This window comes from Lagenorhynchus albirostris, chromosome X (assembly GCF_949774975.1).
Source record: "Lagenorhynchus albirostris chromosome X, mLagAlb1.1, whole genome shotgun sequence".
In the NCBI taxonomy this organism is placed as follows: domain Eukaryota; kingdom Metazoa; phylum Chordata; class Mammalia; order Artiodactyla; family Delphinidae; genus Lagenorhynchus; species Lagenorhynchus albirostris.
In genome coordinates this window covers 89,103,018-89,240,867 of record NC_083116.1, presented here as the reverse complement: position 1 = coordinate 89,240,867, position 137,850 = coordinate 89,103,018, and the positions used below count along the sequence as shown (strand labels likewise).

Sequence of the window (137,850 nt, the reverse complement as noted above, 5' to 3'; positions counted from 1 at the left end):
CTCGATCTTATGTCCCCGCCCCACGTCCCTGTTCTCATCCGTTTTCAGAGCCGGAGGGGGTTAAAGTTACCGGCCAGGTTCCGAGGCCCTCTTCCCTGTTCGCTCCCCATCTTTACAGGCCCAGCTGCGATGCCCCCTAAGTCCCGAGAAATAGATTTTCAAGCCTTCCCTCCCCTGCTCTCACTTTTCCCTCTCCAGTGATTCTTTCCCTGAGCTCATTCCCTGAGCTAGGAGTCTCTCCGCGCTCTCAGGCTTCGCTATGCCTCGGGGCTGGGAGGAGGGGGTCCCCGGCACACAGCCAGAACTCCGGTGCCCGGCCAGGGTCTCTAATTAGGCACCGCGGTGGCGGCGGTCAGCCGGGCCCTTCATCGTGGGCGCCGGGGACTTCACCCCCCATCCCCACCGCGCCCCATTACGCACATCCTGGTCACTTCCCGCCCCTCCCTGCCCCAGGGAGGAGCCTGAGACAGGTTATAGGGAGTGAATGAAAGAACTAACGAGTCACCTTGGTGCCCCGCCTCCCGGCCTTGCAGCCTAGTCGGTCTCCCGGTTCTCCAGCTGGACCAGAGACAAGGAAATAAGAGAGACATCAGGGTCTGAAGAATGCGAGGCGGGTGGCTAGAGGGAAGTCTCCCTTTGAACCGTTTGGGGATTCAAGGACAGGGCTCCACAGGGGCTGGGAAGGGGCATGGCTAAGGGACCAGAATTAGAACCGAACCCTAGAAAGACTGGGCATTCGGTAGCCAGTAGTGGGGCAGTTGTCAGGGCTACTCAGAGAGTGACTTAGAATGATCGGCAGGCGAGAGGCTTCACAGAGGATAGGGCTCGGCAAAACACTGTTGGAGGGGCCGAAAATGGTGGGGTGACTCGAACGGTGTCCAGCAGGTCAGAGGCGGAGCTTCCTCTCGCCTCCTCTTCCCCATCTTTCTCTCCCCCCTCCAAAAAGACACACTGAGAAGTAAGAGCTGTGTGGACTAGGTGGTTGAGGAGTTTATTTAGGGGAGAAGAATTAATCATATTTTTTCCTTCTCGGGGATGGAGTCTTCAAACAATACCGAAGGGCATGGGAAAGGGTGGGGGTCTGGAGAGGAGGGGGAGGGGCCACAGCCAGACAAAATGGCAACACACAAGCACAGGCACTACCGACGTCACAGACACAGCAGAGGGTGCAGGATAGGGGCTCCAGACCGGGCCTCCAACCACTCCGGGACGGATGGGGATGTGGAGGGAGGGAGGAGGCCGGGGGGGGTGGAGAAGGGTAGGTCGGCCCCACAGACCCTTTGGCTCTGTCCTCTGATTGCCTAGCTGTCCCATCTCGGGGTAGGCAAGGGTGTGGGGGGTGCCTCTCTCTGGATCCCACCCCTTACCCTCCAAGTCTTATCTCTCAGCTCTTCCCAGGCCTCCTCAGTCCCCAGCCTTGGCCAAGGATATTCCCCCCTACCCCTAACGAAACCCATCCCTCAGCTCCTAACCAAGCCTCTCACCTCGCCCTCCCCACTGCCAAGCCCAACCACTTTAAAACACATTTTCTTCACTGCTCCTTTGCGGGGCCGGGGCTGCTCCTTCAGAAACCACCATGCACGCCCCACTCTAAGTCCTGAACTGTCTAGAACATGGACCACGACCTCACTCCAAGTTTGGCCCATTCCTGAACTCCACTTCTTGCCTTGCCCAAGGTCGGCCCCCTTTAGAATCAAACTCTGTCTCTCGGAGTGTTCAAAGCCACACCCCTTCCATAGATTCTGGTCCCAATCCAAGGCCCGCCCACTCTGGGGCCTCACCCACAGCCTGCTTCAAGCCCCACCCCTTCTAGAACCACGCCCTTAGCGTTTTTCCAAACCAAGTGTCCAGGTGCCAAGTCACACTCCTTCCGTAGAACCCTGTCCTACTCCAACCCCTGCCCACTGTGGGCCCACCCGCTGCCTCACCCAAAGCTCCACCCCTTCTAGGACCACACCTTCAGCTTCCTTCTAAGCCCCATTCTAGAATGCTGTAGGGCACCCTTCTTCTTCAGACTCCAGATCCAGTATGTCTGGAACCCAACCCCTCTGCTTACTAGCCCTGTTCATTCTAGAGGTCCTCTCCAAGACCACCTTGGGTCCCAAGCTCCCCCAGCCTCTGCCTTTCTCCTCTCTTCAGAGTTGCATTTTCCCTAATGGCCCCTGTTCAGGCATTGCTAGAGGAATCAAGGCCCGAGTTGGGAGGAGGGGAGGGAGAGAGGGGAGAGCCTGAACTCACACCCACCCTCCCCACACAGCCTTCTGTCTCCTCCCTGTCCCCCTTACAGAGCCCCCCAACCTCAGGGCACAGGGCCAGGGAACAGAGAGGGGCCAAAGGATGAAGGGGAAGGGGTAGGGGTAAGAGAGGGGCCCATGCAAGATCGGGTCCCTAATGCATAAGGGGAGTGGAGTGGGGGCAGGGCTCAGACAGATAAATAGATATTTATATATAATATATATATATATATAAACAGCAAAGACAGTTAAGGGTCTCCTGGTTTGAGGGGTGGAGACCTGGGGTGTAGGGATGGGAACGGGGGGCAGTCCTTCTCCTGAGCTCTTGCCTACCAACGGGGTCCTCCCGGGCTGCACTGACCTGTGGAGACAAAAGATACAAAAGGAGAGGGGGTCCAGACACAGGTGGTGCCTTTAGGGAAGGGCTGGGCTGCTATGCCTCTGCCCTGGCTTCACCCACTACCTGCCATGACCTTTCTTCCTTCCTTCTTCCTTCACTTATAGTCTTGGGGTCAGCTTCATCCCAGCTGCCCCTGCTGGGAAGATATACCTTGCCTTCACTAGATTAGGTACCAAAGAAAGTATGGTTTCCCCTTCTCCCAATCCAAAAAAGTCTGTTAACAGGTACTGTACTCCTCATTGGTGGTAAACTATATTGAGCAGAGCAAAGATCCTTATCTTTGTGGAGCTTACATTGTAGCAAGGGAGAAAGACTTAAACAATTACCATGATGTATAAATAAGTTATCTAGTATGACATAAGGTGATAATAAGTGAAATGGAAAAACAAAAAGTAGACTGGGGCGAGGGGGATTAGGAGTGACAGTAGGGGAAGAAAGGTTGCTGTAGTAAGTAGGCAGTCAGAGAAGACCTCATTGAAGAAGTGACATTGGGATAAAGACTTAAGGAGGTGAGGGAATGAGCCACACAGATAACTGGAGGGAAGAGCATTCCGGGTAGGGAGCGCAGCCAGTGCAAAGGCCCTGGGGTGGGACCACATCTAGTGTGTTTGAGGAACAGCAAGGAGATCAGTGGGGCTTCAGTGGAGTGAGCAAGTGAGAATGGTAGGAGGTGATGTCCGAGAGGTAGGTAATGGGGTCACATAGGAGCTTGTAGACAAGGTTGTGAGGACTTCAGCTTTGACTCTGGATAAGGTATAAATCAACTGGAGATTTTAAGCAGAGAAGAAGAGTAAAATGATAGTAAAATGTCTCATGCTGTGTTGTTTCTTTTATTTCCTCAATAAATGTTTCTTACCATTAGTAGTGCTCTAGGTGATGTGTCTATAGCATAAATTAGTCATGGTCACATCCCCTAGTCTAGTAGAAGAGACAGTCAATAAACATATAAACTAAAAATTACAGACTGTGATAAAGAAAAGCACAGGGAGAGGTAAGAAAAGGGACTTGTAAGGAGTTGGCCAGGTAAGGTTATCAGTGTGTGTGGGTGTGAAACTCCAGGGGGAAAGCAAGTACCAAGACTGTGAAGTTGCACTGTGCCTGGTACATTGATGTGGCCAGTGTGGCTGGAACAGAGTGCGGGGGAGTGGTTGGAGGTGAGAGGTCAGAGGAGTGAAGGGTGGGGCTAGATTGTGTAGGGCCTCGTGGGTCATAGTTTTGGCTTTGGCTTTTAATCTGAGTGAGATGGGAGCCCCGGTAGAGCTCTGAGCTCTGAGCATAGGAGGGTCGTGGAGTGATTTAGGATTTAACAGGATCGTTTCCCACGCCATGAGCAGAATATAATGGGAATGGGGGTGGAAACCAGTGAAGAGGTCCAGGGGGACAGTGGGAAGATTATGGATATATTTTGAAGGTAGAGTCAACAGGAATTTTTAGTGAATTAGATATGGGATGCCTGATAAACTCCTCCCTGCCCTTTCCATCCTGGCCAAGTGCCAGAAGCTACCTCCACCCATGTGTTGCCACCTCCTTGCCTTTCCCCTCTAACGCCATCAGCCTGCCTCTACTCCCCGTCTTCCCCCCTCACATTTGAGGGAAATCTCGCTTCTCTTTTGAGGCCCAACAAGAAGGCCGGCAAGACTTTCCAATGCGCCCACCCCCACCCCACCCCGCCCCGCTCCGCCCGGGCCCTTTTCTTCTTTGAAATTCCACACTACCTCCCTCGCCTCCAGGGTTGCGGAGAGGTGGCGGATCTGTCACCTCCTTCGGATTAGTGATCTTGTCTGACCTTCATGATCCAAGCCCGTTTACCCTCATCATCTATTGACCTTATCATAACGTATTGGATAAGACCCACCTCTTCTTCCCTCCATGGCTCCTGCGCCCAGCGGATTTCCCACTACGCAAGTCCTCCTGTTATTCCCTCCTTTCATTGGTTGCTCTGCCCACTTCTCTCTCCCCTCCCTTCCCTCAGAGCAGCACTTCTACCTCTCTCCCATTGGCTTTTCATTCTGCCTATTTTCAAACACCACTCTTCTGCTCTCCACCATTGGCTAGTTTTTCGCCCCTAGCACGTAGCTCCGCCTCTCTATTGGCTCCTTCAAATTCCCATCCTTACCTGTCCGGCCAGTGTCCTACTCCTATTGGTTCACTAACCCGCCCATGAAAGGATCATGAACCCTCCTTGGCCGCCCCGCCTGTCTGTCACTCACCAGACTACATCTGATTGGAGAAGGAGGTGGGCGCACCCTGAGGGCCATAGCCTTGCTGCCCGTAGTCGCCCTGAGGCCCGTAGCCACCGCCACCGCCACCGGCTGGCTGCCCGTAGTCAGGCTGATAGCCGCCCTGGGGCCCGTAGGAGTCCTGGGGCCCGTACCCGCCGGGGCCCTGCCCGTAGCCTGCCTCGCCGTAGGCATCCCCGGGCGCCGGTTGCTTCTCGGGGGCGCCGGGAGGAGCGCGCAGGAATGGGGCGGCCCAGCCTGTCTCCTTGAACACGAACCACAGGTTGCCGACCCAGAGCACCAGGTTCAGGAAGCCAAACACCTGCGGGGAGACAAAGCTCGGCTGTTGTCCTGCGCCCATTGCCCTGGCGGCCCCGGGGAACATCAAGGCCGCTTGCGTTGGGCTTGGATTCGCGGGCCCCGGGATAGTGGTGGTTTCCGAGACCCTGACCCTCCGAGTCCCAGCGCATGAATGTCAATGTGCACAAAAATCACCTTGGTGGGGAGGGGGGCGTGGGGCGTGTTAGAATTCAGATTCCCGGGGATGTTGAGATATATCAGTATTGCATATATGTGTTTATGTATTTGCATATGTACACGTTTATACATGTACAAAATATAGTAAACCTAATTTTGTAATATATAGTAAAATGCTAAGCATAAATTTTTATTAAATACGTAGATATACCGCTAATGGATGCATATATACACATACATATGTATATACAAATATATGTATAAATACCCATGTATAAAGTATATAAATATACGCTTTTATATTAAAACAAATATATACATTTGTATAAATATATACAATGTAATTCAATTTGGGGACGGAAAGTAATATTTCCACTTTACAGCTGAGGAAACTGAGGTGCACAGAGGCTTAGTGGCTTAGATCTTAGATCTGTCGTAGCCAGCAATTGACAAAAAAAGAGTTGGAATCTGAGGATCTGTAACACTTGTATACGACTTACCATGTGCCAGGCCCTTTTCTAAGCACTTTGTATGTTATTAGTTCACTACTTAACTTTGGAGCAGGACCTCTTATTTTCAATTTATATGCTCAAACTGAGGCCTGAGAAGCTGAGTAACTAATTTCAGGTCCTAGAGCTTGCAAGTGGCAGAGCTCGGATTTGAGCTCAGTCTGACTCTGGCCAGTAGGGGGCGTCCATACGGGAAACATTTCAAGTTATTCTTTCATTTTGCATATAAGGAAACAGGTCCCAAGAGGGTACTTACTGAGTTGCCAGAGATTCTACATGACTAGGCTGAGCCTGTGATCCAGGTCTCCCAAACCTAACTGGACAGAAGATCTCACGTTCCCCTTTTGGGGACAGTCTGTGGTGTCACAGTGGTTACAATTGCTATCTCATCCTACAAGGCTCTGTTGTTGGCATGCCTCCTCCAGGGAGCCCTCTTGGATTTCCTCTGAATTCTCCTCTCATTCTCTCTCTCCACCACTCCCCATGCCAGACTAAGTTTCCCAGCCACCCTCCCCAGCTGGCCCAGCCAGCTTCCCAGGGCTTACCACCGAGGTGTTGAGGCCAGAGGTCACAGGGTCCCTCAGCTCCTTGCATGTATTCCCCGTCTGGTGGCAGACAGGCATCCCCTTGATAATGTTCTCTGGGTCCGTGGCCATCTTCACATCTGACAGCCCCTTGGCCCAGGCCGACGAGCTAACCAGCCACATGAAGGCGAACACTGCCGTGGCCAGAAAGTCCTAGGCCGGGCAGGGGGGAGGGAGATGGCACCATGAGTGGGCTGCTTCATGCTGGGCTGTGGGGCCTCCTCAGATCACAGGCTTTCTTGGGAGGGGCGTCTCCCAGAAGAGGCTTGTCTCTCCCCTGCCTTTCCAGCTCTTGAAGCCCCCAACACTCACTTGAAGGTGGCCCTCCTAGCTTGGGCTTGTCTGTGCATGTATGTGTATGTGACAGAGGGTGTGGGAGTGTGACTGTGGTATGTGGTGTGTGTGTGTGTGTGTGTGTGTGTGTGTGTGTGTGTGTGTGTGTGTGATTCTGTGAGATGGTTGCCAAGTCTGTGGAAAGTAGTGTGTCTTTCCACTTTTATCTGAATGTGGGAATTTGTGTCATTTTGTGTCTGGGATGAGGGTGTATGAGTACAGCTGTGTAGGAATCAGTGTGTCTGTGTGGTGTGATGACAAGCATGATTGTCACAATGAACCTCTGTGTGCTGCTTTCTTTCATCTAGACTGTAGGGTTTTGTGAGAGGTGGCAAGTTTCCAGGTGTCTGGGATTCTGTGTGGGCTGTGGGTGTGTCCCTGTCACTCTGATTCGGTGTCTCTGATGCTCATAGCAGCAGCAGCAGTAATGTGTGCGGCTGTTATCAGGGCCGCTTGCATGTGGGCCTGTCTGGGATTTGACGTGGCCTCTGAACATGGCTGTGTCCCTAAGGCTCCATGTCCCCTGGCCCCTGTATGCATACGAATGGCTGTGGGAACTCACCAGCATGGGCCCTTTGTTGTTCTCTCGGTACTTGTTCTGCAGGAAGATGTAGGTAGCCAGAGCCCCCATGGAGTAGAGGAAGGCAAATACGGCCACAGTGACAAAGAATTCAGCCGATGAGGAGTAGTCCCCCACGAGGAAGATATTTTTAGGGTCCCCTTGGCAGGTGGGTGCCTCAAAGTACACTTGGTACAGCCTGTGGAGAGAGGTGGGCAGGTGTGGCCCAGGCCCTAAGAACTCCCTCCCCTCCCCCCTGCCCAGTCATGGGTGTCCCCCAGATTCTGACAAGGTCCCAGGAAGAGGAGGAAATAACCATTCACGAGCACCTACTGTGTACCAGTCACATTTCATTGATTGCTGAGAGCATGCTGGTGAAATAGGTATTACTCAGCCCTCACTCCAACCTAGGTACTTTGGCCCCTTGGTTATTCATAGAACATACCAGGCACCCTCCCACCCTAGGATTTTTGCCTGGAATGCTCTTCTCCTTCAAGCTTTGCTCCACTAGTCACCTTCTCAGTGAGGTCTTCCCTGATCTATTTAATTAAATCTAACCATTCCCTCCCAGCACTCCTTAGCCCCCTTCTTTGCTCCATTTTCTCTGTAGCTGTGATACCCCAGCTGACATACCATGTATTTTACTTTTTTCCTTGTTTTTTCTTGTAACTACAAGAGGGCAGGGCTTTTTCCTTTGTTTTGTTCAGTGTTGTACCCTTAAGGCCTGGAACAGTGCCGCCACATAGTAGGCGCTCAATAAATGTTCATTAAATGAAGTATATGGAGGCAGAAACAGAGGCTCCGAGAAACGCATTAACTTGCCTAAAGTCACACAGCTTGTATAGGAATGACAGAGTTGGAATCTGAACCTTGTGTTTTTCCCCTTACGTCATGTTGACTCTTCTCCCCACCTCACTTCAGGTCCCCAAGAGAAAAACAAATGTGTACATAGCAGAGGAGAGCCCAGGGACTATAAAATAGGAGGAGACAGACAGAAAGACAGGAGGGTAGAAGGGATGCTGGAACAGGATTCGTGTATGTGAGGTGTGGGCGGGGGTGGGGGGGAGCTGTAGACTGGGAAGGCATGTGAGGCTAAGGCCTTTCCTATGGTGTGATGGAAGAGGGGTCATAAGGAGGAACGTGCGTGGAGAGAAAGAGCAGGGTGAAGTCCCAGAGCTCTGGCCTCAGGTTGGGGGGCAGGATCCAAATGGTGCCAGTGCCCTTGTATAGCAAAGGCCCTAAGGGAAGGGCTTACACTTATTGATCACCTCCATTTTACATAATTTTACATAATTTCTTCACTTAATGACCCTCCCCCACAATTCTCTAAAGCAGGCATTATTATACCTGTTTTACAGATGAACAAACCGAAGCTCTGCAAGGCTAAGTTACTTGCACAGGGCTGCATGGCTGCTAAATGATGGAGCTAGGAGTTGGAGCTGGGTTTAAGTTTCTGGGTTTCTAGGGGGAATGAGGGGTCTTTGGGGGGGATTATTGGGGCAGTGGCAGGGTTGGTCAGGGGGACACAGGGCAAAGATTTTTTTCCCCTGGGAGGCTTGGGGGTGAAGGGCAGATCATCAGCACCCGAGGTCCTAGACATGGGAGGAGTTGGGGTGTCCACAGATTTTTCTGGTCTTCTAGATCCCCAAAGGGCCTGCTCTCAGCAGTATCCCATGCTGCAGCTCCCACTCCTTCCCCAAACTCTCTTGGTTTCTGTGAACTGGTGGATCCCTGGTCGTCATCCCCCCCTTCCCCAGCCTCTCAGACCACGCCTCCCTGGTGCCCCCTTTTCTTTTGATTATTGCTCAGGCCCTGCGCTGGCCTATCTTCTCTTCAGTCTTGCCTCTCACCCTGGGTGATCCCCTGAGCCTACATTTACCCTTAGTGCTCAAAAATCCCTAATTTCCAACTCAATTCCTGATCTCTTTCCTGAGTCCTTTAAACTTATTTATTTTCCTTATTTTAACAAACACTTATGGAGCGCTTCTTGTGTGCCTGGCACCGTGCTAAGCATTTTACAAGTATTAATTCATTTAATATTTATCATAACCCTGTAAGGTGGGTATTATTATCCCCTTTCACAGATGAAGAAATGGAGACCCAGAGAAGTTATGTGATTTGTCCTAGTAGTGGAGGAGCCTCAGGAGCCTCTATTGAAATTGTGTCTGTGGGTCTCTGTCTTCCCATTCCTAGGAGGTAAGCCTCCCCATGAGTGCAGCAACCTTGCCTGCTTGTGCTCACTCTTGTGTACCTAGCACCCGGCACACGGTATGAGCTCAATAACTCTCAGAACTGTTTAATTTGGCTTAATCCTTCCCCATGGCTAAGCAGCACCCCCTCATTATTCTTTATCATAAAACCCTGCATGAAGATGCCCTCCTTGGATTTCTCCCAATCTGCAATTATCCTCTTTAGTCATTTGTTTATTTGTTATAATGTTGGCTCCATGAGGGTAGGGAGCTTGGTCTGTTTTGTTCACTGTTATATCCCCAGCACTTTCAGCAGTACCTGACATACAATAGGTTCTGAAAAACTGTGTATGGGATGAACGAATGGGAATTAAATAATAATATTGGCTAACATTAATTGAGCACCTACTGCCTTAAGGATATATATATATGTGTGCATATATATATATATATATATATAAAATTTTGAATCTTGTTTATTGCCAGTCTCCTGCCCCTCCTCTTCACTAGAACACAGCCAGAGGGCAACAGCCTATGCCTGTCTTGGTCACCACGTGTCCTAGATGTCCAGAGGAGTGCCAGGCACAAGGTAGGTGCTCAGTGCATGCGCAGTGATCTGAGTGGGTGTGGTCTCCCGAGGTTGGGGCTGGGCAGGAGCCGCTGGGGAGGAAGTGTTGGCCGGTCCCACCCCCCACCCCCATCCCAGGTCTGTCAGGATCCCAGGGGTGGGCTAGTGTGGGGGCACACCTGAAGGGGTACTCGAATTCGACCTCGATGTTGAGGTCACTCTTGGTCTTGTTGGCACAGTCCACACTCAGCTGGAGCTCCCCACTGTAACTGCCGCATGTGGCAAAGGCGAAGATGGCAAAGACCTTGGGCAGCAGGGATGGGGATGGCCACGGTGAGCCTGTGTGCACGTGGGATGGGGCTGCCCTCCTCTGGACAGATGGGGCCCAGCATAGGCAGCAGCAGATGGACTGGTCCCCACCCCCACCCCCTAATCAGGGCTCAGTGAGGCCCAAGGACAAGCTGATTAGAGGGGTGTGGCTATCTCTTCCAGTCTTTCTCCCAGTGTCTCTCTTGGTTTCTACCTCTCAATAATGCTCTGATTCCCCTTATTCTGTCTCAGTCTATTTCTGTCTCTGTCTTTGTCTCTCTCTGTATTCTGCCTGTCTCTGTTGTTCTCTGTGTCTGTTTCCCTCGGTATCTCTCTGTCTCTGTTTCTCAATATGTCTTTGTCTTTCTCAGATGTCTCTGTCTCTCTGTATCTCTGTTTCTCTCTCTGCCTCTCTAGTATCTATGTGTGTCTCTTTCTGCCTCTTCTCTCTCTCTCTCTGAATGTTTGTGTGTGTGTGTGTGTGTGTTTCTGTTTCTTGGTCTGTCTGTTTCTATCTCCCTGCTCTGTCTCTGACATTATCTCTATGGTGCTCTCTCTGTCTCCCTCCTGCCTCTCCTTCTGTTTATCGGTTTCTCCTTTTCTCTTTTCCCGGAGGGTCTCTTCTTCTCCCTCTGTCTCTTTCTCTCCCCCACCGCATTTCTCTTCCTCTCTTCCTGTGTCTGTTTCTCTTTGCATCTCTGTTCTCTGTGCATCTTTCTCTGTCTCCCTTTTCTTTGTCTCTTTCTGTTTGTTTCTCTCCCATCTCCATATCACTTTTTTCCTGGTATTTCCATCTCTGTCTCCATCATTCCCAATCTCCCATTCTCTCTGTCTCCTTCACTGTCTCTGGGTTTCTCTGGCTTTTCGTCTCTCCCTGCAGCAACCAGCTTCAGTCTCCACCTCCCCTGCCCCTCTCTCACCTCAGGAGAGGAAGTAGGACGTCGCAATCTTCCACTTGAGAATGGGGGTACCCTTGGCCTTATGTGGCGTCACATCACAGCCCATCTGTTCTCTGGCCCCAACCCCCTGGGACTTCACCCAGGAGCCCAATTCCCCCACCCCCTTCTGCCCCCCCCACCCATCCATCCCTCCCTCCTTATCCCTACTCCATCCCTGCTCTTCCAGACCCCACTACCTCCCTCTTTCTCCCCACAGCCCAGACCACACTCACCCATTGCAGCACCTTCACAAAGCCGAGGGGCTCCTTGACCACCCGGAACTGACCCCCGGCCACCAGCTGAGGAGAGAAACGGTGGGGAGGGGTGGGGTTGTTGGGGATGGAGAGGGAGGTGGGGGACAAGGCCACCAGGCAATGACCCCTGGGGATAAGGCATGTGATCTCTGGGAGGGAGTGACGTTTGGAGAGGCGGTGAAAAGGAGAAAGTGACACTTTGGGGAAGGTGTGAGCTCAGGGTCTCTGAGAGAAGGTCCTTGGGGTTCAGGGCTGGTGGGGACGTCTGGGGAGATGGTGAGATAGATGGCAGAGGGCGTCAGGGGTGAGTAAGATGGGGATGGAGTCAGGACTAGTTAGGGAAGGGGAGAAGGTCTGAAAAGGTAAAGGTGAGTCAGATGGTGAAGGGGATCGGGTGAAGAGAGTGAGGAAGGAGTTGGGGTTCATTAGGGTGGGGGAAGGGGTCTTGGATGGTGAAGGTGAGTCATAACAGGGAGGGAGTCGGGTTTGCTAGGGTGGGGGAGGGATCTGCAGCGGTAAAGGTGAGTCAGATGACGGTGGTGGGGTGTCTGAGGTGATGAGGATGGGGAGGGGTTAGTCCTGGTTAGAGATGGGCGAGGTTCTGAGGTGGTGAAGAAGAGTTCGATGGCAGAGAGGGTCTGGACTGATTTGATTAAGGTGGAGGAGGGCTAGGACATGGCTTCACTGCATATGTGCTGGGGGAAGGGGGACTAGGGGTTTGGGAGAAGCGAAACTGATCGTCCCCCTTGGTCTGCTCTGGGGGAAGAGGTGGTCGTCTATCAGGGTACCATCTCTGTTTGGAAGGGGCAGGTGTCAGCCCTCCCCTTCACCCCCGCCCCCACGCCTTCTGTCGCTCTATTTCCTAGCTCATCTGCAACACCCCCCATCTTCCTTCTACTCTCCCCTCCCCTCCCTCCTTGCCCATACCCTGGCTCCAAGACCCCTTCTTCCTTCCCGGTCGCCCGTAAGGAACTGGCTTCTGGCGGCCCCCGCTGCGGCAGTGAGGACGGCCCTCGCTGCGGCAAAGGGCGCACTCCTTCTTTTCTCCACCTCCCCTTTCCTCCCCTCGCCTGCCGCAGACCCCAGCCCCAGCGCCGGGGACCGGGTGTCCGCTGCTAGGATTCTGGCCACCACCTCTTAGAGTCGGCGGATTCGCAGCGACCCCGGCGAGGAGGCCGGCCAGCGGCGGGCTCTGTCCGCGGTGCTGGAACGCGTACCTGATTCACCACGTCCATGTCGGCCAGCAGCAGCATCAGCAATGCGGGGGGCGGGAGGCGCCTGCTAGCAAGGGCGGGCGCTGGGCGCGGAGGGGGCGGTGCGCGATCGTCGGAACAGCCCAGGGGGCCGCAGCTCCGCCCCTCGCGCCCCCGCCTCGCTCGCCGCGCGCGCCTGCGCACAGCGGCCGTGTCTAAACCTCGCAGGCAGCCATTCCAGTCCAGAGGCTGCAGAGGCTGGAACCGTGAAAATGCTTTCAGAAGGTCGTTATCTCTGAAAACACAGCTAGAGATCTGGGGAGGTGGGCCGTTGGGTCCTACAGTAGGACAATTTGCCAGGCCGTTTGCTGAACTGTTGAATGTGTTCACTTATTTAAGCCTTAGAACATCCCTACGTGGTAGGGACTATTCGCCCCATTTTTACTGGTGAGGAAAATTAGTCCCCAGAGAGGTTAAGCGACTTATACAAGGTCGCCCAGCTAGTTATTGGCAGTGCCCAAAGTCCCTGCAATTTAAACATGGTTCAGGGTCTTGAGGGTTTCTTCTCATCTGCATTTTAAGCACTTAAAAAAAAACAACCCTCCCCCTCCAACCATTTCCCGTATTTCGCTCTTCCTTAGTCAAAGTGTTGCCTACTCCAACTCTCAACTTTTTACATCCTGTTTATTCCTTAGTCCTCTCTTAATTGGACTATGCCTCCTTCATGCTACTAAAACTAGGCCCACCAAGGTCAATGGCAATTGCCATGTGGCAAAATCCAATGGATAAATACAGCTGGAATTTAAGATGCTCAACCTCACTCATACTAAAAGGAATGCCTATAAAAGCTACTAAGACACTGTTTTTCATCTTTGAGGGTGGTGAATATAAAGAAGTTTGATAATGCTCAGTATTAGTAGTTGGCCAGAAACAAGTATTCTCATACATTGCCAGTGGAAGTTAAATTGGTATAACTTCTGTAGAGGGTAATTTGGCAAAATGTAGCAAACTAATAAGTCCATATATGTGGCTCAGCGTTTACATTTCTAGGAATTTGTCTTACAGAGAGATTCAAACATGTGCTTCAAGAAGTATGTATAAGATAATACACTGCAGCACTGTTTGTAAAGTGTGGACACTCCCCAAATGCTCATTACTGGTGGCCTGTTTAAAAAAACTCAGGTAGAGCCGCAAAATGGAGTACTATGTAGCTGTCATTACTCATAATATGGAGCTGTGTAATGATAGCCAAGATACTTAGTTAAGTAAGAAATGCAAGATGCCAAATTATGTGGGAATTGTGTACAAATAGAAGGGAAGCATTATATCAATTATAGAGAGAACAGCTAACATTTTAAATTGTGGCTGTTCTGTGAGCTTCCCATATATCACTCATTTAAATCCTCACAACAGGGACTTCCCTGGTGGCAGAGTGGTTAAGAATCCACCTGCCAAAGCAGAGGACACGGGTTCGATCCCTGGTCTGGGAAGATCCCACATGCCACAGAGCAAGTAAGCCCATGAGCCACAACTACTGAGCCCATGTGCCACAACTACTGAAGCCTGTGCGCCTAGAGCCTGTGCTCCTCAACAGAAGAAGACACCACAATGAAAAGCCTGTGCAGTACAATGAAGAGTAGCCCCCGCTCTCCGCAACTAGAGAAAGCCCACGTGCAGCAACGGAGACCCAATGCAGCCATCACTCAATCAATCAATCAATCCTCACAATAGCCCTATGAGTCAGGTACTACTACTATCCTCATTTTATAGCTGACTAAACTAAGGTGCAGAGAGCTGAAGGAATTTTCCTAAGGTCACACAGTTGGTAGGTGGTAGAACTAAGATTTGAACAGGTGGTAAGTGGTGGAACTAGGATTTGAACCCAGGAAGTTTGGCTCCAGCACCTGTTACTCTTAGCCACTGTGCTAACTTATCAGTACGGCATCCTATAACTATATAAAAGATATTTGATACAACGGGTTGCCTCCAGAGAGAAGGGAAACTTTCACTTTACACCCCTTTGTACTTTTGAACTTTGAACCATCTGAATGTATACCTATGTTTTTTTGTTTTTTAAACAAACACACTCACACTCAAATTCACACAAATATGGAATATGTAATGGGTACTTCAGTTATTGCCTTTTCAGGGGAAGAGCATGGGTTTTGGCATTCAATTGCTTGAATTTGAATCTCACCTCTGATATTTGTTCCTGTATGACTTTGGACAGGTAAAATAATTTAAAATGATACTTAGAGGATTGTTGCACTGATTAAACAAGATAGTCACTGTAATGCACTTAGCTCAGGGCCCAATAAATGGTTCGTTTTACCTTCCACACATCTCTGGAATCTACTCACTTCTCACCATCTCCTCTGCCACCTCCCCTGGCTAAGGCGACCATCGACCATCGTTCCTGCCAAATTTAGCATCTCCAGTCTCTTCCTCCTCCCATCTGTTTTCAGCACACCCGTCAGAGCATCTATTTAAAATGCAAAGTTAACTATGTCACTCCCCTGCTCAAATCCCTCCCATGGCTCCCCACTGCTTTCAGGAAAAATCCCAGGGGTTGGGGCCTGGCATTCAAGGGTCTGCATCATCTGCCCTCAGGTGGCTTATCCCACCTCCTCCCTCAGCAATCGCCCTTCACTCTCTTTACCCTGCCCATGACTTACTTTCCCACAATAAACCGGCCCAGCCACTCCAAGCCTTTGTTTCCAGACCTAGTGCAATTCTATATTCTGAGTTCTAGCCTCCAATTTTGGCTTCCCTCAAATTTCAGTCCTGGTTCCATTGACACAAATTAGACAAATGAGAAACCCCTGCTCTGAGAGTTGGGAGGAGACCCTAGGTCAGACCGTCCCCAGGGGTGGCCGCATCCGGTGTCACTTCTAACACCACCTCCGATTCCTTTGGAGTGAGGATGACTACCACTTTGGACAACCGCCGTCACATGTCTAAGCCAGCTCAGTTTGTGCTGAGGGAAACCCAGAACAGTGCCTGGCACAAAATAAATGCCCGATAAACCTTCACTGAATGAATGAGACGCCAAAGGTTGGGCAATGACTAAAAGTAGGGCAAGAAACAGAGAGGAGCTCTGGGATCTGGGAGTGGGGTACTATTAGCTAGTCTCAGGAGAGCCAGGTAAGCCCTGAGTGGGTTGCCCCAGGCTAGGAGCCTCGCCCTTTGCTGTCACCCATGTTTTTACGAATGAATTTAAATTTCCTTTTTCTCTTTATTTATTTATTTTTTCTGGCCACACCTGGAGGCATGCGGGATCTTAGTTCCCCCGACCAGGGATGGAACGGTGCCCCCCGCAGTGGATGCATGGAATCTTAACCACTGGACCACCAGGGAAGTCCTAGATTTCTTTTTTCACAAGCAGAAGGGGGGAGGTGGGGTGAGCGCAATTTAGCCTCCCTTCCTCGTGCTGTCAGAGGATACATCACAGTTCTAACCTCCAGGCCTTTCTCCTGGCAGGACTCTCCTGGAGGTTTCCTTATCCTTTCCTTTCGATCCATCTGTCCTGCCCCAGTCTGATCTGCCTGACCCCTTGTGGAATCTCTGACTTTCCCCCACCCCTCATCCGAGCCCTCACACATCCTCACTCTCTCCACTTTCCTCCATCTGTCCAGAAACCTCCCTTCCCCCACCACCTCCACTCTGTCTCCAGCTTTTTTTGGCTGCTGCCTCTTCCGCCTCCCCTCCTCCTCCTTCCTTCCCTGACGCTGAATAATCAGGCCCGGCTGTCCTGGTTTCTGGAAATACCCGCGTGTGGGCAGTGGCTCAGGGCTGAAACAGGGGATGGATAGATGAGGACCGCTGGGCAGCCCCAGGCCTCCAGTGCAAAGACACCAAAATCCAGGGGTGTGGTCCATGCCGGTCTCCTTCTGAGGAAGGGAGGGCAGGAGGTTTATTGAGCAGTGGGGGAGGGATGGGAATTCAGAGGGCATGGACGCAGGCCATCTCGTCTCCCAGGTCCTCCTCATCAAAGCGGGAGAGGATGGACTCCTCGTCACTATAAAGTGAGCTGGTGCCCTGTGCCAGCAGGTCACTGGCGGCACTGTCCATCTCGTCCAGTGTCAGGCGACATGCATCTGCAATCTCCCGCTTGGCCAGGGCCACGAAGCGCGGGTCTCGGGCAAACAGGCCCAGGCCCTCGGAGATGAGCACCTGGGGGCACAGATGGGATCAGTGTTGACAGAGGGCACAGCATGGAGTCGGAGCAGTGTGCACAGAGGGGTTGGTGTGGAAGAGTGATGAACCCGTGAGGGCACGCAGGGAAGTCAGTGGGGGACAGTGGGGCACACATCTTGCTGAGCAGAAGTCACAGAGCAAAGGGATAGCTACATACACAACACAGAGACTGGGGACCCTCCTTCCCAAGCTCCCACCTTCTCCCCTTCTCTCCCATCCCTCCGGCCCCCTCCCCTTCTGGACTCACAGCCTCCACCAGGCTGTCAGCACTGCCCCTTTTGCCATAGGTGGGGTCTGAGTGGGTTCCAGGCACGTGCAGACAGGTGAAGGTGCGCAGTGGACTGCTGGATTTGCCGAGGTATCCGTCCCCTGCTGCACCCTCCTCCACCAACAACAGTGGGGCGTATAGGAGCCGGCCCCGCTGAGGAGGGGTTGCCCAGGAACCCTGGACCAGAATAAACATCAGGAGCATAGTGGTTGATGGGTAGGGCATGAGGATCTAGGAATCACTCCTGTGCCTACCTCTTACCCCCCAAACACAACTGGAGTCAAATTGAATGGGTATACATCAGCCTTGGGTTTATTTCAGAGCATAGAAGGCCTGGGTTTAAATCTCAGCTTTGCCACTTACTAACTGTGAGATCTTGAGTAAGCCTCTCTGGGCCTCAGTTTCCTCATCTGTACACTGGGGCTAGTAACAGTACCCACCTCACAGGCACAGTGAGGACTGTGTGAATTCACATGTGCCCCCTTCTTCAGAAGGGCCCGATATGTAGTGTGTTTGACAAATTCAGCCTAGGCTGCCCCCCACCCCTCCGGGCCTCAGCCCCCCTCCCCCACCTCACCTGTGCCCTGCTGGGCCCTGAGTTGCGCCCACGATGATAGGTGCCTGGGATGGGTAAATCTTCACAACTGCCCTGGCGCCGCAGACACTGGATGGTGAAGGAAGGCTTCCGGCCTGGGGGTGTGGGGGGTACCAGGGGCAAAGAGGAATGTCAGTGCCTCCCTAGCCCTCTGCCCTTATGGCCCATGGGGCCCCCCAGGACCCATGTCCACTCTCACCTGCAGGTGTTGGGGGCAGCAGACGGCGGCGTGGTGCTTGGTGGCCATCCACGTATCTCTGGGGTCTGTGAGGTGGCAAAAGGATGGGGCGTGGGGGAGTCCCTGCCTGCTCATCTAGGTAGGAGAGCCTGTTTGGGAGGGAGGGCTGGGGTGAGCTCAAGCCTGGGCATGCGCGATGGGGTGCCGTCCCTCTCGCACGTGGCTCATGGGCTCATCCTACGTGTCGTGGCCAGAGTGCTGGCTGGGGACTTCCTCTTGTTCATCCTGCTTCTCTTGCCCTTTGGTTGCCTTGGACTGAGAACTTCCTTCTTCCGGAATGGTGAAAATGAGAACCCCAGAGCTTCTCCTGGGGAAAGTGAGGCAAGTTAGGCAGACCAGATACCCCCAGTGTGGCCCTGGGCCCGGTCCCTTCTCATTTCATGTCCTACCTTCTACAGAAACACTAGACATTTTTAACTGGGAAAATTCACATAACATAAAATTAACCTGTCATCGCTTTAAAGGAGACATGGGCTTTCTTTTAATAGATGTTTGTCTCACTGGAAAAACCCTCTGCCCCCTGAAGTACCCCCATAAAGTGGCTAGTCCCTGCCTTCCCTCACAATCTTCCTGCAGACCTTTGGCCATACCTGTGGGCGTGGGACCCAGCCTGGGGCACACTGGACTGTCTGGAGTTGGGAGCACCCCCATCGTCGTCACTGGGCCCAAGGGAAAGTGAATCTGGTGGTTTGTCCCAGGCAGGCAGAGACACAGAAATCACAGAGCTCCGGCGAGATGGGGGCTGGGAGCCCACTGGGGCCTGTGGAAATCACAGGATTGAGCATTGCATCCAGGTTATAACTAAGTCACTTGGTCAAATAGTGTGTCTCCAGTGAGCTCCCCAGGGGCCAAATCTGGCTCTTGCCCTCCAACAGTGGGTGGTAGGTACCAAAAAAACATTTGTCTATTGCAGGGGGTCTTCTCTGGGGGACTTCCTCCCAGACGCAGTATGGAAATCACTCGGGGGGTTGAGGGAGTATTTTACAATCAAGAGTTCCTGGGGGAGTGAAAGCTTATTGTCCTTACTTTGTACGTTTCCGGGTCCTTCTCATCTTCCTCCTCCTCTCCCTCCTGCCCCTCTTCCTCCTCCTCCTCATCTGTGTCACAGGTGAGGGCCTGCCGCATCTCAGGACCCAAGTCTTGCAGGCTCCTCAGACCAGCCTGTGGGGGGTGGGAAAACAGGGAAGTGGGTAGCTCAGGGTCTAAACTTCCCTGTCCCTGAGCAGGAGTGTGGGGTGGGGGAAGGAGCCCCACAGTCACCCCTGACTTTCTGTGGGTCCTGGGTCAGTTTCCTCATCTGTGACATGGGTTCCATGAGATCAAGAAGGCAGTCAGCCTCAGCCACAGAGCTCCCACATACCCCCCCCCCAGCTCAGACCCTGCTCCCAAGACCTGAAGGGCAGAGGAGGTGCTTGGGGGGGCCTCGGCCCCTAGTAGCCCCTTTTCTTTCCTCCGCCGGAATTTGCGGAAATAGTCCTGGATCAGAAATGTGGCGTAGAATTTGCCCACGGTAACTTCTTCCTCTGGAAGCAAGGGAGAGGAGGCAAGGTCACACAGGAGTCCTCTGCTCCCCACACCCCCACATCAAAGCTTGGACTCTCCCCCTGCACCCCTCCCTCTCCAGCCAGTGATGGTTTGGTGGTGGTGAGCAATCGTTGACATTCAGAGGCAGGCTTAAGGAATTGGGGTGGAGCTAGCTCACCGTCAGCTGGGGGGATGACCTCATCTAGCAGCTTCTGCTTCATCCGCTTCCAGATCTTTTTGATGACAATCCGCAGCTCCTGATTGGCTTGCTCCAGGTTCCCTGCATGGGGAGAGGATGTGGGGCATGAGCCAATAGGAAGAGGCTTTCACAGCCACTCCTTCACTGTTGGAGGGCGCGTCACAAACTTCTACCGCAGCCAAACACCGCCCCCGTTGGACAGGTGGGAAAACAAGCCTGGAGAAGGCAAAGTCACCTATTTTGAGGTTCAGAGCTAAGAGTGGGGCCCATCTCTCAATTAGTTTGCTCCTTGCACCTTCCCCAGGGACCCTCCCACTCCTGCCCCTCCCCCTCCTCCCCACACACCTTCTGTCTTGATCTTCAGGGATGTCCGAACGAGGGCAAAGAGTGTGGCATTGAATGTCACTGTCCCATCTGAGTTGAGAGGCATGTTCATCGCCACAAGTCTCTGTGCACACCAGGGACATGGAACCCATTTTGGGCAAATGACAGGGATGCAGGCATGTGATGCCCAAGGGCAGAAACCTTTGAGGATGCCACCAAACACCCCCTCCCCACCCAAGGCAGGGTCCCTGCCCACCCCTGCTGTGTGGTGACAGTCCTCTCAGAGGCAGTGGTGGGCAGGTGCACAGACCTTGCAGGCCACTCGGTGTGGGCACAGCTTCCCGAATCCCAGGGGTGGCTGGATGCGTCTCAGCAGGGCAACCACATCCAGGTGCTTGATGCGGCCTCTGGGGAAGGTGGGGGTAGAAGAGAGGCACTACTGGGTTGGAGACACCCCCTCTGGTCCTTACTCAAGGCCCTACCAGCTCATCACTCCCTCGCCCCACCAACACCCCATAGTCTGCCAGGGAAGAACTGGAGGGCAGTCAGTGGGGGAAGGGAAAAGGCAGAGGACAAGGGCAGTGGGAACCTTGGGGCATCTACTGCCTGGGTAATGGGAGGCATAGGTCAGAGGTTCCAGAGTTGGAGGACTGTGAGGCAGTGCACTGTCCTCTGGTATCCCAGGTATGGGGTCAGAGGGCATACTTGGCGCCAGGGTCATATTCAGACCAGATCCTCTTGAATTCATCGAGGTGATGGGGGCCCAGGATGGACCAATCTCTGGTTAGATAATCAAAGTTGTCCATGATCACAGCCACAAAGAGATTTATGATCTGTGGGCCAGTGAGTAGGAGAGGTTAGGTGAAGGGCAGAGAAGAGTATGGGGGGTTTGGTGGGAGGCGGAGGTAAGCTTCTATGGTCACTGGGTCATGAGTCCCCGGGTTAATCTTGTCGTCAGGCCAGCCCTTTCACCCGCTCTGAAGATCTGGGCTCCCCACCTCATCCCCATCAGGACCAGCCCCCGGGGCAGTAGTGGTGGTTGTGGGGATTGGTCCTTACCAGGAATGCACAGAGCATGAAGAAGCTGATAAAATAGGCTATGGCAAAATTGCTACCACAGCTAAACTCCTCACCAGGGCCGAAGTCAGACTCAGGGTCACACCGGCTCCCAGGAAGGCTGGCAAGCATTATCTCCTGCCATGCCTCACCAGTAGCACACCTGCGGGTCACACAGTGGTGCCATCTTGGGGGGAGGCTATGAAGTCATGACAAGGGCCGCTGTGGGGGCCAGAGGGGTGAGGATATGACCTATTTCTTACCAGGGGCTACATCTGGTAAAAACAGCGTTTCAATATTTTAAAAGCTGGTGTGGCCATGTTGATGACGATCATGTTTGCATTTTACAGAGGGGGTGCTGAGGCCTATGAAAGGTACACGTCTTGCAGCCAGAAAAAGGATGGCTGAGGCTAGAATATTCTAAAAGATTCTTTAGAACACAGCCAGAAAAGGTCTCAGGCAATATGGAGCCCCATGCTGTCCTGTTACTTCCATAGCTCAGGCAGTCTGGGGCCCAGAGAGGATGTGTGGGTACCCAAAAGCATGCTGGAGATCAAAGCAGCAGGGGAGAGGGTGTGTGTGTCACCTGAACAAAAGCAGCACAGCCTGTGGAAAGGTCTGGAAGTTGTTGTTTCGGTTGATCTGTGTGCCATCCTGAAGAGCCACCTTGCCGAAAATCTGTGGGCATACAGGGGCTGTGTCAGAGGGGTGACTCCGTGCCCCTACAGGTTCCCATCCATTTCACAACACCTAATACCCAAAGGATCCTTATAACCCTGACAAGCAGGCACTGCTGATCCCATTTCACAGATGTATGGACTGACTCAGGGTGGTGCAGCTTGTCTGTCTTTCTACCCCCACTTTGGGCTCATTCCTATCTAACCCCCCTCAACAGAGGAGTGCCTGAGGGATGCTCCCCAGGGTTCTCACTTGCCTGCATCCCAATGACTGCGTAAATGAAGAATATCATTGCGATGAGAAGAGCCACATAGGGCAAGGCCTATGGGGGTGGAGAGGAGGATAGATACTCAGGTCCAGGCAGAGAACTGTTAAGGCCCAGAATGCACTCAACCCGGGGCCTGCTGAGAGATGTGGTCCATCCCCAAAGTGCCCATGACTGCCACGGTCTCCCAAATACGGACACAGTATTAAATACAATAGAGTAAGGTCAGTGAGGCCAAGACGTGTTGGGAATTGAGAGCCCACAAAAGAGAGAAAACTGGAAATGGTAAGCTGCACATGGGTATGGCATGCTGGAAGGTGTAGTTCTGGGGGCAGTAAAAGGACAAGCTGAGGGTGTGAAGTGGGGATGAGGGGTGAACAAAGGAGTGGGGGAGTTACCTGGAAGGACTTGATGAATGTCCAGAGTAATGTGCGAATCCCTTCACCCTTACTGAGAAGCTTGACCAGCCGCATGACTCGGAAGAGGCGAAAGAAAGTGATCGAAATGCGGGAACTGTCCTCAGAGCTCTGGGGTTGGGCGTGTGGTGGGTATGCTCAGTCCACATTTGCCCCAGCCACCTCCCTGTCTCATGCTTTGGCCCTCCCAGCCTCCAAATCCCTCAGAACCCAGGCCCCAGGGTGGTCAGGGAGCATTTCTAAGGACTTTTGGGAAGAAAGGAAAGGAGGGTTGGTGAAGAGAGAGGCAGAGAGTCCCTGTTGTGAGGTGGGGTGGGGGGCTACCTCGCCAAGATGGCCACCATTCTGCGCGGAGATATTGCCAAAACAGAGGTGATGGAGGAGATGATGAGATCACAGGGCCAATGAACAGGAGAGAAATGATGGAGGAGATACGGGGGATAATGGATGGTAGAGTTATTATCCAAGGGATGATAAGGAAGGTTACGTGGTAATGGATCAGGATGGTTGAAGGAAAAGTTGGTAATGAGGGTGAAAGGTAGAGGAGAGGGCACAGGAGATGGTGGTGGAGAGATATTGGAGCCAATGGAGGAAATGATGAAGCCGGTGGTTTCATGGAGATGAGAGAACCGATGGAGGATCCAATGGAGAAGCCAGTGATGGAGATATGGACCCAGCAGCATTGTCAATGGAGGACCATGTAGTACCCAGTGAAAGAGATGATGGAGCCAACCGTGCAGTCAGTGGTGATGACAGAACCGTGAAAGACCCAGTGTCAGAGACGATGGTATCGGTGGAGGAAATGGAGCCAATGAAGGAATCAGAGGAGATGATGGAGTCAAAGCAGGAGTTGGTGGAGATGATGGGACCAATGGAGGGGGCAATGAGGCAATGAAGAAAATAATAGAAATAACAGGAGAGTCATTTTAGGAGATGCTGGAGCCAGAGGATAGCTTGCAAATGAATGAGCGGGAGCTGGTAGAAGGGGGCTTTGGCTGAACCCAATAGGGACTCAAGAGATAGAGCTAGAGGGAGGAGCTCTGAGTCTCCAGGAGTGGGGTGGATGTGAGTGGGAACCACCTCCCCATGTGAAAGAAAGCCCTGGGGTTGAGGTGAGGGAAGGTTGGCAGGGGGTGAGTGGGTTAGTGGAGAGCCAGTCCTCACGTTGACTTCAGTGACGGCAATGTCCACTACGCTGCCCACCACAATAAGAGCATCAAACGTGTTCCAGGCATCGGTAAAGTAATGCTGTAGACAGGAGGAAAGCAGTGCCCTGTCTTCTCAGAGCTAGCAAGCTAGGGTATGGGGCTAGTAGTGGTTGGGGGCATTGGGGAGGCAGGGTGTAGGCTGGATCACATGATAAGGCTGCATCTAGATCCCTCTTCCTCCCTAGTCTCATGACTCCCTGGTTGCTGCCCCCCTGAGAGCTATGCAGTGAGTTCCACCCTAAGGAATGGGTCTAGGCCTTGGGGGTACCTTGGGTTTGAAGGCGATGATTTTGAGCACCATCTCAACAGTGAAGAGGCCAGTGAAAACCATGTTGAGGATGTCCATAACATAGTTGAAGGGAGCAGTCTGCTCATAGTGCTGGGGAAGAAAATCAGATGTGGGGACATAGCCTGAGGCAGAGATTCCCCCCCACACCCCAACCAAATATTCTCTGTCTTGGACTGAGGTAAGTCTGGGGATGTGGTAGCACTATGGGTTGGCCAAACCTCTCACACTGTCCGCCTCCCATTATGGATATTGGAAAGCCCAGCCCTTGATTTCCTAGCTTTCCTTGCAGCTAGTTCTGACAGAAACATAAGCTTGCTGCTGCTTGGGTAGCTTCTGTGAAAAATATTTTTGATTTCCAATAAAAGGGTCGAGTGAGGAGAGTCCCTTGGTGCAAGCTTCCTTCCTTTTTCCTTCTCTGAGTGTGGTTTTGATATCTGGAACTGTGGCAGCCAACTTGTGGCCATGAAGCAACAATCATGAGAATGAACGCCAACTTACTAAGAATAGTGGAGCAGAAAGACAGAGCCTGGGTCCCTGATGAGCAATGAGCAAACAGCCTACCTCTGCACTGCTTGCTATGTGAGGTAACTATCATAATTCATTGACTCCAAGGATACACATCTTTTCACAGTTTAGAATCTCTGAAATTGGGGTGCATTTCACAGTCAATGACAACTTACATTTGCCATCTGCCATTTTTCCCACATTCTCACATCTCTGAAATCAGGATACAACTTATGATTATCGGCCTTTGATTTGAATATATGTGGCACATATCTTTAAAGCTTAAGTCTCTGTCAGTTGGGGATTTTGTTACTTGCAGCCTAAAGCATTCCTGACAGTTCTCAAGGATTTGTGCAGACAGAATAGGGTCAGGTGTCTGGCGGGATCAGGGTGGGGAGCTCAGACCTGCATGGCTAGAGCAACCGTGTTGAGCAGGATGAGCAGGAACATGAGATACTCGAAGGCAGCAGAGTTCACAGTGGCCCACACCCGATACTGATTCGGGTTCTTGGGGATATAGCGGCGGAGTGGCTGGGCCTTGAGGGCATACTCCACACACTGGCGCTGCATATAGGTGCAAGGCATGAGTGAGCAGTGGGGTCCCGAGGCAAGGAACTGGGGTGGGGGTGGGGGGTTGGTGGATCAGGGGTCGGAGGTCACCTGGTTCTTGTCCAGCTCACAGTCTTGGTACTCCTGCTCGCCCTGGGCACGGAAGGTGATGATGACGAAGCCCACAAAGATGTTCATCATGAAGAATGCAATGATGATGATGTAGACAATGAAGAACACTGAGATCTCCACGTGGTAATTATAGATGGGGCCCTTGTTCTCTGCGTTTGCATCGATGGCCTTATATAGCAGCCTGGGGAGCCAGTGGAGGCAAGTAAAGGGATATCCCAGACACCTCAGACCTGTCCCCAGACACCTTAGGCACCCCAGAATATCCCCAAAGATCCCCAAATCCCCTGACCTAACTATCTGAGACCTACACACCCGGCCCTCAAAGACTCCCAAAGCCCAGCCCTCCAGAGATCTAGAGATCCCCATCCAACCTTCCTGAGAATCCCCATGCAGGCCCAACAAGACCCCCAAATCCCTTAAGTTCCCACAGACTCCCAGTTCTCCTCCAGCCATCTGAGGATCCCCATGCAGATCCCCAGAACTCCCCAACAAGCCCCCAAAGATCTCTAAGTTCCCTGTCCTATCAACTTGAATTCCTTGCTCCCTCGCCCCCCCACCTAGTACTCCCAAAGACTTGTGCAGCTATCTGGAAACCCCTGAATCTCCAGCTCCATCTCCTCCAAGACCTCCACCCAGTCCCCCCAGACCTCTATCTGGTACCCCCACTAAATCCCACGCAGTCCTCTCTAGACTTCCACCTAGTGCCTCAGAGACCTCTCTAACCCAATTCTTGGAGGCCCCCTCACCCAGGTCCCCTAAGCACCCCCGGCCAACTTCTGGGAGATCCCCACCTAGTCATCTGATACACCCACCAGTCCCCAGAAAACCCTATCCACTCTCCAGAGACCTTCTTCACATCCCAAGTTACCCTTCCACCCATCCCCAGGATATCCAAAGCCAATCCCCTAAAGACTCTTGCCCAGTCCCCTGCCCATCCCTGGGGCCCTGCCCCTCACGCAGGCCAGCCTTCGAAGGTGGAGACAGTGAACAGGGCCATCATGGCTGAAAGGACATTGTCAAAGTTGAAATCACTGTTGACCCAGAGCCGCTCCCGGACCAGGGGCCTTGACACATCTCCATCGGGGTAGACCAGGAAGGAGCCCCTGTGGATGTTGCAGACATGCTGGGTGGGTGAGGAGGGGTAGGGAGCTGTGGAATGGGGACTGGTGTCTCCAGTACGGAGGCAGCAGGGCATAGTGGTGGAGCTGGATAGCCTGGGTTCCAATCCTGCCCTTCCATTTACTGGCTGGGTGACCTTGGGCATTTAACCTCTGTGCTTCAGTTTTCCCCATTTATGACATAAGGATAATGACAGAACGTATTTCCTGGCTTGTTACAAGGATTAATTTTGTTAATCAATGAGAACAGTGTCTGGCATATTGTTGGGGCCGTATACGTTAGCTGTCAGCAACATTATTATCACCATCATTGCCATCCAGGAAAAAGCAATACAAATAACAGCCAACATTTATCAGCACTAAGTATATGCCAGGCACTGTGCTAGGCTTTACATGTACTAACTTTACATTGTAGTACACTCTCTTTGTAGTAACTCATTTGCTCCTCACAACAACCTTGTGAAATCCACACTCTTTTTATCCCCATTTTTCAGTTGAGGAAAATGGGACTCATCAAGGTTAAGGAATGTAACCAAGTCTCATGAGACGAATTTGAACCAAGAATGGTTCAGCGAACCATTTCAGCGAACTATTACCCTCTGTAGGAGTCTCAAGACGGAAGCTGGGGACTTGGTGGTGGGGGTCGGGTGTTTGGGGATGGTTGGGATTCTGGAGTGGAATGTAGGTAACTCTGGGGAATGTGGAGAGGGGTTTTGGGCGGTTATTGGGGGGGCCTCTTAAGGACTGGTGATGTCTGAGGGCTTTTGCCGTTCTTGGGAGAATTCTCGGGATGTATCTTTGGGTCTTGAGGAATTCTGGGGTCTTGGGGGCCTTGATAAAATCTGGGGGGTCTCTGCAGTTCTTTGGAGGAAGATCTAGGGGTTTTAGAGGCCTGGATGAGATCTAGGGGCCTCTTTGGACTTTAGGAGGGTCCTGGGCTCCATGGAGGGCAGGGTTTCAGGCACTCACTTGCATTCTTGGGGTGTGTGTTTGGCCTCATCAGTGCAACTGTAGAATTTCCCCTGCAGAGAGGATATTTGTCAAGCAGATTCACCCTTCATCCCCCGGCCCCGTGCCTTGATTCATGCCTGGGCCTCCCTCCAGTGTTTCCTCCCACCTTGAAGAGCTGCACGCCAATGCAGGCGAACATGAATTGCAGGAGCGTGGTCACAATCATGATATTCCCGATGGTCCGGATGGCCACGAACACACACTGCACCACGTGCTGCAGACACCCACAGATATGGCTCATGGACACCGCAGGCCACGGTGGCCACAGGGCAAGGACTCTGGGCATGGATGGAGCTCAGGGACTTGGGTCAGGAACATGTGGTCTTGGGTGAAGGATGTGTGGGTACCAACGGGAAATGTGTTTGCCAGACAGGGGTATGTGGCCACATGTCAGGAACTTGGATCACAGAAACGTGGCCTTTGGTAAGGAATGGATGGTCACTTGTAAGGAACATGGATGAGGCCACATGGCCAGTGGTCAGGGCCGTGTGGTTACACATTGTGGCCAGGCTATGTGGTCATGCATCACTGCAAATGGTCAGTCGGATCAGTGATCCTGGCCCCAGGGGCGGGGCAGGGTCTGGGTCCCATGGATTTGGGTGGGATGGGATTACCTTGAGTCCTTTGGCCCTGTTGATGGCTCGGAGGGGCCGTAATACTCGGAGTACTCGAAGAATCTTCACCACCGAGATGGCACTGGAGCTGAGGAGGGGGCAGTCCTCAGGCCATGGCCCAGGCCTGGCCTTGGCTCTTGGAGGAATGGGGTAGGCAGGTGTCACTCACTGGATGCCAAAGGAGATGAGGGACACGCTGACCACCAGCAGATCCAACAGATTGAACCAGCTACGGCAGAAGGAGCCACGGTGCAGGAAAGCCCCAAACACTGTCATCTGGGGAGTAGGGGGCCATCAGGATAGTTAGACCCCAGATCCGGGGAAGAGAGGGGAGTTGGGGATGGAAGCAGGAGAGATGGGCTGCAGAGATGGATGGGAAGTAGGTTGGGGTAACTGGGGGTATGATGGGGGGTCCATTAGTCACCTTTAGTAGAATCTCCACAGTGAAAATGGAGGTGAAGGCATAATCGAAGTACCCCAGAATCTGGGGGGCAAGAAAGAGGGGGAGCCACCGAGTCATGGCTGAGGGGGATCCTAGCTGTGTGTATCTCTCAGTAAGTTTTGCTGTCCCTCCCTCCCTCTCTCCTCCCCTCCCTCTCTCTCTCTCTCCCATCATCATCATCATCAAGGACTTTTCTACAAGGCAAAAGCCTTGGCCACCAGAAAGACAAGGGTTCAGATTTGGGTTCCTCTGCCTCTACTCAGCTACATGGGCGCCCTTGGTCTGCTCAACCTCTGAGCACAGCTCCCCCCTCTGCCAAACACTGATCACCTCCCTGGTGCTTCCCCAAGTGTGTTGCACTCATAATAAAGGCTGGCACTGCTGCAGCTGCCATTATTGCTCCTCTCTCTCTGCCCAGCTAGGGGTCTTCTCCTTGCCTCCACCCTGGCCCCAGCTTGTGCACAGTAGGACACCCTTGGGAGTGTCCCCTGAGTCCCCAGCCCAAGGCTCACGTGGTTGCGGAAGGAGTGGGCTCGGATGGGGTCCTCAGCTGCCAGGGACACACTGCTGAGGATGATGAACACCAGGATAAGATTGGTGAAGACGTGATGGTGGATGAGGGTGTGGCAGGCCTTCCTCAGCCTGGGGAGTGGGGAATGGTCCATGGTCAGAACACAGGACCGCAGAGTTGATTGGGGGAGCCCGAGAGACACAGCATGGGCCCTGTTGCATAAGGCCGTGCACGCCCCCCCCCCCCGAGCCTTGGCTGCTCCCTGGTCCTCCCCCTGCCCCAGCCCCTCCTGCCCCAACTCCCTGTACACTCGCAGCACTCACGGGTTGGTTTGGCTGAGGCAGAAGAAGGCGCTGCCCTCAGGGATGGGTACCACCTTCTCCTTGGGTACAACTTCCTGCAGGAGTTCCACATGCCCTGCACCCCCTTCCTCCTCCTCCTCTTCCTCCTCCTCCTCCTCCTCTTCCTCCATGCCTGGCAGCAGAAGAAGATCAAAGGAGAGAGAATTAGTTGAGAAAATGTATGTAAAGCACCTAGAACAGTGCTTGTCACGTGGTCAATTCTCATCTCCCTGCTAGAGTGTCAGCTCCTCAGAGAAGGGATTTCAGACTGTTTTGTTCACTGTTGTGTCCTCAGCACTTAGAACAGTGCATGGGACACAGGAGGGGCTCAGTAAATGTGTGTTGAACGCACATTACCATCTTCAGTCATATACATACTATTTATAATAAAGGCTCTGAGAAGTTCTGCAGTAAAACAAAACGTCTGTTTCTCTTCTCTAATCTCAGCGTCTCAAATGTTCCTGGCCACACACCAAGCCCATTATTTTTAAGATGATGTTGGAGAAGGCTGCTCTCCAGAGAGGAGGGTCTCAGGGGTCACGAGCTCCACCTGGGTGCTGTCCCCAAGGTCCCATACCTCTTCCACCTGGTCTTTCCCACTTGCCTGCTCCTTCATTTTTTGCACCTTCCTCTTCCTCATTCTCCCCACCAGGCACCTGGGGACAGGAAGATGGGGGTCATTGATGATGGGGTAGGCATCGATGATGGGGGGATGGACACAGGGGAGGCATGGGAGGGACACAATAAAGAAGGAATGAATAGGCAGAGGATGCGGGATAAAGACACACACGCATAGACAGATATTGGTGGTAGTGGGAGGTGTAGACAGTGCCCAGGCCTCTAACTCACCAGTGCTCCATTCTCCTGTGGAGTTTCCTCAGTGTTCTTCTCCCTGTGCGAGGAAATTGGGGAGGAGGTGACTGTTAAGGATCGAAGCAGATAGGCAAGGCCAAGGGAGGGGGTCATTGCAATCAGAACAGACCTTTCTCAGGTCCCATACAACCTCCCTGCTTCCTCCCTCATCCCCTTAGTCTATTCTCACAGCAGCAGGAGGGATGCTGTTAAATTCTACATCTGATACATTCCTCCTCCTCTGCTCACACCCCTCCCATGGCTTCCCACCACTCAGAGCAAAACCCAAAGTTCTCACCATGGCCCAGAATGCCCTTCATCTGGCTTTTCTATTCCCCCCATTTGAGCTCACCTCCTACCACTCTCCTTGTTCCCAGACCAGGTATCGAACCCAGGGCCCCGGGTGAAAGCTGTGAAATAGCCGAGTCCTAACCACTAGACTGCCAGGGAATTCCCTCCATGGTGTTTTTTGAATGTGCTAAGAATATTATCATCTCAAGACCTTTGCACTTGCTCTCCCCTTGCCTTGAACGCTCTTTCCCCAGATATTTGCATGGCTCTCACTCCCCCACTTCATTCAGGCCTCTCTTTAGCTGTCACCTTCTCATAGAGGCCTTCCTTGATTACCCTAACCAAAATAGCAATCTTCATTTCTCTCTATTCTCTTACTCTGCTTTCTTTTTCTACATTACATATTATTAACATATATTTAAGTAAATTATATTATTATATATTAATTTGTTTGTTTTGCTTGCCTTCCCCAACTAGAATGTCAGCTCCATGAAAGCAAGGACTCTGTCTTCTTTGACCCCTGCTGTCTCTTTAGCATCTAGAACAGGGCCTGGCAAAAAGTAGGTGCTCAATAAATGCATGTTCAGTGAATGAGGACTGGAAGGTTGGATCTGCAGATGGGGATTGCCAGAGTGACCAAGGCATCTCTGGTGGTGTGGGATGTGTGTGGGAGGGTCCCAGTCAGGGATCCTAGGGAGAGACTGTCTTGGAGGCAGAGCCAGACCTCACCTGCCCTTGTCCTTGTCAGTGCCTGCATCTCCACTGGCCAGGTTGTCCACAGCAATGGCAAGAAACACGTTCAACAGGATGTCTGGGGTGAGCTCAGGCTACAAGGATGGAGAAGCAGCCTGCCTATGGAGTGCCCATGTCCCCATTATCCTTCCCCAGCCCTGCCACGATCCAGCCTCCCAAGACTCTGAGGATACAGTTGCCGCAGATGAAGAGGATGATGAAGTACACGCATACCAGCATCCCTGGGAAGAAGGGGCCGCCATAGGCCATGATACCATCATACATGACCACATTCCAGTCCTCACCTGTCAGGATCTGGGGGTGGGAGGTCACCGTGAAACTCTTGGGACACTTTCCCCAACCTTGGGTCCCCCCGCCTTGCCCACCCATCCCATAATCTCCAGGTCTCACCTGAAAAACAGTGAGGAGGGCCTGGGGGAAGGTGTCAAAGGTGCTTCGCTTGGTGTGTGTCTGGTCAAAGTTGAACTTGCCCCCAAACAGCTGCATGCCAAGCAGGGAGAAGATGATGATAAAGAGGAAGAGGAGAAGCAGCAAGGATGCAATGGATTTCATTGAATTGAGCAGGGACGCCACTAAATTGCTCAGAGATGCCCAGTGCCTGCAGCAGAGATGGAGGGGGAAGGGTTGACATGTCCAGTGGTGAGTCAGGAGCCGGGGCAGGGCTCCAGCTTGGGATGCACTGGAGCGGACTGGGTTAAGATGAGCTTTTGTGTCATTGTTGGAAGTGATTTTGGAGTTGGGGTGAGGTGAGAATAAGAAGTAAGGGGAGGGTTGTATTCGGGGTTGGTGTTGGCATTAGGGGAGATGAGGTTAGTATGGAGGGTATATGGAAGTTGGTGAAGCTAAAACTGGGTTTCAGGTTGGGCCTGGGGTTAGGGATTGTAGCTGGGGATGGGGTTGGGGAATATTTGGAGCTGTAGATGACTGAGTCGGGGATAAGTCTGTGGCTGAGGGTTGGGATAGAGGAAAGGATGGATGGGGATGAGATTGGGGCTGGGACTGGGGATGGGTTTGCGTTTGGAGATAGGCTGATGGTTATGAGTTTGGGATGTGGGGGTTGTGGCTAGTGATGGGAATGAGGCTGGGAGCTAGGAATGAGGCTGGAGGTGGGCTTGGGCTTGGGCTTGGGCTTGGGTTATGGGGCTGTAAATGAGCTTGTGGATGATGAGTGGTTGGTGGTTGGGGTTAGAGATGGTGTTATGGTTGGGGGTGGGGGATGGGGTTTGGGTCGGGGATGAGTATGGAGTTGAGTTTGGAGATGGGGTTGGGAATAATGTTCTAGCTGAAGTTGAGGCTGAGGAAGGGGATGGAAATGGAGTAGACACCCTCCCCAGCGGACTTTAATCTCCAGGAAGGCAGGAACTTGTGTCTGCTTTGATTCCTGGTGTTTCCCTAGGGCCTGGAAGGGCACCTTGTATGCAGTAGGCACTCAATGGATATTTGATAAATGAATGGTGATGAGGATATAGTCATCATTGGAGCTGGGGTGGTGGCTGTTGGGGCTGTGTTTGGGGCCCCCGTCCTCTCCCCCGACACACACACACACACACACACACACACACACACACCTGGTGACCTTAAATATCCTGAGGAGACGCACACAGCGGAGCACCGAGATGCCCAGGGGCTGCATGGCGCCCACCTCCACCAGGGTGGTCTCCAGGATGCCCCCACAGACCACGAAGCAGTCAAAGCGGTTGAAGAAGGAGGAGACGTAGACAGAGGGCCCCAGACCATACAACTTGAGAAGCATCTCCACCGTGAACAGACAGAGCAACACTTTGTTGGCATACTCTGTGGGGAGAGGGGCAGGGGTGACTGGGTTAGTCAGTTTTTTGTGGTGAAATGTGGGGAGGTAGGGGCCATGGGGTGATCTGGGGTAGTTGGTATCCGTCCAGGCACAGGCCGGTGGTGTGGTTAGGACTAGGGATCAGGTGAGTTTGTAGGTCACAGTGGGCAAGGTTTTGAGGGGCTTGGAGCTGGGGCGAGGGGCAGAGCTGGGATGTGGGCTTCGGTCAGTCTCTATGAATACAGAAAAACTCCAATTCAACGGTAGAGTTAGAATCTGGTGTTTAGTTGGGACTGGGGCTGGTTTGAGGGTTGGGATTAGAAGTGTACTCAGTATTCAGGTTGGGGGCTGAGATTAAGGTGAATAATAGTAAGAGCTAACACTTGTAAAGTGTTAGCTTTATGTGGGCCAGGCAATGTTCTAAGCATTTTTCACTTTAACTCATTTAATCCTCCCTGCCACCCCCTGAAGTGGATACTAATACTATTCCCATTTTGTAGATGGGGAAATTGAGGCACAGAGGGCTTAACTTGTCCAGACAGTGTGGTGTTAAGAGCCTGGACTTTGGAGCCAGGCTGCCTGGGTTTGTCACTCACTAGCTGAGTCCTGGGATTAGTCACTTACTGCACCTTAGTACTTAATTCACCTAAAGTTGCAGTGAAGAGAAATTGAGTGAGTACAGGTAAAGTGCTGAGAACAGAGCTTGACACACACAGCAAGTGCTATGCAAGTGTAAGCTACAAGGTAGGATGGAACAGGCTAAAGTTTCTGCATTTACTTGGGTAGGAGGGCAGTATCTGGGGGTGTGGGGCACCCGAGAGATCCTGGATTGGAGCTTCTGGGGTGGAAGGAATTGGGGGCTGGGGGAGAGGGCTGGCAGGCTGGGGGGTGCACCCTGGATCTGGGTGAGCCAGATGGGTTGCCCGTGGTGCTCCGAGGCGATGGTCAGCGTGTTGAGGAAGACGAGCAGCAGCACGGCCCAGTAGCAGGCATTGGACTTCACAGCCCGCCGGCAGCGCGCCCGAAGGCCCCGGTTGGCTCGGCGGAGGCAGCGGCTGTGGGGATGGGGAACCCACCGGCTGAGATCACCTACCTAAGCCTGTTCTGGGGGGCTCAGGTGGGGGAGCCCGGCGGTCATGAGGGGCTTGGAGGGCTTGGAGGTGGGGCTCACAAAGTCATGGGGTCCAGCAGTCACACAACTTTTCCAACTCACCAGACACTGGTTCTCATTATCTTGTTTCTGGAAAAGAGGGGGATGGGAGGCAGGCATCGTCAGGGGCTGAGAGGCAGTCAGCAGCGAGGGTCAGGGGCTGAGGTCAAGGTTGGAGGCTAAAGTAAGGATTGGGGTCAGGGTCTGTTCTGGGTTCTGGCTGGGTCAGGGGTCAAGGGCTGGGGGCCCTCACAGGCAGCGTGTACAGCTGGCCAGAGCCCCCTCTTCCTCTTCCTCATCGCCTGGGGTCTCTGCCATCGAACCGGTGTCACTGGCTGGGAGGCTGGCTGTGCGCAGGGTGGAAGAAGAGGTCGGCACATGAAGATCCCAGGGTTCTGCCTTTGGCTTTCTCCTCTGCCTACCCATTCCTCCCCCTTGTCAACCTTGCTGGACCCCCACCGTGGCTGCTGGTGGAGTGTGTGGAGTGGGTGGAGTGACTGAACCAGTGCAGACGTCCTCGTCTCCTATTGGTCAGCTCTGCCAGTTGCGGCCCTGTGGGGACATGGAGGACAGTGATGGAGCACGGCCTGGGGTGGGGTTAGGGCCGCGCGTGCGTGTGTGTGTGTGTGTGTGTGTGTGTGTGTGTGTGCCATTTGGAGTCTTTGTTCTGGGTGCAGTCTGGGAAGGGTATCTGAGTCTGGCTTCTGTGTCCTAACCGGAGGCTGGGCCTAGAGTTTTTGTTTTTGTTTTTGTTTTTGTTTTGGCCGCGCAGCATGGCATGTGGGATCTTAGTTCCCCGACCAGGGATCGAACCCGTGCTCCCTGCAGTGGAAGCACGGAGTCTTAACCACTGGACCTCCAGGGAAGACCCAGGGGCCTAGAGTTGCTGCGGGCTGGGGCTGGATCTCAGGAGGGCAGCCCACATCTGAGGATGCGTGGAGCAGGGAATGGGCCAGGTTGGGATTGCCTACGGTGGCTGGCCTGGCCCTCTTGAGCCACAGAACCAAAGTTGCCATCAGCTGAGGGGTCCTCCATGTCCAGCTCCTCCGCCTGTGTGATCCAGTCCAGGTAGCCCCGCAGGTCCTCCTCCAGCTGCTGCTTCTCTCGAAGCTTCTGGAAGTCCCCTCGCGCTTTTGCCTTCTCCCTCTCCTTGGAGAACTCTCTGAGGGAGGAGAATAGAGGGTTAGGTGGGGGAACAACCCTGGCCCCCTTGCCATCACCTCCCAGTCACGCTGACCCCCTTGCTGTTCTTTGAATATGCTGAGCACATTTTAGCTTTGGAGCCTTTGCACTGGCTGTTCCCTTTGCTTGGAACACTCTTTCCTCAGATACCCACATGGCTCAATCTCTTTCACACTTTTACTCAGATAACACCATCTCAAGGAGGCCTGTCCTGATTGTCCTTATTTGTAATTACAAGATCTCGGCATTCCTATCTTAACTCTTCCTTTCTTTCCATAGCACATATTCCATATAAGACACTACACATATGTGTGTGTGTGTATGTATGTACACACACACATTTATTGTGTATGTTGCTATTGTCTGTCTCTCCCCACCAGAATGTAATATCCAGGAAGGCAGAGATTTTTGTCTCGTGTTCCATTCCTGAAACAGTGCCTCACACACAGTAGATGCTCAATGTTGATTGAATGAATGAAGGGGTATTTTAAATGGGTTTTGAAGGATGCCTAGCAGTTTGCCAGGAACAAAGTAAAGGGACAGGGGCTGAGGGGCAGGAAGGAAGGCCCGGGTAGGTGTCTAGGTTCCTCACCCACTCAGGACACCAAGTACAAGGTTGAGGACGAAGAAGGATCCAAAGATGACAAGACTCACGAAATACACCCAGGGCAGCTCATACCCCATGGCATCCTGCATCTAGGGAGAGAGAAGGGGCATGCATCCCTCAGGGTAGGCGGACACTCCCGCCCGAGCTCGGTGAGGAAAGGCAGGTGCAGCTTCTGCACTGTGTGCCCGCCGTCCACCTCACCCAGTAGAGCACGTCAGTCCAGCCTTCCATGGTGATGCACTGGAAGACTGTCAGCATGGCGAAGAAGAAATTGTCGAAGTTGGTGATGCCTCCGTTGGGACCTGCCCAGCGTCCACGGCACTCGGTCTGGTTCAGCGTACAAGCACGCCCCGATCCCGATGACGCACAGGGCGATGGGTCCTCCTCCGCCTCTACGTCTGTGGGAAGACTGGAGCTCTGGAACCCGAAGCACGCCCACCCACAGTCGTTGCCACCTTGGACGCCCGCCTACCTGGGAAGCTCGCCTCAGGGTTCTAGATTTTTCTAAATCAAAGACAACCCTTAGCCTCTGACTGTGTTGGGTCAGAATTCTGAACCCCTGGGAAGCTGTGAAGCCCAACCACAGGGATCTGAGGAGTGGGACTGTAAACCTTGGGGCAGAATCTTGTGAGTAACAGTGAGGCGTGAGCCTAGGAGCAGTCTTGTGAATATGGGAGGCTCTCTTGAAAGAAGGGTGGGGCCAAGAGGGGTTTGGGTGTGGATGAAAAAGGCCTGACTATTTGGGACCAGTTCTGGAGAATGGAGTCTTCAGTGTGGGATAGGGCCTTAACCTGTGAGTGGAAACTTGTGATAGGGCGGAGCAATTAGCTAGGGGGGCGGTTGTAGTCTGGAATTGAGGGCGGAGTCTTGAATATGGGAGGGGCGGGGTAAGACTTGTTTATCTGGGGGCGGAGCCTGAACTTGGGGGCGAAGTGTTGTGAGTTTGCGTGTGTCCCCTTGAGAACAGGGTGGGGCTTAGGAGCCAATGGAGGGGGCGTATCCTGTCCCGGGGGTGGGGTGGGGTGGGCTTGCTGACCAGATCCCAGGAAGTAGCAGGTTTTGTGCATGCGTCCGAGGAACAGCTCGAGTCCGATGATGGCGTAAATGATGATGACAAAGAGCACAAGAAGTGCGATATGCAGCAGCGGCACCAGCGCCTTCATGATGGAATTGAGCACTATGTGCAGGCCTGTGGGGAGCGAGGGATGGGTAACGTAGGGGCGGGGTCAGCTCAGCTCCCCTCCCGCTCTCCCCTCCGCTACCTCCAAGCCCGGGGGACGAGCCACTCACTCGGGACCCCGGACACCAGCCTCAGTGGCCTCAGCACCCGAAACGCCCGCAACGCCTTCACATCGAAGCCCCCCGGCTTCCCTCCGGTATGCGGGGCGTCCCCCGGGCGTCCGGGCCCCTGCTCGAGAAGCACGCTGAACAGCCTGATGGGGGAGCACAGGACAAGGAGGCGGGGGTCAGGCGTTCGGACCCCCCCTTCCCCCCTCCCTTCTCCTCGGAAAAGTACAAGTCCCTGTAAGTGGAAATGCATATTCCTGATTCTGGCTGCCGAATGGAGGCAGTCTGAAGCAGTCGCTTCCCTGAGCCCCGAATTTAGCGGGCCTGCGGTGGGAAGTTGAGCTAGGGTTGGGGGTATCCCTTGCAGAGGCGCACCCGACCACGACGATGATGAAGTCGAGCAGGTTCCAGCCATTGCGGATGTAGGCGCTGGGGTGGAGCACCAGCCCGTAGGCCACGATCTTGAGCACGGTCTCCACAGTGAAAATCACCAAGAATACATACTCCACCTGCTCCTGGGGGCGGAGCCGGGGGTAGGGGGCGGGAGATCGGGAAGTTATTTGGGAGTGGGGTTTGTTTGACAGGGGGTAGGGGAAGAGGAGCGTAGCGGGGACCGAGAGTGGGGCTGGGCAGGAGAGGGTCATCTGGGTCAGAGAGGGGCGGGGCCTGGCTGGAAGGCTTGAGGTGTGGCTCTACTGGGGCTGTATCTAGCTGGAGGCGGGGTGGGGCGGGGCTAGCCTCACCAGGTTGTGGTTGGCAGTGTTGGAGTCATCCTCTGGGAAGGGGATGTAGACCCCAAGGGCCACGCAGTTGGCAAAGATGGTCAGCAGGATGAGGATGTCGAAGGGCCTCAGGTAGACACAGTTAAGGACCCAGGCAGAGTGGTCTCAGAGCCCCACATTCCCTTGGGGCCCTCCCCACCCAATGCTGACCCTTGACCCTAAGGTGACCAGCTCTGACATTCCCAGCCCCTGCCCTGACCAAGGCCTTGACTCTGACCCCCCTGGAAACCTTAGCCATCCTCAACTCTTGTTGAGATTTAGTCTTTGACTCTTGATCCCCCTGGTGACCTTCACCTTTCTCAACTCCCCCTTGAATCCAGTTCTTAATCCTTGATCCCTGGTGACCTCAGCCCTCTTCCATTCCAGCCCTGGCTTAATCCTTGACTCTTGGTACCCTGGTGACCTTCACCCCTGAGCCCTGCCCCTGGCCTTCCAGGATGCTTCCATTCCACGATGCTGATGCAGGACCGCCGCAGGGGGTTTGCCAGGGTGAGGCAGAAGAGTGCCCGGGGTGAGCGCTGGGCACTGGCCACTGCCACTGTCTTGTGCTTACTGTGCTGAGTCCTTCGCTTAGGGGTCACCAGGCTGGATGCCCCGCCGATTTCACCACCTGATGCTGGGGGCCCAGGGCACAGCCCCCATTCGGGCCCAGGGCCTGTCCCGTTGGCTGGACTGGGCTCTGGGGTGGTGTCTGTGTGGAGAGACCGAGTGGGGGGGGACAGGGTATTGGGGCAATCATGGCTGCCTCCTACATGATCCTATCCCTCTGTCTGAGGGAAGGAGAGAAGAGCATGTAAAATTAGGGAAAGTTGAGGGTACCCGAGTTAAAGATTGGGGGATAAGAGTTGGAATTGGAGTTGATTGATTGACGATAGAGTGAGAGTTTATAGGGGAGTGAGGGTGAGATTATGTTTCTAATTGAAGTAGGGTTTGGTGTTAGATTTGGGGGGTAGAGCTTGAATTGGCATGGGGTAGGATTAAGTTTATAGCTGGAAGCAAGTTTAGGATTAAATTTGAGTAGTAGAGTTTGGGTTGGGTTTAAATACCGGTGGGAGTAAAGTGTTCTTGAGATATGATTTAGGGTTAGGACTGGATATTTGAATGAGTTGGAATTTGAATTAGGATCAAGGTTAGGGTTTAACTTGAGTTTGGGTGGGATCTGAGTTTTGCACTGGGGTTTTCAGCTAAAGCCATTCCCAAGTCCCATGGCCTTGTTTCAGTCTCCAAGGGGCAGTGGGTTGGCCTGGTTAAGACACCCAGCTTTGGAGGAAACAAGCTATCTGTGTTTAAATCCTGACTCTACCACTTGGTAGCTGTGTGTGGCCTTGAGCAAATTATGTAACCTCTCTGAGCCTCAATTTCCTTATCTGTATAATGAGATGACAGTAAGAGTACCTACAATATAGGGTCGCTGTGAGGATTAAATGAGTTCAGCATTCAGAAGAGTGTCTGGCACATAGTATTATCCCCATTTTGCAGGCGGAGAAATTGATGCAAAAAGAGAGGTTAAGTGATTTGATGAAGTAGCTGAATTGGGAGCCAAATCCAGGCAGTCTCTGACTCTAAGCCTTCACAACTTACTACCACCATCAAGTGTGTATTCTCTTTCTCTCTCTCTCTCTCTCCCTCTCTCTCTCTCTCTCTCTCTCTCTGGTACTTAAAAATGGGTCTGGGGCTTCCCTGGTGGCGCAGTGGTTGAGAGTCCACCTGCCGATGCAGGGGACACGGGTTTGTGCCCCGGTCCAGGAAGATCCCACATGCCACGGAGCAGCTGCGCCCGTGAGCCATGGCCGCTGGGCCTGTGCGTCCGGAGCCTGTGCTCCGCAACGGGAGAGGCCACAGCGGTGAGAGGCCCGCGTACCGCAAAAAAAAAAAATGGGTCTGCACTCTTTCTGGAAAGTCAGAGACCCACTCACTAACAGTGCTTATATCCAGGGGTTGGGGTTGAGTTTCGGTAACTTTAGAGCTCATGGTAAGGTCTGTATTCATGTTGGGGTTTGGATTCTAACGGGGGTTTGCCCTCTGGTTGGTAAAGTTTGTGTTAGGATTAAGCTTGGGGCTGGCACTGGAGTTGAAGTTGGGGTGGGCGCTAGGATAGGGATCAGGGCCAGGATTCGGTTGGGTTTCAGTTGGGATCTAAGGCTGTGTTTGGGGCTGGCTGGGATGGGAACAGGATGATGTGATTCTGGTCCCCTAAAGGCTCTCCAGGGGTGGGGTCCTGGTGGGTAGTGGGTGGGTCAGAGGGGCTGAGGATGGAGCAGAGCCCAGGCTTGCTCCAAGGGTCTGCAGGGGTGGAAGCCTGCTCTCACCTTTCCCGCCTTCAGATGCCGCCATCCTCTTTTCCAGGCTGAAGAGCCATCTGCACACAGCCCCCCTCTCTTCCCCCAGCTTTGGAGGGATTAAGGTCACAGGGCGGGGCCATAACAGGGTCGGATGGGAAGGTGAGGAGGGGTGAAGATGGGACACTTGTGGGCCAGAGTCTGGCAACAGAAAAGGCACTGATTTTTAAAAAAATATTTTTACAAAATATATACTAGCACCAGAGTCAGAAACTAAAATAAGAAAAATAATTGTTTCCCAACAGTATCTGAAATTCGAAGTATGTAGGAATAGACCTAACATAACACATGTGCAAGATCTCCATGGAAAAAAATTATCAAATATTTTCAAGTGATTAAAGGGGACCCAAATAAATGGAGAGATACATTAAATTTACTAATTGAAATAGTCAATATTGTGAAGATGTCAATTCTTCCCAGAGTGATCCAGAGATTCAATGCCGTCCCAAACACAAATCTCAGAAGGGACTTCCCTGGTGGTGCAGTGGTTAAGAATCCGCCCGCCAATGCGGGGGACACAAGCCCTGGTCCGGGAAGAGTCCACATGCCGCGGAGCAACTAAGCTCGTGTGCCACAACTACTGAGCCTGCGCTCTAGAGCCCGCGAGCCACAGCTACTGTGGCTCTAGCCACAGCGCCTAGAGCCCATGTTCCGCAACAAGAGAAGCCACTGCAGTGAGAAGCCCGCGCACCGCAACAAAGAGTAGCCCCCGCTTGCCGCAACAAAGACCACGCGCAGCAACAAAGACCCAACACAGCCAAAAATAAATAAATTAATTTAAAAAAAATCTCAAGAGATTTTTCCTTGAAATTTGACAAACTGATTCTAAAATGTATATTGATATACAAAAGACCTAGAAAAGCCAAAATGCTTTGAAAAATAACAAGATGGGAGGACTTGCTATATCAGGTATCAAAGCTTGTTATAAAGCAAGAGAAATTACGAACAGCATAGAGTTCAGAAACTGAGTCCCACATATAGGTACACGTGATTTATGACAAACGTGGCACTACTGAGCAGTGGAGACAGGGTGGTCTTTTTCATGAATGGTGGTTATATGGATGTTTACTATGTAATTATTCTCTGGAGTGTATATATATATATAAAAAACATTAAAATAAAGCATTTATTGAATGCATGAATACTAGTGACTGTAACTTACATAGTGGTTTTTGTTTGTTTTTTACTGTATTATGTATCAGGCACACATTTCAACGCTGCTTTACGTGAGTTAATTCTGTTTAATCCTAGGAAGCAGGTACATTAACAGTTCCATTTTACAGAAGAGGAAACTAAGACACAGGGAAGCTATGTAACCTGCCCACGGTTGCACATTTAGCAAGTTGCAGAGCTGAGACTCAAACCTAGTCGCTTTGTGCGAAAGCCCCTGCCTTAACTTGTACACTTTTACAATCTAGAAGATGAATGCTGCCTTAAATGAATGAGTATAGAAGCCTCTCTCCGTCCCGCTCCTTCCCCCTTCCTTCCTGACATACACACACACACACACACACTTGCGCGTGCAGTATAATCCTTTGCTCACTTGGAAGAGCGCACTGGGCTGCAGGAAAGAGAAAACAAACAAAACCAGACCTACAACTCCCAGCAGCCATTGCACGCTCAAGCTTGCGCGCGCCCATTCACACCAGAACGACAGGCATCCGGCTTGCGCCGAACTGGGTCTCGGAACTACACTTCCCGGCTCTCCTCGCGCAGCCCGTGACACTCCTTGGACCGCGAGCAGGGAGCGGGCTTTCCACAGCTGCGCCTCTCTTGCTCGGACCCGGCCCTGGACCCAACCTCGGACTCCAACACGGCTCTACCATGGAGGAGGCGGACCGAATCCTCATCCATTCCCTGCGACAGGCCGGCACGTAAGGACACAGCCCCCGCCCACCCCGGAATGCCCACATCCGGGACTCCAAAACTCTGGACCTTGACATCTAGGGCTGCAACTTCAGGACCCTAAGACCCTCCCTCCTCCTTACACACACACACACGCACGCACACACACACACGGGGCCTCCCAAACCCTTTGACCTCTACACTTGGTAAACCCCAAACTCCAGGACCTAGACACCTCGAGACCTTAAAACCTTGGAACCTCAAGACCCGGGATCCTGAAATCTGTGGATCTTGACATCAATACCCTGGGACTCTGACATCTGGAGATTCTAAGCCACCTTTATCCTGTGAACCAGGGAACTTAAAACTCTGGGATCCTGGCACTCAGGGACTCCAAAATCCCCTGGGATTGGATACTTGGGAACCTTCAAACCTGGTTTCCCAATACCTGAGCCTTTTAAAACCCCAGGACTCTATAAAATCTGGTGGCCTTAATGCTTGGTGACCCCGACGCACAAGGACTCCTGCATTCGAGGGTCCTAAAAACCCAAGATGACAACATCTAGGGAGCTTGATTTCTGGATTGCTTGAGACTGGGTGGTCCTGATACCCAGGGACTCTGACATTTGGAACTCCTGAAAACTCCAGCCTCCCAACATCTAGTCTCAAAATTCTAGCAGGTCAGTATCTAGGGGCCTCTGACATGCAGCAAACATGATATCTGGGGATGCAGAAACCCAGAGGCTATTCCACCTGGGCTCCTAGGCCTTCCCAGACCCCAGAAATTTGGGGCTTTTAGGCATAGGGAAATTTGAGATTTTTTGAACTCGGATCCCTTCCATCCACCGTTCTACACCAAGATCTTAGGACCTGAGGACTCCCCCCATTCTCAGTTTTCCAAATGGAAGTCAGCCAGCAACACCCAGGACCTGTCTGAACTGTGGCCACCCTCCCTACCCCATCCCAGTACTAGGGCTTCCAGAAGGCAGCACGGCCCAGCCTCATCCCTGTTTCCTGACTGCTTCCCCCCACCCCCCATCGAGCCTGCCTCCTTCTTCTTCAGGGCAGTTCCTCCAGATGTGCAGACCCTGCGAGCCTTCACCACTGAGCTGGTTGTAGAAGCTGTGGTCCGTTGCCTGCGTGTGATCAACCCTGCTGTGGGCTCCGGCCTTAGCCCCCTGCTGCCTCTTGCTATGTCTGCCCGGTTCCGTCTGGCCATGAGCCTGGCTCAGGCCTGTATGGTGAGTGTCTTCCTCCCAATTACACACAGCCTCTTCCTTCCTCCTTCACAAAGTCACCAAGCTCCTTTGAGACTCTTGACTTTCCTCTCTGCCACCTCCCGTTGTGGCTTAGCGTTCATTAGTGGTTAAGGCTGCCGGCTCTGTGGTCAAACTGCCTGAGTAGTTCAGACCCTGGCTACAGCACTTGTTAACTGTGTGACCTTGCTAACTGATGGCCCAGTGGGCATCAGTTTCCTTATCTGTGAAATCGAGATGATAAAAGTAGGGTTGTCCTGAGGATTAAATGAGTTTGTGCCTGAGTTGCCCCTGGCTCTCATATTTTGAGCTTAGCACCAAGAACTTTTCCCCCTATAGTATCCATTTACCAGTTCCTGAAAAGGCCCTGTTTTGAGTCACGTGCTCAGGCTGAAATTAACCACCACGTTCTCTGGTTGGGCCAGCTTGGATCACCTGGTCATCCCTATAGGGCACTGTGATTGGCTGCTCCTTCAAGATCACTTGGAGTTGGAGGAGGGAGGGTTACCCGAAGGAAGATATGCTGCTTAACTAAAACAGTGTCTGCACTAAAACTTTACTCTGCTCTGTTGCAGCTTACCTCTCGTAAGAATAATTTACATACTGTCTCTATTGTAAATAAAGTGCCTTCTGGTGAAGCACTCATGCCTCCCCAGTACAGACCTGTGTCCAGTTACTATATCCAAGGGCTCCAAGTAAATGTCATTTCTCCTGGCTCATTAGTTCTGGGATTTTAGGCTAGTCTCTTAACCTCTTTGGGCTTAAGTTTTCTCATGTGTAAAAAGGGTAAGAATTGTACCTACCACATAGGGTTGCTATGAGGATTAAAAATGAGTTCAGGGCTTCCCTGGTGGCGCAGTGGTTGAGAGTCCGCCTGCCGATGCAGGGGACACGGGCTCGTGCCCTGGTCCGGGAAGATCCCACATGCCGCGGAGTGGCTGGGCCCGTGAGCCATGGCCACTGAGCCTGCGCATCCGGAGCCTGTGCTCCGCAACGGGAGAGGCCACAACAGTGAGAGGCCCGCGTACCGCAAAAAAAAAAAAAAAAAAAGAGTTCATACGTGAAAAGCTGGATATAGTAAGCTTTGTGCAAGTGGTATCACTATTATTGGATAGGCTTGATCTGGCTGCTTGTGTTCCAGCAACTTGTGGCTACGTAATGAATGTCAACATGCCCAGCGTACTCAGTATATGGTGGCAGAGGGACAATAGAGTAACTACAGTGAAACCTTCCACTTAGCCCCAAGGGACTGGGTGGTCAGGTTTCTTGAATTTGTTCCTTGCTTGTGCAGTTTCTGTCTCTTAGAAATAGGCCTCAGAGCTCTACCCTTCCCTTGGCTCTCTGGTTCACCTAGTTCTCAGGAGTTCTCAGGTTCTTTTGTCTGGGGCTCTCGGTGGCCCTCCAGGCAGGCAGTCTGTCCCCTGGCCTGGGGCTGTCTTCTCGAGGACGGCACTTTATAAGGGGGAACTTGTGTCCTGTTTGGCTAGGAGGGTGCACAGTGGGGCGTGTTGAGGAGGGGCCGGGGATCAGGCTTCCCCCAGTTTTCTCTTCCTCCCTTCTCTCAGTGCTGTTTCCCACTGGATTTGGTGGTGACCTACTTTTCCTCACACTAACTTTAGCGTGAGTATGGCTTTTTCCGTGATTGAGAGGTTCACGTGATTGTCTGGCCCCAGAGCCTCGGTTTGCCCTGAGCAGGTAGAAAAGGTCTCTCTTAACCCAGCTGGGTGCTGCTCATGTAGCCCACCTTGGCTCAGCACTGCCGCCTTCTGGTGCCTGCCTCTTCATGTGCCCTACTCCTGGCAGCACTTTTTGCGACTCAGCCACTTCCATACTTTGGTGTCTGTCATTTCACACACCCCACTCCTGGAATGAGTTTCTGTATCAGTCACAGCCCTTTGATTGCAGGTGTCGGAAAAAACCCAAAGTAAAGTAGCTTAAAAGACAGTGGTTTTCACACTGTTTTGACTGTGATCCTCTGAAATAAATATATCTTATGTTGTGACCAAGTACACATACGTGTGTATAATAATGATGTTTTTTGAGTGTGTGCTCTGTGCTGGGCATTGTGGTAACCTGGTGTTAACTCACTGAATTCTGGTGACAACTTTCTGAAGTAGGCACTGTTGGTATCCCTTTTCTCAGGTGAGAAAAGTGAAGCTCAGAGAGGTTAAGTGATTTGCCTGCGGTTACCCAGTTGGTAAGAAGCAAAGCTTGGATTTGCATCCACGAAGTATGCTTTCAGAATCCATGCAACTCTGGCCCAGAACCTTGATGGGCCCTTTTATCCCTTAAAGCATCCACATCGGGAAAGTACTGTCAGCCCCATTTTACAGCTAGAAACTGAGCTTCTTGGTGGTTGAATAACCGGTCCAAGGCCTTATAGCCAGTTAAGTAGTACAGGCTGGATTTCAACCCCAATCTTTTTGACTCCAAAGCCCATAGCCTCTTTTAAAAACATTATTTACTATTTTGTGTGGGTCATTTTTATCAGTCAGGGTCCAGTCCAGAGACACAAACCCCAGCAGTAATTTGAATAGGGAAATTTCAATATAAAGAATTGTTAACTGGGTAAAAGATGGTTAACTACTGAAAGAGTCAAAGAAATCTCCAAGGTGTGACAGAAGTAACACAATACCTTGAAAAGTCCCACTGGCACTCCAGACCGTTCACCTCGTTACCCTTACCCGTCTGCTGTAAGGGGATTACCTTGATTAGTTTCTTGTGTGTCTTTCCAGTTTTTAAAAAATGAAGGTATAAGCAAATATAAATATATATTCTTATTTCCCCCCTTTCTTACACAAAAGAGAGCATATACCTGGTTTCTTACCTTATTTTTTCCCCTTGCCACATATCCTGGAAATCATTTCATATCAGGCAATCATTTTTTTTTTCCTTTTTGCAGCTGCAGAGTAGTTCATTGTATGTATGCACTGTAGTTTATTCAACCCCTCTCCTGTGCTTGGACATTTAGGGAGTTCCCAATATTTTGCAAATAATGCTGTAATGAATAATCTTGTGCATATATATTCTTGAATTGTTGGAGGCCTGTCTTCAGGGTCAACTCCTAGAAGTAGGATTGCTAGGTGGAAGGGTAAACGCATACGCCATTTTGTTAGATTTTCCCCAATCGCCTTCACTGGGATTGTTTAATTTCTGCCTTCCCAACAGCAGTGTATGAGAGGGTGCCTGTTTACCCACAGCCTCACCCACTGAGTGTATTGTCAGAGTTTTGCCCATTCAATAGGTGAGGAATAGTCTCTCTGTATAGTTTTCCTCCTAGCTTTGTACTTTGAAAAACTTTCAAATTTAAGGAAAAATGAAAACAGAAAAATAACACCATTCTCCTAGCTTTCTGTGTTGTTAACATTTTCCTCCACTCTTTTCTCTCTATCTGGGTACACACACACACACACACTCACACACACACACATTTTTTTCTGAACCTTTTGAAAGCAGCAGACATCATGACACTTCATACCTAAAACTTTCAGTGCATCTCTCCCAAGTAAAAGGGCATTTGCCAGTATAACCACAATATCATGATCCCACCCATGAACTGAATATTGATAGAGTAATAGTATCTAATATTTAGTGCATGGTCAAATTTCCTCAGTCGTTACAAAAATACCCTTTTTAGCTCTTTTTGTTTCCAACTACAGAGTCCAATCTAGGATCATACATTTCATATCACTGTTACATTTCTAATCTTCTGTATCCAACAGTCCTACTTAGTTTTTGTTTCTTTGTTTCTTTTTGCAATGATACATGTTTTTGAAGAATGCAGGCTGGTTGTTTCCTGAAATGCCCCATAATCTGAATTGGTCTGATCGTTTGCTCATGACTAGATTCAGGTCTGGGGCAGGAACTCTGTGCAAGTGATAGTATCTCCCTGCCTGAGTGGACCTCAGGAGAACGTAACGTCAGGTTGTCCCGGATCGGTGATGCTCGTGTGGCGTCTCTCCGTGTGCTTTCAATTCAAGTCGCTCTTGTAAGCAAAGTTGGACATATTTGCATATGTTTAAGGGCCGTTTTTCATTCTCTTTCTGGGAATTGTCTGCTCCTATCTTTTGCCTCTGTTACTGTTGCACTGTTGGTCTTTCTGCTTGTGTAGTTTTAGGCACTCTTTATATACTAGTGAAAAAGATTCACTCTTTGCCTATGATATGAACTCCAAGCATTTTTGCCCAGCTTGTCATTATGCTTTTGACTTTGCTCACTGTAATTTTTCTTGAAAAATTTTTTCATGTATTCAGAAATACCCATCTTCTCTTTCATGGCCTCTGGATTTTGAGTCGTATTTAGAGAGGCCAGAGCTTTAATTTTTTTTTTTTTAAAATATTTATTTATTTTGGTTGCGCCGGTCTCAGTTGCGGCACGTAAGACCTTCGCTGAGGCATGCGGACTCTCAGTTGTGGCACGCATGCCACAACTAATTCCCCATCCAGGGATCGAACCTGGGCCCCCTGCAATTGGGAGCGTGGAGTCACACCCACTGGACCACCAGGGAAGTCCCCGGAGCTTTAATTTTTAAAGCTCTGAAGGCCTTGGTGAGCCAAGGGGAAGTTCAGAGGGTGGTGGTTGGTGAGAGAGTGGGATCATTTGTGGTCTCAGCCCTGGGCTCCCAGAACAGGAGGATCCTGCCTGCCTGACTGATAGCGGCCACCCTTCCCCACCCCCAGGACCTGGGATATCCCTTGGAGCTTGGCTATCAGAACTTCCTCTACCCCAGTGAGCCTGACCTCCGGGACCTGCTTCTCTTCCTGGCTGAACGTCTGCCCACTGATGCCTCTGAGGACGCAGACCAGCCTGCTGGTATGGGGTGCCTGGGGCGTGGTGGGGGTGAGGGAGAGGGTGCTGTAGGGGCTGAGAGAGGTGGAAGTGGTGAAAAGGTTGACTGGTGGGTGTGGGGTATATGTCTTCAGGAGAACTAGGTGGGAGGACTGGGGCTGGGAGAGGGGATGCAGGGCAGGGGGAAGGGAACTGGGGCTTGGGCTGACCCAGGTGGGGAGTTGGTGCTGGAAGGGGCCTCTCTGCCTCACCTCCTGCCTTGCCCCCGCCTCGTCCACTCTACTCTAACCACACCAGGCCACTCCGGCCTCAGGGCCTTTGCATCTGCTGGCTTACTCACCCAGATAGCCTCATGGTTCACTCCCTTATCTCTTGGAGGTTCCTGTTCACATGTCACCTCAGGGAGGCCTTCCTTGGATTGCCTTGTTTAAAATTATATCTTCCTCTCAATGGTCCTTATCTTCCTTTCCTGATGACCACCTGACAGTCTTCTGTATTGTACTTACGGCCTTGGTCACGCTCTCCTCTACCTGCCTCTGCCGGAGGGCAGGAGGATATTTATCAGTTTGTTCACTGAAGTAGCCCAAGGGTCTAGAATGGTGACTGGTACCATTCTAAGTAGGTGCTTAATAAGTGTTTGTTGAATGTCTGAGTGTGAGAATGATAGCTACATAGATATGTATCTCTGGGGGGGCAGTCAGGCTGCTTTCCCAGGGTATGCATTTTTGGAGTTGTGGCACTGTCACCTGATTGACACTCCCTCCCCACTTCCATAGGTGACTCAGCTATCCTCCTCCGGGCCATCGGGAGCCAAATCCGGGACCAGCTAGCCCTGCCCTGGGTCCCACCCCTCCTTCGCACTCCTAAGCTGCAGCACCTCCAGGTGGGACCCCTCAACTCATGTCAGTGTTGTTTGTTGCTGCCTTGCCTGCCTTGTCCCCATTTGGGTGCTCAGGTTTTTGGCCCCCTCTCCCTGGTGCCCCCCATCACGATTCATCCTAGAGGTCTGATTCTGCTCTCTCACCAGGGTTCGGCCCACCAGAAGCCTTTCCATGCCAGCAGGCTGTTCATGCCTGATTTGCTCTCCAGAGGAGGTGAGGATGAGGCTTTGGAGCGGGGCTGGGGGGAGGGGTAGAGGTGGGCCTAACTGCATGGTGAGGCAGGAGGGCTGGCTGACTCTGTTGCTGCCTCCAGAGCCCCGGGAGTTCCAGGCGAGTCCCCTGCTGCTACCAGCCCCCGCCCAGGTGCCGCAGCCTGCTGCGAGGGTGGCCTCGCTTCTTGAATGCCACGCCATCCAACTCTGCCAGCACACGGGCCGGGACCGCCCCAGGGATGAGGACTGGGTCCACCGGGCATCCCGCCTCCCCGTCCAGGTACTGCCCAGTGCTTGGTCCCTGCTGACGAGGTCCCTGCTCACTGTGGCTCCCATTTCGTTTCCCGTTAGTCCTCTGCCCCTTTCCTTTCCCCACTTTGTCCCTCTCTTCCATCGTCTCCTCCCTGTGTGCAACTACCTGGCTCCCTGCCTGAAAGAACATTGGAGTCAGAAAGATTGTGGCCCTCGCACAAGTCAGTATGGCCCCTCGGAGTGTCCGCTTCCTGCTGTGAGACAAGGGTGGTGATACTGCTCTCTTCTGAGGGCGATGTTCCACCGAAGGACGTGCACAGGCAGCCAGAGCTGTCAGGATCTGCTCCCTTCCTCCCTGTTTCTACTACCTTCTTCCTGCCCCTGATTCGCTCCCTCTTTCTCTGTCTCTGCCGTCATCACCGACGTGTGGCTTCCAGATCTCTGCACCATCTCTTCTCATCACTGGCTTTCTCCTTCTGTGGTTTTGCTGCCCCTTTTTCTCTCTCCCCACTGCTGTCTCCTCGTTTCTGTGTCTCTGCCTCATCTACCTCTATATCCGCCTCCATCTCCCCTCTGTCCACCTCAGTATCTGTCCCCATCCTCTCCCCACTTTGTCTGCCTCTGGAACTGTCTCCTTCCGCCTCCTCCGCTGCCATTTGTTCTGTCTTTATCTTTTTCTCTCTTTTTTAAACTTACAGGCATTTCAGACACAGAAGTAGAGAGAATAGTCTCATAAACTCTATGTCCCTGCCATCCACCTTCAATTATAAGCCTTTTGTGGGAATTCCCTGGCGGTCCAGTGGTTAGGACTCAGCGCTTTCGCTGCTGAGGGTCCAGGTTCAATCCCTGGTCGGGGAACTAAGATCCCACAAGCCGCGAGGCACAACCAAAAAGAGAAAAAAAAAAAAAGATATAAGCATTTTGCCAATCTTTCCTCATCCCTTCTCTAACATTTTTTTCTGTAATATTTTAAAGCAAGTCCCAGACATCATATCATTTTAACTCTAAATACTTAAGCAGACATCTCTTAACTCATAAGGGCACTTTTTAACACAACCCCTGGGCCATTTTCACACCTAACAGAATTAACAGTGACCTCTTTTTCTTTTGTTTTTTTTAAAGCTTTGTATATGCATTTTATCTTTTGAACCAGAACCTATTACATCTTTTTTTCCCCTAAATTTATTTATTTATTTACTTTTGGCTGCATTGGGTCTTCGTTGCTGCGTGTGGGCTTTCTCTAGTTGTGGTGAGCGGGGGCTACTCTTCATTGCAGTGCGCAGGCTTCTCATTGCGGTGGCTTCTCTTGTTGTGGAGCATGGGCTCTAGGCACGTGGGCTTCAGTAGTTGTGGCACGCAGGCTCAGTAGTTGTGGCTCGCGGGCTCTAGAGCACAGGCTCAGTAGTTGTGGTGCATGGGCTTAGTTGCTCTGCGGCATGTGGGATCTTCCTGGACCAGGGCTCAAACCCGTGTCCCCTCTATTGGTAACAGTGACCTCTTAATACCATCCAACACTGAGTTCGTAATCAGATTTCTCCAGTTGTCTCAAAACTGCCTCTGTTCTCATGTCTCTCTCTCTCTCTCTCTCAATTCCACTCTGCCTCTGCCCCCTTCTTTGCCCAGCACCTCTGACTCGGTTTCCACTCTGTCCCCACATATCTTTTGAGTGTCGGTCTCTAATTTGGGGGCTGCAGGCTTACTTCTCTCCCTTCCCACAGCCTCCTCCAGTGCAGGGAGCCAGTGGGTAGAGAGAAGCAGGGCTGAAGAAGAGGAGGCCCCGTCCTCAGGGAGCTCCCAGGCCTGTGGACCAGGAGAGTGGGTCCAGGCCCCCTTGTGGGAGAGGCTGGATGGCTGGTGTGACGTGGGGGTAGCGCCTTGTCAAGCAGCTCCCTGGTGGAGGCAGGGCCTTGGGTACCCCGCAGGCCTCCACACTCTTCCACTGTTTCTAGGAGGATACTCGGGCTCAGCGGCAGCGGCTGCAGAAGCACTTGGCCGAGCATCTGCGCCAGACCTGGGGCCGGCCAGGGCCCCCCCAACAAGCCCGAGACCTGGGAGAGCTGCTGCAGGCCTGGGGTGCTGGCACCAGGACTGGTGCTCCCAAGGGCTCCCGCTTCACACATTCAGAGAAGTTCACCTTCCATCTGGTGGGTGGGCCTGAGTGGCCCTGGGGCATGCTGATGGGGCCAAGGCAGTATTGCTTGATGTACACACACCACATTTTATCCATACAGGGGCCCGTGTTCCCACCTGCCCTCTCCCCATGGTGGATGGGCACCCAGAACGGTCCCCTGGCTTCTTGGGGACTTCCGTGGAGAAAGGGTAGAGGGGTGGGAACTATGTAAGCGTGTAGGGCTGCTCTTTGTGCAGACCCCAGCTTTTCCTGGGCAGTTTCCTCTGGACATATCTTCTCTCCTTGGATGGTCATCCAGAGGGGCCCTCGTCCTTCTCATGGGCAGATGGGCAAGAGCTGTGTCAGGGTCAGGGAGGTTTCTTTATGAGCAACCACTCCAGTCTAAGGTCAGAGAGTGCATTGATCCTCACACACATTCTGACAGCCGTCAGTGGTACTGTACCCGGGTATGGTGCTGGGAAGGTGCTTTTGGTGGGTGTTGAGGCTGGGCTGTGAGGGGCAGGGCTTTCCCCGACAGCCAGGATGCTCCTTTCTCGCTCCCCAGGAGCCCGAGGCCCAGGCAGCCCAGGTGTCAGATGTGCCGGCCACCTCCCGGCGGCCTGAACAGGTGAGCAGAGCAATGGTGGGGCGGGGGAGGTGTCTTGGGCCCTTGGCTGTCTACTGGGCCTGACACCCCCACCCCGACTGCCTGTGCCTCCCAGGACACATGGGCAGCTCAGGAGCAGGAGCTGGAGTCTCTTCGGGAGCAGCTGGAGGGAGTGAATCGCAACATTGAAGAGGTTGAAGCCAACATGAAGACCCTGGGAATCAGCCTCGTGCAGGTGGGTGTGGGAGAGGGGCTGTCCACCGGGGTCAGGTCACAAGTCCGGCCTAGACGGCTTAGAGGGACTTGAGGGGGTACTCTGTAGAGGTCTGCACTTGTCAGAAGGGTTCATGGGAGACACTGGGGACCTGTGGGCCTCTTGAGGGTTCAGGAGAATCAGTGGGAATGAGAGGGCGATGTAGGGTTGGGGGTGGGGGTGGTGTTGGACCTGCAGGGGTTAGCGGTGCCTTGGTGTCTGTGAGAATTGGGAGGGGTGTAAGTGTCTGTGGGCCTCTGTAGGGGCTTGTGGGGCTCATCAGGGGTCCTGGGGAGTCAGTGTGGAGGTGGAGGGGTCAGAGGGGCCTGTGGGTGCCTGTCACTGCTTATAGGTCTCTGTTACTATCAGGAGGGGTCCGAGGGGCCCATAGGGCCCCTAGAGGGATGTGTTGTCATCTGAGGGCCTTGGGCTAGGTCAGGGCTCTCCAGGCTTAGCGGGGGCTGGGAGGTTGTGGTGTGCATGGGGCTTCCCCACTGACTGGGATTGGGGATCCTGGGTGCCAGGTGGAGACCGAGTGTCGGCAGAGCAAGCTCAGCACAGCGGAGCATGAGCAGGCCCTGCGCCTGAAGAGCCGGGCGGTGGAGCTGCTGCCCGACGGGGCTGCCAACCTTGCCAAGCTGCAGGTGGGGCTGGCGCTGAGGCTGGGCTGGGAGGGTCAGAGTTGGATGGGCCCAGCCAGTGTGACATGTAGCCCCCCTGCCACCACCCCTAGCTCGTGGTAGAGAGCAGTGCCCAGCGGGTCATCCACTTGGCAGGTCAGTGGGAAAAGCATCGTGTTCCGCTCCTTGCTGAGTACCGCCACCTCCGAAAGCTCCAGGACCGCAGAGAGGTAGGTGGTGGGGTCCGGGGCCATGGGTGGGGCGGGTTCGGTTCCTCCCTAGGGGGCTAGCCCTGCGCTCTGCCTCACTGCCCTCTACCCGTGGGGTCCTGGCAGCTGGAATCTTCTCGACGGCTGGCAGAGATCCAGGAGCTGCACCAGAGTGTTCGGGCAGCTGCTGAAGAGGCCCGCCGGAAGGAGGACGTCTATAAGCAGCTGGTAAGGCCCGTGTGGGGGCCCTGGGCCACTCAGAGCTGGGGAGGTGTGGGTGCTAAGGGAGCACCTGCTGTCTCTGCCTAGATGTCAGAGCTCGAGACCCTGCCCAGAGACGTGTCTCGGCTGGCCTATACCCAGCGCATCCTGGAGATTGTGGGCAACATCCGGAAGCAGAAGGAAGAGATCACTAAGGTACGCCATCGTGGCCAGGGAGGGTGGGTCATACGGGTAGATATGCCGAAGGGGCAGATGTGTGTTGCAGGGCTACACGGGGACCTCACACCCTCTGAAAGTCAGAGCTATCTGGCCATACCCAGACACAGAAGAGCCCCACACAGTCCACTCCAGCCACCCCTGACCCTGTCTGGATGGGACAGCATAAACGTGAATGCCCTCAGCTGGCCGGCTGCCCGCCCCAGACGGGCTCACGGCTACCCTGGTCTCTGCCAGATCTTGTCTGACACGAAGGAGCTTCAGAAGGAAATCAACTCCCTGTCTGGGAAGCTGGACCGGACGTTTGCGGTGACTGATGAGCTTGTGTTCAAGGTGTGGGGCAGGCCGGGCTGGGTGCGGGGGTGGGGTGGGCCTTGGGCCCTGTGTGAGCCTCATAGGTACGCTGATGCTCGGGCCTGGCTTTGCCCTGGGGAAGATGAAGTCAGGGAGTGGGAGAGGGTGGCCTTGTGGGGGCCTGGAGGTGGGGGTGGGGTAGGGGCGGGGTGAGGCGGGGACAGCCCACCGACACCTTCAGGGTCTCCTCTGTCTGGTCAGGATGCCAAAAAGGACGATGCTGTTCGGAAGGCCTACAAGTATCTAGCTGCCTTGCATGAGGTGAGGGGAGAAGCGTGCCTGGGGGCTGGCTGGGGTGGGGCCAAGTTGGGGTGCAAGCCTTCTGCTCCTGCTGTCCCCAGAACTGCAGCCAGCTCATCCAGACCATCGAGGACACGGGCACAATCATGCGGGAGGTTCGAGACCTTGAGGAGCAGGTGAGGCCTGGGGCTGGGAAGGCTAACCAAGGCAGCTCCTCGGTTTATGCCAAGAGAGGCTGTGGAACCAGACACAGCCCTGCCCCTTAGGCGCTGTGTGTGTGACCTGGAGCAGCCCAGTGGCCTGCTCTGGCCCCCTCCTTCCCCCTGAGGGTCCTCACACCTGCCTCCCAGGGCCGTTGGCAGAGGCTTCAGCTCGAGTATGTGGTGGGCAGTCCTGCCACATAGCAAAGGATGCTTTAGGTGGACGGATGACATGTGCAGAGGCCTGGCGGTGGGACAGAGCAGGCTGCTGTTGGAGGGGGTGGAAGGAGCATGGGAGGGGCCCTGGGTGGCTGTGATGGGGTGGGGCTGGTGAGCAGGAGCTGGGAAAGCGGCCCTGCACGCTGAAGGGCTGCGGTTCGCATTGCCTTAGATTGAGACGGAGATGGGCAAGAAGACCCTCAGCAACCTGGAGAAGATCCGTGAGGACTACCGAGCCCTTCGCCAGGAGAACGCTGGCCTCCTGGGCCGGGTCCGTGAGGCCTGAGCAGCCCCCAGCAGAGGTCTCCCCCAGGCCTCAGGCAGGGATTTGGGGTGCTGGGGGCACTGGCCAAGCACTGGCCTGGGCCATGCCCTCTGCTTGTGGTCCAGTTCCTCCTGCTGTAGTCTTGGCCCCAGACCCTTGCCCACCTGACCCCAACCCTTATCTGGGGCGACCATCCAGAGTGTGGAAGCTCAGCTGCAGTTTATTGCGGAGGGTGCTGGGGGTTGGGGCCTTGGATCTCAAATAAATGAGGGGCTCTGTCTGCAGTCTAAGCTGAGGCATGGATGGGGGCACAGGGCACAGGGCTCAGGATGGGGGAGGGGGCGGGTGGCAGGTGAGACACTGGGTACATTTGGTGAGTCGGTGTGCATGGCCCTGGGTGTCTGCGTGGGACTCAGGACGCCCACTGGGGTGCTTTGTGGGTGTGTGAGATATGCAGGTGAGTTCAGAAAGTCTGTGCGACCGAGCGTCTGTGTCGGGAGCTGTGTGATACCGTGTGTGACCAGCATGTGTCTGTGTGGCTTTCTGGGACCTGAGATCCTGAAGGTACCGAGGCTGCTTCTGTGCGGGTGTCTGGGCATGCCCCGTGTGACGCTGCACCTGTGGGCCTGGAAGCTGGCTACGGGTGTGTGCTTTGGGGCATGTGGGTTGACAGGACTGTGCTCGGGTGTGACTGTTTGTGTGACTGCGGATTTGAGGTGGTGTGAGTGTACTGAGGCAGGCTCTTCGTGTTTTAGGGTTTGTATTGAGTCCAAGGGACAGGATTGCGACTCTCTGTGTCCTTTCCAGCCCTAAGGTCATCTGTGAGAGCGACTGAGGCAGGCTGTGTGTGTGGTCGGTTGTGAAGGCTCAGTTTGGCTGGAGAGCCGGTCGCAGGGGGCTGGGGCGGGGGTGTGGGGTTGGGGCCAAGGTCCCTCTGAGCAGCCTTGGTGCAGAGCATGTGATCCAGGAGGGCAGTCAGCTGGGGAGCAGGGTCCCTGGCCAGCAAGATGGTGCACACCTTACTTCTTGATCCCTGCAGGGACGTTCAGGGCCGGTCACCCCTGCCTCCAGCCACTTCTACTCCCCCGTTTTGGCCCCTGTCCTTCCTTCTTTCCTTGGCTTTGAGGTCAGGAGCCGGGTGTGGGGTTGGAACACCTGCTGGGCCTCTGGCTCCTCTTCTTGCGGAACTCAAACTCATCCACGGTCCACACGGCCCCCTTCTCACTCTCCACGCGCACGAAGCACTTATGCAGGCTCAGGTTGTGGCGGATGGCGTTCTGTGGAAGAAGGACCAGCCAGCCGGGCCGGGGACGTTGGGGAGGGGAGCAGGCAGGCAGTCATCCTCTGAGGCCAGCAGTCCCCACCAAAAATCGACCTCCTGCCCTTTCTCAACATGCCTACAAGCCCAGTCCCAGGCCCGCCCATTCCTGAACTTGACCCAGCACCGCAGTGGCATTTGAGGCCCTCCCAGCCACTGCCACCTCCGGAGGTGCTCACCTTCCAGGTGGCAGGGTGGTTTCTGAAGAAGGCGAACATGTGTGTGAACCAGTGATAGATCTCGTTGAGTGTCCGCTGCTTCTCGGGAGCCTCCAGGATGGCCTGGAGGTTAGGGGGTGTGGGGGTAAGGGGAGCCGCTCCCCCAAATTCGGACTGAGAGGGGCACTGGCCCACCTTGGGCCTTCTGACCTGGGTGGAACTGTGGGGACGGGGGAAGGAAGGGAGATGGTGTGGGGTGACGGGTCAGAGACAGGGTTAGAAGCGGGGTGAGGGTAGGGCTGGGATGGGGTTAGGTAGAGGATCAGGTTTGAGGTTGGAGTGGGGTCTGCTTCAGGGTTAGGGCTAGAGTTAAGTTAAATTTCTGGGGTAGAGTTGGAGTTGGAGTTCTCTGTGAGAGTGAGGTTTCAGGGTTTGGGAAGGGTAAGGGCCAGAGAGTGGGGTCCAGTTAAGGATTTGGAAGGGGTAAAGGACCAGGCAGAGTTAAAGGTCAGGGAAGTGGCTGGTTAAAGGTCAGGCTGGGGATGAACTGGGGTGAGTCAAGGGGCGAGGGGTGAGATGACGCGTGACATTAGGTCAGGAGTCAGAGGTGGGCCTAGTTACGTAGTTATTTTATGTGTCAGGGATGTGGTTAGTTTCAGGGACAAGAATGAGGTTGACTGTGTGTGGTCGTTAAGGGTCAGGGCTGGGATTAGGCGTGGAGTGAGGCTAAGGGTCCGGGAATTTGATCTGCTTGGATTTAGGAATGGAATTGCGTCAAGGGTCAGTGACCATGGCTGCGGTGAGGCTCCGGGTTGGGATGGGGCTAGGTAGGTGAGCGGGGGGCATTGTGTAGAGTTAGGTGTGGGCCTAGGATAAAGGTCCGGGTGGGCTCTGGTGAAGCCTCTGGGAAGGCACTAGGGGGATGAGGATGAAGGGGTTGGGACGGGTCAGGTGTTACAGGAAGGGGTTAGGGATAGGGTCTAGGGGGGAATGTGTCGGCAGACTGGGGTACGTCTGGGCTGGTGAAGGAGTTTGGGGGCTAGTTTGGGGGCTATTTATAGGCCCAGGAGGCAGTTAGGTTTGGAGTTGATGTGGCCATCAGGAAGGGGGTGTGTTGAAGGCCAGCTTTTAGCTTGCACTGGCTTGGATGGCAGTCTAGTTGTGGGTTTGGGGGCAGGTCTGGGGTGAAGATGGGGGATCACATCTGAGGCGTGGGTTTGTTCAGGCAGGAGCCCGCCTGGGGGTGCTCAGAGAGAGGCAGATCCTCCACCCCGCCCTCTCTTCCTTCTCCTCAGCCCGGCACTCTGCTTACCCAGCGGATGAGGGTGGCATAGGTGAAAGGGGGCCGCATGTTGTGAAACTTGAAGTAGTCCATGTTGTGGAAGAACTCTGGCAGAGGTACGGTGGGATCAGGCCCCGTCAGGGAACTCCTCGCTCCCTCTCCCACCCTCTGCTCTCGACCGACCGGCTGTCGAGTCTGCATGCCTGAAATCCCACCGTGAATACCGCTTTCCAGGATCCCAGTCACTGTTTGCTAAGCACTTGACATAAATGATATCATTTCCCCTTTGCACCGCTTCCACCAAAATGGGGCTTATTCTCCCCAAGGCTTAAAAGAAGTAACTTCCCCATGAAATGCATGTAACTGGTTAAATGGCGGAGTCAGGATGGCACTCGAAGGCCCTAATCGCTATTAAGCCCACAGCCCAGACTTTGCGGGCAGTAGGGGATTGGTGAGCTTGGGCGAGTCACCCTGCTTTTCCTTGGTGGGGAGAGGGAGAGTCCCTGGGAATTACTAAGCTAGCTCTCTTCCTTCTGATGACCAAATGGAGTAGCTGAAGCGCAGAGTGAGTGAGCCCTAATCCTCAGGGGAGACAGGGCTAGGACTAGACATCTGAGACCACAATGGGGGCTTGGAGGCCATGGAAATCCAGAGAGGAAGCTTTTACGAGCAGTTGCCAGTTTCCAAAGGCTGGGTGGCAGTGGTGGGGAAGAGCAGTCCCCCGCCCAGTACCAGGCAGGGAGATGAGGGGCTCAGAGGGCACCACGTAGGGCACGTACCATCCTTACCTGGGATCGTGCTGTTTGCATGGCTGCCCCAGAGGTGCCTCCGCACAGCAAACAGGCCTTCAGGGGCCTCTTGGGGACCCGGCCAGGCTGGGACAGTGGTGCCCGGGGTGCCAGTGGCTACGATACAGCAGGAGCCCTTGTCGGATGATGCCTGGGGGAAGAGGGAGAGGCTGGTGACCCAGAGGCTTAAACTTGCCACTTTAGTTTTAAATAAGTGTTTTTAAAAGTAAGGGCACCCTCTTCTCAATTCCACTCTGATGTAGAATCCCACAAAGCAGCACGAGCCATATTTATTAAAGTGCGGGTACGGACACTAGTGTGTGTAGCACACCAGTGCCAGGGCCACGAGCTAGGGTTGAATTGGGCTCCTCTGCTACCCAACTGCGACCTTGGGAAAGTCACCTAAGCCTCCCTGGCCTTAATTTTCCTTATCTGTGAATTGGGGATGATAGTAATACCTACCTCACCATGCATCATGGGGATTAAATAAGTTAACATCACCAAAGTGCTCACAAACAGTGCCTGACACCCAGGGCCAGCTTCTATGTGATCTCTGAAGGTCTTGGGGCCCTGCACTTTGTTTAATGCTCTGCGGTCGTCATTTTGAAATCTGAGCCCCGTGATTTCATTTTGCACTGGGCCCTGTGAGTTATATAGCTGGTCTTGCCAGCGGCACACAGTCTGCATTCAGTGTTTGGCGATTTGCTGTTGCTTTGCAAACTCAAGATCATGATTTGGGATCTTAAGGTCAGAGGGTTTGTAGGTAGAAAGGGACAGATTCCTAGGTCTGGGCATGTTTGGAGCTGGGGACAGGGGCCCAGAGATCCCAGGGCCTGGGTGCAAGGATAGGTCCCCCGCCCCCTGCAGGGCCTCTCTCTCCCCTGCTCCCCAGCAGTCTGTGCAACCTGTAGGCCTGGGGTGGCTCACCGTGGATGGAGCCTTGGTTGGGGCCATCTTCCCAGCCAGGTGGGCTTGCATAGCACCCAGCTTCTCCTTCTCCAGCACCAGCTGTGAGGACAGGCACAGAGTGAGGCCTCAACCTGATCTTTCTCCACCACGTCTTTGTGTAGGCTGTGGTCTTCCCTGGGAGTGCCCTGCCCCCTTCCTTCCTTCATGCCAGCCCCCATCCTGGGTGAGCTTGTATCCTGGCACAGGGTGGACGTACGGTTCACCCACCGCCCCCCTGCCCCCGCCCCCCCCATGTCACCTGTTGCTCCAGAGACTGCACCACCTCCCTCTGGAGGAGACACTGTGCCCTGCCCTTCTCATCCAGGAGATGGTCTGCCTGGCAGTGCCTGGGTAGCAGAAAGAGTCCATGCGGGTGACCATGGCGAGCCTGGCTTCTCGGCTCAACATTCCTAGTGGGGAGGGCTCAGACCCTCTGGGAGGAAGGTCTCTCCTCAGAGCCTCAGCCTCCCTCCCCTCTTTCTACCTCAGTCTTCCTTTCACACCTGTCATTCCTTCAACATATGCTACTTGGCATCTACTGTATGGCCAGGGTGCTGGAGATGATGATGGAAGGGTAGTGAGCTGAGAGTGGGAAAGGCATTCCCGGTGGAGAGTACAGCTTGTGCGAAGGCCTGGTTGTGAAGAGGACGGGATGCACTGAATTGCCACTGATAGTTGGGTATGGTTGGAAAAGGGGTGTGTGTGTGTGTGTGTGTGTGTGTGTGTGTGAGAGAGAGAGAGAGAGAGAGAGAGAGAGAGAGAGAGAGAGAGAGAGAGAGAGAGTGAGAAAGAGAGAGAGATGGGGCTGAGAGGAGGCAGCAATAGCCATTGTGAGGATCTGGGACTTTGGGGGTCAATAAAATCAATAAAAGGCTGGTGTGTTGGCATGAGGGGGGGGTAGCAGGGCAAAGCAGTTAGGAGTGTGGATTCCGGAGGCTGGCTGTTACTCAGGAACTGGGTGATCTTGATCAAGACACTTAACCTCTTTGGCCTCAGTTTCTTTGTCTGTAAAATGGAGGTAAATCATAGCACACACCTCTGTTATGATGCCCCCATTATACAGATGAGGAAACCGAGGCTCCAAGAAACTAAGTAACTTGCCCAAGGTCACAGAGCCAGTGAGTGATGGAGCCAGGATCTGAACCCGCAGTCTCAGCTTTTGCCTCTTTCATGTTACCCCTTATCGGGATGAGGCCTGAGCTGAGACCTGCACCCCAGACCTCCTCCCACAAACTGGGGCCCCCCTGGACCGGAACAGGCCTGACCCACTCACTTGAGGAAGTCCTCTGGCTCCTCGAAGACCTTCTCACATCCGGGCCACTTGCAGACACCATTTGCTAGCAGTGAGTAGGAGCCCTGGGGCATGGTTGAAAGGGTGCTGGGGGGACAAAGTGTGTCAGAGGAGGGGATGGCAGGGCAAGGGTCCTTCCCAGCCCTGCACACTGACCTGTCCTTCCTGGGCACACCGGGGCTTGGGAAGGTGCAGAGCAGTGCTGGCTCCCTGGACACCCATTCCAGGCTGGCCACGTTGATCCCTGCAGGTGGGGACAGGGCACCTCTGGGGGCTGGGGGCCAGGCTCTGGAGCTCGGCCCACAAAGCCTCTCATTTTGAGCTTCCCACCCTCCTGAGCTTTGCAGGCCCAGACTCCCAGGGGGCTCTGTGGTCCCTAATCTCCAAGGCTACTGGTGGAGCAGCTCAAAGACTGCGCTGACATTTCGACTAACTTTGCAAAGATCTGTGGTTCCGTGATTTTGACACTCTGTGTCTTTAAGGTTCTGAGCCTGACATTTTTAGAGGTTGGAGTTTCCAAGATGATAAGACCTGACACCTCTGGCCTCCTGAGGGCCGCAAGTCAGCAGCCCACACCACTTATGTTCAAGGATCGGGGGCTCTGGGCTTCTGTGGAGCTGTGGGGTACAGTGTTACCAGGTGGCAGGCCGGGCCGGGCCTTGAGGGAGAAGACCCCCGTAGCAGCAGTGGGTGGCGGGAGGCTGATCATAGCTGGGCTGTCCAGTGGGCGCACCTGCAGCACAGGGGTCCGGGCATGGGCATCCACCGTTGAGAGCTAGGGGCACATGGGGTCCATTTCAGCCAGGTCCTCTCCCCAGTTCTCCCGCCTGCTCCCTCCTCCCTGCCTGTTCTGGGTTGGTACCTGGTGCACAAAGTGTGGCCTGTCCTGGAGGAGTGCCTGCAAGTGGGGCGAGGGACCCAGCCGTGCTCCAGAGGGTGCCACCATGACGAGGGGCACTGTGGGCAGCTGGGGGAAGGCAGGCGGGTGAGATGCCATCCTCATGTTCACTGTTCTACATGTCTAACCCGTATACTCCTCACCAACGACCCCACGTACTAGGCAGAATGACCAACCCCATTTTACATATGTGGAAACTGAGGCTCACGGAGATTGGGTGACTTTTTCAAGATCAAACAGCTAATAAGTGGCAGAGCTGGCCTCCATCCTGTCACCTCACCTCCCTGGGCCCCAAGCCCTCTGTCACAGGGGGATGGAGACACACATGGCTATGCCTGTGGGACCATGATAGGGTCTCCTATCCTGAGACAGGGATTGGGAGGTTGCGGAGAGCCTCGAATCTCTGAGACCTGCTAAGTGGGGACTTTCTTGGCCCCGTGACATCTGCATAAGTCACAGACGTGCCTGGGACCCAGAAAACCACTTCCTGTGCCCCAGCTGGGCCCCCCGCCCAGTGCCACAGTAAAGGTCGGCACCTATAGGCCCAGGTACCCCACCCTGCCTGCCCCATCCTGGGCCCTAGGCCTCACCTGCAGCTGCGATGGTGGCACGGGGTTCAAGGAGGAAGAGGAGGCGTGAGCCCCACCTCGGAGGTCCCGGCCCTGGAAGGTTGTCCCTGGGCCCTTGGCTCCCAGCTGGTCTGAGGCCTTGGGTGCAGCCCTCCAGCTGGGCAAGGCTCCTGGGGATGGGCTGAGTACCAAGGAAGGGGCCAAGGGCTTGGCTGGCCTGGGGTTGGGCATTGGGTCCTTGTCCGAGGGCAGGCTGCGGGGACACAAGGGGAAGGAGTTACAAACGTGCTGGGGTGTGTGTGAAATGCTCAACCATCTGAACCATGTGGACACCCCCTCTGGTCAGAGCAGGCATTGGCTGGGGTGTGTCCCAAAGGGGCCCCAGCTCTGGTCACGTGTGTGCGCGTGTGCACACACATACTCGGTGTCAGGAGCACGGGTGTGCCTGTGTCTCCAAGCACACGCCACGTGCAGACATACACGGAGCCAGCACACACGCTGGCACAGGCCTGTTGGGGAGGTGTCCTCCCTGAGGGTGGTGGGGAATTTGGGGTGGTTTGTGGGGCCTCAGCCAGGATAGGTCTCAGCACTTGAGTGGTGCTCTTCAAGCCTCAGCCCTCCTGTCCTCCCTGAACCCAGTATAGGCCACACGACCTTTGCTGATCCCACGGGGGCTGCTTTCTGATTTTCTCCTGGGAGCATTATGTTACCCTAGTGACGGGCATATCTGGGAGTGCAAGGTGGGCATGGACTCCAGAGATCCCTCTGGCTGCTGTGAGGGGGGCAGACTCTAGGAAGGTGAGGGCAGAAGTAGGGGGACTAGTGAGGAGGCTACTATAATAGTCCAGGCAAGCAACAGTCCAGACCAGGATGATGGCAGTGGAGATGGTGAGAAGTGGGTGGGTTCGGAGTTAATGTTTCGAAGGTGGAGTCAGGAGAATTTGCTGGCAGCTTGGATGCGGAGGGTGAGAGAGGGAGGGTCAAGGTGACTTCTGGGTATTAGCTGAGCAGCTGGAAGGACAGAGCTGACATGACCTGAGATGGGGGAGATGGGGGAGCAGGGTTGGGGGTGGTGATCCAGGTGTGGAGGGACATGACGACTCTGGTGTTAGACATGCAAGTGGCAAGGCCGTGTGGAAGCTGAGTACAGGAGTCTGGAGCTCTCCATCTGAGATCATCTCTGGGCTCCCGCCCCGCATGGAGCTGGCAGGGCAGGTGCCAGAGAGGAGGAGAGACAGGCTCTCTTGAGCCGGGGCCTGTGCGAGCTCCTCGACTCGGCTCCCACCGGAGTTCATCCCAATCTCTGCTCTTCAGGCCTGCCTCCAAGCCTTTGTTCATGCTATTCGACCTGCCTGGAATGCCCGCTCTTCCTCTCTTCCCCTATCCAAGCCCTATCCAGAAAATCCTCCAGAATGGCTCCAGAACCTTACACTCCCCGATGGGCAGGGCCTTGGTTTCTCGGAATGCTAGAGCACCAATCCGAGAGGAAGCCAGAGCTGGAAGGGACTGCCAAGCCCAACTTCCATTTTACTGAAGGGGACAACCAGGTACAGTGTCCCACAGCCCCATGGTGACTTGAGATCTCTACTTCTTTCTCCGGAAAGTGTGTGTGTGTATGTGTGTGTCTCCCCACCCCGCCCCATAGCACTGGGTTGGGCACACAGCTGCCGAGAGCAGCCCTGGGGAGCAGAAGAAGGGCTCTGAGGGGGCAGTTGCTCCTTTCTTTCTTTGCTTTCAGCTCATGGGGGTTGCCAGAGTTATGGTGCTGACGGAGGTGGGGGTGTGAATCCAGGTATTTAAACCCTTACTCTCTCGGGGCCTTAGAACATTACTGCGTGAGAATCAGGAGCCTGGGTCTACGGAGGCTCAGAACAAGGGCCTGAATGAGTGCATGAAGGCGGAGATCAGGGTGTTGCTTGTATAAGCCAAGGAATGTCAGAGCGCCAGCAAACCATCCGAAGCTAGGAGAGAGAACAGATTTCTCCCTCGTAGCCCTACAAGGAACCAACACTGCTGACACCTTGATCTTGGACTTCTGGCCTCCAGAACTGTGAGACAAAACATTTCTGTTATTTAAGCCACCTAGTTTGTGGTACTTTGTCACAGAAGACCTGAGCGAACCAATACTGATTTTGGTGAATGAGTGGATGTTTTCCACCGCTCTGGCCTGGCCTACACGGCTAGCCTGTGGTCACTTCTCAAGCTGCCTGGACCCTTGGCCAGAGCCTATAAGAAATCGCCTCCTCAGACACATCTGCAACAACCTGACTCAGGGCAGCATAGATACATTCTCAGAAGGGGGCCGTGGATATGGTCTGTCTCGTGGTGGGGTACCTGGAGGGCCAGATTGGGCAGCCGGCTTCCTGCACTGTCTGTTGGGGCATCCTTTTCTGACTATTTCTTAGAAGCCACATGGAGGATGTTTCTGGGACATAGTTTGTGTTTTCGTATCGGGGTCTGCATCTGGGCCTTGTTGTCACAGCCCCCGACTTCCCCAGATATTTCCACCATTGACGTCATGGCGGCCGGATGCGCTGGGCTTCATCGGCACCAAGGAGGAAGAGAAGGGGGCAGGTACCCTACCCCACGGGTTTCGTTCCGAGAATTGGCCGTCCCGTCCTGCAGCCGGCCAGGCCCAGGTGGGGTGATGTGGGTGCTGGCGGATGTGGTGAGTGACGTCCGTCTGGCCACCATGACAAGCCCTGGGCCCTGTAGACCCGGCCCTTTTTGGGCCATGGAGAGGCCCAAGGTTTGATGCTTGGGGAGCGCCATGCAGACCCCACAGAGACTGGGACCCTCAGGGTCTTCAAATGGTACTATTCTAGAACCTCAGAATCGTAGAACATCATTTCTTAGATTCAAATGATCCCAGAATCTCAAACCCACAGACTCTGTGGGGTCCATGGGTCCAACTTCTCAGTAGGTGAAGGCCTATGTCCCTGGTGTCCAAAATCACTGGAACTTCCCGAAGTTCCTAGTGCCTCCCGCCTGCCAGGCCTGGAATTGCAGCAAGCCTCCCTCCTAAGTTCTGTGAAGGCAGGAGGGTCAGAATCGTCCCCTCTGCTTCCCCCAGCCTGGGGCCAGGCTCTGAAACTAACTAGCTGTAACTCTCCTTGGGCTCATATGTAAAACAGGACAATAATTGTACCCATCTTCCAAAGTTAACGCACATGAAATGCTTAACAAAATGTTGGTGATCAGTAGATGGACCCCTGCAGGGCCTCCATCTCCCTGTCCATTCTGGGACAGCGCTCCCAGACTCACAGCCATTCTGCCAGAGATGGGGAGGGAAGGAAGGGGACATTGAGGCTGGCAGACCTTCAGCTAGGACCTCATGGTGGGAGCAGTCAGAGCCCTGGCCTTTGCCGGTAGAGTCTACCACCAGACTCTCTGGAGGAGCCGTGGGATAGAGGATCCCAGGGACCTGTGCCAACTCTGGGGACACGGCTGAGCTCTGTCCACAGCCAGACCCACAGATATACCGACTGACTTATGTCCCTCTAGTATCACCACCCTCTGGCCATGAGGCCTCCTGACCCATGGGGCCCTGGGACCCCACCCAGCCTAGCTCTTGTGAGGCTAGCCCCACACTGTGACCATGAGGGTCCAACTTGTGAGAGGGTAGAAGGGGGAACGGCAGCAGCTGGGAGACAGCCCAGGGTCCCCCTGCCCCTGTCATGGGTGCTGAGGGGTAAACTGAGGCCCATTGTGGGGGAGAGACACAGAGCCAGGGCCCCACTGAGAGTCCTGAGATCTGAGCTTGGGTCTCAACTCTACCACTGCATCTCTGTGAGGCCTTCAGAGAGGCCCTCCCGCCCATCTCCCAGCCTCAATTTGCCCCTCTGTACTCTGGGAAGGGGAGAGGTGTGGAGCGGATGAGGGCCAGGGGCCTTGTGCTCTGTGTCTGAGTGAGCCGTTAGGTGTCTGTAGGGCTTTGATTCGATAACTGCCGTTCTACCCAGGGGACTGGCTGAGAGACAGAAACAGAGATAGACAAACAGACATAGGCAAACAGAGAGACACAGAGAAGAAGAGCTACAGAGAGAGATGGGAGAGACATGAGGTGGGACAGAGATAGACACACAGAGAGAGAAACAAAGAGAACAAGAGAGATAGTGAGAGACACCGAGAGAAGGAGAGACAGTGAGGAGGGGGAAGGAACCCATAGGAGCAGAAAGTCAAAGAGAGAACAAGAGAGACAGAAATAACACAGGGAGATGGGGAGAGACAGAGAGAGAGAGAGAGAGAGAGAGAGAGAGAGAGAGAGAGAGAGATGCTCCAAATAAGAACAGTTGTTGGTCTCTGGCTGGAGGAGCTGATCCTTCGTTATTCCAAAATAATGAGGAATAATAACAAAGGGCAAGATGCCAGGACCTTCGGCCGGGTGCTATATTGTATTGCAGAGCAACAATCAGCAAAGCGCTGTGGCCCTGGCACCAGAACAGACACTGAGGAACAGAACAGAATGGAAAAGCTCAAATACAGACCAATGTCTAGAGGGAATGGAGTCTGTGATGAACACGGCATTTCAAACCAGGGGACGCTGGAGAATAGATTGTTTAACAAATGGTTCTGGGATAATTAAGGGGAAAATAAAGCTAATGACTAACCAGTCCATTTTTCCACCAACCCCTTCCTGCCCAGTTTGAAATGTCACCCTCATCATGTACCCTAAAATAAATTCCAGATCCATTAAAGAGATAAATAATAATCTTATATGGATCTTGGGTTTATTGTATGCCAGGCCCTAGGCTAAGCATCTAACAAGGTTGAGAGATTTAATCCTTACAACCAACCTTTGAGGTCAGTACTATTATAACCATCACAGTACCTATGAGGAAATGGAGGTATCGAGAAGTTAAATGCCTGGCTAAAAATCACACGAATTGCTTGAGCTGAGGCTGGGTTTGTCCCAGACAGTCTGGCTCCAGTACCCACACTCTTAACCTCTACAGTAAGTGGAAAAAATGAAGCCATAAAAGAGAATAAAAGCCAACACAGGTGAACATTTATCTCATTTTCAAGTGGGAAAGGACTTTCTAAGCACAAAACCAGAGACAGTAACCGCAGAAGAAAAGACTAACCTTGTTGACAATATAAAAACATCATAAGCATCACAAAACAGCATGAACAAATAGCAAAACAACTTCAGTAAATGATGAATTGAGAGAAAATATTTGCTATATATGTACGGCTGATGGAAGGCTAATATCCTTTTATATAAAGAGCTGTGACAAATCAATAAATAAAAACGATGAACACCCTATTAGGACTAAGGACTTGACCAGACAACTGAAAAAAAAAAAAAAGCACATATGGTCAACAAACAGTGTAAGTTATCGAAAGATGCAAATTTCAACAACATGGTAATATTTTTCTTACCTGTTATGTTGAGAAAGGATTAAAAAATGACAATACCCACCCACGGTTAGCTTGAGTAGAGGGAACATAAAACAGGACAACCTTTTGGAAGAACAATTTGCAGAGAGGGTCAGAAACCTTAAAAATGCACAAACGCTTTGCCCTAGCCACTCGATTTGTAGGAATCCGAGGAACTAATACGGGATGATTATGCGAAAAAACTAGAAACAACCCGAATGTCCAAAAATCAGCACTTGGTCGAACCAGTCGTGGTTCATACCAATGTGAGGACAGTCTGAACAGTTATGAAAGATCATACGTTGAAACATTTTTCAGTGACCTACAAAAATGCTCCTATTCATTGAATAAAGCAGAAACAAAAGCAATAGATAGCTAGATAGCATGATTCTAATTTGGTTAAAAAATACTAACAGTTAACACTCAGTGAGCACTTGCTAAGCCTGCAGAGACGAGGTCACCCCAGACCTGAATGGCCTGCTCTGTTCCTGGACATGGATCCCGGCCCTCCCCCCACAACACGAGGTCCTGAGGGTAGAATCCCACAGCTAAACCATGGTTGACAATTGCGTGAAGTGCCCCCCTGGAGGGTCTCCTCATGCGGTGCAAGCGCAAGTTCAAGTTAAGTGCTCAGCCCAACCCGACAGCCCACAATCCTCTTTCGATTGGGGCAAACAGAATTGATGCTCATTCTTGTAAAATGTAAATGTCCTCCTCGACATTACTCAACACACTGTTATTAAGCGCCAACTGTACAAAGCTCTGTGCTGGAGGCTGGGGGTAGAGGGGGAGAGGCAGGCAGGGGGAAGGCAAGACGAGTGAGCAGGAAAGGCGGCGGGAGAGACGGAGGAAAGGAGATAAATGGAGTGTGGTCAAGTTGGAGGAGACAGCGACAGGGGAGATGGTCAGAGCCAGAGAAAGACAGAGGGGTGGAGAGTCTGCGTGCCAGGGAAACAGAAAGAGAGGGGCAGAGAATCACGAAAAGAGTGAGACAGAGAGGGACGGGAGATATCGAGAGAGAAGAGCCAAAGGTATGTCAGAGACGTCGCTGATATTTCCAGTTACACCTGGACAGTGTTTCAAGTTGTTCAAAGCTCTGAGATTCATAAAGACTGGCAGCTGATATATTTAAAAAATCCTACCCGTCCACACATCGATCCATTTATTTATCTTTGCCTCTGCCTCAGCACTGATTAAGTACTTGATCTATCAGTCCTCTGGCATTTGTTATTAGTATTATTACTGTAAAAAATACCTTACCTGACCAGGATCACAGGAGCTGCTGCGTGTGTCTTGCTGGTCCCCGAGGGCCCCTGACTACCCTCCAACCCAGTGCCTACCTCACTGTCGTCTCTTCCGCTGGACCCGCATCTGGTGGGGGAGAGCGGGGACACTCACCTTGGTGAAGTGGACTGACAGAAAAGGATCAGCCTGGCTTGTGGGAAACTGTCACATATCAAAAACAACTTTGCTTTTATACCGAGAAGAAAAACCACGGTGTGGAAGCCACAGACCTCTCTCTTCTAATAATCCAATTTTTTTTTTCGATGAGTGTGTATGCTGATAATCACGGGGTGGGGGGGGTTCTCATAGTTTTTTCTCTCTCGCTCTCTCTCTCACTCGCTCGCTCTGTTTCTCCTCTTCTTGATTATGAGACTTAAACGGAAATTTTGAAATTTTGGGTTTTTTGTTTGCCCTTTACGAGTCATCTGAAAATATGATTTCTTCCCCTCACTACAGAGGTGAGAGGTATCAATGAGATAACAGGGCTCATGAGAAACTACAGTTTTTAAAACAAAAGTGTGTAGAGTTAGAAAAAAAGGGAAAAGAACTCAAATCACAGGGACATCCCAGGCAGGGAGAGATGCCACTCTGTGAGTGAGGGGATATTTGAGGGTCTCTGGGGAAAGGAAGAAAGGAACTGAGATGCTACATGTGGATGGGAAACACCAGGGAAAGAAATGGAATAGGGCTGCGTTTCCAGAGGCCTTGCTCTGGTCCAGGCCTCAGTTTCCCCTTAAGTGGAATTGATACGGTCATCACGGTCTTACTGCCCAGGGGTGGGAGCTCCGGATACTCTTGCAACCCATCTTCTCACAGAGGGTGAGAGGCATGGAAATTACTTCATGGAGAAAAAATCAGGGAGTCCCTCCCTACCCCCGACAATTCACAGAATCCAAGAGTCTGAGAATCATTGGCTCCCAGAATCCACTGAACATCACTGAGTGAGGAAAGGGAGAAAAGTCTTGCCTCATTACATCTTAGGGCCTGAGAGCTCTGACCCAGAGGGGGAGGTCCCAACCAGGCCCCAGTATTAATGAATCCATCCTCACAAAGCCTAGAGAGGCTCGTTGGGACCCCAACCTTCTCATGGTCAGGGACACCATGGCCCGATGCTTCTGAGGCCCTCAGCCTTTGCGATTTTCTACTTCGAAAAGTCCCAGTTTCCAAGGATTTAGGATTCTAAATATCCACCATCATCCCCGTAGCCGACAATTTCTCAGATTTTCCATGTGCCACATGCACCGCCGAACACTTTTCACAATTATCGTGTTCAATCCTCACCACAGCCCTTGGATTTCCATCTTGTCGTCATGGCCGTTATACAGATGGGGAAAACGGAGGCACGAAGTAGTCGGGCAACTTGCCCAATATCACAGAGCTGGAGGATAGGGGCCCTGCGTTCCATTGGTGCTGGGCTTTGAAACCGCCAGGTTTCCTTGAGCACAACGGTCTCAGGTTTTAAATTCTAGGCTGCAATGATAGGGAGGTTCTGAGATTTGGAGATTCTTCTGGGGGCTTGAAGGTTTCAGGTTGTCCAAGACTTGGCGGCTGCATTTCCTCACCTCCGCAGGCACCCCCTCCAACCAATGGTCAACAGGGGAGACCAGCCCCCAGGGGCTTCTCCTGACAGGCTGTGGCTGAGACTCCCTGCCCTTGGCTCTCCAGTGCCCTGCATGACCCAGAGTTCTGTCATCCAATGTCCACTCCAACCCGTCTGCAAGACTGGCTTCAGGCCTGGGAAAGAGAAATTGGAAACAGATTTTTATTCACATGGTATAAACCTACTGGCCAAGACCCCCCCTTTACCCTTTTGCTTCTTTTCCTCCCACCATCTCCCAAATCCTCAAAAGAAGGAGAGCCTCTTTCCTCAACTCAGACTCACCTTTCTGGAAAAGCCCAGAGGGGGCTGGTGGCCTGGCTTTGTGAAGACAAGAGAAAAAAAAATAGGTGAATAGAAAAAAAAAAACCTAAAAAAAATCAGCCAACAGCAATAAAAAAAAAAAGAACCCAACCCTCCCTACCATTAGTTCAAAACAAAACTTTCACTGGTTGAGGCTTCTGAGTTGGTGGGACATGTCTGAGACCCAAAGATGGCCTGTGTGTGCCAGGCAGGCAGGGGAGGCACCAAGTGGGGTGAGGTCTCAGGTTGAAGGCCTGCAGGGACCCTGCATACAGCAGGGGCTTAAAAGATATGGCATGTGGTTGGGAGCAAGAGAGGGGGTGAGGCGCGTGCTCATCAGGAGGGAGTCCAACTTTAGGGATGTCCCTAAGGTTAATTAATGACCCCTTGCTCCCTGTCGACTTGGTTCTGAACATTCCCTACATGTCCCATGTAACTATAAACCAGGTCAGTTCTAGAAGCCGAGGCCCCATTCCCTGCCTCAGGACCTGTTCCCTCCTGAGAGAGGGGGCTGGTTTTCTCTTTCAGGGTCCGAGGTGTGGGCTACATCCTCCCCAAACCATCTCTCCCTTACTGTCACTTGCTCCATGAGAGGAGTGCCAGAAAAGAAGGAGGAAAGCTGAGTGACGGGTGATGCTGCTGCTGCTGAGAGCCAGGACCCTTGCAGAATGAGGGGCGAGGGGTCAGGTGGGCAGAGGTCCCCATCTCCTCTCTGCACTGGACTATATCCTCTCACATGGGAGGCTTCCGGGGGAGAGTGGACAGGATTAAATAGAGAGGTTGGTGAAAGTCCCCAGAGAAGTGGGCCTTTGACAAAGACTTGAAGGAGGTGAGGAAGGGAGCCATGTAGATATCTGAGTAATTCCAGAGGAAACAGCCAGGGCAAAGGTCCTGAGGTGGGAGTGTGTCCGATTTGCTCAAGGTCTACTAAGGAGGTAAGAGTGTGGTTAGAATGGTGTGAGTGAGAGGAAGAGGAGTAGGAGGTGAGGTAAGAGAGGGGACTAGGGGGGCCGTTAAACCATGCAGGACCTTGTAGCCTATGGTCAGGACTTTGGCTTTTACTCTGAGTGAGTAGGAGGCCATGGGAGGGTTGTGAGTAGAGGAGAGATGTGAACTGTCTTAGGACTTAACAGGATCCCTCTGATTGCTGAGTGTAGAATGGACTTTAGGAGTGAGGATGGAAGCAGAGGGATCAGTGAGAGGGAGGCTACTGCAATGATGAGGGAGGCTACTGCAGTCGCTACATCATCAGCGACTGATGATGGCGTTGGCAGTGGAGGGGGTGGGGAGAGGGTATATTCGGGAAATATATCGAATGGAGAGCTGACAGGATTTGTTGAAGGATGAGAGTCTTGGGGCCACACCGGGACACAGACAACACCCTAACTCTGTGGGCAGGAAGGAGTCCCTGGACTACTTAACAGCTTGAACTTTTAGGTGAGGAAAAAAAAGTTATATCTTGTTTAAGCCCATATTATTTTGTGGGGTTTTCCCTGTTATTTGCAGCTAAACATACTGATTGGTTCCTGGCCCATAACCCCATCCTGGACACTGAGACCTGAGGAGGGGAGCCCGCCGGTGGAACTGCCTCCCTCCTAGGGATGCTGTGAGTCAGAACCCTGCATACAGTAGGTGTTCAGAAAATCCTCCCAGGATGAAGGGGGAATGTATGAATGGCCATGTTCAGTGGACACAAGCTACAATTCTGTTCCCACGGAAGGCGGGATCTCAAAGGAAGAGTGAAAGGGGAATGAAAGGAGTCCACTAGATGAGGAAGAAGGAGCAGCACTCCTGGTAGAGGGAACAGTAGGAGCAGAGACCGGGGACAGAAAGAAGGGAGGTGAGGCCACTGTGGGGTGTGGAGCTTCAGTCCCGCAAGAAAGACAGGGCTTTGATTTGTGATTACGTTAGTCAGTATCTGCCAACATGCCCGACCAACTCCTGGCTGCATAGTCACGCTCAGTGTTTTCTGAGCTGGAGTTAGAAAAAGCTAATCTTCCCCGAAAACGCAACCTTTCATTTGGCCATTCATTCAACAATGGTGCCAAGTCCTGGAGAACACTGAGGGTGATAATCAGGGGCATTCTCGGCTGGTGGCACCGCTCAAGCAAAGGCTCGGAGCTGGGTTGGGCAGACCCACTAACTGCAACAGGAGAGTCCGTTTTGCTTTCTCAGATCTCACACTAGGATGCAGTCTAGGTCTTCAGGGGCTCTGGGCATTCATAGCCCTGGGGCAATAGGGAGTCACGGAGGGTTAAGGAGAAGGTAAATCCATCCATGAGAGGCATACTCTTTCTAAGGGCTGCCTGCACTCTACGGTTCAGAGGCCCGACCACTCTACAGCTCAGACGGCCTACGAACCTTCCTCTCCTCTAGCCTCCTTATTGGCTGTTCATCCCCTCCTTCACACCAGCTACAACATCCCCGTTGGCTCTGCTCTTTCCCGTCCCACCTCTGGGTCTTTCTGTCCCGATACACTTTCTAGCTTCAGCATTGGTTCATCCCGTTCTTGCACTGCCCCTTGAGGTCTCAACTGCCTTCACTCTGACTCCCCCATTGGCTATCTGCTACCTCTCTTCCTCGCTCTCGCCTTCATCACCCACCCCATTGGCTATTCCCCTCCAGTCCCGCCTCCGAGGCCGCTCACATACCGCCTCTTGGTCACCTTTTGGTCTCCGTATTGGCTAGTTCCGCCCTGGCACCGCCCCTTGAAGGTGTAGTGCACACTCACAAGACTCTCCATTGGCTCGCTGCAGCCATTATCGTCATCCCTCCTCTACGTCACCGCTGCACGGCTCCCCATTGGCTGTTCGCTGTCTCTACCTTCCGTCCCACTACCTACGCAACCCATGGATCTCCTACTGTTCCGGCCTCTCCGTTCGCTCCCTGCTGCCCCCATCGCCTGTAGCCATTCCGTTTTCCCTGCCGCTCCCACGCCGCTCCCGCTCACACTTCCCCATTAGCTGTCCTACTTCTGCTCTCTTCATCCCGGACCCCGCACCCCCCCATTCACGCATCCCCATTGATCCCCGATCATCCCGCCTCCTACACCGCCCACTCTCGGGTATCCCCATTGGCTGCGTGCTTCCCCTGCACTCGCTTCACCGTCTACGTCACGCGTGCGCGGCTCCCCATTGGCTCTCCGCTATACCTGTCGTCTCGCCGCCTACGACCCCCCCCCCGTGAGTCGTATCCCCCTCCCCCCGGCGCTGGCCTTCCCATTGGCTGCCCGCCCCTTCAGGCCCTGCCCCCGCCGGTCCCGCTGCCGGTGCCGTCGGTGCCGCCGCCGCCGCCGCCGCCGCCGCCGCCGCCGGTATGGCGCGCACGGCCCCTGTGGAGCCCCCGCTGCGGCATCCCGCGCCCCCCTCGCCGGCCGCGGGCGAGCCCCGTACCTCAGTCGAGGCAGCGGTGGCCCCGCGGAGGGTGCTGTTCGCCGACGAGGCCCTGGGGCTGCCGCTGGCGCAGCTGCGCCGCTACCGGCCGTGGGGCGGGCCCGGGGCGGGCAAGATGGCGGTGGCGGCCGGGCAAGATGGCGTCGGCGGCGGGGCTGACGAGGACGACGATGGCGAGGATGGGGATGAAGGGGAGGAGGAAGAGGAGGCTTGCCCCGAGCCCTCGCCGCTGTGCCCCGTTCCCGCTGGCGGGGGGTTTTACCTGGTGCCCACATTTTCGCTGCCGCCCGCGCCGGGCCGTCTGGAGCGCTTGGGGCGCGTCATGGTGGAGCTGGAGGCACTGCTGCCGCCTCCCGGAGCGGTCCCCGGGGGTGCCGGGGTGTGGGTGCCTGGGGGGCGCCCGCCGGTGCTGCGCGGGTTGGTCCGCGTGCTGAACCGCTCCTTTGAGAAGGCGGTGCACGTGCGGGCCTCACACGACGGCTGGGCTTCCTTCTGCGACCACCCAGCGCGCTACGTCCCGCGCAGCCCGCCGGGGGCAGGAGCGGGAGGACCAGGAGCAGGAGATCCCATCCTGGATCTGGGCCTTGGCTTGGGCCCCGGCCAGGCGCCCGCCTCCTCGCCCGACGACGGCGGCCGCACCGACCGCTTTGCCTTCCAGCTGCCCTTTGCTGAGGGTGCGGGCGATGGGGCGCGCCTGGACTTCGTGGTGCGCTATGAGACCCCCGAGGGCACTTTCTGGGCCAACAACCACGGCCGCAACTACACAGTCCTGCTCCGGATTGCACCCGCTCCCACACCCACTGATGCCGAAGGGCTGCCCCAGCAGCAGCAGCTGCAGCAGCTGGAGCCACAGCCCGAGTGCCAGGGTCCCGTGGAGGCTGAGGCCAGGCAGCTGAAGAGCTGCATGAAGCCGGTGAGGCGCAGGTAATGTCTGCCAGCGCCACCTCCGCCAACGCAGTGCTGTGTTTAGGATGGAGGACAAGCATTCCGACCCAGGAGCCCCTGAGGCCTGCTCTCCAGGACAGGGAGGAGGGCGCATTCAGTCAGTCGGTCAAAGAGTAATGGAGACCGAACATGTGCTAGGCTGTGTTTTAATTACTGGGGTTTCATTCATTTATTGAATTGCACTGTAAAGCCCTGAACAAGACAGACATCTTACCTGCCCTCAGGGAGCATACAGGCTTTTATGAGAGACAGTTTGAAAAAACCAGCAGGTGGATAAGATACAGACGAATAAGTTTAGCTGCTGAGAGGAAAGTAAAATAGAGTAAGGGGACAGTTTGGGAGGGAATAGCTGCTTTAGGTAGGGTGTTTGGGGAAGGCCTTTGAGAAAGTGACTCCTGGATGCTGATAAGAGTTATGCACAGATATGGGGAGGGAGAGAGTTTGTAGAAAAGGGAACAAGGAGGACTTTCTGAGGAGGTACTGTGTAAACTGAGCCTTGAATGATAAAGAGGAATAGTTTTGCACACATAATGGGAGCAGAGGTGTTCTAGGGAGAGAGAACAGCAAGTGCAAAGGTCCTGAGGTGGGACTGAATCTGGTGTGAACGAAGGGTAGTGTGCTGGAGCGGAGAGAACTGCAGTGATATGGTAGTGTGGACCAAGGTCCTTACCAGTGGGAGGCAGGGAATCTGATCCCCATTTGATGGAGCAGGAAGCCAGAGTTCTAGAGGGAGAAACTGGTTGAGGAAGTGATGGCTCCTGGCTTTTCCAGTTTGGCCATGTCTGACCTTGAAGCCTGTGCAGTCTCTTTACTGTTTTGCTCTAATTTGGTCTGATATCTCCTGTGGAGTTGAGGGGCTGAGCCCCTGCTCTCACAAGAAGCAGTGGCTCTGGCAGAGGCAGAACCAGATGGGCCTGGACTGTAAGCTCTTTACCTTTGTTTTTGCTGTACCACCTGTGATCATTCAGGGCTTGGGAGAAGGAACCACTTAACCCCAGAAGCCCCTGATACAAGATCCTCCTGGGTTTTCCCTATCAAGCCATGAGTTCTTCAAGAGTAGCAGCTAGGCCTGATTTTGGGGGGAATCACCTAAGTCTAACCTGGGATAAGTAGATTCTCCAAGCACATGTGGGAAATGCATACATTTCCCTGCTCCTGGGAGGACTGGAAATGGGAATGGGAAAATGCTGTTTGGACCTTGTATATGCTTGATCAGAAGCCTCTGGCTGCAGCAAGATGTTTGTGATCCTGGAAGGGCCTTAGGCTATGAGTGGTTCAGAAGGGTCTAGCTTGGGGCTTGTGGGCAGATGTGCCTGGGTAAGTGAGCAAGCAGACAAGTACCTACTTACCAACCTGTGTGGGTAACAGTAACCTGAGACTATCTGAGCAGGGTAGGCAGCATGGCTTTCCTTACAGGCGTAAGAGTGTGGATTCTGACATCAGTGCCTGGGTTCAAATCCCAGTCCTGTCATCTGTTAGCCTTATGATCTTGGCCAACTCATTTAACCGCACTGTGCCTCAGTACCCTCATCTGTAAAGCAGAGAGAATTATTGCAGCTACTTCACAGGAGATGAGTAAGAGCACTCAGAACCAAGCCTGGCTCTTAGTAGTGCCGTATAGGTGTCAGTATTAATGCTTAGGGAATCACAGATAGTTCCTTGGATTCCCCTCCCAAACTCTGCTCTGTCCATCACCAGCTGTGTAGCCTTGCCTCAGTTTCTTCATCTGTGAGCCTCCGTTTTCTCATCTGCTAAAGGGGAACGACAGTCAATTTGTGTGCTTGGATTGGACGCAGCAAGCATGGGCAAGGTAACTGAAGCATGGTGTTAGCTTTGAAAGATTAACAGTGGCCAACATTTACTGATCTCTGTGTTGAGAGCTTCAAGTTTGTTCTCTCCTGAGTCCCACTGTGCATGCTGTGTGGTGTAGGTGCTATGGTTATGCCCATTTAATAGAGGGGGAAACTGAGGTAGCTCAGAGAAGTGAGCCAGCTTGTTCAAGTACACTCAGCTAGTGAGTGATAGGACCAGGGAGGAGACGGTAGGGACGTTTTTTAAAAACTACTGTTCCTCTTGAAGGCCTGATAGGATTCAGGGCAAATTCTGCATTTCGCTCCAGGTGTTCCCATGTTCCTAGCATGTCTTGCTTTCCTTCTAGCTTTTTTTTTTCCTTTATAGATCTTAAGTGTGAAGCTCAATAGATTTTTACATATGTATGCCCTTGTGAAACCATCACCCAGATCAAGATATCCAGCCATTCCAGTGCCCCTCGCCTTAATTTCTGTCACTTTTCCTGAGTCGTCATTCCAGCTGGCTGTCGTGGGAGCCTTGTCTGTAAGACGTGTCAGTTTGGGTAACAGAGTTTGGTCATTTTAGAGTGTGAAAGGAAGGGAACAGAGAAATCAAAAGCTTGCAGGGCCAAGGTGGGTGGGAGGGTGTTTTTCTTTTAACATACATGGGTGGTTTTAAGGAGAAATTGAAGCAGCCCGTTCAGACAATTGTTTTGGTATCTGGCCCCAGGTCTGTGGTTCCTAACATGACTTATGATATTATTTTAAGTGGGCAGATGGCTTTTCGATAGCTTCTTTATCTTGATCTCAGCTCTTGCAAAGGGGAGGTCGGTGCTCATTGCAAGATCAGCGATAAGATTTTCTTTGTAGGTCGGTGGCTTTCTTGGCGAGTACATTTCAACTTATTATTGTTTTAAAACCTGCGTGCTGCCGGTGACTTGGAGTGCTGTTGGAGAACAGCCGCTGCCTGCGACCCAGCCCTTCTGGGAGGTGGTAGAGGATCTTAGGGGATAGCCTCAGCCTGCGGGAGCCCTGTTGTAGAGGGCTTCCCATTCAGGAAGTGTTGCCTGCAGGTCCACTGTGCACCAGCACAGCCACGTCACGTGGGGACACGGGAGAAGTCTGTGCTAGCCCTCGGGATACAGCTCAGAAACTGAAATGGCTGCATTCCTCGAGTTGCTGGCCCAGGCTTTTGATAACCCTTAGGCTTAGAGCTGATCCATCAACAAGCATTTATTGAGGGCCTACCATGTGCTGGGCACAGTGCTATGTTCAAACAGGGCCAAAGCTGCAGACTGGCGCTAACATGTCAAAGGGCCGGTGGTGGAACCGGGTGGGAGGGGCAGGGATGGAGGGTTTGTTGTACAAGACCTGGCAGAGACCCTGCGGAGTATTTGCGTGTACAGTCTCATCTAATCCTTTCAACATTCCCTGTGAGATAGATGGTTTCGATCCCTCTTTTCTGGATGAGCAAACCGAGGCTCCCAGAGTCCAAAATCCCAGGGCTGGTGTGGGGAGGAGAGCCCTCCAGGTCTGCCTTGGCTTAACACCCTTGGGAGGTGTCCTATTCCTTTTAAAAATAAAGACCAAGAAAGTTGCAGCATGGCTTTTGAGCACCCCATGACCTCTCCCCCAGTCTGGCCTCCAGGGCATCTAGTCTCACTTCATGCCATCCTCTGCCTTCTGAGCTTCTGTCACTGTGGTCTTTCCAAGGTGCTTTCCCCCTTCCTGCCTCAGGGCCTTTGTCCATGCTGTTTCCCTCATCAGGAATGTTGGTGCGGTTCCCACTGCAGTCTCATTTTGATCCTTCAGTTCTAAGAGTGCTTCCTCCTGGAAGCCTGTCCATCCCAACCACCTCAGGCCCGGGTCTTTTTATAGCAACTGACCAGCCAAGCAGGCAAGCCCTGTTAGAGAATGTCATAGAGCAGAGGAGATGAGCATTGCCACAAATCCAGGGTCATTTTCCACCCTGCCTGGCAGTCCTACTGTTTTATTCTGATCCACTCTTGTCTCGTCCCTGAGGTGACTCTTTCAAATGTTCTTTACCTTCAGACTTCCTGCTTCAAAAAAACAAGTAGAAACTATAAGAATGGAACTCCCCACAACTTGTAGCCCCCAAGCCTGCAAACTGATTTCCCTCCTTTGTGTTACAGGGGAGGAGGGAGGTCCTTTTCCTCCCTCAGGCCAGTCTCCCCATTTGTGCCCTGGGTTCCATTTTTCTGCCACTTGCTCCAGAACCTGACATAATCAGTTACCCTTTCTCTCCTGGCAGCTTTTCACTGCCCTCCTCGCTTGAGCCTCTCTATTGGCCTTTACACATGCCAGTGTCTCTGCTGTCTTAGAAATCTGTGCTTTGACCCCACCTCTGTCCCCACTGCTCCTGGCCAGCACCCAATCACCCTTCTCCCCTTCACTGTCGACCCCCCTCTAAAGAGTTGCCTACACTTGTCTTCTCCACTCACTTCTGCCCCTGCATCTGCCAGATTCCATAGGTGGTTTTTTGGAGTTCTTGAAGTGGTTGAGCACTCCTATTTAAAACACTTTCTTACCTTGCCTTGGGACCATCCTCTGCTGCTTTTCCTCTGAACTCTCTGGTTCTTCTCTTTCTCCCTACTCTTTCCTTCAGCCTCATACATACAAACTCAGTATCTCTACTTGGCTGATGTCTCAAAGATGCCTCAAACTCCCCTTGTTCGAGATTGACTCCATCACCTCCTCCATAGAGTCCTCAGCAGCCCCTCGCTCCCTGACCCCTCCATTGCTCATTTTCCTTCTAAGCATCTTAAGCCCTCCCTGACCCTGTAGTCTGGGCCAAGGCCCCTTGTTCTAGGGCATTCTTTCCTTTTCTGAAGGCCCTGACCTCAGTTTGTAGTTAGACCTTCATTAGGGGATTATCGGATGACCCTCTCTGCCCTGCTAGACTGTAAGCTCCGTGAGGGGTAGGGACATGGTCTGCTTTTGTTCACCACTGTATTCCCACAGGGCCTGCCACGGTGCCTGGCACTTAACAGGTGCTCAATAAATGTTTGTTGAAAGAATGAGTGTGAGTATCTTTTTTTGATGTCTTCCTGCACGCTAAATTGTAAGCTTCCTAGTCGGGTTTGCTCACCATTGTGTCTCCAGAGTCTGGCCCTGGGCTGATGCACAGTAAGCCCTCAATGATTTTCAGGTGTACCTGTAGCTGAATGGATGGGGACCCAACTTGCTATCTGAGTTGGCAGTTGGGAAATCAGAACAATCAAAGTCGAAACAGGATGGGCCAGGGGTCATCTTAGTTGTCTGGAGTGAGGATTTTAGTGTGAAAGTGATCCTCTTTTATTCCACGGAAAACTGATAGGGCGTCATGGTCGAGGATGTGGGCCTGAGGCCACGTGTTATGAAAGCAGCACAGCCAGAATCTGAGCTGGGTGCTCCTGCTCTGGTGCCCCAGTTCTCAACTGCTGTGCCGGGCTGGGTGATGTGTCTTACCAGCTGGGCAATGCTGGGCAAGTTGCTTTCCTCTTCAGAGCCTCAGTTTCTCTCAGTGGGAATTTGGAGTGGAGTACTGTTTGTTAAGCACTTTAAAGGAGACTTTCAAATATTTCCTCAATCTGCCTAACAGCTCTCTGAGGTAAGTATTACTATTATACCCTCTTCACAGATGAGGAAACGGAGGCACAGAGAGGTTAAGTAACTTGCTCCAGGTCACACAGCTGGTAGGTGGCAGAGCTGGGGTTATTCAAAACTACATGTCATGACCCTTTATTAAGATGTGAAATAAATTTACTGGATTCCAACAAACATTAAAAAAATAGCATAGAAAATAATGAGTGCATCACAACATGTAGTAAAGGTAAGTTATCTCATTCAAAGAACAACTGGTTTTCAGAGATATGTATATATGGGTGTGTGCTGGGTTATGATGTAAAACGTATTTCTTACCGTGGGTCACGGCCAAATGAATGAAGTCATTGCTGTAGCAGAAGCTCATAGCACAACAAACTGCTCAGCTTCCTCCCTCTGCCCTACTGGATTGTCCATAAGTCCCAGAACTGACACTGACACAGACTAGCTGGGGAAGACAGAGCAGTACCCCACATAACTTGGTGGCTTTCACAGCCTCCTTCAAACCCTGTTGTTTTTAGAAAGCAGATGGCTCAGGGTAACTGGGATTCCAAGTATCTCGGGCAGATTTCCGAAGCCACCTGTCCCCTCGGAGAGTCAGCGTTATCTTCAGGCTGACTGCATGGGAGCTGGGGTCTGCTGAGTTTCCCTTTGGGTTTCAGTGCATGACCCACTTTGGGCTGGCCAGGTTCTTTGAAAACACGAGTGTTGGGGGTGCTCTTAGAGGACTTGGGTGGTGGTGGCAGTGATGTGACTGCTCTGAAAGTCTGCTTTGCTCTTCTCCACAGAGGTTGTCAGCCCTCACTTGCTCACTCACTCTCTGACTGTGGCGATTGACTTTTTTGTTCTGTCTTGGCTGGCCTAGGCTGGGGCCCACAGCACCTCTTTCTGAAATCTCACACCCTGGTCTCCCTGGGTGCCTTCTGAGGTCAGGCCATTGAGTCTCCTGATGGCAGGAAGACTTTTCACACCCAGGAGACAGGCATGCAGGCCTGACACGGCCCATCCTAGACTACACTGTCTTGACTAGTTCTCGTGAGAGCACCCAGAGGATGAGTGCCCAAGATGCCCCCTGGTCTGTGCTCCAGTTCGTGACTGCCCACTGCCCTTGAGGCAATACCACGTGGTGTGTGTGGGGTTGGTGCCAAAAGAGCAAGTTTCCTTCTCGAAAATTAGCAAGCATACGGGAGGTACAGTTTTGTTCTTAATCTCCCTCCCCATTTTTCTAAGAACCCCTCTTCTCTGTTACTGATTAGTGAGTCAGTATACATTTGTACTCCATTTCTATCACTATCCTCCTTTTGATTAAAGTCATAGCTGCCTCCGAATATTTACTGTGAAAGACAGTTCAAGGATATTTAGTGTTTTTTTTTTAAGCCCACAGTTTCACACACTGTCTTCAAAATGGAACCCTCTTTGGATGTTATCAGTGTGGTGTGTAGTTAGTAGTTAGTAGGTGTAGATACTGTTCCTTGAGCCTCAGTTTCTGCATTTGGGAACAGTTTCTGCAAAGGGAAGGGTGTTGCTTTGAAGGAGAGATGTGAGGGTTTTCAAATGACTTGGTGTATCAATGAAAAGGGCCCACGGTGGAGGAGGTGAACAATAGATGCTGTGCCTCCTGCTTTCATCTCTCTGACTTTGGAAGTAGGGAGAGTGACCTGTGTACTTCTGCTGACTTCGTGGATTTGGGGATTGGCTGAATTACTTGACGTGATTTTTGGATGTTCCCCCTCTTCTCACCCTCCCCGGCTTTGGAAGAGATGTTCTGGGGGCTGAAGGATTTGTTTTGTATTTGTTTTTCTTCTCTCTCTTTTTCCTTCAAATGGACCATGAAGTTCTTTTCCTGCTGGTTGGCTGCATCCTGAGTTCCCCTCTCTTCTCTCTCATGTACATCTAGGACTCTGGAGTGGCTTTTAGAAGCCTGGTTATCATGCACCTGCACTGGGCCAGATGGCAGGGGAAGGCTTGCCTAGCCCTGCCCTGGGAGGAGGGCTGCCTCTCTGTTTGTTTGCGGGTCTTGAGGGTGCTTGCTTTAGAAGACCCTAGGAAGATGACATTTTCTCTAATGAAGGACTACACCAGCAAAAGAAGTCAGCAGAAATTGTGTTGGGCCACAAATCCAAAGACCTGGATTTTTGACCTACTAAGGGGAGTGGTGCAGAGCCAAGCCAATTTGCTCCGAATCCCCCTTTCTCATCCGTGAAGTGCAGGAATTGATGGCTGGGCTCCTGGAGTCACCTACTTCATGCCCTGTAGTCTTCTGACTCAAATACCTCTGGTGTGATGTGTGAGCCCTAGTCTGTGGAGAAAACCAGATGGTCCCTTCCAGATCTTCCAGACTCTAGATCCATGTACATGGTTCAAGCTTCCTCCCCAAGGGTGCTAATAAAAACCAGTTCTTGCAGCTATTTCTGTGTCTGGTGGTCTCCTAGCCACATGTCCCCTGAAGGCAGGGAAACTGGGAATGAGAGTGTGGGCAAAAGGCAGATCAAAAGCAAAGCTTGAATGAAGGTGGAGGGAGGGATCTTGTCTATTATTGCTGCCTCTTTCTATCTGCCCTGGAAAGGATTGGAGATGAGGCTGTGGTAAGACCCCAGCCTCCCTCATCCAAGAAGCAGCAGTTTGTTGGTTGAGAGCACAGACTTAGAAGCTGAATGACCTGGGTTTCGATCTTTGCTGCATGACCTTGAGCCATTTACTTGGCTTCTGTTTCACCATCTGTAAGATGAGGATAATAAAACTGCCTACTTCAAAAATGTAAAAGTACCTATCTCATAGGGTTCTCATGAGAATTAAATGAATATATGTGAAGCTATGCTATGAAGTACCATAGTAAGCACTATATTCAGGTCAGCTAGTGATATTCTGTTTCTGTAGGTAATTGTGAAGGGAACTGATTATCTGTTTTCAAAAAAGTTGCAACCACTTACCGAAATGTCAACATCATCCTGTTACTTCTGAGGAAGAAAAAAGGTTTGAGTTATTACCTCAGCTCTTTTCAGGTCTCCGCATGTGTTTTAGTTAATGGTTCCCTCATTTGCCTTAATTTGTAAGCAGTTGATACTCATTGGTGAGAATGAGAACAGCGATTTCTCCATGATCCTCATACCCTCACCCCTGGCAGGGACTGACTGAAATACCCTTGGTTTCCACCACTCAGACCTTGGGTCTGACTTGCCTGGCAAATGAGGAAAAAGACCAACAAATATCTATGCTTGATTCAGCCCCTGCTCTGTGCCAGGCCCTGGTGTCTGGCTTGATGTCCTCATTTCCCTCGACTGCCCTGTGCTTGGTGTACACATGCTGGCTCCCCTGTGCTCCGTTTTAAGGTGAGGAGGGTGAGGTTCAGGGAGGTTAAGTGCCCTGCCAGGCTGATATGGCGATGGGTGGAGGGTTGGCGGAGGGACCTAGGCCTCTGTGATCTCAGGTTACTGCCTTTTCTGCTGACCTCCTTCCCATTCTCCAGTTGCTTCCTTCCTTCCCTTTGCTGTTTCCTGTGCCCCACAGTCCTTGCTTGCCCTTTCTTGGAAAAGATGGTTTCCTCCACAGCCAGAAGTATACTCTAAAGAAATGATCCAAAATGTTCATTAAGCTATGCCCAATGATGTCTGCCAAAGTCTGCTTTGTGGGAGCAAGATGAAGGAAACAACCTAGCTGCCTAGTAGGAAGGGAATGGCTACGTACATTAAGGTCAACCCATGTGATGGGGGTAGTAGCAGCCATTTCAAATGTTTACAAAAGTATGTAATGCTGCTTCTTACTGTTAAATGGACAAAGCCAGCTGCAAAATTATGCCCGCAGAATCTAAACGATTCACAGAATGTGTGGAATGAAATTTTCCAAAATGGTAACGATGGTTGCCTCTGGCTGATGTGTGACTTTTCTCCTGCTTCCTTACGCTTTCCTGTATTTCGTCAATTTTCTACAGTGAGTGTGTAGGACTTTATGACCAGAGGATAGAAAGAGGCAGCAGAAGAGAAAACAGCAGCTGTCAGGTGAGGGTGGGCCAGCAGAGAGGCTCAGAAGGTGCCGGTAGGTGGCAGAACCGGCCTTTCAGGGCATCAGATCCATGCATTCTCTCCTCCGCCCCACAGGCCTAACGAGGAGGAGCTGAGGATGAAGAGTGCAGACGATAATACCCCTGCTGTGGGTAAGCAATTGGCAGGCCGGGGACTTTTAGCTTATATTTACCATTTCTTTCTTCCTCCCCTTTTCTTTCTCCACAAATTAAGAGGCATCTTCTGCCTTAGACTGTCACAGAAAGCTTCAGAGGCAAATCTGCCAGTTGGCTAGAAGAGTATATTTTCTTAACCAAACCAGGCTTGTTTATACCCTTGCCTGGCCCCGACGCTGTCCTCTTCTTTCCAGCAGAGCGTCCTGATGTCCAGGAGTCAGTGGGTCCCTTGGTGGCCCCCACGCCTCTCCGTCCGTGGCCCCAGATGACACTTCAGGTAAGCAGGCCTGGCAGCCTCTGGATGGACAGCCCGATGGGAGGCTGGGTGGTGGGGCTGACTTGCTCTGGGTCTCCCCTAGGTTGGGGGGTGGCCCCCCAAATCAGAACTTGGTGGCAGAAGGGTAGAATGCAGTTATTTGCCTGGGCTTATAGAAATGTCATTTGTTAGTTTAGCAAATATTTATTGAGTGCTTGCTCTGTGCCAAAGACTGTTAGGGACACTGGTAATACAGTAATGACCCAAACACTGTCTCTTCATGGGGCTCACTTACATTTTAGTGGAGTGAGACATAATAAAACAAAATAGCAGTTAAAATATATGGTATTTTAGATGATGATGAGTGCTAAGGAAAAAGGAAATAAAGGGATAAGGAGAGAGAGAGAGTGTATGTGTGTGTGTGGGGGGGTGTTGGGGGAGGGAAGACGTTTGCAACTTCAGATTGGGTGGCCAGGGAAGGCCTTGGTGGTCAGTGAGATTTGAGAGAAGATCTGAAGAAAGTGGAATAGTGAGGCATGTGGATAACTAAGGTAAGGGAAGAACATCTCAGGCAAGTGCAAAGTCCTCAAGGTGGGGCCGTGGCTAGTATGTGTGAGGAACAGTGAGGAGGAGGCCGTGCAGCGGAGCAGAGTGAGTGAGGGGGAGCGGCAGGAGGTGAGGTGGGAGAAGTGGAGGCACAGATCACATGAGGCCTCACGGGCCATGGAGAGGACTCTGGCTTTTACTCTGAATGACAGGGGAGCCGCAGGAGGGTCTTGAGCAGAGGAGGTCCATGATCTGACTTAGGATTTAACAGGCTTCCTCTGGCTGCTGTGAGGAAAATGGACTGCAGGGTTGAGGGTGGAAGCTGGGGGACCCTGAGGAGGAGGCCACTGCAGTGGTCCAGGTGAGCGATGCTGGTGCTGGCAGGGAGATAGAGAGATTCTAGAGATGTAAGTGTGTGTGTGTGTGTGTGTGTGTGTGTGTGTGTGTGTGTGTTAACTTTTTATTACAAAGATTTTCAAACATATAACAGTAAAGAAACTGGGAATTCCCTGTCAGTCCAGTGGTTAAGACTCCGTGCTTCCACTGTACAGGGCATGGGTTTGATCCCTGGTCGGGGAACTAAGATCCCACATGCCATGCGAGTGGCCAAAAAAATAAATAAATAAATAATAAAAGTAAAGAAACCAGTATAATGAATCCACATATACTCATCACCCAGCTTCAACAAATTTCAACACGTCCATTCCTACATTTCTCTATACCCCAGCCCCTCCTCTCACCTTCCCTATGGAATTATTTTGGAAAAAATCCAGACTTTATGTCATCCTTGAATACTTTGGTTTGTATTTCAGAAAATTAAGCACTCTTTACAAAAACCCCACAATGCCACGTTACCCCTCAGAAAATTAACAATAATTCCTTAGGATCATCAAATATTTGGTCAGTGTTCAAATTTCCTTGTCTCATAGGTGTTTTAGGGTCCAAACAAGGTCAATACATTGTATTTGGTTGATGGGTCTTTTTAGATTTTTAAATCTGTCTCACTTTTCTTGCAATTTGTTTGTTGAAGAAGCCTTGTTTGTCCTATAGAGTTTCCCACAGTCTGGATTTGGCTGATTGCATCCACGTGGAAACACAGTTCTACTCCACTTTTATTAATTTATTCTATTTAATTAATTTCATCTAGTATTAAATTTAATTACTATTACTTTTATTAAATATAACCTGTTATTATTAAATTAATTTAAATAGAATTGATTCTACTTAATTCTATTTCCATTTTATTTATTAGCTGGAATTCTTCTCTAAAGAAAAACTTTCTCACATCAACTATTTGGCTACCTTGAACATATATGCCCTGAGGGTATATAGTTTGTATAGAAAAAGCTGGATAAATACTTAAAAACTTCCCTTTTATTTACCAGTTTTCAGAAGAAATGAACTTCTCCAAAGGTGACCAATTAAGGGTTTTAAGTTTTGGGGTGGCATTAATAACTCATAAATTTTAAACATATTTGATGAGTTTCAACCCATTGCACCTATTTATTTATTTTGACACTTAAATTGAATTGTCTCTGGCCAGTGGGAGCTTATTTTCATTGGCTCTAGAGTTCTTTTTTTTTTTTTTTTTTTTTTTTTTTTTTTTTTTTTTTTGCGGTACGCGGACCTCTCACTGTTGTGGCCTCTCCCGTTGCGGAGCACAGGCTCCGGACGCGCAGGCTCAGCGGCCATGGCTCACGGGCCCAGCTGCTCCGTGGCATGTGGGATCTTCCCGGACCGGGGCACGAACCCGTGTCCCCTGCATCGGCAGGCGGACTCTCAACCACTGCGCCACCAGGGAAGCCCTCTAGAGTTCTTTTGATACATCCCCAACATTCTTTGAGCACTTTCTCACATTCTTGTATGTCAATATGTCCCAGCCTCATCTTGTACTTTCCCTGCCCCGAACCTGGGAACAGTCAGTTATTTCAGAAGCCCTGATTCCTTTCAGTGGAGAATGGTATTTAGAAACCAAGATCTGGGTGCTAGATGTGCTTGTTGCTACTAGATTGGTCATTGTTTCTAGGCCTTGTCAAAAGACAGAGCTAGGAAATACATTTTGTTTAAAAGAGAAAATACATGAATTCATATGGATATTCTGGATATGTTTTGGAGGTCAACCAACAGTAGTTACTGATAGTCATTCACCAGATATTGGTGCCCACTGAATTTCTCAGCTTTATGATCTACAGGAAGCCCCCTTTTATTCCACCTAATTTTGTTATTTTAATGTAGACGTAGTCTTTGGAGTTAAGAAAATTATAGTTCTTTATGGAGTTTTCACTTGGAAACACCTGTGGGGCTGGATGTGCGCTGTCACCAGTTCTCACTGTCTCTGCTTGTCCCATCCCTTCCTCTTCTTCATTCCCTTCCCTTTCTCTCCCCTCCCTCCCCCCCTCCCCTATGGCTCCAGGTTTCTGAAGTTACAGTGACTGGCAAACCCCCAGAGGAAGGTGATGTTCCCAGAAGCAGTCCACCTGTGGCTTTCACAGAGGTCCCCCAGGCACCGGCCATCAGGATTCCCCTCTCTTCCTCCCTCTGTGGCCTGGGTGGCTCTCCCAGGGACCAGGCCTCGGGGCCCGATGCAAGTGAGGGGGCAGCTGGGCCTTTCCTGGAACCCAGCCAGCGACAGGTGGAGGCTACGTGGGAAGTATCCAGAGAGAATGGAAGGGGCCGAAAGGACCCCACAGTGGGAGCTATCATGGATGAGACCCCTGGGGGTCTGGAGGTCGTGAGTGGGTTGGAGGAGCTGCTTGGCGAGGACACCATTGACCAGGAGCTGGAGCAGCTCTACCTGTCCCACCTGAGCCGCCTGCGGGCTGCCGTGGCTGCTGGTGGGACAGGAGGTAGTGGGGAGGGCCCCACAGATGGGGGGGTATCTCCCAGCCATCCCCTGGGCGTACTCACGGACCGCGACCTGATCTTGAAGTGGCCTGGCCCTGAGCGGGCCCTGAACAGTGCCCTGGCTGAGGAGATCACGCTGCACTATGCCAGGCTGGGGCGTGGTGTGGAGCTCATCAAGGACACCGAGGACCCTGATGAGGAGGGAGAGGGGGACGAGGGGCTCCCCATCATACCCTCCAGCCCAGAAGGGGACACCCCCAAGGAATCGCCTCCGGAAATCCTCTCTGGGGCCCATCCTGTGGTAGCTACTATGGGAGATGTGTGGCTCCCGTGGGCAGAAGGCTCAGGATGTAACAGCCCTGTGGTTCTGAGTATGGAGGGTCAGTTCACTGGGGCTCCAGAGAAGGGGATGGGCAAGGACGCTGACTCTTTGCATGTGAATAGGGTGATAGCTGGGGTGACTGGGTCACCAGGGGGGACAGAAGTCCAGATGGAGTTTACCACTGAGTTGGCAGACAGATCGGTTTCTATATTCGGCAAGGAGCCAGCTGCTCCAGTCCTGCAGGGGCAAGATCTCCCCCTCCTTGGTTCCTTGGGGGCTGAAGTCTGTCCTTCCAGCCTGGCCAGGCCCCATGTGAGCTCCCAGGATGAAGAGGGTTCAGGCCCAAGCCTTGAGCCCCCAAAGAGGTCTCCAACCCTAGCAGCCCCTGCAGAGAGTGTGTGTGTATTGCCTCCCCAGCTCTGGGGGCCCTTGACCCAGACTCTGGGGGTCCTGGCTGGGCTGGTGGTGGTCCCTGTGGCTCTGAACAGTGGTATGTCCCTCCTGGTGCTTGCGCTGTGCCTCTCTCTGGCCTGGTTCTCGTAGGAGCTGCTTGTGAGATCAGCAATAACAGGCTTCCCCCTCTCTGGGGAGGGGTAGCCCCTCCCCCCAGAGGGTTCAGATGGGATGTGTGGCCTGTACAGCGAAGGGTCCTTTGCTTCTGAGAATGCTTGACTGGAGAGAGGCCTTCCTGTCCCTTAGCTCTCCAGTCAGCGTGGGGCTCCCTGCGGTGATACCAGTGGAGAGAAACAGCATGGGTGGATGGTGTGAGTGAGAACTTTCAGAATGGAATGGGGCATGTCCTCCCTTCCCATCCCGCCCCCCCCAAGCCTGTATTTATTTTTGTATAATTCTCTGGATGAGGGAGAGTGGTCATGAGCTGGTCTTGGGGCACAATTACCCAGAGATATATTTATTAACAGCCAACCTGTGCAACCTGCTGGAGCTTTATTTTTAATTTAATTTATATAGAGTACCTATTATTATATGCCACAATACAGCTCTATGAGAAACGATGTGTCTTGTTGTGCAATGTTCTCCTGTTCGGGTCTGAATGTGCAGGGTGGTCACGTTCTGTGGGAGGACCACGGTGGGGAGTGGGTAGGGGTGGGTGGGATGTGGTCATTGCCTGCTGCTGCTGCTTCAATATGTCCTTGAGGATCTGTGTCACCTCATCTTATGGTACTAATCCATGTGGTCTGGTGGTCTTTGGGGGGCAGGTCCTTTGGTCTTTTTCACATTCTGCCAGGGAGGGAGGAAGAATGGTGGCCACATGAGTGTTTGGTGTCACATACATGACTGCATGACATGTGGTCAGCTGTGGTTGAGGGGATATTTGTTGTGGATCAGCCACAAGGTTTTGAGGTTAGTGGAAAAAAACCCCCAAAACACAGCCTTTGACACTAGCAGGGAGAGCCCTCTGCCCTCAAGATTGAGGAGGCCTCAGAAAGGACAGAGGACTTAATGTGCTGTGAAAAATTCATTTCAGAGTTGCTGTCCACAGACATTGCATTCTAACTCAAAACTGGAAACCCAGAAGCTTTGAAAGAAAAGCTAGATGTATATACTGCATGCAAATAAAAAACTCTGCATAGCAAAATAAAACACCATATATTTGTTTGCTTCCTTTCACAGCAAAACTTTATACCAGCTTTCTTCAGTCCTTCTCCCCCAGGGCTCCAGTGCTTTTCCTTAACCACAATTGGATTTTTTGCCCAACCACTTCAGCAAAAGTGCTGAAGTCACTGATGATATTCACATTGTTCTATCAACAGTCAAGTCTCAGACCTCGTCTTACTTGACCTATTGGCAGCCTTTGACAGAGTTAACCATCTCCTCAGCCTTGAAATCCTTTCTTCACTTGGTTTCCAGGATACCATACTCTCGTAGTTTTCCTCTTTCCTCACTGGCCACTCTTCTAGAACACTACCTGGCACATAGTAAGTTTTCAATAAATACCTATTGAATGAAATAAAAGAACAAACAAACGTATGTGGGAAAATATAGAGACATGGCTAGAGAACTTAGTTAGTCATTCAGTGGTTACAGCTCACTTTAGTTCCACAAGTGTTGACGTCTGCTCTGCTCTGAGGACACAGAGGAAGGAGCCCACAGTCTAGTGGGGGAGACAGACGCAGAGAAAGAATTTCAGTGCAGTGTGGTTAGTACATTAGCAGTGATGGATCCAGTGAGCTGCGGGGACCCTGGGACAGATGCTTAGTCCACTGTGGGAACTCTGGAAGCCTTCTTGGAGGATGTGGTACCTGAACTGCATTTTAAAAAACAAGAAGTGGGAATTCCCTGGTGGTCCAGTGGTTAGGACCTGGTGCTTTCACTGCCAGGGACCGGGTTAGATCCCTGGTCAGAGAACTAAGATCCTGCAAGCCGCGTGGTGCACAAACAAGCAAACCAACTCCCCCCACCCTCACCCACAACAACAAAAACACCACACAAAGCAAGAAGGAATCCACTAGGTGATGAAGGGGAAGAGAAGGCAGTCCAGTAAGAAGGAATAGCATTGCAGAGGTCTGGAAGTGGAAAACAGCTAGTGAAAACAAATTCAACACACCCATTATTTCACCTTTCAATGAGCATATTCTGACTTTGTCAAATATCAAAGTCCAGACATGTGTCTGTGGCCCTCCACTGATGTGACAATTTGCTCAATGTCCAAAAAAGCAACTTTATGCCAATTGGGTTGAAAATTAGGTAAAATGGACAAATCACTACAGACATATAACTTGCCAAAACTGTCTCCAGATGGCTTCACTGGTGAAATACTCCAGGAATAAGAATTATTATTTATAATAATTATTTATAATAATAATAATTCCAATTTTATAGAACCAATTCCAGAGTGTAGAAAAAGAGGGAGCATTCCTAATTCAATTTATGGGGCTGCTATAACCTTGATACTAAAACCTGATGAGTAAGAAAAGAATATTACAGAACAATCTCCAGAAGATAGATGTAACTATTTTAAGCTAAATGATAACTGCCTGTCTTAGTCTGTTCAGGCTACTATAACAAAATAGTGTAGACTAGGTGGCTAATAAACAACAAACATCTATTTCTCACAGTTACGGAGGCTGGGAAGTCTAAGATCAAGGTGCCGGCAGATTTGCTGTCTGGTGAGGACCAACTTCCTGGTTCCTAGATGGCTGTCTTCTCGCTGTGTCCTCACGTAGTGAAGGGGCAAGGTTGCTCTCTAGGGTCTCTTTTATAAGGGCACGAATGCCATTCATGAGGGCTCCACTCTCATGACCTAGTCACCTCCCAAAGACCCTACCTTCTAATACCGTCACACTGGGGATTAGGTTTCAACATATGAATTTTGAGGGGACACAAACATTCACTCTATAGCACTGCCTAAATCCAATATATTAAAAAAGAATAATATGATCAAGTTAGATTTATTGTAAACCTGTGATGTGGTTTAGCACTTGAACTCAATCAGCATAATTTGCCTCATTAGCAGATTAAAGGAGAAAAACCACAATCATCTTAATAAATGTAGAGAAAGGGTTAGATAAAATTCGACATCTATTCATGATTTTAAAAATCTTAGCAAATTAGTTGAATAAATTTTCTTAAAGGGTATCTACAAAGATTTACAGTAAATGACAGAAGTGAAATGTTAAGAGCTTTGACATTTGGAACGTGGCAAAGATGCCTGCTATCACCATTTCTGCTCAGCATTGTACTGGAGGGTCTAGCAGGCACAGTAAGCCAAGGAAGAGAAATAAAATGTTTAAAAATTGGAAATGAAGAACAGAATTGTCATTATTTGTAGATGATACCACCGTATATTTAGAAAATCCAAAATAGTGCATGGATAAATTATTAGAATTTTTAAGAATTTAAGAAGATTTCTGATACAAAATCCATATTTAAAAATCTATTGCTTTTAGGGACTTCACTGGTGGCGCAGTGGTTAAGAATCCGCCTGCCAATGCAGGGGATACGGGTTCAAGCCCTGGTCTAGGAAGATACTACATGCCGCAGAGCAAATAAGCCCGCGGGCCACAACTACTGAGCCCATGCACCACAACTACTGAAGCCTGCGTGCCTAAAGCCTGTGCTCCACAACAAGAGAAGCCACTGCAATGAGAAGCCCGTGCACCACAATGAAGAGGTGCCCCTGCTCACCGCAACTAGAGAAAGCCCGTGCACAGCAATGAAGACCCAATGCAGCCAAAAATAAATAAATAAATAAATAAATAAAAATGCCTTTAAAAAAATCTATTGCTTTTATATGCTAACAACAAACTAAGAAAATTTTAATAAAGATACCATGTATGAACTACTTAGAAAGTAACAAAAGAGGCCAAGATTTTTTTGGGAAAAATATAAAACCTTATCGAAAGACATTTTAAAAGACTAAATAGGGGCTTCCCTGGTGGTGCAGTGGTTAAGAATCTGCCCACCAGTTCAGGGGACACGGGTTCGAGCCCTGGTCTGGGAAGATCCCACATACTGTGGAGCAACTAAGCCCGTGTGCCACAACTACTGAGCCTGCTCTCTAGAGCCCACAAGCCACAACTACTGAAGCCTGCATACCTAGAGCCTGTGCTCCGCAACAAGAGAAGCCACCGCAGTGAGAAGCTTGCGCACTGCCATGAAGAGTAGCCCCCGCTCGCCGCAACTAGAGAAAAGCCCGCGGACAGCAATGGAAGACCCAACTCAGCCATAAATAAATAAATACATAAATAAATAAATAGATCAATCTATATTTAAAAAGACTAAATAAATAGATATACATGTTCATCGAATGGAAGAGTCAATGTCATAAAGCTGTCAGTTCCCTCTATACTGTTTTATAGGTTCAATACAAATACAATCATGATTTCAATAGATTTGTGTGTGTGTATCCTAACAAGTTAATTCTTAAATTTATGTGGAAGTGCCAACTAGCCAGGGCACCCATATTTATTTTAAAGGTATAGCAATTAAGATGGTGTGATATTGGGCTTCCCTGGTGGCGCAGTGGTTCAGAGTCTGCCTGCCGATGCAGGGGACACGGGTTCGTGCCCCGGTCCGGGAAGATCCCACATGCCGCAGAGCGGCTGGGCCCATGAGCCATGGCCGCTGAGCCTGCGCGTCCGGAGCCTGTGCTCCACAACGGGAGAGGCCACAACAGTGAGAGGCCAGTGTACCGCAAAAAGAAAAGATGGTGTGATATTGCTGCAAGGGTAGACAAATAGACGAGTGAAAGACGAGTGGTCTCAGAAACAGACCCATTCATAATGTAGACAGAGAATAGGTGGCCAAGGAGGTACTGTGAAACCAGTGGGGAATGGTTGGACTTCTGATAAATGGAACAATCAGTTATCCATATAGAAAAAAAAATGAAATTGGATCCTTACCTCACAACACAAATAAAAATAATACTAGGTGGATTGAAAACCTAAATGTGAAAGGCAAAACTAAAGAGCTTTTTAAAAAAATATTTATTTATTTATTTTTGGGCTGCATCGGGTCTTAGTTGTGGTGCGTGGGCTCAGTTGCTCTGCAGCATGTGGGATCTTAGCTCCCTGACCAGGGATCCCCTGCGTCCCCTGCATTGCAAGATGGATTCTTAACCACTGGACCACCAGGGAAGTCCCCCAAAGAGCTTTAAGACTTTAAAATAGTAGAATATAGAAGATAGGAAAGTTTTACTTAAATAAGACAGAAAAACACTAAATGACAATTATAAAACATTCAATTACATTAAAATTAAGAATGTCTATTGATCAAAAAACACCATAAAGAATGAAAACCACAAATTGGGACACAAATTGGGAGAAGATAATTGAAGCACATTTAACTGATGAAAGGCTCAAATCTAGAATATATTAAAAACTAAAAATAGAAAAACCAGAAGTGCCACGAAGTATATAAATAAGTTGTATATTCACAGAATGGAATATTGTACAATGAGAATGAAAGATCCACGAATACATGGAGCAAAAGAGGCCAAACATAAATGATTGCACACTGTATGATCCATTTACATGAAGTTCAAAAACAGCCAAAACGAATCCATTGCTAGTGGTAAAATTATAAAGAAAATCAAGGGAATGATAATGACCAAGTCATAATAGTGTTTACTTCTGGTGGACGGAGGAATATGATTGAGAAGGGACCCAGGGGACTTCTGGAATGTGGATAATGGTATACTGCTTGATCTGGGTGATTGTTCATGGATGTGAAATTCATTAATATTCATTAAGATGTACATTTCTCAGGTTAAAAAAAACCCAAAGAAACAACTAAAAATGCAGTGAGAATGGGGAGCAATGTGACACTCTGGGACTCCTCCACACAGGGTCTGAGCCACCCCAATTTCCTTGTCTAGACCACAAAGTGTAGACTACTTCCTTCAGAACCTCCTCTGGTGTAAAGAATGCACTTGAGGACACGGGGAGGGGGCAGGGTAAGCTGGGACGAAGTGAGAGAGTGGCATGGACTTATATATACTACCAACTGTGAAATAGATAGCTAGTGGGAAGCAGCCGCATAGCACAGGGAGATCAGCTCCGTGCTTTGTGACCACCTAGAGGGGTGGGATAGGGAGGGTGGGAGGGAGGCTCAAGAGGGAGAGGATATGGGGATATATGCATACATACAGCTGATTCACTTTGTTATACAGCAGAAATTAACACAACACTGTAAAGTAATTATACTCCAATAAAGATGTTAAAAAATAATAAATGTGTAAAATTAAAACATAAATAAAACCAAAAAGAACCTCCTCTGGGATCAGGGTCCTCTTGCCTTCAGCCCTGGAAGTTACTGAGGTTCCCTCAGCCCTGTCTGTGGAAGTCATATTTGGGGGAATTGTTTATTCTTTATCTCCTGACATCAGCCGTGGTGTGGAGACAGCTGTCTCTGAGGGGATGGAGAGGGTCTGCCCATTTTGTCCTCAGATGTTGGAGTCCATCTCCCCTTGGACCTCATTCACACTCATAATAACTGAGGAAATGTGGTTTCAGAGCCTGGCAAATCTCATTTAAAGGCCAGAACCCCAAGTCCTGGTTGTGTGACCTTAGGCAAGTCATCTATTCTCTCCTAGCTTCAGTTCCTCATTCATAAAAGGGGGCTAATGCCCACTGGGCTTTGGAGAAAACATGTGTAATGGCCCTCACTCATGACCACATTTTTTTTTTCAGGCTGCACCACGCTTGTGAGATCTTAGTTCCCTGACCAGGGATTGAACCTGGGCCACAGCAGTGAAAGAGCCGACTCCTAACCACTGGATGGCCAGGGAATTCCCCATGACAACATTTGATTAATCTAGTAATCCAGTCAGTGGAGTAGGGTGAGCAAGAGGAGGGGCTCTGGAATGACACAGTCCAGGACTAAATTTCCATGATGTCACGTGATGGGCAAGTTACTCAAGCTCTCTGTGCCTCCCTTTGCTTTTCTGTCATCAGGGGTAATAACTTTCCCTCCTCACAGGGTCATGGTGAAGGTTAAATGAGATAATACATCATTCACCTAGGGAAGTGCTTGGTACAGCAAGTAAACATCAGTTGTTATCAGCCCCCCTCTAGATCTCACAATTACTGTCACTCACGTCACCTTGTCCCCACCCTCAAGTATGTGTATTATTGTAGTAGGTGGAATTACGGGCAATGTGGGGGCCTCCTTTGTACCCCAGGCCCCTTCCCTGCCTGCCCCCTTGAGAAGCACTGGGTCCTAATATACCCTCCCCAGGGGACCTGTACCCTCCTCAGTCTCCCCCTGTTTCTGAGGTTGACCGAGGGGACAGGGCCACCACCTTGTAGGGGCCACAGGACTGGGCATTTCTGACGGAAATGGGGGCCTGAGAAGGAAGGAAGGGAGTGGGGAGGACATGTGTTTCCCTATCTAGTAGTTTCCTATTAATGATGTAACAAATTTACACCAAACTCAGTGGCTTAAAACAACACAAATGTATTATCTTTCAGTTCTGGAGTTCAGAAGTCTCACAAGGTGTCCTCAGGGCTGTGTTCCTTCTGGGCCTTCTGGAGGCTCTCGGGGAGAAATCATTCCCTTGCCTTTTCCAGTGTCTAGAGGTGGCCTGCAGTCCTTGGCCCCTTTTTTCCATCTTTAAAGCCCAGCAATAGCCAGTGGAGTCTTTTCTCACATCGAATCACTCTCTTTCTTTCCTGCCTTCGTCTTTCACTTACAAGGACCCTCGTGATTACACTGGGCCCAATCCAGGACAATCTCCCCATCTCAAAATGCTTAAATTTAATCATATTTGCAAAGTCCCTGTTACCATGTAAGGTGGCATATTCCAGGTCCTGTGGTTTAGGACATGGATATCATTCGGGGGCCATTATTCTCCCTATCAAACACTCCCTCCTTCACCAGGCCTCTATGGTGACTGCCAGTGTCCCCACACTGGAGCCACAGAGGTGGACAGATGGGGCTTACCTTTGAAGGGAGCAAGGTGCCCACCCCACGGGGGAGAAGAGCATGTCAACAATTAAGACTGAGTGATTCTTGTAATAATAAAAATAGCAATACCATCAGCATTAACCTCGCAGTTACTCTGTGCCAGACACTGGCTGATCATTTTACATGAACCGTGCTTTTCTCACACCAACTGCACCATGTAAATTCAACTTTTATCACCAGTGTACAGGTGGGCAAACTGAGGCCCTGAGTGTCCATGTTTTCATCAGCCCTGAGCCCAGTCCTTTGCAGAGGCCTTCCTGATCTTCCTCTCCCTCCTCCTCATTACTAGGCCCAGTATCTTGATCTCACAGTGGCCTCTGCTCTCTGTCCTGAGCTCTCAGCCTGGCTGTTACTGGACCACATCCTACAACCTCCCCACTTCCCGTTCTGGATGTCTGTGGTGCAGGGTGAGCCCAGGTCCAAACCTGAGCAGCCTGCTAAGTTAAAGCAGCCTTTTCCTTACATTCATGGAAGCCTGACTGAAGCCTTGGCCCCATGGGAGGTCTTGGTGTCACCAGGCACAGCTCAGCCACGCACTGTCCACATCACAGCTATACCTGCCTTCGCCAGCAGGGATGTCTCATCTCCAAGTCTGGGAAGGCTTCAAAAAAGACAGAGGAACGACAGAGGCTTTAACATTCACACCTGAGAGGGTCACAGGCCTCTGGGTGTGTGAGCCCCAGGCCTGGGTGTCCCTCGGAGGCTCCCTCTCTGTGTGTGGACAGCTGGGGGTTCCTAGGGTCAGCTCTGCCTGTTCCTCCTGGAGAACCCTGGTCTAAGTTCAGGGTCTTCTGTAGATGCCTTCCTCTCCCTCCTGCTCTACTGCCTCCTACCAGAAGCTCATTTCCAGGGTTAAAGGGAAGTTGTTGTCATAGTTTTAATCTTCTTTTTCTCACTGAAAGGTTGCATCATATGCTTCTTTCCACCAAGCCTGGAGTTCAGAAGTCTGCAGCCTGGATCCTGGGGCAGGTTTGGCTATAGCCGGAAGGCACAGCCACAGATGCTGAAGGCACTGGGGGAAGCCCCAACAGAGCCTGGGGTTTAGGAAAAGACCCCCCACCATGTCCCCATTCAGATCCTGGCCAGCTGCCAGCTCTGCTTCCACCCAGTCCCCTCCCTGAGACTGAATGCTGGTCTAGAACCCCTGGCTGGGGTGAGTGGAGCACCAGGGCTGCTTGTCTGGGGAGACACAGGCCTGGAGGGAGAAGCAGCAGAAAAGCTCCATTTGGCTTGAGGGGATGCGCTGCTGCAGGACGAGGACCACAACCCACAACCTGCCTGCTGACCTGCTGTGGGGCTGCAGGCCCAGCCCCTGCCCTCTCTGGGCCTGTCTCCTCACCTACACAGCAGGCACTATTACATTCCTAGTTTAATGCAGGGGGTGCTCATGAATGGAGGGTGACCTGTAGAGATGAGAGAGCAGATTTGCCCAAGAGGAGGAGGAGGAGGGGGTCAGAGCTGGTGGGGCAGGACTGAAGTGGCCGCCTCAGGCCTGGCCCAGGGATGCCTTCCTGGAAGTGCTCGCGGCAGGCAGGCAGGTGCAGAAGCTCTGAGATCAGAACCCTGGGCCAGGACCCGTTGAGGCCCTCTCCGGAGTGCTCTGGGGCGGCCAGCAGCCTGTGTCACAGGCTCCTTCCTGTTTGTCCTCATCTCTGCCCTCGGGAGCCCCAAGATGAGCTCAGTGAGCTCCCTGCCCCAAACGTTACTGGGACCCATCTGCAGTCTACAGGGACATGAGTTATCACCACAACAGCCCCTGGTGAGCACTTGTGTAACTCATCCAAACAGTGGCTCACAGGTTTTGAAGTGATTCTGATGATGTGCCATCATCTATCATAGCCAGGGTGTATTCAGTCATTCTCTATTGGGTGGTTAGGTAGTGTTCGATTTACCTTTCTGCCATCTTATACTAGCTGTGGTGCGCGTTCTCACGCATACATGTAAACCTGGAAGAGATACAGGAATGTTCATGTAGTAAAACTATTTTTAATAGTAAAAAACCCGGAAACAAGCCAATTATACATCAATAGGAAGTGCATAAATAAATTGTGTTATATGGATACCATGGAATACTACACAATTATGAGATGGAATGAACTAAATCACACAGACAAAATGTTAAGTGAAAGAAGTCAGATACGAGAGGACGTAACTTAGGATTCCCTTTATATGTAGAGCAAAAGAAAACAGAACTACTGTTTAGGCATACGTACACCTGTGTTAAAACAGTCTTACAGAAAGCAAGGATTCTCACCTGTTTGATTGACAAAGATTTAAAAATTTATTTAAAAAATAATCATACAGGGACTTCCCTGGTGGCACAGTGGTTAAGAATCTGCCTGCCAACGCAGGGGACATGGGTTCGAGCCCTGGTCCAGGAAGATCCCACATGCCACGGAGCAACTAAGCCCGTGCGCCACAACTGCTGAGCCTGCGCTCCAGAGCCCATGCTCCACAACAAGAGAAGCCACTGCAGTGAGAAGCCCGCACACTGCAACAAAGAGTAGCCCCCGCTTGCGGCAACTAGAGAAAGCCCGCGCACAGCAATGAAGACCCAACGCAGCCATCAATCAATCACTCATACAGTAAAATTGACCTTGGGGATTCTGTGAGTTTTAACCCATGTGTGTATTCATGTAACCACCACCACACTAAGGATACATGACTGTCCCATCACCCTACAGAACTCCCTTGTGCCATCCCTTCATAGTCACATCTTCGCACACAAATATGACCAATTGATATTTTACAAAGGTGTATCTATCCCTTTGCCAATACTACACTGTCTTGATTATCGTAGCTTTATAGTAGTTCTTAAAATCCATGTCAGTCCTCCAATTTTGTTCCTCCTTTCAAAATTATTTTGACAGTTGTAGTTCCTTTGTTCTTTCACATACATTTTATTCTTTATTTTTAATTTTTTTCAATTAAAAAAAATGTTTTTGGCTGCCCTGCTCGGCTTGCAGTATCTTAGTTCCCCAATCAAGGATTGAACCTGGGCCCTCAGCAGTGAAAGAGCAGAACCCTAACCACTGGACCGCCAGGGAATGTCCTCCACATACATTTTAGAATCAATACCATATGACCCAGCAATCCCACTACTGGGCATATACCCTGAGAAAACCATAATTCAAAAAGAGACATGTACCAAAATGTTCATTGCAGCTCTATTTACAATAGCCCGGAGATGGAAACAACCTAAGTGCCCGTCATCGGATGAATGGATAAAGAAGATGTGGCACATATATACAATGGAATATTACTCAGCCATAAAAAGAGACGAAATTGAGCTATTTGTAATGAGGTGGATAGACCTAGAGTCTGTCATACAGAGTGAAGTAAGTCAGAAAGAGAGAGACAAATACTGTATGCTAACACATATATATGGAATTTAAGAAAAAAAAATGTCATGAAAAACCTAGGGGTAAAGCAGGAATAAAGACGCAGACCTCTTAGAGAACGGACTTGAGGTTATGGGGAGGGGGAAGGGTGAGCTGTGACAGGGCGAGAGAGAGTCATGGGCATATACACACTAACAAACGCAGTAAGGTAGATAGCTAGTGGGAAGCAGCCGCATGGCACAGGGATATTGGCTCGGTGCTTTGTGACAGCCTGGAGGGGTGGGATGGGGAGGGTGGGAGGGAGGGAGACGCAACAGGGAAGACATATGGGAACATATGTTTATGTATGACTGATTCACTTTGTTATAAAGCAGAAACTAACACACCATTGTAAAGCAATTATACCCCAATAAAGATGTAAAAAAAAAAATTATTCTGTATTTACAAAAAAATTCCTACTGGGATTTTGATTGGAATTGCATTAAATCTAAAGATCAATTAGGAGACAATTGATGTCTTAACTACATTGAATCTGTCAACCCATGAACACTATATTCATTTATTTAGGTCTTCTTTTATTTCTTTCATCAGCTTCTTGTAGTTTTCAACATCCACAGATCCTGTACATGTTTTGTTAGATTTTTTGAGGAGCTGTTGTAAAATAGTATTGCATGTGTGTTTTTAAATTTTGGTTTTGATTGTCCATTGCTAGTGTAAAGAAATAAGCCTGATTTTTGTGTGCTGAACTTATATTCTACAATGTTGCTAAATTTACTTATTAGCTCTAATATGTTTTAAATTTATTTATTTATGGCTGCGTTGGGTCTTTGTTGCTGCATGCGAGCTTTCTCTAGTTGTGGCGAGCGGGGGCTACTCTTCATTGCGGTGCGCAGGTTTCTCACTGTGGTGGCTTCTCTTGTTGCGGAGCACGGGCTCTAGGTGCGCGGGCTTCAGTAGTTGTGGCCCATGGGCTCAGTAGTTGTGGCATGTGGGCTCTAGAGCGCAGGCTCGGTAGTTGTGGTGCATGGGCTTAGTTGCTTCTCAGCATGTAGGATCTTCCCGGACCAGGGCTCAAACCCGTGTCCCCTGAATTGGCAGGTGGATTCTTAACCACTGTGTCACCAGGGAAGTCCTAGCTCTAATATTTAAAAATTAAATTCCATGGGATTTTCTATGCAGATAATCATGTCACCTGAGAATTGGGATGGTTTTAGTTCTTCCTTCCCAAACTGTAAGCCATTTATATCCTTTTCCTGCTTTACTGAACTGGCTAGGACTTACAATACAATGTTAAATAACAAGCGGGAGAATGGACATTCTTGCCTCATTCCCTATCTTAGGGAGATAGCATTGAGTATCTAACGAGATGCCCTGGTAGACAACACTGCACACATGTTGTCACAATTCGTTGCTGGAGGAATGAATTGTGTGACTCCACTGGGAAAGGACTCTTAGAAGCTTCTGCTGCTTTCCTCTGGACGTCACCCTATGCATTTTCCCTTTGCTGATTTTGCTTAGTACCCTTAAGTTGTAACAAATCTTAGCGATGAGCACACCTATATGCTGAATTCTATGGATCCTCTTTGCGAATAATAAACCTGGGGTGGTCTTGGGGGCTCCCAACACAATTGCATATACGTTATAGATCATTAAGTATTTTGGTTAATTTTTATCAGTTTGTAACATCTCATTATCCCTGGTAATTTTCTTTGTTCTGTGGTTTACTTTGCCAGATATTAATAGAGTCACTTGAACCTTCTTCTTATTTTTAATTAATTAATTAATTTATTGTTGGCTGCGTTGGGTCTTTGTTGCTGCGTGCGGGCTTTCTCTAGTTGCACCGAGTGGGGGCTACTCTTCGTTGCGGTGTGCAGGCCTCTGATTGCGGTGGCTTCTCTTGTTGCAGAGCATGGGCTCTGGGGTCACCGGCTTCAGTAGTTGTGGCTCACGGGCTCTAGGCGTGCAGGCTCAATAGTTGTGGCGCACAGGCTTAGTTGCTCTGTGGCATGTGGGATCTTCCTGGGCCAGGGCTCGAACCCGTGTCCCCTGCATTGGCAGGAGGATTCTTAACCACTGTGCCACCAGGGAAGCCCTCTTCTTCTTATTTTTAATCTCTATAACTCTTTCACTTCTGGTTTTCTGAAGGAAAAATTATATATGTTTTGTATAAAAATTATAGATGTTTTAGTATTTTCCCACAGGTCTGTTTGTTTTTTTCGATCTCTTTTTTTCTGAGTTGTTCAGATTGACTGATTTCTATTGATCTATCTTCAAGTTCACTATTTTCTCATCCCCATTCTGCTACTGAATCCATGCAGTGAGATTTTTATTTGGTTATCATATTTTTCACTTCTAAAATTTCCATTTGTTTCTTGAAATATTCCCTCTCTCTCTCTCTCTCTTTGCCAAGACTTCCTGTCTTTACGTTTATTTCAGAAGTGTTCATGACTCATTTGCTTAAGTATTTTTTTTTAACAATAGCTGCTTGAAAGACATTGTCAGATAATCCTGGCATCTTAGTCTTTTCTGCATTGGTGTCTGTTGATTGTCTTTCCCATGTGAGCTCAGATTTTCCTGTTTTTTCATATTTTGAGCAATTTTTTCACTTAAAAATTTTAATACAATTTTAAAGGTTATTTTCCATTTACAGTTATTACAAAATATTGGTCATATTCCCTGTGCTATACAATACATTCCCTTTTTTTTTTTTTGTGGTACGCGGGCCTCTCACTGTTGTGGCCTCGCCCGTTGCAGAGCACAGGCTCCCGACACACAGGCTCAGCGGCCATGGCTCACGGGCCCAGCTGCTCCGCGGCATGTGGGATCTTCCTGGACCGGGGCACAAACCTGTGTCCCCTGCATTGGCAGGAGGACTCTCAACCACTGCGCCACCAGGGAAGCCCCTACAATACATTCTTGAGACTATCTTGCACCCTATAGTTTGTACCTCCCACCCCTCCACCCTTATATTGCCCCCTCCCCCCACTGGTAACCACTAGTTGGTTCTCTGTATCTGTGAGTCTGCTCTTTTGTTGTATTCACTAGTTTGTTGCAATTTTTAGATTCCACATATGAGCAATATCATACAGTATTTTTCTGTCTGACTTATTTCACTTAGCATGATGCCCTCCAAGTCCGTCCATGTTGCTGCATTCTTTTTTATGGCTAAGCAGTATTCCACTGTATATATGGATCACATCTTCTTTATCCATTCATCTACTGGGGGACACTTTGGTTGCTTCCATGTCTTGGCAATTGCACACAATGCTGCTATGAACACTGGTGTGCATGTATATTTTCCAAATAGTGTTTTTGTTTCTTTTGGATATATACCCAGGAGTGGAATTGCTGGGTCATACAGTAGTTCTATTTTTAGTGTTTTGAGTATTCTGCGTATCTTTTTTAACATCTTTATTGGGGTATAATTGCTTTACAATGGTGTTAGTTTCTGCTTTATAACAAAATGAATCAGTTATACATATACATATGTTCCCATATCTCTTCCCTCTTGCATCTCCCTCCCTCCCACCCTCCCACCCTCCGTATCCGACCCCTCCAGGCAGTCACAAAGCACTGAGCTGATCTCCCTGTGCTATGCAGCTGCTTCCCACTAGCTATCTACCTTACATTTGGTAGTGTATATATGTCCATGCCTCTCTATCGCTTTGTCACAGCTCACCCTTCCCCCTCCCCATATCCTCAAGTCCGTTCTCTAGTAGGTCTGTGTCTTTATTCCTGTCTTACCCCTAGGTTCTTCATGACATTTTTTCCCTTAAATTCCATATATATGTGTTAGCATACGGTATTTGTCTTTCTCTTTCTGACTTACTTCACTCTGTATGACAGACTCTAGGTCTCTCCACCTCATTACAAATAGATCAATTTCGTTTCTTTTTATGGCTGAGTAATATTCCATCGTATATATGTGCCACATCTTCTTTATCCATTCATCCAATGATGGGCACTTAGGTTGCTTCCATCTCTGCGCTATTGTAAATAGAGCTGCAATGAACGTTTTGGTACATGACTCTTTTTGAATTATGGTTTTCTCAGGGTATATGCCCAGTAGTGGGATTGCTGGGTCATATGGTAGTTCTATTTGTAGTTTTTTAACAAACCTCCATACTGTTCTCCATAGTGGCTGTACCAATTCACATTCCCACCAGCAGTGCAAGAGTGTTGCCTTTTCTCCACACCCTCTTCAGCATTTATTGTTTCTAGATTTTTTGATGATGGCCATTCTGACTGGTGTGAGATGATATCTCATTGTAGTTTTGATTTGCATTTCTCTAATGATTTGTGATGTTGAGCATTCTTTCATGTGTTTGTTGGCAATCTGTATATCTTCTTTGGAGAAATATCTATTTAGGTCTTCTGCCCAGTTTTGGATTGGGTTGTTTGTTTTTTTGATATTGAGCTGCAGGAGCTGCTTGTAAATTTTGGAGATTAATCCTTTGTCAGTTGCTTCATTTGCAAATATTTTCTCCCATTCTGAGGGTTGTCTTTTGGTCTTGTTTATGGTTTCCTTTGCTGTGCAAAAGCTTTGAAGTTTCATTAGGCCCCATTTGTTTATTTTTGTTTTTATTTCCATTTCTCTAGGAGGTGGGTCAAAAAGGATCTTGCTGTGATTTATGTCATAGAGTGTTCTGCCTATGTTTTCCTCTAAGAGTTCGATAGTTTCTGGCCTTACATTTAGGTCTTTAATCCATTTTGAGCTTATTTTTGTGTGTGGTGTTAGGGAGTGATCTAATCTCATACTTTTAAATGTACCTGTCCAGTTTTCCCAGCACCACTTATTGAAGAGGCTGTCCTTTCTCCACTGTACATTCCTGCCTCCTTTATCAAAGATAAGGGGACCATATGTGTGTGGGTTTATCTCTGGGCTTTCTATCCTGTTCCATTGATCTATCTTTCTGTTTTTGTGCCAGTACCATACTTTCTTGATTACTGTAGCTTTGTAGTATAGTCTGAAGTCAGGGAGCCTGATTTCTCCAGCTCCGTTTTCGTTCTCAAGATTGCTTTGGCTATTCGGGGTCTTTTGTGTTTCCATACAAATTGTGAAATTTTTTGTTCTAGTTCTGTGAAAAATGCCAGTGGTAGTTTGATAGGGATTGCATTGAATCTGTAGATTGCTTTGGGTAGTAGAGTCATTTTCACAATGTTGATTCTTCCAATCCAAGAACATGGTATATCTCTCCATCTATTTGTATCGTCTTTAATTTCTTTCACAGTGTCTTATAATTTTCTGCATACAGGTCTTTTGTCTCCTTAGGTAGGTTTATTCCTAGATATTTTATTCTTTTTGTTGCAATGGTAAATGGGAGTGTTTTCTTGATTTCACTTTCAGATTTTTCATCATTAGTGTATAGGAATGCCAGAGATTTCTGTGCATTAATTTTGTATCCTGCTACTTTACCAAATTCATACATTAGCTCTAGTAGTTTTCTGGTAGCATGTTTAGGATTCTCTATGTATAGTATCATGTCATCTGCAAACAGTGACAGCTTTACTTCTTCTTTTCCAATTTGGATTCCTTTATTTCCTTTTCTTCTCTGATTGCTGTGGCTAAAACTTCCAAAACTATGTTGAATAAGAGTGGTGAGAGTGGGCAACCTTGTCTTGTTCCTGATCTTAGTGGAAATGCTTTCCGTTTTTCACCATTGAGGATGATGTTGGCTGTGGGTTTGTCTTATATGGCTTTTATTATGTTGAGGAAAGTTCCCTCTATGCCTACTTTCTGCAGGGTTTTCATCATAAATGGGTGTTGAATTTTGTCAAAAGCTTTCTCTGCATCTACTGAGATGATCATATGGTTTTTCTCCTTCAATTTGTTAATATGGTGAATCACGTTGTTTGATTTGCGTATATTGAAGAATCCTTGCATTCCTGGAATAAACCCCACTTGATCATGGTGTAGGATCCTTTAAATGTGCTGTTGGATTCTGTTTCCTGGTATTTTGTTGAGGATTTTTGCATCTCTGTTCATCAGTGATATTGGCCTGTAGTTTTCTTTCTTTGTGACATCCTTGTCTGGTTTTGGTATCAAGGTGATGGTGGCCTTGTAGAATGAATTTGGGAGTGTTCCTCCCTCTGCTATATTTTGGAAGAGTTTGAGAAGGATAGGTGTTAGCTTTTCTCTAAATGTTTGATAGAATTCGCCTTTGAAGCCATCTGGTCCTGGGCTTTTGTTTGTTGGAAGATTTTTAATCACAGTCTCAATTTCAGTGCTTGTGACTGGTTTGTTTATATTTTCTATTTCTGCCTGGTTCAGTCTCAGAAGGTTGTGCATTTCTAAGAATGTGTCCATTTCTTCCAGGTTGTCCATTTTATTGGCATATAGCTGCTTGTAGTAATCTCTCATGATCCTTTGAATTTCTGCAGTGTCAGTTGTCACTTCTCCTTTTTCATTTCTAATTCTATTGATTTGAGTCTTCTCCCTTTTTTCCTGATGAGTCTGGCTAATGGTTTATCTATTTTGTTTATCTTCTCAAAGAACCAGCTTTTAGTTTTATTGATCTTTGCTATTGTTTCCTTCATTTCTTTTTCATTTATTTCTGATCTGATCTTTATGATTTCTTTCCTTCTGCTAACTTTGGGGTTTTTTTGTTCTTCTTTCTCTAATTGCTTTATGTGCAAGGTTAGGTTATTTATTCGAGATGTTTCCTGTTTCTTAAGGTGGGCTTGTATTGCTATAAACTTCCCTCTTAGAATTGCTTTTGCTGCATCCCATAGGTTTTGGGTTGTCATGTCTCCATTGTCATTTGTTTCTAGGTATTTTTAAATTTCCTCTTTGATTTCTTCAGTGATCACTTCATTATTAAGTAGTGTATTGTTTAGCCTCCATGTGTTTGTATTCTTTACAGATCTTTTCCTGTAATTGATATCTAGTCTCATGGCGTTGTGGTCGGAAAAGATACTTGATACAATTTCAATTTTCTTAAATTTACCAAGACTTGATTTGTGACCCAAGATATGATCTATCCTGGAGAATGTTCCATGAGCACTTGAGAAAAATGTGTATTCTGTTGTTTATGGATGGAATGTCCTATAAATATCAATTAAGTCCATCTTGTTTAATGTATCACTTAAAGCTTGTTTCCTTATTTATTTTCATTCTGGATGATCTGTCCATTGGTGAAAGTGGGGTGGTAAAGTCCCCTGCTGTGAATGTGTTACTGTCGATTTTCCCTTTTACAGCTGTTAGTATTTGCCTTATGTATTGAGGTGCTCCTATGTTGGGTGCATAAATATTTACAATTGTTATATCTTCTTCTTGGATCGATCCCTTGATCATTATGTAGTATCCTTCTTTGTCTCTTCTGATAGTCCTTATTTTAAAGTCTATTTTGTCTGATATGAGAATTGCTACGCCAGCTTTCTTTTGGTTTCCATTTGCATGGAATATCTTTTCCCATCCCCTTACTTTCAGTCTGTATGTGTCTCTAGGTCTGAAGTGGGTCTCTTGTTGACAGCATATATATGGGTCTTGTTTTTGTATCCATTCAGCCAATCTGTGTCTTTTGGTGGGAGCATTTAGTCCATTTACATTTAAGGTAATTATCGATATGTATGTTCCTATTCCCATTTTCTTAATTGTTTTGGGTTCGTTATTGTAGGTCTTTTCCTTCTCTTGTGTTTCTTGCCTAGAGAAGTCCCTTTAGCATTTGTTGTAAAGCTGGTTTGGTGGTGCTGAACTCTCTCAACTTTTGCTTGTCTGTAAAGGTTTTAATTTCTCCATCAAATCTGAATGAGATCCTTGCTGGGTAGAGTAATCTTGGTTGCATGTTTTTCTCCTTCATCACTTTAAATATGTCCTGCCAGTCCTTCTGGCTTGCAGATTTTCTGCTGAAAGATCAGCTGTTAAACCTTATGGGGATTCCCTTGTGTGTTATTTGTTGTTTTTCCCTTGCTGCTTTTAATATGCTTTCTTTTTATTTAATTTTTGACAGTTTGATTAATATGTGTCTTGGCGTATTTCTCCTTGGATTTATCCTGTATGGGACTCTCTGTGCTTCCTGGACTTGATTAACTATTTCCTTTCCCATATTAGGGAAGTTTTCAACTATAATCTCTTCAAATATTTTCTGAGTCCCTTTCTTTTTCTCTTCTTCTTTGGTGCCCCTATAATTCGAATGTTGGTGTGTTTAATGTTGTCCCAGAGGTCTCTGAGACTGTCCTCAGTTCTTTTCATTCTTTTTTCTTTATTCTGCTCTGCAGTAGTTATTTCCACTATTTTATCTTCCAGGTCACTTATCCATTCTTCTGCCTCAGTTATTCTGCTATTGATCCCATCTAGAGTATTTTTCATTTCATTTATTGTGTTGTTCATCTTTGTTTGTTTCATCTTTAGTTCTTCTATGTCCTTGTTAAATGTTTGTTGCATTTCCTCTATTCTATTTCCAAGAGTTTGGATCCTCTTTACTATCATTATTCTGAATTCTTTTTCAGGTAGGCTGCCTATTTCCTCTTCATTTGTTAGGTCTGGTGGGTTTTTATCTTGCTCCTTCATCTGTGGTGTGTTTTTCTGTCTTCTCATTTTGCTTATCTGACTGTGTTTGGGGTCCCCTTTTTGCAGGCTGCAGGTTTGTAGTTCCCATTGTTTTTGGTGTCTGTCCCCAGTGGCTAAGGTTGGTTCAGTGGATTGTGTAGGCTTCCTGGTGGAGGGGACTAGTGCCTGTGTTCTGGTGGATGAGGATGGATCTTGTCTCTCTGGTGGGCAGGTCCACGTCTGGTGGTGTGTTTTGGGGTGTCTGTGGACTTATTATGATTTTAGGCAGCCTCTCTGCTAATGGGTGGGGTTGTGTTCCTGTCTTGCTAGTTGTTTGGCATGTACAGCACTGTAGCTTGCTGGTCGTTGAGTGGAGCTGGGTGCTGGCATTGAGTTGGAGATCTCTGGGAGACTTTCGCTGTTTGATATTATGTGGAGTTGGGAGGTCTCTTGTTGGCCAGTGTCCTGAAGTTGGCTCTCCCACCTCAGAGGCACAGCACTGACTCCTGGCTGTAGAACCAAGAGGCATTCATCCACACGGCTCAGAATAAAAGGGAGAAAAAGTAGAGAGAAAGAATTAGGAGAAGCAGGAAGAAAGAAAGAAAGAAAGAAGAAAAGAAGGAAAGAAGGAAAGAAAGAGAGGAAGGAGGGAGGGAGGGAGGGAGGGACGGTGGGAGGGAGGAAGGAAGGAAAGAAGGAGGGAAGGAAAGAAAAAAGAAAGAAAGAAAGAAAATAAAGTAAAATAAAATAAAGTAAAAAATAATAAAGTTATTAAATTAGAAAATAATTATTAAGAAAAAAATGAAAAAAAAAACGGACGGATAGAACCTTAGGACAAATGGTGGAAGCAAAATTATACAGACAAAATCTCACACAGAAGCATACACATACACACTGACAAAAAGAGGAAAAGGGGAAAAAATCATAAATCTTGCTCTCATAGTCCACCTCCTCCATTTGCGATGATTCGTTTTCTATTCATGTATTCCACAGATTCAGGGTACATCAAGTTGATTGTGGAGCTTTAATCCGCTGCTTCTGAGGCTGCTGGGAGAGATTTCCCTTTCTCTTCTTTGTTACCACAGCTCCCGGGGCTCAGCTTTGGATTCGGCCCGCCTCTGCGTGTAGGTCGCCGGAGGGTATCTGTTTTTTGCTCAGACATGACGGGGTTAAAGGAGCCGCTGATTCGGGGGCTCTGGCTCACTCAGGCCAGGAGGAGGGAGGGGCGCGGAGTGCGGGGCCAGCCTGCGGCGGCAGAGGCCAGTGTAACGTTGCACCAGCCTGAGGCCTGCCGTGCGTTCTCTCGGGGAAGTTGTCCCTGGATCCCGGGAACCCGGCAGTGACCGGCTGCACCGGCTCCCTGGAAGGGAGGTGTGGAGAGTGACCTGTGCTCGCACACAGGCTTCTTGGCGGCGGCAGCAGCAGCCTTAGCGTCTCCCGCCCGTCTCTGGGGTCCGCGCTTTTAGCCGCGGCTTGCGCCCGTCTCTGGAGCTCCTTTGAGCAGCGCTCTTAATCCCCTCTCCTCGTGCACCAGGAAACAGAGGCGAGAAAACGTCTCTTGCCTCTTCGGCAGCTCCAGACCTTTTCCCGGACTCCCTCCCGGCTAGCCGTGGTGCACTAATCCCTCAGGCTGTGTTCACGCCGCCAACCCCAGTCCTCTCCCTGCGCTGAGACCAAAGCCCTAGCCTCAGCTCGCAACCCCACCTGCCCCGGTGGGTGAGCAGACAAGCCTCTAGGGCTGGTGAGTGCCGGTCGGCACCGATCCTCTGTGCGGGAATCTCCCCGCTTTGCCCTCCGCACCCCTGTGGCTGCGCTCTCCTCCCCGGCTCTGAAGCTTTCCCCCTCCGCCACCTGCAGTCTCCGCCCGCGAAGGGGCTTCTTAGTGTGTGGAAACCTTTCCTCCTTCACAGATCCCTCCCACTGGTGCAGGTCCCGTCCCTATTCTTTTGTCTCTGTTTTTTCTTTTGCCCTACCCAGGTACGTGGGGAGTTTCTTACCTTTTGGAAGGTCTGAGGTCTTCTGCGAGCATTCAGTAGGTGTTCTGTACGAGTTGTTCCACGTGTAGATGTATTTCTGGTGTATCTGTGGGGAGCAAGGTGATCTCCGCATCTTAGTCTTCTGCCATCTTCCCTGAGTAATTTTGAATCATATGCTGGACGTTTTGAATATTAGGTTCTGAGGCCTGGGCTTATGCAAATCCTATGGAGTATATTGTCATTTCGGTTTTAGCAGGCATTCTACTCATTTCACAGGCAACTACCACAGCCCTTGTCATAGTGGGGGCTGGGATAATGGAAAACGGGCCACAAAGGGGAGAGGGGAAGTTGAAAGTTGGGAGGGGCTTGGGGGCGTTACTTGAGGTATCTGAACCCTGGAGGGACCGGAAGTGCAGACGAGTACAGATCCGGGAGTTCTCTGTGGGGTCCCGTGGAGGGGCGGGGAAACCAGCCCACGCAGCACGTGCGAGACGCAGTGCGCATGCTCAGGGCTGCACGCCTTCCCGTCGGCCCTTGTGCGGCGTGTGCAACGTCGTCTGGGTGCGGAGCTGCGCGCATCGCGTCTTAGCCTCTCCGTTCTTTCTGCCTGGCTGAGACTCACCAGGTAGGTCCACAGATCTGTCCTGCCTGGAGTTTAAGTGTGCGTGTGTGTGAGAGGGAGCCAGCGGGCTTCGGGCGGGTCAGGTGGTGCGATCTATGGCCTCTGAGGAGGAAAGCCCTCGAGGTCGTTGTCCTTCTCACCACAGGTGTCATGGCCACCATAGCTCTCGTCCTGGTGGCTGGAAAGGGAGGGCGGTGGGCGGTGGAGGTTAGGGAGGTCAGATGAAGGTAGAGCGAGTCATGGCGGCGTTATTTGCAGTATCTGGGTCCTGGAGGCCCTGGAACTGCAGACAGAGCACAGAATCCGGAGTCAGCAGTGGGGCCCGGGGCATGGGGGCGGGGCGGGAGGTAAAGGAAAGGTCTAGACACTAGACCAATGTGGGGTTGTAACGGCATCCTGAGATTTGTAGTGCCCCGAACAGGGTGCCAAGGAAGGAGAGTGCCTCATAGGAGTCTTTACTGCAGCCGCTCAACTCTGCAAATGCAAAAATAGCCATAGGCAATATGCGAACGAGTGAGTGTGGCTTTGTGTTCCAAAGGAATTTAATTAGGGTGGGGGCAAGGGCTTGGTAAACAAGAGTGTGACGAAAGCAATAGTCCCTAAAGTTTTAAATTTCCAGTAGTATTTTACTAAATGTCTCCATAATGGTGTATGAAGTTGTGAATCCAAAACTCATCAGAAATGTGTTCTTGTCTTTTACTATGTTTTTTTTTTTTTTTTTTTTTTTGCTGTACGTGGGCCTCTCACTGCCGTGGTGTCTCCCTCTGCGGAGCACAGGCCCCGGACGCGCAGGCCCAGCGGCCATGGCTCACGGGCCCAGCCGCTCCACGGCAGGTGGGATCCTCCCGGACCGGGGCACGAACCCGCGTCCCCTGCATCAGCAGGTGGACCCTCAACCACTGCGCCACAAGGGAAGCCCTACCATGTGTTTTAAGGTGATTTTTCTGTCAGCTTGGCCATGACATAAACAATTGCTTTTGCAAGTTGCCAGATTTGGTGTGATTGGAAAGCACACACATTTAAATTACCTTGAGACTTATTTTGAAAATGTGTTCAATATTACAAAAATAGTATACATCATCATTTGGCCACAGAAGTGTTCAAATATAATTATTCTCTTAAGTGCATTTTCCAAATGACAATGTTCTGTTTTCAGTGGGAAATATGAGTCGGAGAATAAAGTCAACATACAGACCTAAAGAAAGACGTGATGATCAAGGCTATCCCAGGGCAGTTGGGCCTGTATATGTAAGTGTTTTAACATTTGATGATTTTTACTAGTAGAAATTAATTTGTGTGCAAATGTTGTTGAACTAATATAGATACAGTGATAAAGGTCTTCCATGTGATAAGGAACATTGATCCAGGAGGATTACACTCTGGTGTTGCCTGGATGAATGCTGTTACGTTCCTGGGGAATTTGACTGATGACTTCCTTCTCATGCTTATTAACAGATTGCACACAGCCATCCTGACATAGATTAAAATAGCTTCCAAAGTCCTTGTGGGTAACAGTTTTCTTGGAGTAGCCTCTCTGTGGGAAGAGTAACTTTGTTAAGAATAAGTATGCTGGGAGCTCGAGGCCTTTTAGGGCATGAGCCACCTCGTCTCCTAGCATGGACTTGTAATACAACTTTCTCTGCTCCAAAAAAAAAAAGTGTACTGAATAGTATTTGAAAAATGTCTTTAGATTTATTTATGATCAAATGTATCTTTGTATTTTGTATATTTATATTGTTGACGTGTATTAGTAACAAAACTTTTCATTTGCACACACACACACCCATAGTTCCAGCAGCCTGGTGATAAGCAACCTCAACAAGAGAAGCCACTAACTAAAAGTCAGGACATTATACTTGGTCAAGAGAAAAAGGATGAAGGAGCATCTTCACTTCAAGGTGAAGGGAAAGGGAAGAAGAATGCTTGTTGGGTGTGTGTGTGTGTGTGTGTGTGTGTGTGTGTGTGTATGTGGTGTCTCATGCATTATGATATACCGGTCAGAGAAGGAAAGAAAACAATAGAAAGGGATCTCAAACATGGCCTGAAAATTGGCTGGAGAAGTGAAGAGAGTATAATTTGCAGCTTAGGGCAATCCCTCGCTATAATAAATTTTCCCCAATTTATGAATGAGAAAATTGAGGCTAAAGGATTGGGCTTATCAAAGAGCACTTGGCTTTTGAATACAAAATCTGTATTTCACTCCAGAGTTTGTGTCTTCCTACCATGAGTGTTGCTGTAAAAAAGGTGAATGATTTTGCTCAAAACTCAAATGTCTGTACTGTAATGTAGCTCAGTATTGCCCCAGTTCAATGTAGTAGGATAGAGGCTCCAGAAATGAGTCATGCATGATGGCCATTGTTTCTGTAATTGATATTTTTACATGGTAAGTTTGATAAAAGCTGGATAGTTCAGGAGACTGGCATACAAGTAGCTGGTTTAGTATGATTTTTTATAAGTGTTTTTTTTTTTTTTTTTTTTGCGGTACACGGGCCTCTCACTGTTGTGGCCTCTCCTGTTGTGGAGCACAGGCTCCGGACGTGCAGGCTCAGCGGCCATGGCTCACGAGCCCAGCCGCTCCACGGCATGTGGGATCTTCCCGGACCGGGGCACGAACCCGCGTACCCTGCATCGGGAGGCGGACCCTCAAACACTGTGCCACTAGGGAAGCCCTACTATGTGGTTTAAAGTGATTTTTCTGTCAGCGTGGCCATGACATAAACAATTGCTTTTGCAAGTTGCCAGATTTGGTGTGATTGGAAAGCACACACATTTAAATTACCTTGAGACTTATTTTGAAAATGTGTTTAATATTACAAAAATAGTATACATCATTATTTGGCCACGGAAGTGTTCAAATATAATTATCCTCTTAAGTGCCTTTTCCAAATGACAGTGTTCTGTTTTCAGTGGGATATATGTGTCGGAGAATAAGGTCAACATACAGACCTAAAGAAAGAGGTGATGATCAAGGCTATCCCAGGGCAGTTGGGCCTGTGTTTGTAAGTGTTTTAACATTTGATGATTTTTATTAGTAGAAATTAATTTGTGTGCAAATGTTGTTGAACTAATATAGATACAGTGATAAAGGTCTTCCATGTGATAAGGAACATTGATCCAGGAGGATTACACTCTGGTGTTGCCTGGATGAATGCTGTTACGTTCCTGGGGAATTTGACTGATGACTTCCTTCTCATGCTTATTAACAGATTGCACACAGCCATCCTGACATAGATTAAAATAGCTTCCAAAGTCCTTGTGGGTAACTGTTTTCTTGGAGTAGCCTCTCTGTGGGAAGAGTAACTTTGTTAAGAATAAGTATGCTGGGAGCTCGAGGCTTTTTAGGGCATGAGCCACCTCGTTCTCCTAGCATGGACTTGTAATACAACTTTCTCTGCTCCAAAAAAAAAAAAGTGTACTGAATAGTATTTGAAACATGTCTTTAGATTTATTTATGATCAAATGTTATCTTTGTATTTTGTATATTTATATTGTTGACGTGTATTAGTAACAAAACTTTTCATTTGCACACACACACACCCATAGTTCCAGCAGCCTGGTGATAAGCAACCTCAACAAGAGAAGCCACTAACTAAAAGTCAGGACATTATACTTGGTCAAGAGGAAAAGGATGAAGGAGCATCTTCAGTTCAAGGTGAAGGGAAAGGGAAGAAGAATGCCTGTTGGGTGTGTGTGTGTGTGTGTGTATGTGGTGTCTCATGCATTATGATATACCGGTCAGAGAAAGAAAGAAAACAATAGAAAGGGATCTCAAACATGGCCTGAAAATTGGCTGGAGAAGTGAAGAGAGTATAATTTGCAGCTTAGGGCAATCCCTCGCTATAATAAATTTTCCCCAATTTATGAATGAGAAAATTGAGGCTAAAGGATTGGGCTTATCAAAGAGCACTTGGCTTTTGAATACAAAATCTGTATTTCACTCCAGAGTTTATGTCTTCCTACCATGAATGTTGCTGTAAAAATGGTGAATGATTTTGCTCAAAACTCAAATGTCTGTACTGTAATGTAGCTCAGTATTGCCCCAGTTCAATGTAGTAGGATAGAGGCTCCAGAAATGAGTCATGCATGATGGCCATTGTTTCTGTAATTGATATTTTTACATGGTAAGTTTGATAAAAGCTGGATAGTTCAGGATACCGGCATACAGGCAACTGGTTTAGTATGACTTTTTATAAGTGGTTTTTTTTTTTTTTTTTTTTTTTTTTTGCGGTACACGGGCCTCTCACTGTTGTGGCCTCTCCTGTTGTGGAGCACAGGCTCCGGACGCGCAGGCTCAGCGGCCATGGCTCACGGGCCCAGCCGCTCCGCGGCATGTGGGATCTTCTCGGACTGGGGCACAAATCCGTGTCCCCTGCATCAGCAGGTGGACTCTCAGCCACTGCGCCACCAGGGAAGCCCTAAAGTGGTTTTTAAAAGGTGGTTAAATCCTTCTATGGTTAGGAAAATCAAAAGATTAATTATTCTAAGACTAACATGAGACAGACATTATTTCTCCTGGATATATATAGTATTTTGAAGCAAAACATTTACATAACTTAGGCCACTATTAAAGGTTTGTAGAATATGACTGGCAACAATGCCCTTTCATTTCTTTCTACCCCATTTTCTTTATTCTCATTGTATATTTGACTGTTATTCATAAATAATTTTACTGTTATTTTGGTTATTTTTTTTTTTTTTGTGGTACGTGGGCCTCTTACCTCCATGGCCTCACCCACTGCGGAGCACAGGCTCCGGACGCGCAGGCCCAGCGGCCATGGCTCACGGGCCCAGCTGCTCCGCAGCACGTGGGATCCTCCCGGACCGGGGCACAAACCCGCATCCCCTGCATCGGCAGGCGGACCCTCAACCACTGCGCCACTAGGGAAGCCCTACTATGTGTTTTAAGGTGATTTTTCTGTCAGCTTGGCCATGACATAACAATTGCTTTTGCAAGTTGCCAGATTTGGTGTGATTGGAAAGCACACACATTTAAATTACCTTGAGACTTATTTTGAAAATGTGTTCAATATTACAAAAATAGTATACATCATCATTTGGCCACGGAAGTGTTCAAATATATTTATCCTCTTAAGTGCATTTTCCAAATGACAATGTTCTGTTTTCAGTGGGAAATATGAGTCGGAGAATAAAGTCAACATACAGACCTAAAGAAAGACGTGATGATCAAAGATATCCCAGGGCAGTTTGGCCTGTGTTTGTAAGTGTTTTAACATTTGATGATTTTTATTAGTAGAAATTAATTTGTGTGCAAATGTTGTTGAACTAATATAGATACAGTGATAAAGGTCTTCCATGTGATAAGGAACATTGATCCAGGAGGATTACACTCTGGTGTTGCCTGGATGAATGCTGTTACATTCCTGGGGAATTTGACTGATGACTTCCTTCTCATGCTTATTAACAGATTGCACACAGCCATCCTGACATAGATTAAAATAGCTTCCAAAGTCCTTGTGGGTAACTATTTTCTTGGAGTAGCCTCTCTGTGGGAAGAGTAACTTTGTTAAGAATAAGTATGCTGGGAGCTCGAGGCTTTTTAGGGCATGAGCCACCTCGTCTCCTAGCATGGACTTGTAATACAACTTTCTCTGCTCCAAAAAAAAAGTGTACTGAATAGTATTTGAAAAATGTCTTTAGATTTATTTATGATCAAATGTATCTTTGTATTTTGTATATTTATATTGTTGACACGTATTAGTAACAAAACTTTTCATTTGCACACACACACCCATAGTTCCAGCAGCCTGGTGATAAGCAACCTCAACAAGAGAAGCCACTAACTAAAAGTCAGGACATTATACTTGGTCAAGAGGAAAAGGATGAAGGAGCATCTTCAGTTCAAGGTGAAGGGAAGGGGAAAAAGAATGCCTGTTGGTGTGTGTGTGTGTGTGTGTGTGTGTGTGTGTGTGTGTGTGTGTGTGTGTGTGTGTGTGTGTGTGTGTGTGTGTGTATGTGGTGTCTCATGCATTATGATATACCGGTCAGAGAAGGAAAGAAAACAATAGAAAAGGATCTCAAACATGGCCTGAAAATTGGCTGGAGAAGTGAAGAGAGTATAATTTGCAGCTTAGGGCAATCCCTCGCTATAATAAATTTTCCCCAATTTATGAATGAGAAAATTGAGGCTAAAGGATTGGGTTTATCAAAGAGCACTTGGCTTTTGAATACAAAATCTGTATTTCACTCCAGAGTTTGTGTCTTCCTACCATGAGTGTTGCTGTAAAAAAGGTGAATGATTTTGCTCAAAACTCAAATGTCTGTACTGTAATGTAGCTCAGTATTGCCCCAGTTCAATGTAGTAGGATAGAGGCTCCAGAAATGAGTCATGCATGATGGCCATTGTTTCTGTAATTGATATTTTTACATGGTAAGTTTGATAAAAGCTGGATAGTTCAGGATACTGTCATACAGGTAGCTGGTTTAGTATGATTGTTTTAAAGTGGTTTTTAAAAGGTGGTTAAATCCTTCTATGCTTAGGAAAATCAAAAGATTAATTATTCTAAGATTAACATGAGACAGACATTATTTCCCCGGATATACATAGTATTTTGAAGCAAAACATTTACATAACTCAGGCCACGGTTAAAGGTTTGTAGAATATGACTGGCAACAATGCCCTTTCATTTCTTTCTACCCCATTTCCTTTATTCTCATTGTATATTTGACTGTTATTCTTAAATAATTTTACTGTTTTTTTTTTGTTTTTTTTTTTTTTTGCTTTACGCAGGCCTCTCACTGTTGTGGCCTCTCTTGTTCGGAGCACAGGCTCCGTACGCGCAGGCCCAGTGGCCATGGCTCCTGGGCTCAGCTGCTCCGCAGCATGTGGGATCTTCCCAGACCGGGGCACAAACCCATGTCCCCTGCATTGGCAGGCGGACTCCCAACCACTGTGCCACCAGGAAACCCCTATTTTGGTTATTTTTTAAATTTAAAAGTTAAATAATTTTACTTTGTTCTACATGGGATTTATTTATGGAAAGTTACATATAGGACCTTTGGACCTAAATATAACTTTTGTTTATTTTAACGAAGTAAGTTTCTGGCTACCCCAGTAGAGCGTGGCTGTCACAACTATAAGATTTGTCATGGGCCTGCAAATGCACTGAGCTAACTCTTCAGAAGATTACCTTTTAATTGTAATTGAAATCCTATACGTGGTATAGACTTCAGGCTTTGTAAATAGCTGATGCTCACTGCTTTTAGTACACTTTAGCAAAATACAGAAATTATACGTTTATTATGGTTTATTCTTAGACCATTTAAAATAAAGGTTTCATAATACAGGAAAACAAATATGTAAAGTCCATTTCTAGTTTCTGCTAATGATGCAAAAATAACCCCTTACTGAACTGTACACTTAAAAATGGTTAAGATGGTAAGTTTTATGTTACGTGCTTTTTAAAAAAATTTTTTTGTTCTTTTGGCCATGTGGCTTGGGGGATCTTAGTTCTCTGACCAGGGATTGAACCTGGGCTCTCAGCAGTGAAAGCACAGAGTCCTAACTACTGGACCACCAGGGAATTCACTGTTATGTGTTTTAAAACCACAATTAAAAATAAGATCACTCTTGTCTTCCTGAAGTACAATGTAGTTGTCATGTATTCTCTTTAATTTTTACTTTATATTTCTAAAAACATAAAATTTACAGAAAATTTGCAAGAATAGTACAATTAACTCATAAACTTTTCACCTAGATTCACCGATTGTTAAGTTTTTACCACATTGGTTTCATATCCTCTTCCCTTCCCCTCTATATGTATACACACACACATACACACTTACTGATATGTTTGCTCTTATTACTACTGAGTCATTTAGATAAAGGTTCAACTATCATGACCCTTTACCCTAAGTACATTAGTGTATGTATAGCCTGAGAACAAAGAAAAAGTAATTCTCTTGGCTCTAATCACTGTACAATTATCAGAATCAGGAAATTTGACAATGAGAATATGCAATCATTAAATACACAGTGTATATTCAAATTTCCCCAGTTGTCCCAATAACTTCCTTTATAGAATTTTTTTTTATCCAGAGTTCAGTCCAGGATCATGCATTGCATTTAGTTGTCATGTCTGTTTAGTTTTCTGGCATTCATGACACTTGACATTTTTGAAGAGGACATACCAGTTGGTTTGCAAAATGTTAATCAGTTTGAGGTATTTTTTAAGACTTTTTTCCCCACTCAACATTTATCGTTGTCTGCTCATGCCATGTAATATGCTAAGTACTAATAGGAGACATGGTTTCAACCTTGAGCTCACAATTTAGTCGGAGAGACCCAAACGAATCACTGATAAGTACAGTCACAGGTACAATATGGATAAGTACAAAGGGAGCACCTAATTTGTCTGAGGGCAGTCTTGGGAAAGGAAGAGGGTAATAAAACCCTGTTTCTTGTAACAGACTCCTGAAATAATGCTCTTGGGATTCTCATGCATCACATTTATTACCACACTAGCCTAAGGCTTTTACTTCATAACACTGAAGGAGTGAATATTATCATTCCCTTATTTATATCTCAAGTTTTACTTCTTTTTTTTTTAAAATTATTTATTTATTTATTTATTTTGGGCTGTGTTGGGTCTTTGTTTCTGTGCGAGGGCTTTCTCTAGTTGCAAGCGGGGGCCAGTCTTCATCGCAGTGCGCGGGCCTCTCACTATCGCGGCCTTTTTTGTTGCGGAGCACAGGCTCCGGATGCACAGGCTCGGTAATTGTGGCTCACGGGCCCAGCCACTCCACGGCATGTGGGATCTTCCCAGACCAGGGCTCGAACCCGTGTCCCCTGCATTAGCAGGCAGATTCTCAACCACTGCGCCACCAGGGAAGCCCCATCAAGTTTTACTTCTTAAATTGATAAACTTTTTATTTGCAAGGTCCTGCCTTGGAAGCTAATCAGCAGGAACTGGCTCAGCCAAAGACTGGGTGTGGATGTGGAGATGGTTCTGATGTCAAGAGGAAGAGACTGCCAAATCCAGAGCCCATTAAAGAGCCAGAAGCAGGTATGTTATCTATTATGCATGCAAATTATAGGGTGTCTGTTTTCCACAATATTATATTTTTAATAATATAAAGATAACATTACTGTTGGTTTAATAGCAGAGTTCACATATAAAGCTGATTTGAAATGTAGTTCAGACCTTAACTATCAGGTATAGAAACAAATTGGGTCAAAGCCATATTGAATTATAAAATGAAAGCATTTTCTTACTTTTAACTATAAGCCCTTTAACCAACAGTTAATAATTTTCAGATGCTTTTATAGAGATCTGCATTTAACAAACGTGTAATGCATTTGTAACACACATCAGTTTGTATGAAATATGCTGAAGTGCTGAAGTAGGTTCCAGTACCAGCTCCAACATAATTTGTGTGACTCTGGGCAAATCCCTTAATTTCTAAACCCATCTTTGCTCTTATAAAAATAGTGACTTCAAATCAGATATTTAAAAATTATTTTCAATTCTCATTTTTACTTACTCTGGTTCTGTTGCATAGAATACAAAGATAAGCTGCTTTATGTGATTTTGTTTATCATAAATCATCAAATCCTGACCTGAGTCAAATTACATTTGAATTGAGGTTTCATCACTACTAAGAAAATGAACTAACACTTTGCTTGATATTTGTTATTCTGTTGGAGTTCTGAATGCCTGTCCTCGGATTCTGTTGAATTCTGAATTATCTGGCTTTTAAAGAACAATTGCATTTTATTTTTTCTTCCAGTTTTATTGATGTATAATTGACAAAAATGTGAACAATTGCGTTTTATTTTATTTTTTTGCGATACGCGGGCCTCTCACTGTTGTGGCCTTTCCCGTTGCGGAGCACAGGCTCTGGACGCGCAGGCTCAGCAGCCATGGCTCACGGGCCCAGCCGCTCCGCGGCATGTGGGATTTTCCCGGACCGGGACACGAACCCGTGTCCCCTGCATCGGCAGGCAGACTCTCAACCACTGCGCCACCAGGGAAGCCCAACAATTGCATTTTAAATCCTTCCCGGAATGAAGCCTCAGATGACTGAATAATAAAATATCAAGAGACAGTCTAGTCTCTGGTCTCTGTGGGTGATCAAGTAGAGAGTGCATGTAGTCAGTGATGGTCAAGGTGACTGTTAGTAAGATACCTGTGCTGAGCACGCTCCCTGTCCCCACTGTCAGTCTTAATGAGCTACTGTTCCTAATAAAATGTGGATAGTATGATATAATCACCTCTAACCATGTCAAATGTGTGAAAATTTTGCTCCTTGAGGCATCAAATTGTTAAGATTGAATTTCAAAGACCGTAACTGAAGTACTTCCTGAGTAATCAATTTAAGTGTGTTTTACATGTGTGTTTTCCAAATTACTGACCATTAATCACACAGCTTCTGAATTTAAAGGAAGCACTTGATGTTTAGAGAAGAAATTACCCTGCATTAGTCTTCTAAATATTTTCACTTTACATTCCTGGTCCATTCCAGACTCTTTACGTTAAAAGATAGTTTTCAGGCTACTTTCAGGAACCTACTGAACATGGCTAAAATGTACTCATAGGAAGATCATAGCCTTAAATACATAGGCTGTTAAAAAAGATAATAAAATTACATGAGCATCCAATATAAGAAAATAATAACAAGGCAACAAAATAAATCTAAGGGGAAGAGGAAGGGGCTTCTTAATAAAAGACAGGTATGAATCATTAGGAAAAGGAAAAATAATACAACTAATAAATCAATGAGATTGCTCTTTTAGAAAATATTTGTGAATAGAAGATCCACTAGTTTAAATAATCTTGCAGAAAACAGACAAAAGGCTAAGTGTACACAATAAGGATTATGAAAAAGACACTAACAGATATTGACTATATTATCTTTCTGTCTATCTAGATATTTGGCTCTCCAGGTTTTTTTCCTTTCTCTCCACCCCACTTCTGTCCTTTTTTTTCTTCCGGACTGTGAGACATGGTACTATTTTCCTTCACAATGTGATGTTACTTTTGATGGTAATGACTTAAAACTAGTGTAACCATATAATTTATTATACAAACTGGAATGCTTTTAGGTGTGTAGAGAGTCACTACTCATAGGAGTATGGATGAAAACAGGGACAAATGGTTAACCTACTACTATGTAAGGGCTAAACCGGCTCATAGAAAGTTTTGTACTTTTCCACAGTAGAGCCAAAACAAATGCAATACTAGCCTTTCTGCTTTCCATTTAAGCAATTCTAAGTGTGACATTACTGTTTTAGATATCCTATATTAAGAATTTTTTTTCAAGTCAAAACATTTAAATGAACTTTTGTTTCTTAGGTTTTTTATTTGTTGTTTGGTTGGATTTTTACTAAAAGTATAAAAAAATGTTGCTTTCTACTTAAAACTACTTCTGAATGGAAGCATTGGGCTTAATCAGTTCTGAACTTGAACAGTCTCTTTGTTTCTCTGTACCACTAGAAAGAGTGATGTGTTTAGCAAATATTGTTGAAGTGCCTGAAAGTCTACCTTCAAAGTCTCTACAGAAGTTTAACTGTATATAAGCCAAGGGTCACCCTTAGGGTTCTGGTTTTAGTCCATTTTATAAAACTAAGACTGTAGTGTCCTCTGTATCCCTTTAGCGTCATCTGAATAAAGTTCTAACTAATATTCCCAAATGTTATGTTATCTTACAGGTGAAGGGCAACCACAGGTTTAAATGAAGACAAACTGTAACCATGCAGGCTGTTCTTGTGTTGGAAATGTGACTGTAAAATTCTCTCAGTAAAGTTTTGCAGTTTTGTCCAAAGAAGTCTTGCATGTCTTCTGTTAAATTTATTCCTAGGTATTTGATGCTATTGAAAATTGTACCTTTTTTTGGAAACTTTATATTTTGTTTGATCTGGTATATAGAGACCTAATTTTTATGTGTTGTTTTTTCTACCCAGCAACCTTGCTAAAATATGCTTATTAAGTCCTAAAGTTTATCTTTAGATCCTTTTCAGTGTTCAACATACATAATCATATCATCTTTGAATAATAATGTTTTGTTCCTGCCATTTTAAACATTACAGCTTTTATTTCCTTTTCTCATTTTAAAGTAGATAGTAGATAGTGGATATCCTTGTTTTTCCCTGATGAGAAATGGAAAATTTTCAATATTTCACCATGGTGTTTACTGTGCTTTTCTTTTGGTAGATACACTTTATCAAAGTCATTCTATTTTATTATTAATTTGCTTAGAGTATTCGTGTTGATTACATGTTGAATTTCACCAAACACTTAAAGTGCATTTATTGAGATGATCATAAGATTTTCCCCTCTATTAATATGTTAATGGGTTGAATTAAATGGATAAGTTTCTATGTTTAAGCCAACTTTATATTCCTAAAATAAACAGTTTGGTCATGAGTAATCTATGTCCTAATAATTTGTTTAGGATTATGTGTGTCCCCATGAGTGACACTAGCCTATACTTTTATTTCATGTACTCTCTTTGACTTTGGTATCAAGGTTATGCTAGCTTCATACAATGAGCTGGGATGTAAAACCTCTTCTATTCTCTAGAGCTTCAAGGCTGTGAGTAATGTGGGGCCAGGCTTTCCTGTGATCAGCTGTTTCTGAATTGCCTTTCTCTTTGAAGATTGGACTTTACTTAAAAGGTAGAGAGAGAAGGGGCAGCTCCAGGTTGCCATCCCTTCAAACTTTGTGAGGTGCCCATCTTCCCTGCAAGATACCTCTAATGATGCTGTCACTCTGAAAGCTACCTGCTCCTGTTTCTATGCTGATACCAATCTCCTGTACACAGAAAGTTAAAAGTCACGGCTCTGTTAACTTGCCTAGATGATTTTGATCTGTCCTGTATGGTCACGAATGGCTGACCAACCCTGGAGCTGTGTACAGTTATGACCATAGCTTCATCTATTGAGTTCTATAGATCTATAGATCTATAGTTCTATAGTTCTATAGATCTATAAATCAATCTATAGTTGATTTACTATAAAAACTCACATTTATAGAGTATGTACTCTTAGCCATTTTTGTGTGCTAGATTCTGTACATGTATGACCTCATCAGGTCCTCAAAAAGGAAGTCAGAGTTTTCACAAAATTGAGAATCTCTGACTCCAGTAAAAAGCAGATTGGGGGTTCGAGTTCGAAGTTCAAAACCCTTGCTCTTTTCTCAGAGTAAAAGCTCCTGAAGTGTTGAGTACAGAACTGATGCTGTATATGATGACTTCAGTTATAATGTGATGTTTTTATAAGATTTAATTTAAATTTAAAAAATATATAAAATTGTTTGACTTAAAAGGCTTTGTTCTTCTCTTGAAGGAAGGGTTTCCCAATATGTGAAACACAGACCACATACTGCAGATGAAGCGTTGCCCCAGATGGTATTCCAGACGAAATCATTGATATTAAAAACAAACATTTAAAAATAATAACATGCTTATCTTATAGTGCTACAGAAAAATATAACTAGAACACTAAACCTTTTGGGGACAGTTTGTGGAGAGACAGAGAAAAAAACTTATGCCACAGGCCTCATGGCAAAATGCCACAACATCCCCTGCAAACACCCCTATCCTTCCAAGTTATTCAGAGGTGGGGAGGGAGCAGCCACAAATCTCTATTTCCTCTGCAAAATCCTCCACTGGCCTGACAGTCACAGATCACACTCAGAAGCCCCCAACTGCCTGATTCCAGCCTTATACCCCTATTACTGTATACAATGAGAGCAAGCTACATCTCTGAGCTCCCATTTTTATTTTAACACTCCAAAAAAAGGTTCTGAAGAAAAGACCTTGCTCAGAATCCATCCTGCTTAAGGAATAATAAATGCAATTATTTCTCCCTCTTAATACAGGTTTAAAGATATTTCCTCACCCAAAAGGACTGAAAATCTATGGTTCAAATAAAAAGACGAAACGTAGGGTATCCCAGTTTGCTACAAAATATGTGAGAAGTCCCTAGGCTGTAGAGTTGGATGAAAGGATTAGAATGTAGGTAGAAGAGGGAAAGGGAGCAGGGAAATTGGCTGAGGCCAAACGACTTGGGTCCTACCTATTCTGTCTGCTTATAGGCCATGGCATGAAATAGCCATTGGTTTCAATCCTGCCTCTGACACGCACTGTGTGATGGTGGGAAAGGTATCTATATCCTTTGGTTGTGTTTCTCCATTTCCAAAATAGGGATTAAAATATTTACACTAAATGATTGTTGTGGTGAAATAAGTGAGGTAGCATATGGATACATATGGTGTTTGTCATGGGGGATATTACACTGGTGGGGCAGAGAAGACACATAAACAAAAGAGCAGTTGAAGTGCAAAGGAGGAACACAGGGATGGAACCTAGAAAAAAAGTGATGAGTGGGGTGGCCACAAAGCAGGAGGAAAACAAGGAGAGGAGACTCGTGAGGATGAAAGAGGCCAACTGGACTTCCCACACCCACTGATCACTGGGTTCACATACTTGGTTCTGTTGATATAAGGCTGAGTGACATCTATGCCTTACACTTAAAACTAAAATAACCAGATTGGCAGTGTTGTGTTTATTCAAGAAGTATTTATTGAGAGCCTAGTCTGTTCCTTAGCCCCTTTGTATATGGGAAGGCTTTAGCGAATTAGCCAATGCAGCCCCTGGAGGCTGATCTGAGAAAGCAGCAGTGACTAAGGTTCATTATAAATATAAATGTGGGCAGTACACTGGTACTAGATGATTCTGGCAAGAGTGTGGGTAAAGGGCACAAGCTCCCTGTGCCAGAGATTCCCAAGATCACCCTCAGGCTTGATGATCTGTTAGAAGGACTCACAGGACTCAGAAGCTGTTATACTCATGGTTTGGTTTATTACAGTGAAAGGATACAGATTAGAATCAGTAAAGGGAAAAGGTGTATGGGATGGAGTCCAGGAGAAACCAGGTGCAAGATTCCTTTCCCAGGGGTCCCTTCCCAGTAGAGTTGCATGGGGACATGTTTGTATATTCTCCCAGCAATGGTGTGGGACAATACATGTGAAATGTTGCCAACCAGGGACGGTCATCTGAGCCTTGGTGTCCATGTTTTTTTTTGGGGGAGTCAGTCACATAGGCATGCAGAGTTCATGTGACTGATCTCAGTTACTCAGACCATATCTCCCCAGAGCAAAACCAGACAGTCATCATAAATCACATTGTTAGGATAAACTTATTTGATCCTGCTGGTACAGCATGGCCCAAGGTCTCAAACATGCAAAAACTCTTATCAGGCAAAATATTCGAAGGGCTCAGAAGTTATCTCTCAGGAGCCATCCAAGGGCCAATCCCGGAGGCAGGCTTTTCTTTGGTATGTGCAGGATTTGAGCAACCCAGGCCCACTGAGGTAACCCTTTCCTGCACATCCCCCTCTAAGAGAACAGAAGTTTGCAAAGAGAGATTTCCTATGATCTCTTGTTTATAATGTATTATTTCCAATAACCAAATGCTAGTTTCATAATGGTGTAGGGAGGAAAAATATCTTTTTTCTCTATCCTTTGAAGTTCTTGGCTGGGGCTGCTGTAACAAAAGAAAGATAACAAGAGAAAAGCATATTAATTTGTTTAATATAAGTTTTACAAGACCCGAAGAAGTGGTTAAACCTGAGCGTTTTATGCTAGATTTGATGAAGAGTGGGAAGTCCTGGAAAAATGTGATAAGATAAAAAAGAATGTGAGCCGAGTGTAATAAACTAGGGGAAACATCAAGGCCTGTCTGTTCAGATTCTTGTCAGTGTCCCTGTGTCTTTGGAGATAAGGATGCTCCTTTCCTCTGGGTAGAGGGAGGGCACCTCTCACATGAGGGTCTTATGACCTGTTTCAGAGAAAGGTCAGAAAATCCTGCCTGTACTTGCCGTTTCTTAAATTCCTTCAGCTGGAAGTATTCAACATGTCAAGGTGCCATATTTTGGAGTAGTGGTTCCTGAACTTCATCATCCTCTAAACTTGATTATCTAGTGTCATCATCACTCAGACAAAACCCCCCAATCAACCAAGCCAAACCAAACCAAACCCAAAACCAAAGACAAAAAACAATCTTGTCTGAGCCCCTGCCGGGAATCAAGCTCCTTGCTCTGGGCTAGGCAGGCTCTGAGGACATAGGAATGATTGATTCAGGCAGGATATAAGTTCTCAAAGAGCTCAGAGTTAATGAGTAGAGAACCATCCAGAACATAATGATAGAACAACTATGATGAGAGCCATGGCAGGGGAGAGCCACGGGATGATCAGAATACAGAGGAGAGCCCTGTAACCCAGGTGGTCAGGAATGGCTTCTCCCAGGGGATGATGTGAGTGCTCTAGGTACTGCTTCACTGTAAGTACATTTCAATCTCTCTGTTACTACCCTTATTAAAAAAAAACTCACTGTTCTATTATCCTCATTTTATAGGTCAAGTAATGGAAGATAAGAGAAGATAAGTATCTTGTTCAAGGTCAAATCACTAGTCCCCAGTGCAGCTAGTTTTCAACCCAGGACTCTTAGAACCCCTATGTACTTCTCATTATAACCATCTATTTGCTTTTAATATTGTCTTCTGTCTTAATTCACATTCACCATACATATGTTTCTTTGCTCTGCTTGTCCCATAAATTCTTTCTGTTTAATTCATCAGGAGTTTGTTTGTTTATTTATTTTTACAGCTTTAGTGCCAAACCACCAAAATATTTTTCAAACTGGCTGTACAATTTTGCATTCTCACCAGCGGTGTATGAGGGTTGCTTCACATCCTCATTAACTCTTGGGATGGTCAGTCTTTTTAATTTTAGCCATTCTAAAAGGAGTGTGTGGCATCTTCTTGGGGTTTGAATTTGCATTTCAACATGTTGAGCCTATTTTCATGTGCTAATTTTTCATTCACATTTATTCTTGTCTGTTCACATTTCTTGTTTTATTGGGTTGTCTTTTTTTTGGCTGCATTGGTCTTCGTTGCTGTGTGCAGGCTTTCTCTAGTTGCGGTAAGCGGGGGCTACTCTTCGTTGCGGTGCGTGGGCTTCTCATTGTGGTGGCTTCTCTTATCACGGAGCATGGGTTCTAGGTGCGTGGGCTTCAGTAGTTGCAGCATGTGAGCTCAGTAGTTTAGGTGCACGGGCTTCAATAGTTGTGGCACATGGGCTCTAGAGCTCAGGCTCAGTAGTTGTGGGCACACGGGCTTAGTTGCTCTGCAGCACGTGGGATCTTCCTGAACCAGAGATCAAACCCGTGTCCCCTGCATTGGCAGGTGGATTCTTTTTTTTTTTTTTAACATCTTTATTGGGGTATAATTGCTTTACAATGGTGTGTTAGTTTCTGCTTTATAACAAAGTGAATCAGTTATACATATACATATGTTCCCATATCTCTTCCCTCTTGTGTCTCCCTCCCTCCCACCCTCCCTATCCCACCCCTCCAGGCTGTCACAAAGCAGGTGGATTCTTAACCACTGTGCCACCAGGGAAGTCCCTGGGTTGTCTTCTTTTTTTTTTTAGGATCTACTATTTATTTTTATTTTTACTTGGTATTCTGAAATTTTACAGTAATATCCCTTTGTCTAAGTCGTTATTCATTTGTGTTGGATACCCATGGCCTTCATTTCTAAGGCACATTCTTGGATTATTTCTTCGATAATTTTCTCTGCCTTTTCCTCTGTTCTCAGTATCTGGAAAGTTTTAAACTCTAATTCTAGATCACCTTTATTAAGACTTAAAAAAATTGTTTCACTCCTTTTGTCTGTTTATTCAACTTTCTGGAAGATTTGCTCAACTTTTTTTTTCAAGCCTTCCATTGAACGTTTCATATTAGCTACCTGATTTCCAGGAAGTTTTTTGGAAATCTGTATTTTTTCACTTCAATAAAAAATTAAAAAACAAAAAACATCTACTTTTTGGGAATTCCCTGCTGGTACAGTGGTTAGGACTCCACGCTTCCGCTGCAGGGGGCATAGGTTCTATCCCTGGTTGGGGAACTAAGATCCTGCAAGCCTCACAGTGCGGCCAAAAAAAAGTGTACTTTTCTACTTTTTCTTAATTAATGGATAATTAAAATATAAACATACACTTAATCCAATTAAGGTCTCTTTATTGAGTTCTGAAACCAATATTATGGCAAATTCCAACAAAATCTTGGAAATTCATTTTTTTCCCTTCCCAATGGAAGAGTTTACAGAGCACTGAAGTTGTGTGTTGCCCATAGACTTACAAACCCTGGAGTCCCCTAGCCTTGACAATAACCTTTTGTAAAGGACAAAAGATGGCCCATGGGAGCAGAAGTTCTTAGGTTGTATCAACTTTGGAGTGTTTTCAGTGAGTTGAAAGCCAGGGAAAACTGGCTGATGTTTGCTCTTTCCCCCAAGTCACCTGATGACTGTCTTTGATTCAGAAATATAGGTGAAGAGGCACTCAAAGGATGACAGAAAATGCAGGGAATGAGGGAATGTAGGGAGTTGTTTTTTGGTTTTTGTTTTCTTATGGAAGAAGATAAATCCCTGACATCTGGTCAGTTTACACTCAAGTTTACGCATTAAAGGTGTTTGGAAATCTTTTTATTGCTCAGGCTTTGGATCACAGACCTTTGTCAGGAACTGTGTGGCTGGGTCAGAAGTCATGCTGAAGACTGGTGTCAGCCCCCCTCAGCCAGGGCTCCTTAGAGAAAAGATACTTATCTAGGCCCCAGGTAAGGCTTATAGTTGCACAAATTGGTCTATGTCATAGGGACAAAGGCCTCAGGATGACCAGAGACCACCAGATGTGTCTGCTGGGAATCATGAGGCTGAGAATCCGGTGATGAATTCCCCAAAGAGGCACCAGCCCCTCCAGGCTGCTCAGCTCAGGTCGGTCAGGGTCTTGGGCACCTGGAATTGCAGGACAAGCATTTGCAGCAGTTGCGGGTAAGCAGCCTCCCCCTCCTGCACGAAACATTTTGCTCTGGGGTCCTGGTAACAACCACTGCTTCATTTAAACAATTATTTATTTACTTTAAAATTGCGGTTAAAGATACATAACACAAATTTTACCTTTTAAACCATTTTTAAGTGTACAGTTCTGTGGCATTAAGTACATTTACATTTCTGTGAATGATCACTATCATCCATCTCCAAAACTCTTCATTTTGCAAAACTGAAACCCTGTACGCATTACATATGACCTCCCCATTTCCCCCTCTGTCTCTCTTTCACTCCTGATATTGGTAATTTGTCTCCTCTTTGATTTTTGTTTGTTTGTGTTTTTGGTCCGTCTGGCTAGAGTTTTATCAGTTTCATTGATCTTTCCAAGGAACTAGTTTTTAGTTTCATTGATTTTTTTCCCTCTTGTTATTCTGTTTTCTTGATTTCTTTTCTGTATTATTTCCTTCCTTCAGCTTGGCTTAATTTTGTTTGTCTTTTTCTAATTTCATGAGGTGGAAGCTTAGATCATTGATAGGAGGACTTGATGGAGTTCAGGACATGCTTCTCCCAAATATGGCACCTTGGCATATTGAAAACTTTAAGCTGAAGGAAGTGGAGAAAACAGCAGAAGCAGGGAGGTCACTCTGACCTTCCTCCTGCCCTCTCCCCTGAAACAGTTCATACACCCTCATGTGAGAGGTGCCCTCCGCATACCCAGAGGAAAGGAGCATTCTTATCTCTGAAGACAAAGGAACCCTAATAAGAATCTGAACAAACAGGCCTTGCTAACTTTCCCCCAGTTTACTACACTTACCACATGCTCTCTGACCCTATCATATTTCTCTATGACTGTCTAGGCTTCATCAAACCTAGAATAAAACTACTCAGGTCTGTTTCCTCAGGTCTTCATTTCCTTATGAAGGTTCCCGTGTCATGTAAAATTTATATTAAATGAATTTGCATACTTTTCTCCTGTTAATCTGTCATTTTACTTTTCAGACCCAACCAAGGACCCTAAGAGGGTCAAGGGAAAATTTTTCCTTTCCTATAACCTTCTTTTCTAACATAAGTATTTAATGTCATAATTTTTCCTCTAAGCACTGCTTTAGGTGCATACCACACACTCTGTTACATTGTGTTTTCAGTGTCATTTAATTAAAAATATTTTCTAATTTGCTTTGTGACTTACTCTTTGATGCACCCATGGGTTATTTACAAGTGTCTTTCATTTTCAGATGTTTGGAAATTTTCCAGGTATTTTTCTGTCATTGATTTCTAGTTTAGTTCCATTACAGCCAGAGAACATACTGTGCATTATTTCAATTCTTTTAAATTTGTTAAGATTTTGCTATGACTCAGAATTTGGTCATATGGACATTGGTTTTCCTTCTTCCACTTATAAGGATCTTTGTGATTACACAGGGGCCATCCAGATAATCCAGGATAATCTCCCCAGCTCAAGGTTCTTAACTTAATCACGTCCTCCAAGTCCCTTTTGCCATGTAAGGTGACACATTCATAGGTTCTGGGGATTAGAATGTGGACATCTTTGCGGGGGTCATTATTCTGTGTATCACACCTCCTTTCCCGCCCGCAAGCCCTTGTGACTGTCACTGTCCCCAGATGGGTCCATAGAGGTGGACAGATGGGGCTTACCTCTAAGAGTAGCAAGGTCCCCATCCCACAAGGGAGAAAAATCCAGCAACAGTCGATGGCCTTAAGAATAATAGTGGCCTTTGTCACCTTCTGAGATGGCCCACACTCTGTCTGTGGAGTGTGTTTCTGTCTAAATAAATCTACTTCTTACCTAAAAAAAAAAGAATAATAATAGCGACAATGTTGATCATAACAGGTACTGTTTGCACTAGGCTTGCCATGTGCCAGTGCTTTGCATGAGTTATACTTGCCACTGTCTCCATTTTACAAGTGAGAGTCTGAGGCCCAGCAAGGTTCTATGATTTGCGCAGTGTCACGCAGATGGGAAGTAGTAGAGGAGCCAGGTTAGAACTCCAGCTTTCTCCACAGCCTGTGCCCCTAAGCCACTGCCTCCAGTTATGACCATGACCCCCAGAGGTCAGGGGAGACCTCCTTAGAATGGATCATTTATGGACCTAGAATTGTAGGATGGATTTTAGGGTTTGCTAGTGGCCAGATCACTACCTTTTATGAACCTACAGAGAGGCTGTTTGACTCCACCTCTCTCTGTGTCTGACTCTCTGATTCTGTCTCTTCTCCTTCCCTCCCTCTCTTTCTCTGTCTCTCTCTTACACATACACACAGAGCATGGTATCTTATACTTGTGGCTTAATCTACATAATTTAGGGGTTATGTATCTACATAACTCAGGGGATGATGACCCTCAGTACACGTGGGGCATGCCTTACCCAAAGCTCCACATTCCTGTCCAGGATAATCTCCTCAGCTCAAGATTCTAGGCCATTAAAGTGGCCTAGTTGTTGAGAGCGAGCGGGAGGCAGCCCGGGAGAGTGAAAGTCTCCTGTGGGCATCTGGGGGGAGGTGGGCAGCAGACCATGAATGGTGCAGGTGTCCGGACAAGGACTTCTGGACACCCCAACACGTGTGTTCCCAAACCTCCCCTCGCCTGCCACCAGGCCTCCCCTTCCACCCAGGGGCCTCTTTAGCCCCCTCCCCCAGCCCTATTCACAGGGCCTCAGTTACACCCTCACCCCATTTGTGTCCTCTCACCCAGCACCCAGTGCTGCCTCAGAGGATCCCTTCAGGACCCTGCCAGCTCCCTGCAAGGGCAGAGGTGTCTTCAGGACACCTCGCTCCTGCCCACAAACAGGGGTCTCTCAAAAAGTCCCTGTGAGGGCGGAACTGAAAATCTCTCCAGGATCCAGATGAAATCCAGACCCAGACCAGGAGTCCAGGGCAGTTCCCGCAGGGCTGGGTGGAAAGGGAGAGGGTCTCTGAGAGCAGGAGTGGGCTGGGTGTCCCGCAGGAGGTAGGATGACAGAGTGCAGGGCTGGGTCTGTGAGGACAGGGAAGGGACCCTGGGAGGGGCTGGGGCAGCATAAGTGCCAGGACTGCCCCAGCTGCTGTCCTCGTGGGCTTTGGCACCTGCCCTAGCTGGATGACAGAGCCAGTTAAGTGCCTTCTCTGGGCCTGAGTGTCCTCATCGCTGACAGGGGTGACAGTGTTTTCTTCCAAGGGGCTTAGTGAGGATTAAGTAGGATGGCACTTAAGAGGTGCTTGGGATCAGCCATAAAAAAGAAGGAAATCCTGGGCTTCCCTGGTGGCACAGTGGCTGAGAGTCCACCTGCCGATGCAGGGGACACGGGTTCGTGCCCCGGTCTGGGAAGATCCCACATGCCGTGGAGCGGCTGGGCCCGTGAGCCATGGCCACTGAGCCTGCACGTCCGGAGCCTGTGCTCCACAACAGGAGAGGCCACAGCAGTGAGAGGCCCAAGTACCGCAAAAAAACAAAAAAACTAAAAGAAGGAAATCCTGCCATTTGCAACAAAATGGATGGCCCTGGAGTGCATTATGCTAAATGAAATAAGTCAGGGAAAGGCAAAGACTGAATAATCTCACTTATAGGTGGAATCTAAAAAACGAAACTCATAGAAACAGAGCACAGATTGGTGGTTGCCAGAGGCAGGGCAGGGGGTGGGGGTTGGGGAATGGGTGAAGGGGCTCAAAAGGTACAAAATTCCAGTCATAATGTAAATAAGCCCTGGGGATCTAGTGTACACACACACACACACACAAAAGCACTAAAAGAAAACAATAAGGCACTGCAGTATGTGGTTATGAGGATGGAACTCTGGATCCACATGGCCTTGGTTCAAATCCTGGCTCCATGATTTCCCAGCTGTGTGACCTCTGGTAGGTTTCTAAACCTCTCTGTTTCCCAGGTGCCTCATTTGTAAAATGGAGAAAACAAAACTACCTAACTCAATAGGTTGTTGTGAGAGTATTACGTAAGTTAATATTTGTAAAGAATTTTGAACAGTTCCTGGAATATAATAAACATTTAATAAGTGCTTGCTAATGAAACAATTTTAAAGCATTGAATTAGGAGTGCAGCCCACAGAAGTTCAAGAAGGGACACAGGGGAAGAAGACATAAAGGTCACCTCACATGTAAAGTGGAGGTGATATCAGCACTACCCTCCAAAGTTTATTGTGCCTATTTTGTTACAACTTTCTTAATGTGTTCACTTCGAGAAAGCCCTAGCCTTAGTCCTAGGGCTAAGCCTCCATCCCTTAGCAGGGGGCCTGTCTCCTCCACTCTGGATGGCACTCCTGTTATTGCGCCTCCAAGATTTCCCTGTGGCTCCCAAGGGTACCTTCCCAAAGTGACATGGGACCCCCTTTCCCTGCCATGAAAGGGCCTAGCTGGGTGTCAGGGCCTCATTCTGGGCCCCATGAAGGTCACTCCAGGAGGCCTGACTTCCTGGAGACAGTTAGGATCTGGGGATTCCTGTCCTCCCACTGTCAGTCTGGATAAGCTTCTCATTGTATCTTCATCCAAGTCCTAAAGGTAACTGGCAGCCCACTGCATTTGTGAATAAATGAATGACACTCAAAGGAATGGCTCACCCCCTCCCAGGCTCCTGAGCCAGCCCTCCCCAAGCCCCTCCTCTGAGATTGCCCTGTGAGTGATGTGGAGACAGACCTGCGGTGAACAAAACCCAGTCCCCATTCCTTCCGCAGGAATCGGGCACTAGCCTCTTGGGGTCGGACACTTTTCTCTGCAACACACTTGTTCCACCTGCTGTTCTCTGTTAATAGCGTGTCCTGTAGAAAGCACTCCCCCTTGCCCCTGCAGGTACACACAGGTCCCACTCATTTTGTATCATATCCAGTGGATGCTGTGTGTATAACATGAATCCCAGTCATTAATTTTACTCTGCAAGCTACTGGCTATAAATGGTCATTTAGACCACCCCCCCCCGCCCTCTCCAATAGTTTGCTCGTATCATCCTTGTGCACACAGCTATGTGCACATGTGTGAGTGTTTCTTTAGCACACAATCTTAGAAGTGGAACTGCTGAGTCAAAGGGGTCAGTCAACAACAACCTGAGTACCTACTCTGTGCCAGACACTGCTCCAGGCTTTGGGGAGACTCAAGGAACTAGAAAGCCACATGTTCCTGCTTTGGTGGAGCTGACATTCCAGTGGAGGATAGTTCCAGTTTTTATTTTGATAGATGCTGCCACACTTGTCCAATTACTGACATCCTCGGCCTACTTCTGGGGCGGGAACTTTAAGGCAGGTGGGTGTACTCTTTTGCCTTTGCTCTCTGCAAGACCTTCCGGGTCAGGGCCTGGGATGGTCCATTTGCAGACGTGGGTGTGGAGTGGGGGGAGACAGGAATGGAAGGGTCCAGGGAGTGGCAGGAGGCTGAGGAAGGAACGGTTCACAGGGCATTTGCATAGAAGCCTCCTTGATCACACCACTAGGGGGCCTACGGGAGGTAGGGATAAGGAGTCGGTAATAGAACCGTCCTCTCAGGTTATACCCCTGCGTGAGGCACAGATGGAACAGTCCGTTCTGGGAGGTACCACTGGGTAGGTGGCATCTTTTTTGGAACAAACCACTGCGTGGGTTGGAGGGGACACTAAGGGCCGCTTAAGTGTTTCCGCACAAGCTCCCGATGGAAGCAAGAATGTCAGAACCTTGACCGTTTGCAGCCCCCACCCATCCTCCTGATTCCTATCCGAGTCCCAGGCAGGCACCTTTTATTGGACTGAGGCCTCCACATTGCCCAGGCTTCCTTCGCAGCTTCTCGGCCTCCACCCTACAATTTCTTTACCTTTGAATCGGTGGCTTGAGCATGCAGGAGCAAGCGATTGGATCCACGCAGAGGTGAGCGGGTCTCAAGGTGCGTTTTGGGATCTGATTGGTCAACACGAGTTTTTACCAATCCTGAGCTTTTTCTGTGCGCACAGGGGCATTAGCCCCGCCCCCAGGCGCGTGCCGAACTCCAATTGGCCGGTAATTTGGCGCAGGCGCGATGGCAGCTTGGCCAGAGTTTCGGGATGTGGAGGCAGGGCTTTTGGGATGGAGAATCCGTTCGAATCCTGTGTCCGTGACTCAGTTGGTTCACTTGTCAAAGGTGCTGAAGATTCTCCTGTAGCAGAATTGAAAACTATACCTCTTAGTGCAGCGGTGATGGGGGCCGACCTTGCGTGAGCAGCTGCAGTCTCTTGTTCCCCGTTTGCCCCTAAACTCAGTCACAGGCCCAGCAAGCGCTTCTACCTCCTTGCATTCATTCATTCATTCATTCTCTCCATTGCTAAAATTGCATCGTCGGATTTGAGATTTAGGGAAATTTCACAAAAGTTACTTTATTAAGCAGAAATCCTGCCCTGGTGGAAGGCCCATGATCCCTGGACCACAGAGCAGGGCTCCTTAGACAAACCCAGTTTCCAGAAGTTGGTGCTTTTGTGATGAAATATTTTCCCATGTGGGTTTTCTTTTTGCTGTTAATTCCAGAAATACTTTAAGCCTGGAACCAGGTTTATCTTGAAACTGTACTGCAATCTAGTTTTAAAACACAGCAGAAATGTTTATCTAAAGGCAACAACAAACACCTGTGTTTGCAGCATATATTTCCAACATTTTCTCTTGTGATGCATAGAAAAGTGGGGAAAGCTACGTAGTCAAAAAGTAAAAATGTGAAAGTATGGGAGGAAAAGCAAACCCTAAAAGTGAATACAAGCATACACAAATGAACCTCTTTTTTTTTTAAATTGAAGTATAGTTGGTTTACAATGTTGTGTGAATTTCTGCTGTACAAGAAAGTGATTCAGTTATACATATATATACATTCTTTTTAAAAATATTCTTTTCCATTATGGTTTATCATAGGGTACTGAATATGGTTCCCTGTGCTATGCAGTAGGACCTTGTTGTTGATCTATTCTATATATAATAGCTTACATCTGCTAACCCCAACCTCCCATTCCATCCCTCCCCCAACCTCCTCCCTCTTGGCAACCACAAGTGTGTTCTCTATGTCCGTGAGTCTGTTTCTGTTTTGTAGATAGGTTCATTTGTGTCATATTTTAGATTCCACATGTAAGTGATACCATATGGTATTTGTCTTTCTCTTTCCGACTTACTTCACTTACTATGATAATCTCTAGCTGCATCCATGTTGCTGCAAATGGCATTATTTTGTTCTCTTTTATGGCTGAGTAGTATTCCATTGTGTATATATATATACCACATCTTCTTTATCCATTCATCTGTTGATGGACATTTATGTTGTTTCCATGTCTTGGCTATTGTGAATAGTGCTGCTATGAACATAGGGGTGCATGTATCTTTTCGAATTATAGTTTTGTCTGGATATATGCCCAGGAGTGGGATTGCTAGATCATAGGATAATTCTATTTTTAGTTTTCTGAGGAACCTCCATACTGTTTTCCATAGTGGCTGCACCAATTTACATTCCCACCAACACTG

At 49.1% G+C, this 137,850-nt stretch overlaps 6 protein-coding genes across 14 annotated transcripts; 3 read left to right on the top strand and 3 right to left on the bottom strand.

Moving 5' to 3' along the window:
* Nucleotides 1-974: 974 nt before the first annotated feature.
* SYP (synaptophysin) lies at nt 975-12,826 on the bottom strand. Its single transcript, XM_060137130.1, has 7 exons — nt 12,791-12,826; nt 11,553-11,618; nt 10,252-10,376; nt 7,319-7,514; nt 6,385-6,576; nt 4,845-5,175; nt 975-2,595 (listed from the first exon to the last, which is right to left on the bottom strand). The coding sequence occupies exons 1-6, from the start codon at nt 12,824-12,826 to the stop codon at nt 4,849-4,851; spliced, it is 942 nt and encodes a 313-aa protein (XP_059993113.1). The 3' UTR covers nt 975-2,595; nt 4,845-4,848.
* A 3,808-nt stretch (nt 12,827-16,634) lies between these two features.
* CACNA1F (calcium voltage-gated channel subunit alpha1 F) lies at nt 16,635-37,800 on the bottom strand. Its single transcript, XM_060136837.1, has 44 exons — nt 37,532-37,800; nt 37,160-37,302; nt 36,906-37,058; nt 36,071-36,267; nt 35,855-35,958; nt 35,052-35,242; nt 34,540-34,632; nt 34,334-34,427; nt 34,144-34,170; nt 33,825-33,985; nt 32,710-32,935; nt 31,532-31,739; nt 31,315-31,435; nt 31,118-31,199; nt 30,095-30,137; nt 29,850-29,901; nt 29,228-29,378; nt 28,906-29,035; nt 28,376-28,435; nt 28,121-28,227; nt 27,952-28,039; nt 27,444-27,551; nt 27,296-27,348; nt 26,165-26,311; nt 25,188-25,389; nt 24,933-25,091; nt 24,003-24,113; nt 23,691-23,774; nt 22,509-22,637; nt 22,102-22,167; nt 21,754-21,845; nt 21,171-21,330; nt 20,817-20,944; nt 20,422-20,518; nt 20,133-20,235; nt 19,767-19,868; nt 19,457-19,587; nt 19,091-19,225; nt 18,655-18,824; nt 18,246-18,371; nt 18,026-18,153; nt 17,809-17,921; nt 17,211-17,408; nt 16,635-16,939 (listed from the first exon to the last, which is right to left on the bottom strand). Exons 1-44 carry the CDS (start codon nt 37,798-37,800, stop codon nt 16,709-16,711), a joined length of 5,673 nt encoding a protein of 1,890 aa, XP_059992820.1. The 3' UTR covers nt 16,635-16,708.
* Nucleotides 37,801-41,989: 4,189 nt separating this feature from the next.
* On the top strand, nt 41,990-55,310 carry CCDC22 (coiled-coil domain containing 22). Of its 2 annotated transcripts, none has more exons than XM_060138725.1 (17): nt 41,990-42,151; nt 43,186-43,363; nt 48,058-48,190; nt 48,943-49,049; nt 49,194-49,260; nt 49,361-49,539; nt 51,461-51,655; nt 52,187-52,249; nt 52,344-52,463; nt 53,006-53,125; nt 53,215-53,331; nt 53,437-53,538; nt 53,620-53,727; nt 53,986-54,081; nt 54,304-54,363; nt 54,444-54,518; nt 54,934-55,310. In XM_060138725.1, the coding sequence occupies exons 1-17, from the start codon at nt 42,102-42,104 to the stop codon at nt 55,045-55,047; spliced, it is 1,884 nt and encodes a 627-aa protein (XP_059994708.1). In that variant the 5' UTR covers nt 41,990-42,101; the 3' UTR covers nt 55,048-55,310. The 2 variants fall into 2 exon arrangements, with proteins under 2 accessions (XP_059994708.1, XP_059994709.1); XM_060138726.1 differs by lacking the exon at nt 41,990-42,151 and adding an exon at nt 42,297-42,802.
* Nucleotides 55,229-74,808, bottom strand: FOXP3 (forkhead box P3). 3 transcript variants are annotated; one of them, XM_060138730.1, is made up of 13 exons: nt 74,496-74,808; nt 69,056-70,675; nt 62,300-62,531; nt 61,674-61,778; nt 61,448-61,586; nt 60,968-61,055; nt 60,794-60,898; nt 59,780-59,867; nt 59,500-59,580; nt 58,573-58,723; nt 57,815-57,891; nt 56,524-56,625; nt 55,229-56,303 (listed from the first exon to the last, which is right to left on the bottom strand). In XM_060138730.1, the coding sequence occupies exons 3-13, from the start codon at nt 62,507-62,509 to the stop codon at nt 56,154-56,156; spliced, it is 1,296 nt and encodes a 431-aa protein (XP_059994713.1). In that variant the 5' UTR covers nt 62,510-62,531; nt 69,056-70,675; nt 74,496-74,808; the 3' UTR covers nt 55,229-56,153. The 3 variants fall into 3 exon arrangements, with proteins under 3 accessions (XP_059994713.1, XP_059994711.1, XP_059994712.1); XM_060138728.1 differs by lacking the exon at nt 74,496-74,808 and adding an exon at nt 74,234-74,328 and having other exon boundaries at nt 56,137-56,625; nt 60,794-61,055; XM_060138729.1 differs by lacking the exons at nt 69,056-70,675; nt 74,496-74,808 and having other exon boundaries at nt 56,137-56,625; nt 60,794-61,055; nt 62,300-63,653.
* PPP1R3F (protein phosphatase 1 regulatory subunit 3F) lies at nt 74,140-89,787 on the top strand. Of its 6 annotated transcripts, none has more exons than XM_060138720.1 (4): nt 74,140-75,157; nt 84,666-84,721; nt 84,943-85,022; nt 87,961-89,787. In XM_060138720.1, the coding sequence occupies exons 1-4, from the start codon at nt 74,157-74,159 to the stop codon at nt 89,254-89,256; spliced, it is 2,433 nt and encodes an 810-aa protein (XP_059994703.1). In that variant the 5' UTR covers nt 74,140-74,156; the 3' UTR covers nt 89,257-89,787. The 6 variants fall into 6 exon arrangements, with proteins under 6 accessions (XP_059994703.1, XP_059994702.1, XP_059994704.1 ...); XM_060138719.1 differs by having other exon boundaries at nt 84,940-85,022; XM_060138721.1 differs by lacking the exon at nt 74,140-75,157 and adding an exon at nt 81,822-83,900 and having other exon boundaries at nt 84,940-85,022.
* Nucleotides 89,788-112,371: 22,584 nt separating this feature from the next.
* LOC132513922 (P antigen family member 1-like) lies at nt 112,372-123,331 on the top strand. The gene is made up of 9 exons (XM_060138565.1): nt 112,372-112,502; nt 112,724-112,815; nt 113,357-113,465; nt 114,475-114,566; nt 115,111-115,219; nt 116,694-116,785; nt 117,323-117,431; nt 120,465-120,590; nt 123,236-123,331. Exons 2-9 carry the CDS (start codon nt 112,732-112,734, stop codon nt 123,256-123,258), a joined length of 744 nt encoding a protein of 247 aa, XP_059994548.1. The 5' UTR covers nt 112,372-112,502; nt 112,724-112,731; the 3' UTR covers nt 123,259-123,331.
* Nucleotides 123,332-137,850: the final 14,519 nt, after the last annotated feature.

What these genes read in the sequence shown, in the direction of transcription:
- SYP (XM_060137130.1), bottom strand. Translation starts at nt 12,826, where the DNA reads ATGCTGCTGCTGGCCGACATGGACGTGGTGAATCAG. An exon ending in GAATTCGAGTACCCCTTCAG is followed by an intron (nt 7,515 to 10,251) that starts GTGTGCCCCCAC and finishes CTCTCTCCACAG; the next exon opens with GCTGTACCAAGTGTACTTTG. An exon ending in ACAACAAAGGGCCCATGCTG is followed by an intron (nt 6,577 to 7,318) that starts GTGAGTTCCCAC and finishes TGCCCGGCCTAG; the next exon opens with GACTTTCTGGCCACGGCAGT.
- CACNA1F (XM_060136837.1), bottom strand. Translation starts at nt 37,800, where the DNA reads ATGACCCTCTCCTGCCCAGCCCCACTCTCGGTCCCCGCTACGCTCCTC. An exon ending in CTCATCTCCTTTGGCATCCA is followed by an intron (nt 28,040 to 28,120) that starts GTGAGTGACACC and finishes CCCCCTCCTCAG; the next exon opens with CTCCAGTGCCATCTCGGTGG. An exon ending in GCTGTGCTGCTTTTGTTCAG is followed by an intron (nt 21,331 to 21,753) that starts GTGACACACACA and finishes TGTGACCCGCAG; the next exon opens with GTGTGCTACTGGTGAGGCAT.
- CCDC22 (XM_060138725.1), top strand. Translation starts at nt 42,102, where the DNA reads ATGGAGGAGGCGGACCGAATCCTCATCCATTCCCTGCGACAGGCCGGC. An exon ending in TCCCTGCGACAGGCCGGCAC is followed by an intron (nt 42,152 to 43,185) that starts GTAAGGACACAG and finishes CTTCTTCTTCAG; the next exon opens with GGCAGTTCCTCCAGATGTGC. An exon ending in TGGGAATCAGCCTCGTGCAG is followed by an intron (nt 52,464 to 53,005) that starts GTGGGTGTGGGA and finishes CCTGGGTGCCAG; the next exon opens with GTGGAGACCGAGTGTCGGCA.
- FOXP3 (XM_060138728.1), bottom strand. Translation starts at nt 62,509, where the DNA reads ATGCCCAACCCCAGGCCAGCCAAGCCCTTGGCCCCTTCCTTGGTACTC. An exon ending in TGCAAACAGCACGATCCCAG is followed by an intron (nt 57,892 to 58,572) that starts GTAAGGATGGTA and finishes TACCTCTGCCAG; the next exon opens with AGTTCTTCCACAACATGGAC. An exon ending in ATGCCACCCTCATCCGCTGG is followed by an intron (nt 56,626 to 57,814) that starts GTAAGCAGAGTG and finishes CCTAACCTCCAG; the next exon opens with GCCATCCTGGAGGCTCCCGA.
- PPP1R3F (XM_060138719.1), top strand. Translation starts at nt 74,157, where the DNA reads ATGGCGCGCACGGCCCCTGTGGAGCCCCCGCTGCGGCATCCCGCGCCC. An exon ending in ATGAAGCCGGTGAGGCGCAG is followed by an intron (nt 75,158 to 84,665) that starts GTAATGTCTGCC and finishes TCCGCCCCACAG; the next exon opens with GCCTAACGAGGAGGAGCTGA. An exon ending in GGCCCCAGATGACACTTCAG is followed by an intron (nt 85,023 to 87,960) that starts GTAAGCAGGCCT and finishes CTATGGCTCCAG; the next exon opens with GTTTCTGAAGTTACAGTGAC.
- LOC132513922 (XM_060138565.1), top strand. Translation starts at nt 112,732, where the DNA reads ATGAGTCGGAGAATAAAGTCAACATACAGACCTAAAGAAAGACGTGAT. An exon ending in GGGCAGTTGGGCCTGTATAT is followed by an intron (nt 112,816 to 113,356) that starts GTAAGTGTTTTA and finishes ACACACCCATAG; the next exon opens with TTCCAGCAGCCTGGTGATAA. An exon ending in AGGAGCATCTTCAGTTCAAG is followed by an intron (nt 115,220 to 116,693) that starts GTGAAGGGAAAG and finishes TTCTGTTTTCAG; the next exon opens with TGGGAAATATGAGTCGGAGA.